At 40.6% G+C, this 117,419-nt stretch overlaps 1 protein-coding gene across 1 annotated transcript; it reads right to left on the bottom strand.

Annotated features, from left to right (window-relative positions):
- Positions 1–15,636: 15,636 nt before the first annotated feature.
- SHC3 (SHC adaptor protein 3) lies at positions 15,637–88,579 on the bottom strand. Its single transcript, XM_073344912.1, has 12 exons — positions 87,736–88,579; positions 60,387–60,457; positions 43,798–43,861; positions 41,415–41,534; positions 38,880–38,933; positions 33,613–33,664; positions 29,019–29,145; positions 27,190–27,343; positions 24,184–24,280; positions 21,325–21,519; positions 20,286–20,581; positions 15,637–15,946 (listed from the first exon to the last, which is right to left on the bottom strand). Exons 1-12 carry the CDS (start codon positions 88,273–88,275, stop codon positions 15,818–15,820), a joined length of 1,899 nt encoding a protein of 632 aa, XP_073201013.1. The 5' UTR covers positions 88,276–88,579; the 3' UTR covers positions 15,637–15,817.
- Positions 88,580–117,419: the final 28,840 nt, after the last annotated feature.

Raw genomic sequence — 117,419 nt, 5'->3', positions numbered from 1 at the left:
ATATCAAGGGTAGGTACTTTTCCAATGCATGTATTTTTACTTACATTTTTAAATATATTGCAAACAGTATGTCAAACCTGTGAAAGTCTCTACAAAGTGGCATTCTTCCACAGTTAAAACAGGCTTCCTTTAAAAAGGCAATGGACCCTGACAAAATCCTTGCACAACTTCTGGAGTCCCATCCAGGAGCTAGTACAGCGTGGAGCTGTATTAACATCTTCTAGGGACAGATCCAGCTGATGCAGAACTGTTCATTTGGAGTCATGCTGCACAAGAGAAGGCATATTACAGTTTGTTCCTCTGGATGTGGAATGGCTCCCCATGAGTCCACTGGGGACCTGGCCCTCTGCACCCATGTTGGCACCCCAAATCTATCCCCTGTGAGTACTTTGTGGACTTTTCCTGCCCCGCAATCCCCTTCCAAATGTGTTATCCCAAGAGGAGGTAGTCTGGTCCATTGTGATTAACAGCTCATAAATACATGGGGCCAGAGCCTCAGCTGGTCTAAAGCAGCATAGCTTGCTTGAAGTCAGTGCAGCATGCCTAATTTACACACAAGTATAAAGGAGTTGTGCTTTAAGGCTGGGATTTTTTCAAAGGGACCTATGTGAATCAGGTGCTCAAATTAGCTCTCATTGACTTTCAATAGCAGTTGAGCACCTAATTCCCTTGGACCCATTTGAAAAGACCAGCCTAAATGAATCAAACCAAGCATTAGAGTCATAGAGTTTAAGACCAGAAGGGACCACCAGATCATCTAGTCTCAGTGTATATCACAGTCCCCCACCCCACCTAGCACCCACACATTAAATCCAACAACCAAAATTAGACCAAAGTATTACAGCCCACAGGAGACTAGACTATTATGTGCCGTAGGGAAAAAAGGGGCACACCACTGCCTGAAGCCCCTGCAATGGCAGGGAAATCACTAAGTAAGGTATCGTAATTCTCAAAAAATCATAACTCTTCTTAATTCACAACTTACAAAAACTGGTGCTTAGTTTTCTTTCTTGTAATTAAAGCAGCTGTGTTTAAAGAATATGTACAGTGCAGAAACCCTGTAATGTATGTAGCAAAAGCCTTTCGACATATACCGTTTTGCCTTTTCATTGTCAAGTGCAAGGTAAGAGTCTACGTGTAAAAATGTCAGTAGTCTTCTGACAGCTGTAAAAAGAAAGAGGCTGATTTTGCAGCAACTGTGAAGATACCAATAAATATGAAATGACTTGTATAAAACAGAGACTTCCCAATGCAGTGAGTTACAATTTATAAGCCACTTGAAAGAAAATCTTGGCAAAGAGTGGCAAGAAAACAAGTGTACTGACATAGGAAACTGAACTGTGGCTATGAAGTGAATCAAAGCTGTAGGATTTGTATGTGTATTTGTTATAAACTGAACTGTGGCTATATTGTAGTTTCATGGTTTATCTCTTTACATCTTGGAGTGATGTGTGGTTATACTCTCCAGTCTTGGACAGCTCTCTTGACAGGAGTGTCATTAAAAATGTTTGCTAAAGTCCTTCTGTTACCTGTTCTTCTAAATGTTTGATTTGTTTAAATGACCAGTCTTCCCCTAGCCCAAAAGCTCCATTCTCAGCTATTGTAAACAGGAAGGGCTTGAGCAACTCAACTCCCATTAGTGTGAGGGAAAGCAGTGTGGCTGTTGTCTGGCTAGGCCGAAAGAATGACAGGAGACATTAGATATGGGTTTAATCAGGCCGCTACTTTATTAGTAGATGTCTGGGAGTAACCCAGCAGATAAAATGTGCAGTGCAGGAGAAAACCCCCACAATTCACTGGGGGGTGGTGTTAGCCGATGGCCAAGGATGTTTGGTGAGGTGCCAGCTATGCCCGTTTTATACCATCCGTGACTTTAACCGCTAGGACGCACTGTCCCTTCGCGGCAGGCAGCCCGGGCTAGGCTGACGGATGCCCCAAGGTCCTAAACACCGTGACTTTAACTGCTAGAGCTCAGAGCTCCTTCGCAGTGGGCAGTCAACACTGACTGACAGGTGCCCCAATGGCAGCACTAAGAGCCTCTCCACACCCGTGACTTTAACTGCTAGAGCTCAGAGCTCCTTCGCAGTGGGCAGTCAGGATTGACTGGCAGGCGCCCCAAGAGTTTGCCCCGTGGACGCGGCACAACTCAACGCTAGGCTCTTAGTACTCTCACCTAATGGCCAGGCTTTATAGCCAAAACGGCTGAGGTTCTTTAATTGTGTTGGCTGCTTTACAGTAAACCAGAGAAACAAGTCAGGCTTATGCACAAATGGTTACCAAAATTTATTAAACTAGATTCTAATCATGTGGTTACAAAATTGCTAGTGCCTACTTACTTAAATGTAGAGATGTTACACACACAAACAAGTTACAAAACTGAAGCCACAATCCCAAAGAAAGAAAACAAAGTATAGAGCTCTATTTCAAAATATGTGTACACTAAAGATAGGAGATCAGGTGTGGGTGCTTCTTACCCTCCTTGCATCTCTCGATTCCAGCGGTGCCAAGCCAGGATCGGTCACTCAATTCCGCGGAAAGACGAATAAGGGACAAGGTTTAGGGACCCTCTTAGCTGCAGAAGCCCTGGGAGGCAGTCACTTATCTGACCAGCAGATAGATAGTGAAAAGCACTCAAAAATCATGATGCTGTAGGTCCCATACTTATACCTCTGTACTCCTTTATTCTCTTTCTCCTTTCTTATGCCAAATTGGGGCTGGTCTGTCTGGGCGATGCCAGCTCTCACAAGAGTAGTTTACACTTGCAAGGGAGAGAAACAATAAGTGTCGACTACTGGACATTCCTTTTATCAGGGTAAATATTTTCCCACCTAGGATGTCGGGGTGTGTGCATCACGCTATTTAGTAGGGGCTAAGAGCCATGTCTGTCACAGGGCCTCTGCCTGCTGTGAGCCTAATCGTTGTATATGTTCCCAGAGGCACATTGGAGCAGCACACCTGGGCTTCTCACAGCTTCAAAGGCTGTGCTGGAATTTATGTTAAGTGCCCTGTTGTTTTGGCTCCCTTGTGTTCCCAGCAATGCTTATCTGAGAGGGGGGGCTGGTTGTCTGGCTACAGGTGGGGAGTGCTTTTTTCAAGCACCCCCCCCACACACACACACACTTTTCTGTTCATGTCCCTCCAGCAGATCCACTGCCGGGAACCGCCAATTCCGGGGCGGGGAGCTTCCACCAGCTCCCCCGTTCCCTTTTCATCCAGGTCCCTCCAGCAATTCCCTTGCTGGTACCTTTCCGACCACCCCCGGTTAAGGTGGACGCTAATGATGGGGGGGTTGGCTCCCGGCTTTACCAATCAGAGGAGTCCCCAACTGCCCCCGGCTTGCTCAGTTACCAAGCACCTCTTCTTAATTCCTTTTCCAAGCCATTTATCCGTTCTTTTGTGCCTTAAATTATGGAGTTCCTGAACTGAAGATCCGCTATACACTTAAATAAAGAGTTGTGATATATGGCCTACCGCCCATCATGCTGTGCATGAACAGAGCCCACCTGAACCTGCTGCGAGGAAGGCAAAAAATCCCCACTGCACCTGGCCATTATGTTGGTGAGGGAAAAATTCCTTCCCAGCCCCCCTTAACAGGGCAGCTAGCGTAATGCCCACAGCAGATATAGCTAATTACCTGGCATATTTCTGACCTAAATAGGGAGGGAGGATGGGTGCTACCTAGCCTGTTCGGAGTGATGAGGGGAGTCCAGGCCCAGGCTGACCTTTTTAAACCCCTCATTCCTAGGTGGTGAGTCATCCAGCACACGGACTGCTTTTCCAGCAGTTTTACATCTCCCCTCCTCCCCAGAAGCCAGAAAGCATTGCTCTCTTCTCACAGCCAGCCAGACATGCTCCCCCTTGCTTAAAGCGCAGGGCAGTGAAACTCACCCCATGCCTCAAGTTAAGAATGGTATGTGTGTGTCTCCATACTTAGATCTGAAATAAGAATGAAAATACGTGCAGTAGAACCTCAGTTACAAACACCTCGGGAATGGAGATTGTTAGTAAGTCTGAAATGTTTGTAACTCTGAACAAAACATTACGGTTGTTCTTTCAAAAGTTTACAACTGAACATTGACTTAATACAGCTTTGAAACTTTACCATGCAGAAGAAAAATGCTGCTTTCCCTTTATTTTTCTTAGTAGTTTACATTTAAACACAGAACTATACTGTATTTGCTTCTTTTTTTTTTTTTTTTTGGCTCTGCTACTGCCTGATTGTGTACTTCAGGTTCCAAATGAGGTGTGTGGTTGACTGGTCAATTTGTAACTCTAGTATTCATAACTCTGAGGTTCTACTGTCATAGCCAAAGCCCACATACATGTCCATAAGCCTGAGCTTAAATGCCCCCTTCCATTCTAAGAAACTATTTGAGTTAGCCCAATTTACAAGCTATGTAAGCCATTCAACTGTTTGGGGCCTCATGGTTCTGGGTTGACATGGCAACCTTCCACCCAACCCTGATCTCTCCCCTTCATTCTGGCAGTGGATTCCAATGGAGAGGAAACTCATCATTCGAATTCACTTCCTGCAGCTCAGCACTGTGCTCATTTTAAAGCTAGCTACTCAGCTTGTGCATGCCTATGCAATAGCCAATATTACAATATATGAGGCAGTTATACACAAATGGATAAATCTAGCTCTGTTCTTCATGGGAACTCAGAGCACTGCCCACTGCAGAACCAGCATGGCTCTACTGTAGAAAGGGGAGCCTGGATTTAGAAAGCCCACCTGGCAGTGCAAACACAATGGGGATTGAGGGGCAGGGAAACTAGGGGATTGACAGTGATGATGGGACTACAGGTGCTGTGGAGGGTATCCATCCTTGATTCTTTCACCACAAACACCAAAGAATATCTTAGAATGCAGCCCAAATAACTGGTTCTGCACTGGGCCAAAAGTTGCACTTATGTGGGATCAGAATCAGACCCTCAGTCTAGCTGATTTGTTGTACATAGAGGAAAAGCCACAAAAGAAATACACGCTTCACACTCATTATTTCAGAGCCTTTATTTTTGTTCCAGACTACAAAAGAAACCACCTAAGGAAAAGAGCTTTCACAAGAGTTTTTATTGCCAACAGTCTTACAGCGTTACAGTATTTTAAAATCATTAAGTACCATAAACTTTTTAGAAAACTTTTTTTGAAATCTCAAACCTTTGAACCAAAGTTATGATGTAGCAGTCACCTTTCAAAGAAATGGAACAAGCGTGTGTGTTTGTGTAGAAAACTTAGTTAAATTATAAAAGTCATGTCTGAAAGCACTGTATCTACACAAATACAATGTCAACCAAATATGACAGGCTCTGACTCTGTTGCAGTCAAAGGGAGTTTGGCCTCTGATTTCAGTGGGAACAAGCTCAGATCCTTAGTAATTAAGTTAAATGCTCTAAGGGTTTGCTACACAAGCAGAATTATGCTATTTCATAATAAAGGCACATTTCCCAGTAACCAATTGTAATTAGAAGTGAAGCATTGCCTGAAAGTTCATTATTTTCACCTGCCATAATAATAAAAATTAAAACAAATAATGTTCACGCAACTCCATCTGCTATCATAAAATCCACAAAGCTATGAAATCCTGAGAGGGGTTGATCAACTCTCACTGGACCATATTCTTTGAGCTGAATTCCACCAGTGCAAACCTGGTGTAGCATCACTTAATTTAATGGACTACATGGGATTTACACTGATGTAATCAGAGCACAATTTCATCCATTGACTTCAGCTGGAGCTGTAGGTTCAGCCTCTCTCAAGAGCCTGGACAGTCCTTTCCAGTGGTAAACCCCATGGAAGCAGGTTAAATTGGAAGAGAACTCAAAGGAGAGTTTTCTCTGAGTTTTGCCAGTACCGTTTGCCCAGTCACAGAATGAGCTGAGCTGTGGGGCCTGCCCACAAACCTAAGGATTCCCCTAGCATCTACATTAGTGCTGCCTCCACTGTTTGTAAAGCTCCAGTTCCCCATCCACACTCCCTAGTGGCTATGGCAGCAAGGAGCATCCCTGGCCACAGCTACTTCTGACCTCCCCTTAAAGAGGGAAATTCTACAAGGAAGCTAATACAAGGTACTGCCTTTCTCAAGTAATCTGTGGGATAAGAGGGAGGCTGGGTTGATGTGCATCAGCCCAGCCTCCCACTGATCCAACATGGGGCTGCCCACTCCCCACCCCACAAGCACACCCAATCAGTGCCCTTCCTCCTCCATGAATGCCAACCCTCAGAGTGCTGTCCATCGTGTCCAAGGAAGGAACAGGATGTTACTGTAGAGTTGGCTAACCCACCAACTCCATCCTTTTGCAGACGAGAGAGGAAAATCTCGGCACACAGACCAGGATATTATCTGGCCCAGAATCAGGACATATAGCAGCAATTATTTGTGTTATGAAAATGGTAATTGGCAAAATCTTATTAATGGGGTTTGTTTCAGTTCTCACATGGATTCTTGTAGATCAACAATAACTCTGTTGGAGCAAATGGAACTACTCCAGTGTAACTGCGGCCAACTCATAACACATTATTTGGCCCTAACTGTCATTTTATTTCCCTAGCATGTTGTAATCTAAAATAATTGGGGTCAAACTCCACCTACTCTGCTGACATGAGCAGTTCATTGACATCAGTCAGCCTCCTCAGTGAAGTAAGCCCTGTAGAATTTGGCCATGGTTCACATTGTGCCTGATTCTGATCTCACTGTTTCTGCTCTAAATCAGGAATGACTTCAATGAAGTAAAAAATGAGTTAAACTAGTGAGTGGAAAACCTGGATAAGGGGGATAAGAATCAGGCCCACTGCCTACATTTAGAGTTTGTCTGTATGCCGTGGCCAAGTTCTCCAGAGGGGTGTGATTTGTAGAGTGGTCTAATCGTCTGTGCTCTTACTACCCCATACAGGTTGTGCTGGCACAAACTGAAAGGCACCTAGTTAATGAGCTACCTTTTAGTTCATGCCAGAAGAGTCTACATGGGGCAGTTAGAGCGCCAAATGTTACAGCACTCCACTATTCACTGTTCCTCTCTAGGGTGCTTTGTTGTGCCATGTAGACAAGTCCTTAGATCTGATAAAAGTAGTGGTGAGTTCATTACTTCCTGCACAAGCTGGAAAATCAAAAATGGGCTAAGTGACTAAATTCCGTGGCTGAAGGATTTCCGAAGAGTCGATTCAGCTCTAAAAACAAAGTGGACACTAGCAGTGGACTAGCAAAAATCTTGGGACATAGTAGAACATTTCATAATAGATTTCATTTTGAACTCACAAAAGTTCCAGGGACAATAAACAACCACAGTATTTCCACACACCACTCATCTTTACAAAGAGACCAGTTTGTACAATTCTCAATCAAAAATGTTTCTAAAAAGTAATAAATTTTGAATGTACTTTTGAAAAAAAAATTACTGCAGTAAGTTTTTTTTAAAAAAATTCATGACTGAAAGGAACATATTCATCTTCCAAAAAAACTCAGCTTGTGCCAGGGTTTAAGTTATGTTTGGACTAGAGAACTTCACTTGGAACAGAAGACATTACTACACAAATGTAGTCACACGGGAAAAAAATCTATTTCCCATACCAACTATATTCATTATTTTTTGTTAGTTTATAATGCATTTTCATTGGTTTATAATGAATATTTTCTGGGTGTTGTTTTTTTTTTTATAACCTCACTGAAGATAGAGGAGGAACTGGGGGAGAAAGTTGTAGAATAGATCTTCATGTTAGGCATGAACACATTTCAAATTTAGCCACTGTATTTCTTAATTTTGAGGTATCACAAGTGTGAGAGTCAAATATATGATTTAGTGAACAGTTCCCCCTACTTTGATCAGCAGCAAGGTAAGTAACCTTCACAAAACTCTAACTGGAAAAATATGTGAAGTAAAAACTCAATATTGTTGGTAAGTGTGTGAGGTGAGCTCTTTTATTTCGTATTCCTGGTGTGGGATTTTCAAAAGCATTGAGCATTGGCCTAACTCTGCTCCCAGTAAAATCAATGGGAGTTTGACTTTAGTGACAGCAGAGTTGGGTGAAGGCTGCACATGTTTGCTTAGTGTACCGCATTGTTTATATATATTTACACTTACTGCACATATTTAGTTCTATTCGCTGCATCAAGTAGACAGTGGAGTCCAGATCCTTAAAGGTATTTAAGTGTGTAACTAGTTGGACAGCTAAATACCTTTGAGGGTCTCTGCCTGGATGCCCTGGACAAAAGTTTGGAACATGGATTTGTAACTAAATGTTATTAAACAGTCACAAGTTGCAAAGTCCTGATATAAAGCTGCAAATTGCCTGGACGCTGCAAAAATGTGCCAGCTTTAAAATGGGGCATTTATTACTTACAAATATATAAATATGTATAAATTCCATTACGAATAAATTGAAGCTAGCATCTGGCATTTTGTCTGCCAGCAATAATTGTACAAGGGTATAAATATTTATTAATTCTCCTCTCCTAACTGCATAGCAGGGAACCTGGAGACTATCATGCTAAGAAATAGGAGACTACCATTCCATGAGGGGAATAAATAATAAACCCCAGACACAGAACATATAAAACTGGCAGGTGATACCTGCCAGATTTCTAGTACATACCTACATCTTCTTCGTGCACTGCTTTATTTTCTATTCATACCTTGTAGCCCTTGTTCAGTCCTAAATTGCAATCTCCCATAGAAAACCTATATGAGAGGGCCACGCAACCCCCTGATAGGACACTTATGGAGTTTCCTTCTAATACTCTCCTCAGAGAGGAAAGGTCTGGGGGCTGTAGAAGAGGCAAAAGTCATGGGCCTCCAAACCTACAGGCTGATTCCATTGATTTCAATGGGCTTTGGCTCAGCCATCCCAGGAAAAATGGCACCATTGGCTGTTTCCCATGCAGCTCCTTAACACAAACCCTAGGACAGATGCCGTAGAAGTTAGTGCTGCTTGGGACAGCATTAACTCCCATTGGTGGTATCTGTGTGGTCTGCAGGACAGCATGCTGTGGAATTCTGATGGTCTCCGCCCTCTCCTGTGCCACACACCATCACCTGACCTACAAAGTTTCAGCTCTGCTGAGGGTCTTCCCCAGGCAAGGAGACAGAATGCCGTGGAAGCTGGGTCTCCCTCTGTGCTCTCCACCCAGATATGGCCAGCCTAGCTCTCCCATGCTTGCATTATTGAAGATGAGCACAGGAGTACTTTTTTGGGCAGAACACCCATTGAAGTCAGGAGCTAATGGTATTTTTTTTCTTTGTGCCATCTACATGATTGAAATTTCTGCAGCAACCAAAATGTCTGATTGAAACTTCAGAAACAAGGCTGAAATTCAGCTGCCAGAACTAATAAGGGCAACTTCACTGAAAATTTTGCATTGATTTCAACCAAATAACGACTCTTGCACACCTACAGTAAAATTAATGTGAAACATTTGGTTTACTTAAGAGTTAGTAACGTGGCCCTAAGGCATGTCTATTGCACATGATTCGCACAATTGTAACATAAATGAAAACCAAACTGATGGGCAGATTCTAGCTGTCCTCACACATAATTTGGAATGCGTCTAGACAATAGGCCTGCTACTGCAAGGTACCCGTAGCTTCCTACATAGTTCTGAACATCCTCAACTACCCCTTAGGAAGAAACTGAGGACACTCCAGTGTTGCAATACTCATGGTTTTATCATGTGTCTCACAAATTTGGCTCTCTTTTGTTTGTTTGTTTTTGTTTTTGTAAAATCCCAGCTCCTTGAATCATGGGATGATGTGCTAATCTCATCTTTCATTCTAAAAAGTAGCCTTTTTAGAGGGGAGGGGGAGCTTGAAAACATGAAACCTAAAGCCTGAAACACCAGAAAGAAAATAAAAACCCACAATTATGATTTTTTAAAAATCTCATAATTTTAAGCCCATATCCTGATTTTTTGGCCCTGACTCATAATTTTTGAATGTTTGGGGTTGGAAACACTTCACAAGATTGAACTCTCCCCATCATGAAGGGTTTAATCGTGCCTCCCTCCACAGAAGTCATGAGCAAACTGCTCGCTGATTTTAATGAGAGCAGGACTGGGCCCTGCATTCATCTATTTATATCCTTATTCTGTTATTTTCACATACAGGACCAAATCCAATGAGCAGCAACAAGAGCAGGTGATGGATCACACAAGGATCCATTCCAGCAGCTGGGAATCACCATAGCTCAGGCCCCCCTTTTCTCTAGTAATTCTCCCTACCCCAGTACTACCTCACCAAGGGAAATTCTGAGCTGGGCAGATTTGCCAAGTTTCCAGCTTCTTCATGCCACTAAAGCTGCTCAAAGTAGCTTAATTAATTATAGTGGAAGATGTAGCCCATGAAACATATTCTTGAGAATTCAGTAAAAGCACCCCATCATTCTGTGTCTCCTTGCCACCTATCTGAAGGCTGATTTTCAAAGCATGTGTTAAAGCTTTCAGAGGGCCTATTTACAATTTCAGAAAATAAAGTAAAGGTTGTGTTCGTGTGCAATTACAATTACATGGTTACAATATTCCTGCAAATCTCTCATGTTTTCACTGTACCCATTTGATCTAAAAAACGGTAAGTTAGGAAAAGGGTCTGTTACATACAGCTGATTGATTGCCAGTTTATGAAGACTACAACTGGGACAACGCAAAAGATTCTTTTACAAGTTATTTTAATACGTTTAAAATGCTTTCATTCATGCACCATCTCCTGTCACTTTATTCTGTGGGCCAAATTTCCAAAGGTATTTAGGTAGCTAAGGATGCAGATAGACACCTAATGGGATTTTCAAAATCACCTAAGCAGGTGCCTAGCTCTGCAATCATGTATGCTTTTAAGTACCACAGAAGCCACTCTTCTCCCTGTGTTGTAGCACGCTAAAAGTCTCCTGTGAGATGGCTGGAAGTAGGTGGGGCCTGATTCTCCTTAGCCTTACAACTTTTGCAATCATCTTACACTTGTGCAAAGTACCAAGTGCAAAGTGTTGCGGTTTCATGCAAAGTCCTTAAGACCTAAAGAAGGAAGTGTTGAGACACCGGTGCATTTTAAATTAAGTGAAATAAATGTGTAAAAATCTTTTAGTGTCCCAGCTGTAGTAATAATAAACAAACATGTAAAAATGGATTGCTATTCAGTTGTTTTGAGGGAAAAGACTGTTTTTAAAAAAGCTAAATAAACTAGAAATCTGAACTTCAAACATTGACTCAGATGATTAGTGTTCGTTTATGCAAGTAGTCTCCATACATTATCTCCTGTGTGCTACTGACATAACTAAGGGCAAGTCTACACTACAGTGCTACATCAGTGCGGCTGCACTGATGCTGTAGTGTGTCTGGTGAAGATGCAGTATGCTGACAGTAGAGCGCTCTCCTGTCAGCATAATTACTGCACCTCGGCAAGAAGCTATGTCGGCAGGAGAGCATCTCCCACTTACATAGTGCTGGTGTGGACAGTGCAAAACTTGCATCGCTTGGGGGTGAGAGGGCTTTTTCACACCCCTGAGCAATGTAAATTAGATCAACTTAAGCCAGGGGTTCTCAATCTTCATTGCACCCTTCTGACAACAGAAATTACTCACGACCCCAGGACCAAAGCCTGAGCCCAAACAAGCCCCACCGCCCTGGTGGAGGGGGGGGCTGCAACCTGAACTCTGCTGCCCAGGACTGAAGTCCTAGGGCTTTGGCTTCAGCCCTGGGCAGTGGGGCTTGGGCTTCAGCAAGTCTAAGCCAGCCCTGGCGATCCCATTCAAAGGGAATGACAACCCACTTTGGGGTCCCGACCTGCAGTTTGGGAACCGCTGACTTAAGTGGTATTGTAGACCTGCCCTAAAAGTTTGCAGGATTGGGGTCCATGTTTTTCCTTTCAAATTGTGTACAAACAACTTTAGTTTTGATAGTTAGTTACACTCTGTTATAGCAGAATAAGCCAAACAGAATTGCTAGCTAAATTCTAACTAAATCCCTCAGGAAATTTTGACATTTCACAATAAGTTTCCATTCTGCATCAAACGGAAAGTCAAAATAGCAAAATATGTCATGGAACAAAAATTTTTGAAAAGATTTGAATTGGAAATGTTGAAACAGAGAATTTCGACACTTTCATATAATTTGAAATGGCATTTTTAGTTTCAAACCAACATTTCATTCTGACACGTCAACTCAAAGTGAATTTTTTTCCCTTTGATTCCTCCAATCATAAATTCAAAAAAACTGTCTAAATCTACATTTTTCTGCAGAAATTTAGACAAAACCACATTTTCTGACAGGAGAATTTTCATCGAGAAAGTTTCAACCATTCTCACTGTTGAATCTTTCCTACGCACGGTGATGCGCAGACCAGAAAGAATCCAGTTTGACTTTCAATCTCAGTTAGAGATTTCAGGGCCACAAATTAGAGACAACATTGTTTTACTAATAAACTTCATAAATGTGATATGGAATTATTGAAAGATGATAAAAATAGAACCACAGGCTGTGCCAGATTAAAGCATAGGTACTATCAGGGCCATGTCCCACCTCCTAGAGTGACACAAGGAAGTCAGAATCTCAGCTTTCATTTGATTTTAAAAATAGCCCTCATGAACGCTAAGAAAAGCTTGAAATTGTGACCCAAAGGTAACCAGTGCCTGTCTGAGTCTATACAGAGCCTGAAACAATAACTCTCAGAGGTGTGCTTGTTCCATACATCTTCACTCTGACACTTGCTGCTACCCCAAAGGGGGAACCCATTGAAGGGTGTGTGCGTGGGGCCTCGGATTGCCTTAATTTAGCCCTAACCACAAGATGCAAATTTTACAGAGTCACTTTGCACAGTATAATCACAGAAAAAGCAAAACAAGACTTTTCTTTCCTAAAATCATGATCACGGCTACCAGATAGGGTGCTACTTAAGTACCTCCATATTTCAGCATTCTGTGTTCCTGCATGGAATAGGGCAGACCTAAGCTGAAGATCTCCATCCATGCCAGTGGGGAGTGTTCTGATGCATCTGACTCCTTTCCTGTGCTCTCTGCTCCCACCCAAACCTACTGTTCTGTGCAGAGGAGATGGGAACTGAAGCAAACAGCTATATCATCACAGCAAGGAGGAGAAGGAAAAGATGCTGCCATAATTCCCTGCCTACTACAAGGCATAAAGAAGAACTGATTCCTCCCACAGATAGGGAAGGGGTGAGGAAAGAAAATTTGGGTGTGGTCTGATGCAGAGAAGCTGCAACAACAGCTGCACGGGGAAGTGCTTGTGATAATCAGCCTCTGCGGCCTAGATGTAAAGATGTGTCAGGAAGTGATTAGTGGGGATCCAAGAGAGAAGCCAGATGAGTAACTTAGTGTGAGACACCAGCTAGGGTGAGTCTTGAATGGCTGAAAGAGTTCCAGGAAGGGATCAACATAGGCTGGGAAGTTTCAGGTAGACAGCATGGGTGAAAGTAACTAAAAGGACTTACCGGTACTCCGGATTCCTGAGCAGGGGGGCGTGGCCTCAACTGGAAGAGGCATGGCCTCAACCGGTAGAGGCAGGGCCTTTAAATACCCGGGCCCTTTAAATCAAGATTTAAAGGCCCCAGGGCTCCAGCTGCAGCTGGAAGCCCCCAGGCCTTTAAATCACCCCCAGAGCTCCCAGCTGCAGAAGCAGCTGGGAGCCCCAGGGCTCAGGGGCGATTTAAAGGGCCCCGGGCTCCGGCCACCACTACCGCAGCAGAGCTCCAGGCCCTTTAAATCACCACTGGAGCCCTGCTGCTGTTACCCTGGGGCTCCAGCAGCAGGGTTCGGGCGGTGCTCTAAAGGGCCCAGGGCTCCAGCCACTGCGGGGAGCCCTGGGCCCTTTAAAGCGCCAGCCTGGTGAAGCCGGTCCAGTCCGGCACGGCATACTGGCTCTTGCCAGTATGTCTATACTGGACCGTAGGGCCTTACTTTCACCTCTGGTAGACAGGGAAATAGGGGCTAGTTGTGGGAATGCATTGGGAAGTGAAACATGCTGAGATGGGGAGATTAGAGGTGAAAATGTAATTTTAAATTCTCAAAAATCTTTGAAAGTCAGTTCTTCCTCTGATAGCTCTTTTCAGGTAGTGAGCTCTAAACCAGCTGTGGGATTCCTTTTCGAAAATAGAGATTAATCCTAAACAAACTTGCAAAGTAATGTCCTTTGCGTAGTCCATGGCACAAGGAGGACATTATTTGGGAGTTTTAAAACTGCCATCCTAGGAATGGATTCTAAAGCAAATCCTGAAGTCAACTTGGCCCCATTTCAGCAAAATACTTAGGCACATGTCTAACTTTAAGGACATGACAGGTCCTATTGACTTCAACTGAACTAATATACTTGAGGGTAGACATACGTGTAAGTATCTTCCTTAATCAGGGCCTTTATTAATCAAATCCTAAAACTTGGTTTGAATTTCTGACTTAGAAATACTGAAGTTTAAATTTTGCTCTCAGTTACAGCGGTGCAACCTTCACTGAAGTCTATGGGAGTTGCATCCATTAAACAGAGAGCTGAATTTTGCCCTCAGTTAGATATGTATAACTGAAAGACAAAGTCCATTCCAAAAGAAAGGCAAATTAATGAAGTGTGTGTGTGTTGGACAGAATGCACTTTTCAATGTACACGCCCCAATACCAAATATTAATGAAATACCTGCTAAAAAAGCAACTTAATGTATATCAGTTTTTTCCACACTGCTCATTAGAGACAACCAATACATCTATAAAAACAATCACTTGCTAAAGGTTAACTTGAAGCTGTACCTTAGGCAGAGACACACAAAAACTAAGTGAATCCAAGTTAGATCATTTAAATGGACTAACATTCTAGGTATTCATTTTTGTCATTGTTCTATGAGAAAAATTTTTTTTCAGCCGTGTCTTTGACCAAAGCATCTTGCACTAAATATATTTAAAAAAGCAACCAGTTTGAACCCTTTTAGTCAATGTATACATCTCATTGGTGACTGGCAGTCAAAAACAATTAATTCTTTAGCACAAGAAGTGAACTATTTGTAAATAATCTTAGTGTTGAATTTAATAAATCAAAGCGGCAGAATATTAGTTCAATAATATTATGGTTAGAAAAATCAAATGCATACACCTTGTACACAGAGATCACACCAAATCATTGTCAAAGCAAGTTACAAATATCTTGAGTAGCATCATATAAGAATTCAAACTGGACATCAGAAAGAGAAAATGCTTTTGAACTCAGTGACACTGAATAATGCTTTTAAAAATTGTTTCAAGCTAAATTTCCTATGTTAGAATACTAGCTGCTGAATTTAATCCCCTCAACTGGTATTTAACCAATGTAATCCGCCTGTGTTCTCACCATAATTGTGCTTATTAGATAAAACTACAAATAAGACTTCTAATATTGTATTCTCAAGGAAATGAGACTGTTGAATTCTATTTTTATCTGAACAATCACAATGGGCATCTTTTTCAGTTAAAAACACATGGCACAGAACATTAGTTCCATACCTTCAACAGACTGACTTGAAAAATATAAATATATTACTGTATTTATATATAATGTATGTATATACAGTGTCAATATTCACATTACAGAATCAGAATAATTTTATTGAAATTATATTTTAAGAAATCTGTCTGTGTTTTTAATCAGACTTCATGTCTGCATATAGCAGTAAGAAATTTCAAATGGTACTGTATGGGATGGGGCTTTTTAAAGCTCAAGAAAACATATTGGTGATAGATAGATAGATAGATAGATAGATAGATAGATAGATAGATAGATAGATGTGTGTATTTTTTAATGTACATGTTTCCAGGTTTGCAGTGTCCACTGCAGTGGTTATAGCTTACAAATGCTGAACATGTCACCATGGGTCACTGTTTCCTCTCAGCTGGCTGCTGGAGGCAGAGTTCACTTCCAGCAGAAACTATTGGCAAATTGTTCTCAAGATGATGGTTGATGAGATGGCTTATGCTGTCAAATACACGATCCTTTGTACGAACCTTAAAAGAAGAGCATGGAAAAGTAAAGGCTAAATACAGACCAATCTTTCCTTTACCATTAAATGAAAGTTAACTGAAAATAAGACAAAATATTTTCCTTTTATATCTGTTTACACACACACACACACACATTTTTAAGGGTCTGAGCCTCCTCCCATTAGAGTCAATGGAGGTTTTTCATCTACAGATTAGTTGTTTTGTCTCCTGCTCCCTCACTTCTCTCCAAACTTCTGTTTTGTCTGCTCTCTTATTGGTCACATTTCCTCACACTGAATAGGCCTTGTTGAAGATTTTCCATCACAACTTACAACATTGACCTTCTGATCAAATTAAACAGTTTGGAGATAGTGTCTGCTCTCTGCGAACATTTTCAATTTTTTGTTGAAAAATTGAAACCAAAACATTTCAAACAAAATCCAAACCTCCTGGGGATAGGCAATTTTTGGCCCAAATTTTTTCATTTGTTGTTGCCAAAAATCTGAAAAATATTTGGGGTTTGGTTTTTCATCAAAAAGTTAAACATGTCTGCTGAAAATGTAGGCAATATTAATGAAATATTTTGGTGTTTGTCAACCAAAAAAAACATTTTTCTGACCAACTGAATTCTGAGTAGACCCCAAGTTGTCTATTACCACATGAGAAGTCTCATTGATTTAAATGAGGTTAATCCCAAAGTAAGGTGTCCCGAGCCCCGCTGCTGGAGCCCCTGGCAGCCAGGACCCCCCCCCCCCCTCCCAGGGGCTCCGTCGGCAATTTAAAGGGCCTGGAGCTCTGCTGTGGTAGCAGCGGCCAGAGCCCCAGGTCCTTTAAATCGCCGTCGGAGCCCCGGGGTAGCAACAGTGGCCGGGAGCCCCGGGGCTCCCAACTGCCTTCGCAGCTGGTAGCTCTGGCAATGATTTAAAGGGCCTGGGGCTCCCAGATGCCACTACCACAGCTGCAGCCCCAGGCCCTTTAAATCTCGATTTAAAGGGCCCGGGGATTTAAAGGCCTCGCCCCTTCCGGTTGAGGCCTCGCCCCCTACTCAGGCATACCAGTAAGTCCTTTAAGTTACTTTCACCCCTGAAGTAGCCACTTCAGCCCCTTCTAGCTAGAGTCGGTCTCTTGCTCTTCCCAGAAGGAACCTTCCAGTCTTCCTATCTGTAGTCCTTTCTTCCCCAGGAGAGGGTCCAGCACTCTCTCAGCACGCTCTATTCTCCAGCTTGGGAGGTCAGCAGGCAAACCCCTCTACTACTCCCCTGGTCCTCAACTTTCTTCAGCCCTCTGCCTCTGGCTTCTAGGGTCAAGCCCTCCCCCATGGTCAAGGTTCTGCTGCAGGAACCTCCTGCTCACTGCCACTCTCTTACCACCTGCAACTCTGCAGCTGCCTCTCACTTTCTGTCAAGCAACAATTCCAGGGCCTCCCACTTGGGGAGTCAAGTTTGAAAAGACCCATCTCTGGCTCAGGGAATCTCCTCCCCAGCCAGCAAGCAGCCACTGGCTTTCCTCCTTTTAAACCTCACACTCAGCATAAGTACAACGGAGTGGGGCTAACTGAACAGAGCTGGCTGACCAAGCCCTCCTGGACCTTAAAGAGGCAGGCTACCCTGTTACAGAAATCAGAACCTCCTTCCATCCCTGCACAGGTTACATGGATCTTGAACCCAAATGGGTAGCAGATACCAGGTAAGACATCTCAACTACTCCTCACCTGCAGGAGGTATGTTGGGAAGGGATCCTTGGATCTTCCATCACTTCTTGCTGGCTGGCACTAAGCACAGGGGTGGGACTGGGGGTGAGTGCTGTAATTTGCTAAGTATTCATATAGACCACCAGTAAATTACTACTCCCCCCAGCCCCAGAGCAAGGAGGAAGCAGCATAGCCATTGTGACTCAGAGATGTATTACAAATGGACTCAAGTGAGAGAGGTGATGCAAGGAGATCTTCATGCAGGGAGGGGAGCTGGCTCATGCTGCCTTAAGAGGAAGGAGTGGAGGGATGTGAGGCCAATATCCTGGTCATGCACAGAAGGGAATATGTGGTGCGCCCCTGTGTAGCAATGGCCCCATGCTCCCTGCCTACCAGAACTCCAACCAGGACACTGCGTCTCTGCACCAGCCATACTGCAGGCTTGTGCATTAAAGGTATGATAGGACCCTACTACTTAATCCTCATGGCATCCCACTCGAAAGGTAGCTATTTGTATGATAAACCAAAAGGCCCTTCTGCAGGAGTCACAAAACACTGGTAAACTTTCAGTCAGTGAGTCAAAGAGGTTCATATCTCAGAGATTCAGCACTCATTTCCGCTGGCTTGTCGAGGCTGACACAAGCACATGTAACCTCAGGAGTAATCCAGTTATAATGGAAAACATCTTAATAATATTCTTTGACTGCCCTCCTGTGGCAAATACAATGACAGCACGTACAGCAGCCTTCTCTAGTCAAAGCTTTTGTGAATCAAACCCTGCTGGCCTTATGCAAGTTTCTCTGTTGAAGTCAGTAGAAGTAAGGCCCGGTAGGATTGGTCCTTCTGTATGTATACCATATACACTATTTTGTCAGGAACCTGTTGCTCTGATTCTTATTATTTAAACTAGCATTTTACACAGGAATAGAAAGTATTGTATTAAGTGCCAGACGGGTAAGCCACTCAGAACAGGGAACTGAAGTATGTTGCTTTCCACCCTCCCATATCAGGTGGAGCCCCTTCACAAACTCACAGATGCATAGATTCCAAAGCCAGAAAGGACCATTGTGATCATCTGTCTGACCTCCTGTGGAACACAGGCCAGAGAACTTCCCCAAAATAATTCCTAGAGCAGATTTTTTAGAAAAACATCCAATCTTGATTTAAAAATTGTCAGTGATGGAGAATCCACCGTGACCTTTGATAAATTGTTCCATTGGTTAATAACTCTCACCTGTTAAAAATGTGCACCTTACTTCCCAGTGAATTTGTCTAGCTTCAACTTCCAGACACTGGATCATGTTATATCTTTCTCTGCCAGACTGAGGAACTCATTATTAAATATTTGCTCCCCATGAAGAGAGTTATAGCCTGCACCCATGTCACCCCTTAACTGTCTTTTTGTTAAGTTAAATAGATTTGCTCCTTAAGTCTATCACTGTAAGGCATGTTTTCTAATCCTTTAATCATTCTTGAATCTGTTCGCTGAACCCTCTCTAATTTACCAACATTCTTCTTGAATTGTGGACAGCAGAACTGGACACAGTATTCCAGCAGCAGTCGCACCAGTGCCAAATATAACCTTTCTACTCCTTTTTGAGATTCCCTGGTTTAGGCATCCAATGATAGCATTAGATCTTTTGCCCCTAGCATTACGTTAGGAGTTCATGTTCAGTTGATTATCCACCACAACCCCGAAATCTTTTTCAGAGTCACTGCTTCCCAGAATATAGTCCCCCATTTTGTAGGTATGGCCTTCATTCTTTGTTCCTAGATAGATATAGATATAGATTTAAGTTTAGCTGTATTAAAACATATTATTTCCTTGCACCCAGTTTACCAAGTGATCCAGATCTCTGAATCAATGACCTGTCCTCTTCATTATTTTCCACTCCCCCTATTTTTGTGTCATCTGCTTACTTTTTCACTGATGGGCAGCTACAAAAATACCAAGGACCAGTTTTCATACCCAGCTCTAGCTACTTTATATTGCTCTGCTGCTAGAAAGCCAATTTAACCTGCTAAGGGAATCCTCAGGTAGCAGAGAGACAGAGTATACCATTTCTCTCCCAAGCCTGAGTCAGAACCTAGTCCCAGAGAAGGAAGTCATGCCCCTACGCTCTGGAGATCACTTTTATCATAGAATCATAGAATATCAGGGTTGGAAGGGACCTCAGGAGGTCATCTAGTCCAACCCCCTGCTCAAAGCAGGACCAATCCCCAATTTTTGCCCCAGATCCCTAAATGGCCCCCTCAAGGATTGAACTCACAACCCTGGGTTTAGCAGGCCTCAGAACAACTGATTGGGGCCTCAGGCAGCTGGGTGGAAATAAGAGCAGTGCAAAGGCTGTTCTAACTAATGCAAGGGACCAGACTGCTCCCCAGACAGCCAAGGGATCTGGGGGCCACAAAAGGAACTTAATACCTTTGACCGCCCCTGTACTGCACTGAGGACTAGACTAGAGGAAGTGGTGTCAGAGCTACCTATCCATGTAGAAATGCTGCAGCAGTTCTTCAGCTAAGCGTCGTGAGTTGAGATTTAAGTTAGGTGATGGGAACCTTACAAATGCCTGTAATAACAAATAAGTGTTATAAATAGGGTTCATTTTCTGGCTTACAGAAAATATATAGAGTCGGACACTTTTTTACTGTCATCCAGGAGTCAATACTTACAGTTCCTTCCGGATCCACTAAAAGAAGATGTTTGGCTTGTCTATTGTGCATACCAGTCAGCACATAGGAGCCTGGATTTGTGGTGCTTTTCCTGACCAGGAAGTCTCCACATTTCTTTAACAGCTGTTCTGCTTCTTTCCTACTCATCTCTCCTTGATACCAAGGCTCTGTATGCAGTTCATCCATTATAGCGCAGTTAGCTGCTCTGGGTAACGGAGGACTAGTACACTCGACCGAGGTAGCCTTATTCAGCGCAGGCCCAGTAGCCTGGTTCTTGAGAGCATCTTCAAAAGGTTCTGGTTACAGGTACAGAAACAAGTGCAAGATCAGTCACAGGTAAACTGCATTACAAAAAAATACAATTCCAGTCTTTTTAACCCTGGTTTATTTTCATGTAATAGCCACTTCCATTTATCCTTAAGAAGAACAAACACAGTATGGTGTATTACCAGTTTATATAATATATTAAGAACTTACAGAACGTTGTTTGTAAACAAATATATTAAAATCAGAGACAATTTTGACATTTTTGGAGTAATTGCTAATGGTCATATATTTGTAGGTAGCTGGTATTTGTATGTTCTGGACAGGACCAGATCTCTCTTATTGTCTGGCCAGTTAGTTAGGAGGAATTCATTTTAAATGAACTGCATAATCTGCATAGTCACTTATATTACACAGATATCTGCTCTCTTTTCAAAACAGAGTATTAATTTAACAAAGATCCCTGATGTTTAATTACATACTATGATAAGACCATGAGTCTACATCCTAAATTAGGAAAAGAGGTCTAGGTTAGATCAGTGTGATCTAGGTTAGAGCCCAGCCTTCTTTCTAGGGTAGATGCAGGTTAACACCTTTTACCTTGGTTTAGCTTCAAAACTATAAGAACCCATCATTTCAAACTCAGAAAGATATGGATCATGTTCATTAATTCAACCCGTTTTAGGAATGAATAAATGGCAATTCTATTGGTCCAAAATAAAAGACTAATTATGTAAGATCTGTTATTAGAGGTGAGAGTTAAAAGGGAACTCACTCATATCAAACAGATCTTTTCTTGGACTGCTGTCTTTGGTACACTCTTTTGTTCCACTGAATGCACTTTCAGCATCTGCCTGAAGTGCAAGTAGAGCTTCTATGTTTATATGTTGGGTGTTCACATAAGCTGGCACCTCTCCCGTTGGGGTTACCTGAGGCTTCCCTTCTGGCACGCTGTAAATGTCCAAGGACCCTGGAAAATTCAAAAGACTTATTTCCCCTCCCTCTCTTTAACATCGCATTTGGAAGGATAAAGCAGCATTGTTTAGAACAAACATAGGAGGTGCCACTAACCAAAGTGCAGACTCAACAGTCTCTGGAAAGAGAGATGAAAAGACAAACAACAAACAACATGCCTGTCTATTAGAGCTTGGCACATTGGAAAAATCGTTCTCGAATAGTCATTCAAATTCAAAACTGATTTTGATTTGACTGCGTTCATGGTCCTTTTGTCTTCACTTTCTGCCTATTGTTTACTAGCACAAATACAGGAGGAAAGTGAATTTTAAGCCTGACTACTAGCTGTATTTGATTGGAATATTCAAAACTGGGACAGCATTGGTTAGTTACTCATGTCATGCAATCAGAGAACCAACCAACACAGCATGAGTTTTGAAATTTAAATATCAAATATCTGAAACAAATACTGCAAACTAGTCAAATGAGGGGAAAATTTCATGAAGACGTGCATAAAAATTCTGAATAATGAATATATTTCAGAATATTATGATTTGTTCATGACATTCACAAAAAGCAAAACAGGAAAATTTTAGAAATCAATTATTTGTTACAAATAATTTGCTCAACTCAGCTCATACATGCACATATGTGCAAGCACAGACACTGTGATGGTCTGTACCCCTGTATTCACCCTTTGACCATTATTGTAATAATCTTTGTACAAAGTATGCCTTGTAAGGTATAATTTAAAAACTCATAATTTACTGGCCAATAATTGTCCTGAACAACATTGTACATAAAGTTATAAAATTCTACTGTAGAGTTCCATGTTCCAAACCACAGCCCTGCCCAAACAGAAAATGGCAAACAGGTCTGTCTAAAACAAAAGAATGTGTGCTCTGCTTAATCTGCATTTAAGCGGAAAACAAAGGGAGTTCCAACGGGTGGGAAAACCAGCAGGAGATATAATACCCTTGGAGTTTTTGTCTCCTAACTCTCAGCTGGAAACATTTCTAAGAGGGGGACTGACTATAAAAATGACACCCTTCCTCCTCCTCTCTTATCCTCTGTCCATTGATTGACTGTGAAGGAACAAAGGAAGCAGCCATTACACAGAAGATGAGAGCCCTGGTCTAGAAATTTGGCCAGCAAGACTACTGAGAGCATGTGATGACAGAAACTTTGCTTTGAATATAACATAGTTTGTTAAGTTAGGCATTTTATCTTTATTTCTCTTGTAACCATTTTATGCCTCATTACTTGAATTCACTTAAAATCCTATATCTTTGTAGTTAATAAACTTGTTTTATTGTTTTATATAGACCAGTGTGTTTGAATTGAAGTGTTTGGGAAACTCCATTTGAGATAACAGGATATGTGTATATCATTTCTATTAATAAAATAGCAGACTTTATATTAGCTTGTATTGTCCAGGAGAAGAGTGAGCAGTAGAAGATGTACAGTTCTGGGGAAAAGTCTGGGACCAGAGGTGTGCTGTGGTCACCTTCCAGTGTAAATCAGGTTAGTGAAAGCCTGTGACCAGCAGGTTGCAAGTGCACACAGACATAGCTGGGAGTGACTTACATGCTAGAGCAGTGGTTCTCAAGCTTTTTTACTGGTGACCCCTTTCACATAGCTAGCCTCTGAGTGCGACCCCCCTTATAAATTAAAAACACTTTTTTATATATCTAACACCATTATAAATGCTGGATGCAAAGCGGGGTTTAGGGTGGAGGCTGGCTGTTTGTGAGCAGTCCAGGAGTGGAGGCAACAGCAAAGTAGTGTAAAGGTTAGAAAGCATGGGTGTCACAGCTATTCACCAGTCCAGAGTGTACCCTGGGTATAACACACACACACACCTACATTGTCAGAAGTAACTACTGATTTTGGTTGCCTGATTTGATTTGTAGGACACGACTGGAGACACCTTCAAAAGGTCAGATTTTCAGAAAGTGCTGACCGCCCACCTCCTGAAAATGAGGCCCCTTAAAGGTGTGTCAAGTTGGGCAGCCAAAGATTAAGGCATCCAAAATCATTGATTAAATAAACAGCTCTGGGAACTGAAATCCAATGTATATTCTGAAACACACACACACAAGTGTGTGTGTGTGTGTTTGTTTTTCAGGATATACATTGGATTTCAGTTCCCAGAGCTGTTTATCCAATACCTGTCACAAACACTGATGCTAAAATTCACTTTAAGGGAGGAGAGAAACTATCAATTAACTATAGTGTCTTGCTGCAAGATTTCCATGTATCAGACTTTCACCTTATGGCCCCAATCCACCCAATCAAGTCAAACTCTATGATTGGGGCCTACATAATGTCTACACTAAAAAATAAAACAAAACACCTCAGTGAGTTTCAGAGCCTGTGTCAACTGACTTGGGCTCACGGGCTTGCACTGTGGGATTAAAGACAGCAGTATCGACAGTTCCTGCTCGGGATGGAGTCCAGGCTCTGAAATCCTCCCCACTTGCCAGATTTCAGAGCCCAGGCTCCAGCCCTGGCAGGAACATCTACACTGCCATTTTTAGTCCTGTAGTGCAAGCCCCATAATCCTGAGTCAGTTGACCCAGCCTGTGATACTCTCAAAAAAAAAACAAAAAAAACAACAACGCGGCAGCAGTGCAGACATACCCTTTGAGAAGTATAATTACTTTAAAGTTTAACTCACCTTGTTTAACAGGAGCAGGCTGCCAATCTTCACTGAATTTGTCTCCAAAGTGTCGACTCTGGTAGTATGTTTGTTCTCTTCCTGCTGCTGTTGCAGACTACAGTGGACATACAAACAACAATTCTTCAACTACTCCTTCCTTTAAAACACTGTGATGCAGTGTGCATCTTTGAGGCTTTTTTTGGTTCTGTTCTACTTAAACCTAGTCTTCTTTTCATTCCTTATGCATGACACTATGATTGAGTATTCTGTCTTGACTGTAAAAAGAACAGGAGGACTTGTACCTTAGAGACTAACAAATTTATTTGAGCATAAGCTTTCGTGAGCTAGAGCTCATGATAGTGTGAGTGACCTTCATGAAAATCTCACTCCTTGCTGCTTTTATTCACCCTTGTAATCCTCAATGACAACATCAGGTGTGTCTATAAAATATTCTCATCCAGTGCAGCCTTCTTTATTGGCAAACCCTGACCACCTATTGAGGATGCTCTGCAGGAAACAGATGCTGGAATACAAGAATGAGTAAGTGTCTTCAAAAGGATTAACAGAAAGATTCACTCTCTGGAAACTACTGACTGTATGGTGGGAGGGGGTTCTCATCAGACAAGGCATCTCTGGGAATTAAATACAGATGTGCCACCAACATTATGATCTTTGGCTCAGATGTTGAGTGCTGTTCCACTCAGACTGGCAGAGCCACACTGATTTCAGTAGGGTCAATATGGGCAGCCTCTTATAGTTGCTCATGCCCACTGAAGTCAATGGGACTCCATATAGGTGCAGGGACCTGCCTTCATGAATCAGCTTGAAGGAGCACACACTTAGAGCCCAATCCTTGTATTTTTGCCTGAATGAGAACAGTAGGATTGGTCTGTAAGAATCATAGAGTATCAGGGTTGGAAGGGACCTCAGGAGGTCATCTAGTCCAACCCGCTCCCAAAGCAGGACCAATCCCCAACTAAATCATCCCAGCCAGGGCTTTGCCAAGCCTGACCTTAAAAACCTCAAAGGAAGGAGATTCCACCACCTCCCTAGATAACGCATTCCAGTGCTTCATCACCCTTCTAGTGAAAAAGTTTTTCCTAACATCCAACCTAAACCTCTCCCACTGCAACTTGAGACCATTACTCCTTGTTCTGTCATCTGGTACCACTGAAAAGAGGTCTAGATCCATCCTCTTTGGAACCCCCCCTTCAGGTAGTTGAAAGCAGCCCTGTTGAAGTGCCCTGTTCTTAACCCAGCACACAAACAACTGGATGGCATCCAAATTACCCTTTCCTGGGGTTTCCTTTACTGTTAACTTAAGGGGGCACCACCAGGTTGAAATATTAGTCAATTAAAAAACTACCTAAAAGTAGTTTCATGTGCTACCCCTGCCCATGAGTCCCTCTGCCAATTGATTCGGTTAGAATCAAAGTATCCTGTTTCAAAAAATGTTTCTCTCCCCTATTGTGGCGGGAAAGAGTCATACATACAGCAGGGGATAGTGAATATACAGGAGAAATAGCGAAGTTTGTCTATACGAAAAATAAGTTGCACAAAGCAAGCAAATGGAAGAATGTGTAAAAAAGTCCCCTCCCTAGGCATGTTCAGTTATAGCATTCTCAGGTGTTCCATGTAATAATAACGAGGGGCATGGGGGGGTGGAATGTGATTTATAATGCAATGGTACCTCTTTAAATAAACTTTCTATCAGGACATGTACTTGAGCTCGGCTATTTCTGGATTTGCTGCTGCCTGCGCCTCATACAGAGGTTCAACCTTTTTTATGTCCTGGGTTAGAGCTAACAGGATCCACCTGATCCAGCTGCCTAGGTCAGCCAAGAGAATAGCTCTGCAGGCTGCCAGGCCCAGATCCACAAAGCGACGTAGGAACTGTGACACTGAGCATCACAATACCTAACTGTTAGGTGCCTAGAAAAATCACAGGAACAACACTACAACCCACAAAGCTGAGTTAGGCACCTCGGCTCCTATTCAATGAATGGGGAGAGATAGGCAGCTTAGAATGCAACACACAAAGCCACCTAATCTAGCTAATAGGAAAGGCTGATAAAATGGATGGGTATTAAGCCTCGCCCCCTCACAGAGATAGGTGCCTAAACCCAGGCTGCAGGGAGGCACCTAGCTCTGCTAGTGATACACGAACCAGGGGAAGATAGGCACTACTCCACCTAACTAACAGGAAGGGCCCAATCCACTAGGTGTACTCAGAGGCCACCAACTCCACACAAAACAACAGGGAAGGGACGTGGAGGAGAAGGACTTCCCTTATAACCATTAGCCCAGTGGTTAGGGTACTTACATGGGATGTGGGAGACCCCTGGTTCAAGTCACCTCTGCCTGATGAAGAGAAGGGATTTGAACAGGGATTTGCCACTTCTTAGGTGAGTTCCTCTAACCATTGAGCAGGGGATATCCTGATGAGGAGCTCTTAGTGAAGTTGTTCCACTGAAATTATATAATTGAATAATTAAATGTTAATGGGGCCAGAGAAAGAGGGAAAATGACTCTATAGTACAATAGGGCTTTCAGAAAGCTCCATAGGGCTGGTCCAAAAGGAAACAGTGTACACTATCTTTCCTTCTGTGTATTAACAGGGAGTGGGGACCTTATAATTTCTCCCTAGTTACTTAGCCATGTCCTACTGAGAACAATAAATGTTGGCCTCCCACCTAGCATTCTGTGATCTGGAAGCCTATGATTTTATCTGTCTACTGAGCAGGTGTGATGGGTAAGAGGTCATCTTTAGCCTCTTCTCCCCCAGCACAACCATTGCAGGACAAGCCAGAATTTAATAATAAACAATACAGAGTCATGTTTCATTTCTTATTTAAATACATGAATGAACATGAAGCAATAATAAATAAGTTGCCACAGAACAATTCAGTTATATATGAAACGCTACAAGGTATTTAATATTGTCAGTGCATTGATCTGGAAATAAAATGCTGCTTTCAAATTTTTGATTGAATAAGAAAGCTAAGCAGGTAACATTTCACTGACCTGAGCAGTATCTGCGGCATTTGGGATCCTAGTTTTGAATCTAGCATCAATAAAGCCACCAGTAGGAGGCATTTTATTAGGAATGCTGTTGTAATAGGGATGTTCTGCTGGCTCTCCATTTTCCTCCATCCAAGGTTCATCAAAACTCTGCATCCTGTAGAAAGGGATTACGTTATTCATCTCGCAGCACTCGAAGCACTGTAGTACTAGCTACATGGGCCATATACTACCCAGCCCTTTGACAATTAAGTGACATTTACAAAGTAAAATAGGATGAACCAAGCAGCACTCCATCCCTGTAACGAGGCTGATCCAAAGCCCACTGAAGTTGATGGGAGCCTTCTCATTGACTTTAGCGAGCTTTGGATCAGGTCCTATATATATATATCCCTATTAATGACATCCATTAAAAACTTCTTCACAATACCTTTCCTAGTTACATTTACCATGTTATTTGTAGTATTATTTGTGTGATTGATTGATTAACTGATGATAAAAAAAAAAGGATCCTTCATAATGTCTTGGGGCCTAATTCTGATCTAAATAACCCTGGTGTGAATCAGGAATGACTTTGGTGAATTCAATAGGCCTGATTTTCTGTTTCACTGCACATCAAGCTATCATTTACATCAGTGCAAAGGGAAGGTAAAATTCTTCCAAATCAGAATGGTAGCAACCCACACTCACTATGCGTAGGGTTGCCAAAACTCCAAGATTGTCCTGGAGTCTCCCGGAATTAAAGATTAATCTTTCATTAAAGATTATGTCATGTGATGAAACCTTCAGGAATACATCCAACCAAAATGTTGCTCACACCAAGGGAGCTGATATGGTGCTAGCATTGGTGGGAAAGTTTCTAAAAATGTTACTGTAGATAGAGACTGAGGTGGGGGAAAGAGATGTGAAAATCAGTATGAAGGCAGAACCATAGGCTAATTTGGTAGGGGGTAAACCCAGTTCCCCTTTTAGAACAATCTCACATAGGGTTTCCTCCCACTCTGCCCTTCAGTGTGCACTTTTTTCATGGGAGGGGAAGCCTAACCTCTATTTATGTGTTTTTAGAAAGCCTGTTTCTTTGACTTTAAATAAGGGTTATGATGATCTTTATGACTTGCAGCAAAAAGAAAAATCTCTAAAATGAGCAGACCAAAATCTGTCATGAACATTCATAACTTTACAAAGAAACCCTGCAGGATAGATTCCAACCTCCCTGGGAAGTTCCTCCACTTGCATTACTTCAAGGCTCCATCAACACTGGGTATAAAGCTGGATTTAAAAACAAATTTTAAACAGATTTAGGCTAATAGGGCTTAAAGACCTTCAGTATGGATATGGGCCAGAGCATAACCATTTAAAACCCGTGCTTAAAATAGTGCTTTGACGTGGGGCCAAATAGATGACTCTTAGCTGGTGTAATTTACAACTTGTTCTGGTCACTCATTATGTAAATTATACCAATTTAGTGTCCCATAGTTTCACTCAGCGATGTGCCATATACCTCCTATAGCATACATCACCTCTGAATTTGGCCGCCTGTCTCTATCTCTAACAAGCGTTTGACTAGCCAGTATGGGCAGGACGTTATAATTTTAAAACTGTTTAGCCTAGAGGCCATGTTGAAACGTGATTTTAAAATGATTGTGGCCAATCCACATTGATCAGGCAAACCATGTTTCACTCATTTATCAGAACCTGTTTTAAAGTGTGTTTAAAATTCAGTTCTTCTAAGACAGTTTCATCCACAGCACAGCCATAGATTCACCCCTCACTTTACCAGCTGGTGAAGGAAACTGCAGAACTAGAAAAGATTCTACTGCAATGTTACTCACCTATCATGGAGAGCAGGTATATTAGAGGGACACCGTAAATATTGCTTAAATCGTAATTCAAAAGCTTGCCCTATGGTGCTGATAATATCCTGGGCCAGGTCATCACAGCATTCCAGTATATGGCACGCTAGAGGAAAGAAGGAGAGATGCTGACATTTACACACCATTATTTATACAGTCTTCATTGTGATGCAGTAATGAATGGCACAAGGACCTCCAGGACAAGAACAGTTGTTCTTTTCATGATGTATAGATTTTATTAAAATCTGAATGAACAAAAATAGCAATTAGCTACAGCTAACTTAAGACATTGGCTTGATACTCCTTGCACTCACACCATCTGAAATCAGGAGTGATTCCACTCCAATCCAATGGAATTATCGTACAACAGTGTAAAACTGGTGTAAGTGAGACCAGAATCAGGGCCCATAATTTGAAAAGCTCTTTCAAGAAGAGAAACCTTAATGAATGTCATTCATTATCACCTGACTGTAACTGTGTGCAGCAAGTTACAGGAGAATTCTGAGCTTTCTATTAAAATAAGGAGATAGACACTAGAGAACATTTTCAGATCATTCCAAATTAAATTTACCTTTATTTCTCTTTAATCTGTTTTCCATAATTTTATCGCCATCTTAGTTGATTTTCTAATCTACTTATCTTGACGTGTGCCTGTGCGATAAAGTTTCCAACTGGGGGTTCTGAACTTCCCCAAAATGAGGCGTGAGGGAGGTATTCAGATGCAGGATACCAACCAGATCTTTGGCCCTGCTATGGCTCCAGTGACACAAAGGTGTGGTGTATTGGCGTAACTGGCTAGCTGGGAAATCCCTGGGTGGCATACAGCCAATACAGAAGCTCGACATTGATCCCCTCTATGCACTCTTCTAGGCTGATACTCTGGAACTGTGTGGAGGGAGACTGGTTATACCACCTCTACACCTGCTGGGGCCGAGAAACCCACTCCCTTTCCACTGAGCAATACGAATCTGTGCCTGAAATATAGCTGGATCAAAGGTGGCTTGAGTATGCCTACACACGCTGCAATCACACTTCCTCATCGCAATGTAGACAATTGCATGTCCAGTGCCTACCACAAGGGGATTGGAGCCTCTAGGGACTAATGTAATACAAATTAGGAATGATGCTGACATTTGTGTGTGGTTGTACAATTATGTTAGTAACAGTCACACAGCACTTGAAGAGCATCTACACAGTGGCCCCACACAGGCTGGCATGCAGGAAGAATTTGTGCATAGACCAGGGTAGGACATCATGAGATCTGCAATTACGCAGATACAGTGGCTGCTATTCCTGCCCACAGAGTTGTGTGATGTCATGCAGGGCAAATGTTCCTGGCCCTGGGTTGCAGATGGATTTTTCCCCCAGCCCAGCACACTTCACCTGCATAAACACTGAGACTGAGGCCACTGGCTTATGAAGTGAATTTGCCATACATGAATAAACCATACGAACAGCTGTGTTAGGCATTCAGCATCATTGTGCAGACATCTCCAAACGTGTGGACTGAAAGAAGCGAAGCTGAACAAAGGACTATAGTATGTATGCATGCAATAGTGGAAGTGGGTATTTAAAGAGAATATGTTGCCTGCTGCTAAACAATTTGGGAGATGAAAAGAAACTTAAGTCATTTTAAAAATAACGTAATGGATAAACTGTCTCCTTGGATACACGGATGGTTGCTGGGCAGGTGAGAAGTAGAGGCAAGATCCACAAAGGGACTTAGGTGTTGCAACCCTCAGCATCGCAGTGCTTAATTTTTAGGTACCTAGAAAATCACAGGAATAACACTGTGATCCACAAAGCCAAGTTAGGCCCTTGGGCTCCCTATACAATGAATAGGGAGAGATAGGAGCCTAAGAATGGGAACCACAAAAACCATTATGCTAGGTAGGAAGCCACCTATGCTAGTCAATGGGTGATGCTGACAACAGGGATGTGTGCTAAGCCCCACCCCTCTCTCAAAGGTAGGTGCCTATCTCCACTAGGGATCCACAAACAGGTACCAGCCACCTGGAGTCAGTGATAAAGAGGTGTTGTGGTAATGAGCTAGGTGTCTGCCTTGCTCCATACAAAATGGCTGGAAAAGGGGGCAGCCCACTTTACTTACAACTTACAACGTGTAGCCCACTGATTGAGCACTCACCTGGAGGTGGGCAATCTAGGTCAGGCTTTGCATGGGACTTAGGCAGCTGAATGCCTGTCTTCCCCTGATTCATGAATCACTTTGGGGCTTACGCAGTATAGGTACCTGGGCACCTAAAGGGAGGCAGCAGTGCATATGCCCCAGGGTCTAATACTTGGGCGCCTAGGGAACTTTTACAGCAGAAAGTTAGGTGACGAGTGAGTTGAGGCACCCACAGGGTTAGGTGGCAGCCAAGCAGGAGTTTCATGAACCACGGGCATGGAGACATAGGCACCTAACTCTGGAGTTTAAGCATCTAAGTTGCTTCATGGATCACACCCTTAGGTTTCTTATAAAAGGAACGAGAAGTTTGGCTCACACAGAGATATTTCTTTAGGGTTTGTTATAGACTGGGTGACTGGAAGACAGACAACCGCTATGCTACAAGAGCGAGAGCATTAGGCTGTGAGAGGAAAAGTACCATTTAATCTTTGTAGGGAAAGAATAAGTCTTCTTATATGTGTGTATAATGTGGAGCATGCTGTGGGTGCTACTTTAAATAACAAAAAACATTTTCATCAGTGATGTAGAAGTACATATAAAATCACTGCTGATAAATTTTATGGGTGACACAAAGACTGGGGGAGTGGTAAATAAGGAGAACAGAACAGTCATACAGAGCGCTCTAGATCACTTGTTAAACTGGGTCCAATTCAAACAACATGTCTTTCAGTACAGCCAAATGCAAAGCTATACATCTAGAATCAAGGAATGCAAGTCATACCTACAGAATGGGGGATTGTAACCTGGGAAGACGTGATTCAAAAAAAGATTTAAGGGTCACAGTGGGCAAACACCTGAACATGAGCTCCTAAAGCAAAGGTGTGTCAATTGGATATTGTGAGGGGGTGAACCCCATCACGGGCAAGAAAGAATTAAAGACCAGTTAGGCACATTCATTCCACCTGACAGAGGCTGTTGGAAGCTAGAGGCCTCAGGAAGACTTAGGACAGGACTTGACACCAGAGCTGGGGAAAGGCAGTGAAACCACTGGAGCACAGGACCCAGAAGATAGCTGGATACTTTGGACTCCGCTTGGATATTTTGTTACCCTAGAATGGGTTTGGACTAGCTGCTCCTCAGCCAGAGAGCTGGGTGGTGATTGCCTGAAGGGGATGCTGGATATGAAAACTCCTGCTATATTGCCTCCTGACACAAGGGGGCACTCTTGAGGTGAGACCGCACCATTACAGATGTATAATAAAAGGAGTAGCGAGGAGGTGGTTTTACACCTGTACATGGTATTGGTGAAGCCAATACTGGAATTCAGTGTCAAGTTCTAATGTCTACATTTTAAAAAGATTATTGAAAAATTGCAGAGAGTGTAGAAAAGAGCCACAAAATGTTTTGAGAGCTGGAGAAAATACCTGAAAGTGAGAGACTTACAGAGTTCAGTCTGTTTAGTTTATCAAAAAGAAGATTGAGAGGTGACTTGATTACAGTGCATAAGTACCTTCATGGGGAGAAAATGCCCAGCTGTAAAGGGCTCTTTAATCTAGTGGAGAAAGGCAGAACAAGGACCAATGACTGGAAACTGAAGCGAGAGAAATTCAAATTAGAAATTAGGCATATATTTTAAATAATGAGGGTGATTAACAACTGGATCAAACTACCCTGGGAACTTGGAAAGTAGAGGATTCTCCATCTCCTGATGTCTTCAAATCTAGGCTGGATGCTTTTCTGAAAGATATTCTATAGCCAAGCACAAGTTACTGGACTTACACAGGGGTAACTGAGTGAAGTTTAGTCACCTGTGATATGCAGGAAAACAGATTAGATGATCTAATGGTCCTTCTGGCCTTAAACTACCTGAGAATCTATGTATTATTAATATGTTATATAATATTTTGTAACTTAAACTTAAGACCTCACAAAGCTTTCTGTAATACAAGCAGATGGGAGCCTTTTGTACCTATCCTTCTAGATTATGATTTCTTCGCTCTCTTTCTATAATTTGCTTTTATGTATGAGAATCATAACTGGATCATAAATCCTGTTTGTTGGAGGCACTCACTAACAGGTGCCTTAAAGAGAAACCAATGTCTGATCTCAGGGAAAGTAGAAGGAGAACTAGGTAACAGCTTGAATACAAGATCAGAGACAAAGAGGGTTATGATCTCCTTCCTCACAACATTCTGCAAAGATGCTAGGAAGGTCCAGTCCAGGCATGAGGAGCATCCACATGATTTGAAATATATTAATCATGGCAAAAAATCTGCTGGAGTAACATGTGTGGCTGCTGATTATTGCTGTGCTGATTGTTCCAGTGATCATCCCTAATGTCAACTTTTTTTGTGTTGCATTTACTTTTTCTGGAAAAATCCAATAAAATGAAAACATGAATTTATATTTTTAAATGGAAGGCACCAAATATAAAAAATACCTTACCTCTGCGATTAACAGGGTCCTTAGCTACATATGCAACATAGTCTGTTGTATCCTGTAAAAGATGGAGACATATATATATATATATATATATATATATATATGATATGCTCTGCTCTTTTGTTACAGTGCAAAAGCAAATTCATATATTCATTATGAATGAATATATGAATTTGCTCTTACGCTGTAACAAAAAAGCAGAGCATATCACATAAGTATTTCCCATGAAGTGATAGCCTGGTGGTGAGGGTCGGACAGATAGATAACCCACCATTTTACACACAGCAATATGACTGAGTACATCGTCTGTATGGAATCACGCCGAAGAACATGTTCACAATATAGTTAACACGATGCCATCAATATCCATGTTTAAGCATGCTAGTCTGTAGCAGGCTTCCAGCATGGTTTTCCTGACCAGTGTGGACAGTTTTTGCAGTCCTTCCTTATATGAGAGTTTACCCATGACATAAAACCATGCTACAGACTAACTCTCAGGCAAACCTAACACAAGTATGCAAATAAAACGGGAATAAGGAAAAATAAATTTTTATTTCACATGTCTTCCAGGCTACATTTTTATGTTTTGTGACTACCTTTAACTGATAAATAAGGCTAGGGAATGCTGGCCAGGTAAGCAAATTCCTTTTTAAAAAGCTCTTCCATCTTGCCCTTAAGCATAGCTAATGCTGGCATCTGTTCAATTTTAACATGGACAGGGCCTACCTATGCCCTGTTGAGCACCGTATTAATATCCTGTTTGAACACCTGCCACTCAGACACCTGACAAGCATGTGCAAAAGCAACTGTTGTTTTATTGCAAAAACATTTACAGGATTGGTTCTGATCTCACTCTGGTTTCACACTAGTGTGACTCCACTGACTTCCAAACCATTACCCTTAATTTACACTAGTGCAAGGACCTCTTCCAAAGCCCTTTGAAATCAATTAAAAAACTTACATTGACATCAGTGGGCTTTGGATGAGGCCCAGATTGACAAAAGAATCAGGGTCTTGTCCAAGATACTCAATGGCTTGGGCCCAGCATATCTAAAAGATTGCCTGAAGCCATGGGCAGCAAGTAACGTAGACAGGGGAAGGTTGTGCCTCCCCAAACAGCCTTGTGTGGCCCCACCCACGCTCCACCCTGAAGCTCCCTCCTGCCTGCTTCCAGTTCCCATCCCACTCTTTTGTGGCTGAGAGGCTGGGGCCGGTGTGCACAAGGCCCGGAGCTGGGGGCACTGGGGCTAGGGGCGCTCCGGCTCTGCTGCTCACATGCCGGGTGTGCTGGGGCTGCTCCGGCCTTGCCGCCCACCTGCCCAGTGCTGGAGCTGGGGCCGGGGACACTCCGGGGCTGAGGGCACTCTGACCACGCCGTCTGGCCGCCTGGTGCGCTGGGTCTGTGGACTCTCCGTCTGCACCGCCTGTCCACCCAGCACGCTGGGGCTGGCAGAGCACGAGGGGTTGTCAACCACAGAGGGGGTGCTCCTGGCTCCGGTGGGGGAGAGGGAGCAAAAAGGGAGGGGGAGGGGCTGGAGGCTAGCCTCCCCCAACAGCATGTTCACCCACCACCCATGCCTGAAGCTCTGGCATGAAGACCATAGTTGACAACTCCAGTCCTCAGGAACAATGGAACTTCCCACCACAAGAGTGAAGGTTGTCTGTATGGGAGACAGAGCCTTCTTGAGGGCCAGTCTGAGACTGTGGAACAAAATCCCACAGAAGTAAAGATCTCACAGACTTCAACACCTTCCGCTCCAAATGCAAGTCACACTTCTTCAACTTCGCCTACCAAAACAAAACATTATATTGCATACACAGTTCTTCTCCTGGGGAGAGGATGAGAGCAAGAACAAACCACTTGTGGCAGATGTTAGTCACAGTGACAGATATGGCAATTTCCTACAATATCCTTGAAAAAAACCTTAATGGATTAAGTTTAAGCGTCTTTTGAGTCCACTGTATTAAATGCAAACGTTATGTATTACCGTGGGCCGGGATTGTATGTAACCTCTCTAGGGGGGAGATATGATGTGAACCTTGGGAAGTGTTATGAACTTCAAAGAACTCTGCTGAACAATGTGTAAGAATGGGCTTTTGGGGACAAACATTGTCAAGTGATTTACCTGTGGAATCTCTAAGGGGAGATGAATGCAAATTCCCCACCTCCAGTTATACAAAAAACCAGTCTTTTGAAGTTCCACCCTGAGGAGAGGGGCCATTATCTGCAGATTACCTGTTCTTGGAGTCTCAAGATCAAAGGCCCAAGCTGCATACAGGAAAGACTAACCTGCTTGTGGAGGTGGTAGTTCTGAGCTAAGGCTGTTATGAATTTGTGACCACAGAAAAGCTCCATTGTGGGGTTTGAAGCACTGACTCTTAACAGAGCCATGAGGAGTTGGGAGGGGTGATCTCTGGCAAACTTATTAGAATGTGTGTAGGTTCTTTTGTTATTTTAAAGTTTTCTCTGTAATGCTTCCACCTTAAGAATAAATGTGCTTGCTTAGAAATATCACAGTGTAGGCAGGGAACTGTGCAGCCAGCAATAATCACTGTCAGGAGGGAGAGAGATGTGGGTCTCTTCCCAAGAGAGGTGATGGCTGAGGAGCTGAGAGTTTAGAGTGAGTGCCCTCAAGGGGCCACCATGGGGGAATACCGGTGCAATTGCCCTAAACTGTGACACTCACATCACTTAATGCACTACTGGAGTGCACTCAGATACCACGGTGATGAAGGTAGTAAAAGAAGGTGTATAGAACAGAACAGAATAGCCCTGTCTCTCTGTTCATGCATATCTAATACTCCCAGTGACCTGATGTATGGGGAATGACTCTGGTGCGAGTGGTGATGGATTTCATCCCTGAAGAGGAAAGAAAACAATGAGGACATTTATGTTGCGATATATGCTAGGCTGGTTTAGTATGTTTGGTGTATCAAGCAGTAATTAAATTTAGTTCTGAGAGACAGGAACCACATGAGCAAGCTCTTTCTTTTATTTAAAGTTCTCCCAACGAGGTGTCTACTGTGACAAACCTGCTGAATGTCAAAGGATGCTCACACCTACCCTCCTCTCCACCCCCAGGATGAGATCATCATATAGTGGTCTTGTTGTGCTACTTTACAGTTTCACCAGCTCTTGTTGGCTCCTGTACTTGGTAAGATTTGATTTCTCAGTGACTCAGTGGCATGACTTTCATCTCACTAAAACATTTGATAGACCTTATTTATTTCAATTCATAGAATCATAGAATATCAGGGTTGGAAGGGACCCCAGAAGGTCATCAACCCCCTCGAAGCAGGACCAATTCCCAGTTAAATCATCCCAGCCAGGGCTTTGTCAAGCCTGACCTTAAAAACCTCTAAGGAAGGAGATTCTACCACCTCCCTAGGTAACGCATTCCAGTGTTTCACCACCCTCTTAGTGAAAAAGTTTTTCCTAATATCCAATCTAAACCTCCCCCACTGCAACTTGAGACCATTACTCCTCGTTCTGTCATCTGCTACCATTGAGAACAGTCTAGAGCCATCCTCTTTGGAACCCCCTTTCAGGTAGTTGAAAGCAGCTATCAAATCCCCCCTCATTCTTCTCTTCTGCAGGCTAAACAATCCCAGCTCCCTCAGCCTCTCCTCATAAGTCATGTGTTCTAGACCCCTAATCATTTTTGTTGCCCTTCGCTGGACTCTCTCCAATTTATCCACATCCTTCTTGTAGTGTGGGGCCCAAAACTAGACACAGTACTCCAGATGAGGCCTCACCAATGTCAAATAGAGGGGAACGATCACGTCCCTCGATCTGCTCGCTATGCCCCTACTTATACATCCCAAAATGCCATTGGCCTTCTTGGCAACAAGGGCACACTGCTGACTCATATCCAGCTTCTCGTCCACTGTCACCCCTAGGTCCTTTTCCGCAGAACTGCTGCCTAGCCATTCGGTCCCTAGTCTGTAGCGGTGAATTGGATTCTTCCATCCTAAGTGCAGGACCCTGCACTTATCCTTATTGAACCTCAAATCTCTTACTGCTGCTGGTGGTAATGCTGTCACCTGGTAAATCACTCGCCAATGGGTGGTGGTGTTTCTAGGACTTAGCATGTGGGATGGCAGATGGAGTGGCAAAGAACTTTCTTATGGAGGCAGGCAACTGTACTCAGTCCTCTGCCCGCTGCAGGAATTGTTCATTTCCAGCATCTGTTGCAATCTGTGGTATTTCAGAAGTGCTGTTGATCAATTTTTTACTCCCAGAATTACTATTTTACAATGGCCCAAATACATCCCTGCTGTATCCCCATTGAGTTTAGCAGAGTTACATCATGGATGAATTTGACCCATTTAGCATATGGATAACAGTAAGATTGCAAACATGTCAAGGATATTTTGCCCTGAAGAGCTGGTGCAGTTAACTCATCTTGCAGTTGAGGTGGGAGAGTTAGTTCGTAGAGAGGGCCATATGTGCCATGTAAGTGGACCTATCCCTGGCAACAGGGACTGGGTTGATCAATCTAGAGTAAAGGCTTTCAAGACTCAGGAAGGACTTTTACTATTTTGAAATTCTTTCAATTCTTCATGTATAGGACATATTCTGAAGCGTATTTAGTATGAAATTGGGAGGACAGCTGAAACAAATATGTAGATAAGTAAAAAACCCCAGATCTGCCCTCTGATATGCATGAATTGAATGTGAGTTGCACAGAGGCACCTGAGAGCAAAACTAAACATGGCAAGTATAAAAATGCAGAACTGGGCTTCTCCTAAAAGCCACATCCTCTCCTCAAACATATGAGTGGAATGGACATATCTGAGGGCAGTATTTGGCTCTCCGTTTTCATAAGATAGAGTTGAGGGAAAAGAAAGGAAAGAAAAATTACCTGGGGCTACCATGCTAGAAATACAGCCTCATCCTCAATCCTTTTCTGCAGGAAGGGCAAAATGGATAACAATCCAGATGAAAAGTGAAAGGATATCCATATGAAAATACTGCGCTTCCTTTGAAAACCCCGGGGCTCTACTTACAGGATTTATAAGATTTATATGAAATGCTCCAGGCCCTTTGACACTTTTCCTGACACTCATTCACAGAGGAGGATTTGTGACTGCCTGTCAGTGGTTTCCCTCAAAAAGAGCTTGATGGCAACGGTCAAGAAGAGCTTATGAAATAAGAAACAGAAGCTATCATGCTTATATTTTCCTTTGAGTAAGACATGAGATAAATCCTGGTATAAGGTCCTCCTATAGCAATATGTATGGAAGAAAATGACTAAATAAATGCTTACCGGATCACCTCCAGAGGCAAAGGAAATAGACTGCATATGATGATTTGCTATTATCTGTTTGGATCAGAAAAAAAACAAAAGTATGAGTCAGACGATTCTCTTTTGCAGATTACCCCCTTTGGTTTTCTTTTTTTTTTTTTTTTTTGTGAGAGTGAAGTAAAAACCGAAAACAAGATCAGAATTAATTCTTGCCTTTCGTCTATGAGGAGTTAGTCACAGAGAATATGCTGCTGATGTAAACAAGCTCAAGAATATTGGATATCCCTAATTCAGGTTTTCCTTAAGTTGAAGGACAATGACATTTTAGAATAGCAGTGAATGAACATAAAAATGTGCCCAGCATTCAAGTAAATTATATAGCCCTGCCATACAGTATCTTATCTGAAAATATAATTTCCTAAAGATATTTTGGAGAAACTTTAATCTGTTGAAGTGAGTTTTTGTCACCTGTGGTGATGAATATAGCAAAAAGGTACACTTCACCCAAAATACATAGCTGCCACAGCCTGCATGGCTACAAAAGGCAAATGTTAGGGGCTTCCATAACCTCCTGTGGATTTGAACAGTGTGGACACCAGATAGACTCTCTAGCTCAATGGAGTTAACTGTCAGAGCAGTGGAAAGAGAGTTGGAGTCATAGAGAGAAGCATTCCCTGAGCCAACTCATTTTCCTTTCCTCTTTTTCCCTTGCACCTGAAAGACCTGTACCTGCCCTCTTGAGGCTGAATGTGAGTGTCTCTTGGAGTTCCTTCACTGAGTTAGAAAGGGTCACTAGAGAATAAGATGAAGTGTTTCCTCCATCGCAGGCATGCTGCCTTCGTAATACTTTTAGCCCCTGCTGCTCACCCAACTGTAACCTTTAAATAGATCTTTAATTTTTTTTATTCTCAAAGGAGGATTGGCTTCCTCTTTATCCCCAAAGGAGGGTTTCTCTCCCCACTACCACTCAAAGACCTGCATCATGGTGGTCTTTGTACCAGAAGGACTGAACAGTAATTCACTCCATGTCTCAGTGTCACTCTTAACTAACATAGTCAACTCAATGGAGCAACTCAATTGGTCCCTTACCTTCCTACTCCAAACTAAGAATGCTGTTTTTCCATTGTTTCCAGTCCAAAGCTGATCCAGGAACAAGAGATGAGGAACAAGAATCAAGACTGTCTTTCTTGGATAGCACCATAAAGAACTAATCACAAAGCCATTTGGCCAGCCTTGTTTTCAGTATTCTGAAAGGTATGCCACAGAAAGCAGACCACATTTTTATCCGTTCCAGGAATGCACTCTGGGGTAATCCAACACTCCTAGTATAAACCAGAAATGAAGGAGACCTCCACTGGAGTGCTGGTTTGTCAAAGACCCCTTCGTTTCACAGCCCTCCGTCATCATAGCCAGTGTAATGAATTAGATACATATGATATCAGCCATCTCTTCTAGTTCCAGTTAACGAGACTATATTGTGGAGAGAAGCCAAAACGTTTGGGGCTGATGTGAATCAGCAGAGCTCCATTGACATCCCCCAATCTCTGCTGCTTTACCCAGAGCTGAGGCTCTGGCCCTTTATTTAAAATGACTTCTTACTTTTAAAATGCCTTCAGTTTTTTGTATGTTTTGCAGATGGGTCATACTAAGGGAAGGCTCCCTGTGCCAGTAGTGAAAGCTGGGACAAATGCCCTTATAAAAAGTACTGTCAGATTCTTTAATAATGGTCCAAAACACTACAGCATGCCATAGTGCTGCTATTACAGTGCTTGAGTTAGTACTGTAGAAGACGACAGCATCTTATATGAAGAGGGTGGGGAACAGACAAATAAGTAAGAAGCCTTTCAGGTGTGTGTGTTTCTAGTTTATTTTTTATCTTGTGGCACAGCAAGTTTTTTCCCCTCGCTGTATCTAGGCACATCTAGGTACGTAGCTCACAGCAAACAGCACAGCAGTGATTATGCAACACTATCAGCTTTCTCTATATGCATAGCGAGCAAGATTTTTTCTCATCTCATACATCATTCACAACCCACTGCAGTGATTCCCCAAAGTCAGTATATACCTTCAGCGCAAAGGAGAAGAATAAAGTGATTGGTTGACAAGGCTTCCTTCTTCTGAAAGGCAGACATTTCACTGAAGTGCAAAACCCCCAAAGCAGGATTTTTAACATCACCTTATGAATAGAATGCCCTCTAAACAATATATAGAAAAAGAAAGAAAAACCACTGGTAATAGGCATTCATCTCTGTAGATGGGTCAGAACCAAACACAGCCAGAGTTTGGAACTGGACCTTTTTCTGCCAGAAAAGGCCATTTCACATTGTAAAGTGAACCTTTTGAGAGGTAATGACAGAATTACTGTGAGAACACTATTTTCACCAATCTATGTTAAATGTGTAAACAAACTAATTAATCTATTGCACTTCATATTTTCATTTCTTTTTTATTTGATAAAGAAATAATACTTTAAGCACAGGAGCATTTTATCAAGTAGCAAACCTTACATGGTATACTCTTCATCCATGGACTTATTAGGGATTTTTATACACAAACCTGCTTTGAATCAGGAGTCATTAGATTTAAGCTGGTGGTGGATATATTCAGAGTTATGTTCATTCCTGCAAACTGAAGATTGCTCTTTCCCAAGATGCTAGAGAGAACTTTGCTTGGTGGCTGTGAAGTAATGGAATGCATTTTAGTTGATTTGCAATAACAACTCACTGTTACGCATGCATGCATCTGACGAAGTGGGTATTCACCCACTTATGCTCCAATACGAAAGCTTATGCTCCAATACGTCTGTTAGTCTATAAGGTGCCACAGGACTCTTTGCTGCTGTATTATACTGTTCAGCCACATGGGGACACTGTGTGTAACAAATCCCATTTAAGCTAACCTCAGCCACTCCTGGCAGTTCATTAAAGGATCTTTATGGAAGGTTCATATCTGGTGTACCTCTGAGAAGGAAGCTCTGTAGCCAGTCTATATCCAGTAGAGGAGCCCGACTTGCTAATAGCAGCCCTCCAACCTTCCCTGTACAAGGGGTACATGACACACTTCGTGCAGGCTCAGCTGACATCTTAAGGGCTGCTATTCAAGAATGACAACTTTTGCTCTACACTAGTGATCACTTCATTTGGGCAGCTACTTTTCTCTGTAGGTCATTCCTCATAACACGATTAACAAAATGGTTAAAGCTAAAGTGTGGAATATAGCAACAAACCATAGGTTACAAAACGTTATTACTGTACAATAGTCAGTGGGGATCAAACCCTGGACTTGCAACACCAAAAGCACATATTCTTACTACTTGAGATGAAGGAATAACTTTGTTATCTATAAGTAAGAAGCAGAGTCTTATTCTCATTAGAGATAGAAGGAGATATAACTGCATACACTAAGCCAGTGTACTTCACATAGGAGAATTTTTTTATTAATATGTAATAAATCCATATTACAGACTAGAGACGAGAATTTGCCCTAGCCATGTAAATTAAGATACATGAGAGGAAACTGACAAAAATATTAGAGTCACCATGAAGACAGGGTGGAGCACAGACCTGCAAAAGTTCATGTGTTTTTTGTTGCTGTTGTTAAGATTTACCAGCACCATTTCCCTTCCCAAAGGGTTGGTTTATTTTAAAAGTAGTACGAGCGAGTGCTGAGAAAATGCAAAATCAGTCAACGCTACGCTCGGCTGAGGCGGCAACTAATGGTGTTGGACGCCATCAGGTGGTGGAGGGACATCGACAATACCAGGAGGGATAAGCCGGAGTGCAGATGAGAAGCGCAGTCAGTAAAGTAACAAATACTTTCCTCATGGATTGTATTTTCTAAATGGACAACCTACCCTAAATTCTCAATTACTGTGGGACAATTTACACTCGTTGATATATTTTGCTTTCCACAACCAAATCTCTGTCCAATTTTTCAAGACTGATGTACCTGAGTATTCGGATTCTAATATTTAAACAAGAGACACTGTTCTTAGACACCCTGATTCAGCAAGATGGCTTTTTGGCACTAGGAACTTCCTTTCATCCATTTTCCCAGTGTTATTTTGTGGCATTTTGTTTTTCAAGAAAAAAAGACATTTGCCTTTCTTTTACTTCCTGATTAAAAGCCCCCATTAAAAAGGCTGAATATGGAAGAAATTCTTTGAAAAAACAAATCTGTTCTGAAGCAGATTCCACTGTCACTGTGGTATTTGTTGTTTGAGTGTTTGCATATGTCTCACTGGGAGTTAAATACAGTACCCCCTTGTGACCATGAGAGCTAAATATGTATTACATGGCTCTCAGCTACAAGAAAAAGCTACATTCAGCAAAGACGGTGTGTGGGTTCTTGTTCTGAACCCTCCCTCATACATTCTATTTCTGTTGGTAGTACAACAGCTATCCATTTTAGATACAAGCTCATGTCACTGCAAACTAGACTTCCTAAGAGCTAAACTTGGCTTTACCACAAGCCTGAGTTGGGGCAGTTCATAGCTGTGCTGCTCCAGAGGTAGAGCCGGGATCGTACTGGCACTCAGAGTCACAGTCTCCTTGCTCCAGGAGGGCAACAGTTTGTGTAGCTGGAAACCTCGCACAGTGTACTTCCCCCTTTACTGTGGCCAGTAACGTGGGGGCAGAGCCAAGACTTCACCCACTCCCCAGCCACTTCCCTACCCAGCAATGCTACTCGCCATGATGTGGATATCCCAGGTAGGGGAGGAAGGAGTATCTTTACACTCCCTTACTTTGAACTCCTATGAACGATGCTGACTGGAAAGGCAGTAAGTGCAATCAACAGTGGCTGCACACAGACAAGACTTTGGAAGATTCTGCACCTGCAGTTCTCAGGCTGGCTTAAAACACACCTGCCCACTGTGTCTGGTTTCCACTATGCTGACCTAAGGAAATATGGGTCTCTAACAAGAAAGAAAGAAAAATACCTTTCTTTTTTTGAAGGCTGCTTTGGCTCCAGGTACTGCTTCACAAACACGGCTGATTGCTTCCCTGTGGAGACAGAAAATAAGCTTTAGAGCAAATGGATGTGCTGGTTTCTTCATTATATGTTCAAATTGCACTGAAGGGGAATATTTGACAACTTAGTTCTTTATGGCATTCAATCACAAGTGAAGACCTGATAACTAGTGAGTCAATTAGTTCTTTTCTCACCTGTAAAGATATCGTCTCTGATCAGCTTTAAAACAGACTCCATTTTTAAAAAAAATACAGCCAGCCAAAAACATTTCCCTTCTACCTTCCTTCCCAAATGTGGAATTTTCTCCAAATTTAGACTACTCTGCTCTGAAGTACAACACTCAGTTTTGGTTCAAGGTGCAATAACTTGAGAACCATTAAGGATAAACATTGGTTCTTTATACCATTGGAGAGCTGGTATGTGCTGCACAATTCTCTTTTTTTTTTTATCCTAGTGAGATATCAGGTCTTAAAACAATGCAGCTCTTAATTATTAAACACCATTTGAGACCATTTTTAACATATGTATTTATTTTGGGGGTTTTTTTCCTAAATTTAGAACATAGAGATGATTATTTTCCTCCCCCTCTGAGGCTTGTGCAGAGCCAAGCCAGCCTGGTTTCACATAGTATCAGAACTCTCTAAAATATTTCTGCGATCATTTTGATGTAAAATGTATGTTGTAAAGAAAATATATGACGTGTGTTGTGGTGTAAGGATTTTACTGGTATTTGTTCATTATGACCCACATAACTTGTGGCCTGACCTCATCACTACAAATATCTTTATACCACAAACATTATGTTTTTGTTTTCTAATCACACTTGTGTCATTGGTAAATTAATGCTGACAGGCTAAGTGAAAGAAACATACACTCAGGAGGAATTTGGATGAAGAATAGGATTGCATTTCAAAATGAAATTTTGCTGAACATGCAGCGACAGGTGAATGTCTTTAAGCCCTTTAGGTTTTAAACAATAGGTCAAATGCAACAACCAAATTGTTAATTCTTGAAAATCCACAAACATGCATGCACACAGTCCTTCCTAGTCCTGTTAATATCAATGCTGTAATGGATCTAGCCTTGAACAGAATAGTCTATGTATGCTTCCAAGTGGACAAATTACTTTTGTACAACCAAATATTTTTAAAAATAACAAAATTGGAGGGAACCCACCGCAAACTCAAAAGCCCACACAGCCAGAAATGACCAAAGTCGCAAAGCCAACCTAAAGCATCATTAAAAACCAAAATATTACTTTAATTCTACTCTGACACAGTATCCGTGTTACTGTTTCAACCCATAGTCTATGTGAAGGTATGTGACCAGTGTGCATATGGGAGGGGGTGCACACATATGTGCAAGTACACACACGGACAGTGGCCTAACGAATGAAGTTATTGATTTATTATGGAGGAATCAGTAGTGACTCCATAGTTAAGATTGGGGCATGTACAGAAATAAAAATTTGGCCACTTTTGGAGGGGCACTTTCTGTGCCCCCCGTGGCCTGCGGTGCTGGCTCCCCTCCACCCCATAACCCTGGGGCCTGAGGCGCTCGCTCTCCCCTGGTGGCTGGAGGAGCTGGCTCCCCCCTCTTCCCCTGTGGCCCCGTGGGAGCCAGACCTCCCACGCGGCCTGGGGCAGGAGGAGCTCACTCTCCCTGCCATGGAGGAGTTCTGTGCCTCGGTTTTGTTGACTTGGGAGTCGTGCCCTGCTTGCCCCTCTTGCACATGCCCCCGGTTCAGATTGTGTGGCACTTCTGACCTAGGGCCCAAACCAACGCACCTGAAGTCAGTGGAAAGACTCCCATTAACTTCAACAGATTTTGGATCAGGCCCTTAAAGCAAGACTAAATCCCTCCATTTCACTGTCCAGTGATTGAATTTAGTCTCCAAATCTACCTCAGTTCAGAAGCCCAATGAATTTTCTGCAATGTGTTTTCCATAAAATTGTTACTAACACTCCCAGATACAGCAGTTAACAATCAGGCCAGCTGGCAAATATCCCCCTTGCTCGAAAGAACTGTTTTCATTAACCCTAGGAAAAGCCAACACATATGTCTATGATCCAGTGCTGCCTCCTTAGCCATGCTGCCCAGCCATGGGCACCTCTGGCTCCTCAGACAGGCTCCCAGCAAGCCCTGGGTCTTGCAAAAACAGTGAGGAGAACTGGGCAGCAGCTGGGAGACCTTCTCCCCAGCCCATGGCTGGCTCCCCAGACTTACTCCCTATCCCTTCCCAGTGTGCTTCAGAGCTGGTCTGGGCAGTTCTTCAGCTACTCATCCACTCTGACTGCAGAGATACAACCTACGCTTATCAGGTACATTTACCTGCACCTCCCCCTGCCTGCTCCTACAATCTCCCAGCAACTATCAGCAACAGAAGGCATGGAGGGGCAGGGAGAGTTTGCAGGCAAATTTTCCTGACAAGCATAGATTGCATCTTTGCATTGGAGACATCTCCATCTCGGATGCTGAGCTAGGGTAGGTACTTCTTTGGTTGCCTGGCCTCTCTGCCAACAGGCAACTGAATGTCAAGAGAGGAGCCCTACACTGAGGGAACTCAGTCAATCCATCAGATTGGGACTCCTGCTGGCTACCCTTATCAGGTCTGAGGTTGGGGAAGCGAATGTACTGGAATGAGAGGAAGAAACCTAGCTTGAAGGATTGGCTGGTCGTATCACCAGCCTCCTGTTGGAATAGCCAGCCAGTCGAAACACTGCACACTTTAGCTGGGAAGTGGATCTGGAAAGGGGGATGGAGGACAGATGGGAAGCCAGAATTCATATCAGTTTAGGCAGTAATAACACACTGCAGACTTCCAGCTGCAGGTACATTTGTTCATAAAACACCTTAACCCTGCTGAGCTTGGAGTTCAGGTTGTGTGTCTGAGTGTGTGAAAAGAAAAACAGTGTGCTGTGGATCTCAGGAGGACGAGAGTGCATTTGGGTGTTATGATATTGAGCTGATAAGACATTTTGAAACTAGTCTGGACTGTAGTATTGCTTTAACTAGCAAGTTCCTTGTTTTTCAGTAACTACAGGAGAGCAACCTCAGCTCTAAAATGAACAATGGTTTTGGTGGTGATATTAGGAGCCTTGAATGTCATACTAGCTTATCTTTGAAGCATGCTGGTGAATATAGTGGAGCTGGAGAAGAAGTTCTCCAAGCAATTTTACCTGTGCAAGACAGGATAGCCCAGAGAAGTCTGGGGTCAGCTGCTCACCAGCGATCCTTAGAGCTGCTGCAAAAAGGTGTAGCATTTACTCGGTCAGTAGGCATGAAAGCGCTCACGTACGGAGGTGCTCATATAGACCCTTGATTAGATAAACAGATGGAAAGAAAACAGCTGGCTGGTCATCCCCACTTTGGGCCTAGGAAGAGGTGGGGGGGGGGCAGTAAGAAGCAGGTCGGGGTGGGGCATTGGAGGAAGCGGTGGAGTGAGGGCAGGGCCTGGCTGTAGCTGGGGGGGGGGAACACCCCCCGGCAGGTTAGAAATTAAGCTCCTGTGCCCCAAGGTCTCTGCCAGTCTGACCTGGAGAAAAATTCCTTCCTGACCCCCAAATATGGCAAATCAGTTAGACTCCGAGCGTGTGAGTGAGAACCACCAGCTAGACACCTGGGAAATAATTCTCTGTAGTAACTCAGAGCCCTTCTCATCTAGTGTCTCATTTCCAGCCATTGGAGATATTTGCTAACAGCAGTCACAGATGGGCCATATGCCATTGCAACCTCATTATAGCATCCACTCCATAAACTTATCAAGCTCAGTCTTGAAACAAATTAGGTTTTTTGACCCCACTTCTCCCCTTGGGAAGGTATTCCAGAATTTCTCTCCTCTAATGGTTAGAAACCTTCACCTACTTTGAAGCCTAAACTCACTGCTGGCCAGTTTATAGCCATTTGTTTTTGTGCCAGTGTTGCCATTAACTTAAATAACTCCTCTCCCTCCCTGGTGTTTGTCCCTCTGATATATTTATAGAGAGAAATTATATCTCCGCTCAGCCTTCATTTTGTTACGCTAAACAAGTCAAGCTCCTTAGGTCTCCTCTCATAAGAAAGGTTATTCATTCCTCTGATCATCCTAGTAGCCCTTCTCTGCATCTGTTCCAGTTCGAATTAGTCTTTCTTAAACATGGGAGACCAGAATTGCACACAGTATTCCTCATCTGGATGAGGTCTCACTGGTGCCTTGTGCAATGGTAATAACACTTCCTAGCTACTGGAAACATCTCACCTGATGCATGATTGTATTGACTTTTTTCACAGCTACATCACATTGGGGGCTCATGGTCATACTGTGATCAACCAATACACCCAGGTCTTCTCTTCTGTCACTTCCAACTGATAAGTCTGCAGTTTACAGCAAACATTCTTGTTAGTCCCTAAGTTCATGATCTTGCACTATTAAATTCCATCCCATTTTTATTACACCAAAATTCCTTGTATGATATTCCGGTCCTCCTCCATATTGGCAATACCTCCCAACTTTGTGTCATCCACAAATTTTATTAGCACACTTCCACTTTTTGCGCCAAGGGCATTAATTAAAATATTAAGTAAGATTGGTCCCAAGACCAGTCCCTGAGGAATTCCACCAATAACCTCCTTCCACCCTGACAGTGCTCTTTTCAGCATGGCTCATTGTAGTTTCCCCTTTAACTAGTTCCTTACTCTCCTTTTGATTCTCATATTAATCATCCTCTCCAATTTTGCACCCACCATTCCCTGTATAGGCACACATCAAACCAGATTAACTGTGCATACAGCTGCTAGTTTGAGCATGCACTTATCTGACTTGTGCATACAAACACTCATCTGAACAGGAAAATAGAGGTTTATGGCACATTTGCATGACTAATCAATTGCACAGACTTTGAAAAATTTGACATAAATGTAATTTCTTGCTTGATGTGGAAAAGTGGTTTTCAATAATATGTTTAAATCTTTCTGTACCCCATGCCCTTATGGTAACTAGGCACTGATCTCAGGTATGTACCACATAGTTCGGTACTATCTTGATATCTTGTAAAATTTGTTTCTGTGCAGACTTGCAATTAAGGACCACATACTGAGTTCCAAATCTGGCCCTAAATATTTTCTGCTTTGCAGATGGTCATATCTGAAGTCATTTTCTCAGCACAACACACACTCTATGCTTTCAGTATAGATTTTAGATGGCAAGTGTACTGAGTGAAATGTTGTCTATACGCAATACTGAATTTCTCCAGTCTTACCTACAGTGCTCCATGATGATCTGACATTATTGTGAAAAAGAAAAGCATGCCTTTCATATTGGCTTCATGTTCCATGTAAAAGGCCATAGTCCTGTTTTTCATAACTTTAAACCATCATACTTTGTGAGCACTTCTAGTCCTAAGGAAGCTGAAATCTGTTTCTTTAATAAACATTGTTTTCACAATCACATGAATGTACCCTTGCTTGTTTTGTTTTGGATTTTTAAAAATTTAATTCATGTAAATTTATTACTTTTTATGAAAAGAGTACTGAAGCTATTGTTTTGTAGAAAAAGACAGACATGGAAAAGTTGCATCGACTTTTCAATTGAATTAAAAAAAACCTGGTAGGTCAATTTTGAGACTAGAAACCCTGACCAATTTGCACACAAAAGACTTGCATGCCACAGCCATAAAACTTGCTGTTTTTCCTCTTGTCTATCCATGTTACCCCACACTTCCATCTGTATCTTTGCCAGCCTGAATCTCACACCTGGGGCTCCACAGACTAAAAAAGGAAACAAAGAGACTACTGTATGCAACAAACATTCAATGAATTTACTTAGAAAAAGAACTGCACATTTCTGGACAAACTGTGCAGTCTGCCCCTATTTATTTCTGAACACTATCTTTGCCAATCTTTTTAACAAACATGTTATATAGCTACCACCTGCCAAGGAGAAAAATGGCCTATATTAAAATATTAACACCTTAATTCTGAATAAATCCCACAGAGGCCAAAAGTAAACTTTCAGAAATATATTTAATAATCAGAATATTTGTTCATTTACAAAACAGGCACAGTAAATTTGTAGTGTTTGAAGTGGTTAAGGGAGGATTAAGAAGCCTTAAGGGCTGGTGCTCACATATGATAGTTAGTGGTGCTTTAAAGGCAGAGAGGCAAATGGGTGGGGTCTGATAGAGGTGGGAATGAAAAAGTAGCTGATGAACATAGAACTGAGAGTATGGAAGAGAATGAGGAAAGAATAGTGGACAGGTTTCGTGATATAAATGGTGTAAAGAGTAATCCTGGAGCAGAGCTGCTTGTACAAGGGGTGAAAGGACCTAATGATGTGAAATGGTTACAGTGAACTCACAGAAGAGGAATGTGAACTAGCCAACTTGTTCCAGGTCACGGAAAGCATGGAGCAGAGGGGAGGATTTATAGAATAAGTTGATGGTGATGAATATGGCAGACAAATGGTGGTGAACTTATACAGGAAGATATAAAACCATTCTTCTTTCTTCCCTTCAGCTTCTCAGTTTGTTTCTTGCAATGTGGGATTCTCTATGTGTGACAGATCTGTAAGGGGGAAAACAAAAACAAGCTGGCCATTCTATCCTTAACACATTTTATAAACTATACACAATCAGGACTTTGTAATCAACTCTAATGAGAAATACATCTTTGGAAATGATTAGCTACAGAACATAACATATGGTTAGATGTATGTTGAACTACACAATAGTAATTCAAGGGCATTGGCACAATACTCTTGCACTCAGTTTTCTATATTCATTTGAAAAGTGTTTTCTAAATCAATGACAAAAGTCAGTGTACTCAAGCCTTAGTGCTATTTCAGAGCACCCTGCATCAACAATTCTTAGATGCTTTTTTAATCCCTTCACTGCCAAAGATTTTTTACCACCCATTGATTTGGTTTAGTGGTGTTCACTTATTTTTGAACTTCCATAGATGCATATTTATTAAGCAATACACCAGGCAGAAGATCTTAGCACAACCAGTACCTTTCACTCCTATCAAGCCTTTGTGGGAATCTAGTCACATATTTACTAAATTCCACATAAAATGTGAATAAAATGCAGATTTATAAAACCGAAGTCTTTAGGCTAATATGAGCTCCAGAACATCCTACTGTTTTATACACCAGCAGCACAGAGAATTACATATTGTTAAAACCTACTTCTAATAAGCTAGTTAAAAAGTCTGACTGTTCTGATTTTCGGAATTGTGCATGCAATTACACACCTAATTTGTATTTATAACCACAAAATTGCATACACACAGGGTCAGTTTTGCACCTAACTGGCATCTTAGGAGCCTATATATATATTGGATTCTGTGCACAGCTATGGCAACTGTACATGCCAATTAGACAACTTCATTTTTGTGCACACAGTTGTGTGCATATTTCTGAAAACACCCATTATGTTTAAGCATCACACAGACTCTAAACACTCTGCCATTAGAAGGGGTACATTTTCAAAACAAGCTTCTAAAACCCACCTTTTAGTGTACATAAATAGTGTGTGCAAAACCCTGTATTTAGGGATTGTTTTTGGAAGATAAGTTCAGTGATGCCAACAAACTAAAGCAGCGGTAGCCAACCTGAGCCTGAGAAGGAACCAGAATTTACCAATGTACCTTGCTAAAGTGCCACAGTAATATGTCAGCAGCCCCCACCCACTCCCAGCACCTCCCAATCAGCTGTTTTGTGGCCTGCAGGAGGCTGGGGCGGAGGGGGGAGGAGCAAAGGCACGGCAGGCTCAGGTAGGGGGCGGGAAGGGGTGGAGTGAGGGCAGGGCCTGTGGCAGAGCCGGGGTTGAGCAGCGAGCACCCCCCGGCACATTGGAAAGTTGGCGCCTGTAGCTCCAGCCCTGGAGTCGGTGCCTATACGAGGAGCCGCATATTAACTTCTGAAGAGCTGCATGTGGCTCTTCAGCCACAGGTTGGCCTCCCCTGAACTAAAGGAAGAACCTAAGTCTAGATCAGTTTAGTTAAGAAGCCATAATTCTCGAGCCTCCTTTGCAGGCCATCATTCTCTATTCCAGCATGGCCTCTGGAAGCGTAGACCAGTGGGCAGGACAATGGACTGAGACACAGAAGACAAACTCTATTCCTAGCTCAGCCATCGGCTCACAGTAGCCACAGGAACATAGGAATTGTCATATTAGATCAGATCTAAAGTTCTTCTAGTCTAGTACACTGTCTCTAAGAGCAGACACCTGTCACTTCAGAGCGCTTGCTAGACAGATACGGGATAATCTTTGCCCCAAGTGACTCTCCCACTAATTGCTAGAGATTATCTTAAATTCTGAAGCATGAGCTTTTACAACTCTTCCAAAATCTCTTGGGTTTGGATTAGTGATTATAAAACTGGCTAGCCTTATTATTCATATAAGTGTCCAATCCCTTCTTTACTGCCTGATAAGTTCTTGGCCTCAACAACATCCTGTGGCAATGAGTTCCACAGACTAATTATGCATGGTGTAAAAAAGAGTCACTCAGCTTCCCTGCACCTTGGTTTTCTCCATGTGTTTGCAGTCCCATGGCCCATCTGCTGTTAAAAATTTGACATTCTCCTAATTGTCAAGTAATGACTCCACAGTTAACTTTGCACTGAGATTTGCCTTTAAAAGCAGGAATAAAACCCCTCTGCTTCACACTAACTACTGAAATGAGTCCCCAGATGTTCTCTTATAGCCCTGAGAAGTCTCACTTATTTTGCTTCCCTCTGGCTAAATCCACAGTTGCCACAAACTCCAAACTTTACACACACACAATCAATATCTCAGACAGGACACATTTTGCATTTTATACTTCAGTACAAAGACAGTTATTCTTGAACTGAATTTATTTATCTCGGCTAAGAAAAGCCAACAGAACTGCTCAGGTTCATCAACCTCTTGTCTGATAATACAGGGTGCAGCTACATCCACAGGAGAGTTGCCAAAGACATGAAGCTGGCAATTTTGTCTTCAACTCTCTCCCAACCCAGTCCTCTCTGTAGCTCTTTCTTACTCACAGAGGCTAGCAAAAAGGAGACAGGGAAGGCTGCCCAGGCTTAATAAGTTATTATTGTCCTCTTTTGTTCATTATTGTTAAACTACCATAGATCAAATTAATCCAACATTATTGAAAATGTTTCCATTAATAATAATAAATTAAAATTAAAGATACTTACAATGTAAAGCACATTAAAAAACCCGTTTGTTCCAACACATTTGCATGCTACTTTATGGGAGCTAAGTGGGCAGATGTAAATTATTCCCCCATCAGTATTTGTTATTCTGTTAAGCATGAGTGTCAGGTATTATAAATTAGTTATCCAGGTATTATTCATAATTCTGGTGCATATGAGTAGCAGTTATTCACCTACTGGGCACATTTCCTGGTATGAAACTCATTAACAATAAATTACTACTTCTACTACTACTAATCTGCTATCCATTGAAGGTTCTCAGAGTATGTAAAGCATGGGCTAGTCAGTAACTTTTGAGTCACAGACCTGAGGAGGGGGCAGTCTGTCTGGAGCTCCACTGCCCCAAGAGGAGAACCAAAGCTCCTCCTTGCATAAAAATGGGGCAGATGCTCTCCTACTCAGCTTGCTGTTACAGGTTACGAGCACAGCCCTGTCTCCTCCCTGCCCTGAAAAGGGGAGTAATAGCAAGCAGTCCCTGTGCTCCCCAGAGCTCGCCCCTGTGTAGATTTTCTCCCTTTGCACAGCTTCTTGATCACCCTCTGTCCATGCACAGGTGTGCTGGGGTTACTTACAATCTGAGTCTATGTATTACACACCCCTACAGTACCATCCAGATGGCAAAATCCATGGTCCATTAACCACAGGTAAACTATAGAACACTGGTGCTTTCCAAGCAAAAGTAATATTTTCCAAATAGCTGAGGGGTGGGGGGAATTCAGTGACTACATAAGACTTATTGTTTGAAATAAATACATGTTACCTAAATTTCTTCATACGCTATAGTGGAGCCATTTTTCCCTCCCAATGTCTTCCTTGCGGGTGATCTTTGCTGGCAATAAGTTTCTGTAAAGAATACAAAATATGTAAAGAAATACTATATGAATTGAAACGTCATCAATACAATTTAGTGGTGGGCCTGAACCTAGTTCTGTACCTTGGATTTGGATTTTGAACACCTCCTTTCCAAAAGTCAGGGCAGGGGGAATGGATGGAAAAGTGTGTATTTACGGTTTTGGTTCAGCCCCTTATGAAGGGAGGGTCCAACCACAAGATCTGGGCTGTGAGCAGGGTTTGAGCACCTTATCCCCACAAAGTTCATGGGGGACTAGGATCTGGATTGTATTCAGGCCCATCGCTAATATAAGTTATTCCGCTATGGGGCTCTACTTATTAACGGAACATGCAACATAATGTTTCACTCAGTATGGTGAGATGGCTTTCAGACGCTGCATGCACTAAAGTAATTGCACTCAATTAGCTAACAACAACACAGAACATGCAGGCTTGTAATCCAGATACCTGTAGTATGACAAACTGTACATGCAACATAATTATAATTCGGTCCATGCATGCAACATGGTAGCTAAAGCTCATTATAATGTAACAAATTTAACAGTAAGCACACAGATGTAGACACTTGTGTATTAGATGAACTGTAAACATTGCACGTGTTGCAATAATATTTTACCTGAATATTTTTTTAATAAAAAGTTTGAGGACACAAATGGGCTGGCCAAAAAAACTTTAAAGGTGGTCCCTTTCAGTGGCGATGGTGGAAGGAGTCATGGTGAATTTAGGACCAGTTGCCAGCTGCAGTTAGTTCAGTTGTCTGGCTCCTCCTCTACGTTGAGAATGAAACACTTCTGTTCTTTCCTTTGCCCAAGCAAGTTAGCATTACTTCAGGTGTGTGCCAAGAATTGCCAATGCACAGTTAATTATACAATTTGTGGATTCAGATGGTTTTTATTTTACCATTATCTATACCTACTGACACTTTTGCTTGCACTTCCATTTAAAAATTCAAAGATTCACGTGGAGATTACAAAAGAATAGGTTCACAAGTGACAATACAATAGCACTCTAATTGTCACATTTGTTCTGTAGTAAAAGCCTCTGGCAACTTCAAATTTCACAACGATCAAGGAAAAATCTCATACAATTTATACTTACCTTTTCATTTCTCCATAAGCCATAGCCACAGACTAATATACCACCACGTTTTTCTGGGCAACACTGAAACTGTTGATACCCCTCTACTAACAGCATGGTAAAGGGAAGCATCTGTTCATTGATTTCACTTACGTAGAAAGTATATTAACTATTAAAATATTTAACATTTTAATTTTTAAGAATGATAAACAATTCAAGTTAAGTATTAGACACACAAAGCGCCAAGCAAAACAGTGAAAATACCTTATATTTTTTACGAGTGACCTTAAGAGAAGGAAGACCCCCTAAGCAAATCGTATTTATTTTGGGCCTTCAAAAGTTGCCAGTTTTTCATGTGTTTGGTTTTGCCCAAGCATACACTTGGATTTGGGTATCTAAATAACTGATTAAATAATAATAGGTGGGATGATTTTCAATACTTTCTAGGGAGTTTGGACACCTAAGTCCCCTTAATTTCTAATGGGACTTGGGCATCTAAATCCATTAGGCAGCTTTGAAAATCTCAGCCAGTATTAATTGTTTGCACTTCTACAGTCCTTTCCATCCAAAGATTTCAGTGCACTTTACAAACATTTATTTAGTCTCACAACCCTGTGAGGTCAAAACAGATTAAGTGGTGTGTCCCAGGAGACAAGAAGCCAGAACCTATAGAACCCAGGAGTCTGACTCTCAGTTCTGCGATTTGGCTAAAAAAGCTCTTTCTTCCTCCCCGCAAGCATGCATCAATGTAGCAGGTATGCACAAATATATATAATTTTGCATATACAAAAACTTAGATGTGTCACATCGTGGGCACAATTTTAAAAGCTGCTTTAGAAATTTTTGCCCTTGAGATCAACAGAACCTCCCAGTGAATTACAACTTTGTTTTCCTTTGATTACAAGCAAGACTGTGGAGTCTTTACAACCATCATGAGAACTTATTCAAACAAGCCATAGACTTCAATAGGACTATTCAGGTGAGCAAAAGTTTGCCAATAGAACGAGTCACAAACAATCTGGCCCAAAGATAAATTCTAGACACCTGAACAATATACATCAAATATGACATTTACACAATCTTTTAACCTGATGGCTTGTCCAGGAACTTTATCTCCCCCCCACCCCCCATTCCGCATTCCACCCCATTGTGTTATTTTAAATGTGCAATAACTGAGTTACATATTTAATTTAAATGTTTTGAGCTCTTGGTTATTGTGCCTCAGATAAAGCTACTCCTTGGCCCTTTAATCTTGTGATCAGGTCCTCGGGAATCTCTTCTCTCCTTACTCATTATTGATCTTGGCAAAAGTCAGTGGGAAGGAATTACACGGTCAGATTTTTCAAACGAGCTCATCTCTTTTGAATGTGTGGCCACTTACGGTGATGCCTAAATGGGAGCGGAGCTCCTCAGAAATCTGGCCCCAATTGTAAGAGCTGAAATCTTTTGAAAATCTGCCCGCAGAGAAGAGGAGTGTGCAATGACAGATATGGTACTGCTGTGGGAGCAACTGTTGATGTAATGTTAGAAAGGGAGTGACTATGCTACTGTCCATGCACACCAAGCCTTCAGCATGGCCACCGGGAAATAGAGGTTTCCAGAATCCTGTAGACTCTGACTGGGCTCATATTCGCAAACTGGCCTCTAGAGTGCTTACTAAACATTACCTGATGTCAGAAGTTATGTCAGGCCAAAGGTGGAGCCATTTCTTCTTTCAAGTCTATAGGATTTGCAAGGACACCTCACACCAAAATGGCATCAACTAAAGCAAGAGCAATCCATGCTTATAGCCAGCCAGGAAGGTTGCATTATAACTAGAGATCCAAACATGGATTTGAACTGCTTAGACATCTGAAGCTCAGGGTATCTTCTCCAGCCAAGAGGAGTGGTGCAGCCACGCTTACACAATGTGACTCTGTCTCCTTCCAGTGGCTAGTCCTAGAGCAATTTATGGAACCTGAGCTCTTTTGCTCAGGCAGTAAAGGCACCACAGGTCCCAGCTTCAATCCCTGCTGCCGATGATCCACTACACAAGGATTTTCAAATTTCAAAATGATTCTCATTGGTGAAAGAGCTGCAGAGAAATCAGCTAACAAGCAAGCAATGATAATGCCTCACTTGTATACCTGCTGCGCTACTGGGTCTGCCAACATTTATACAAGAATCAAGGACAATGATACAGAGCATTTGGCACAGATTATGAATAAACTATAGAATTACTACAATCCTAGAATAAATATGACTTAGAGACTTCTGTTTGTTATTTGTAAGTGAGGTCAGCAGGAATCAGTTGGTGCACGTGTGACATTTTACCATGAAGGTTAAAGCTCAAAAGTGAGTTTGGGGAAATGTGACTTCTTAATCAAACATAAGCTTGTATGTGAAATACGAAATTACAAAGTGAGGCAGAGACTGCTTGTGGTGGTTTCTTTAACCGTAACCCAAGCCATAGGCATTTCTAATGTCCGTGATTATTTCTAATGTTAGTGAAATGCAGATTCAGGTTCTAGCATCTGATTCAAAGCTCATCCAAAGCTCCCACTGACATCAGTGGACTTTGGATTAGACCTTGTGAATGGATCCGAGGAGTGAGTCTGTGTGGCATCATTTTAAAAAAAGAAAAAAAAAAGGAAAAGAAAAGAAACCCCAAGCAACATAAGGTTTTCTGCCTGCGACTTTTCTTACATTTTAGATGTGGTCAAAAGAATATGAGCCAAGGAAGTGCCCAGTATGTGATCAGCTATGCTACAACTTCATCAGAAAAACGTCACTTTCCAAATGTATGTTTCACAGTTAAAGCCAAAAATAACCATGCACTCAGAGAACACTGGAGCAGTGACATTTTGCATGTAAAAATGACCACAGATTATACTGCTTTCTGATTGGCAAATTTGGTTGAGTTTTACTGACAGAGTGGATCTTTAAACTAGTTACTGGAGAAAAAAGCAATGCTAAGCCAAGGAAAGTGTACACCAACCAACAAGTGGCTCATATTCAGATATAAAACAAAGTAAGTAACTATTACAAATTGTTTTATAAGCCAGTATCACTTAACTTTCCAAGTGGTAAGTACAAATGTGCCACCTGTGTCAGCACTAAGATTCTGTCTGGCATGAAGTTGCTTAAAAAGGCCATTATTGTGAATACTGTAGAAACACAGACAGAGACCACGAAGACAGCTTATCAGAAATATTCTCAAATGTCTTCTAAGGCCTAGAACGTTTGACAGGAATATATAATGTTCTGTCATCTCTCTCTATTCCACTCACCCTCATAGTATCTGAGCACCCAGTTAAAGGACTCAGAAGGTATGCCTACACTGCAGCTGGACTGGGAGCAAGCCTCCCAGTCCAGGTAGATGGACTCATGCTAGTTCAGCTCAAGCTAGCATGCTAAAAATAGCAGTGCCGAAGTTGTGGCTCTGGCGAAGACTCTGGCTAGCCACCTAAGCTCAGACCCAGGGGGTTGGGTAGGCTTGAGGGCTCGAGTCACAACAGCCATGGTGCTACTTTAAGTGAGCTTCCAACTGCAGTGTAGTCTTACCCATGGCGGCAAACTTGAAGTTGGTGCATGCAGGTGCAACTCTTGTAAGTCACTGAAATTACACCCATGTGCAAGAGCTCTGAATCTGGTCCATGGAGTCTACAAGAACATCCAAGCACGAGAGGTATTAGTTTCATAACAGATATATCATGAATTCTTTGATTGAGATAGGTTTCAGAGTAACAGCCGTGTTAGTCTGTATTCGCAAAAAGAAAAGGAGTACTTGTGGCACCTTAGAGACTAACCCATTTATCTGAGCATGAGCTTTCGTGAGCTACAGCTCACTTCATCGGATGCATACTGTGGAAACTGCAGAAGACATTATATTCAGAGAGACCATGAAACAAGTCTGGATTTGAAGTTTTTTTGTAGTTTTTTTGTTTTAAGATAGACATGAAGGTCGCTATCTTAAAACAAAAAAAAACTTCAAATCCAGACTCCAGCGAGAAACTGCTGAATTGGAATTCATTTGCAAATTGGATACTATTAATTTAGGCTTAAATAGAGACTGGGAGTGGCTAAGTCATTATGCAAGGTAACCTATTTCCCCTTGTTTTTTCCTACCCCCCCCCCCCCGACGTTCTGGTTAAACTTGGATTTATGCTGGAAATGGCCCACCTTGATTATCATACACATTGTAAGGAGAGTGGTCAGTTTGGATGAGCTATTGCCAGCAGGAGAGTGAGTTTGTGTGGGGGGGGGGGTGAGAAAACCTGGATTTGTGCTGGAAATGGCCCACCTTGATTATCATATTCATTGTAAGGAGAGTGATCACTTTAGATAAGCTATTACCAGCAGGAGAGTGGGGTGGGAGGAGGTATTGTTTCATGGTCTCTGTGTATATAATGTCTTCTGCAGTTTCCACAGTATGCATCTGTGGAAGTGAGCTGTAGCTCACGAAAGCTTATGCTCAAATAAATTGGTTAGTCACTAAGGTGCCACAAGTACTCCTTTTCTTTTTGATTGAGATAGACCACTAGAAACTGGGAGGTGTTTTCCAGAACACCATTCACAACCCATCTCCCTGAATTCAAAAGGCAACAGCCTTCTCCACTAATCCCATTTTATATTTTTCCTTTTCATACAAACAGAATGGTTTACTGCCTGATTTGGCTACGGTTTTTGGAAGCTGTACTGTCAAATGCTAGAAGACACCGGCATCTTGCCACATTGGGGGGCCTGATTCAAAGTGAATGGGATCAGGCCCTAAAACTAGAATGTATAAAAAACAAACATTTGCTGTATTTCTCCCTAAAGAATCTCTTTATAAATAGAATTATTCATGGATAATGTTTTAAAAGCAGTATCATCTTTTAGTGATGAATTTAAAAAAAGCTATGCTTAGAAATTCTAATGTCAACCCAGTATATATATGTGTACGTATGTACTATTTATTATGGATTCTCTGGAAAGAATAATAGGCTTGTATTTGTTTCTATTACCATTCTACTGATTTCTTTCTATTTATATTTTCTGTACTATAGATTTTTAATTTTTAAAAATATTAACCCTTCTTTTCTGTAGTTTCACAAGGAACAATTAAAATTACACACACACAAAATTCCTTAAGGCTTTTTAGAATTTCAAGCCTTGAGGCCCCAATTCAGCAGTCTGTCCCTATTCAGTGAAGTATTAATATGTGTTTAATGGTAATGTACTTAAGCACATGCTTAAATGCTTTGCTGAATTGCAGCCTGAAAGGGCAGAAGAACAGGCAGAAAAAGACCCTAAGTCCCTTTGGAGCTACACTAATGTAAGATGCCCACCTTTAAATGCAAAATATAAGAATGGGACCAAAGAGTCTAAACATTCAGTTACATATTTGCTCTTCTCCAGTCATATGCTTGACTGTTTGGAGATAATACAAGAGTTAACTATGTGAATTTATTTGCAAAAAGTCTTACCTTGTAATCTGTGTTCTTGTATTGAAGTCAAGAGATCTCATTGAGCGTAAGACCTCTATACATCCCAAGTACTGCAGGAAGAAAGAAAAGTTATAAAGTATGTATTACACACATTACTGAGCTCTAGGAGAAGAAACAATCAATAAAAGTTACTGTGCAATCTTTGTTTTACATCTGATTTATCGTTTGTAAGCTAGCTTTTCATAACTAGGTTCTTTGGATCACAGGGTTGCTCTATAAATACTGCATTTCATTTACAATTTAGTCAACATATCTTTTTATGCCTAATCTCATCATAATACACAGTACATAATGTACTACTTAGTAGTTCACTCACATTCATATTCTTTACTAAGCTTGAAGATATACAAAGAAGTACAAATAAAAAAATCAATATAAAAAGGGGTTAAATTGAAAAATATGCCAAGATAGTCATGTTTATCATCAATTTGTTATAAACAAATCCATATATTATGGGCCAGATTATCAAAAAGTCAGGCATACAACTTCACGTAACTATACCCCAAATCAGATATTTGGAAGAGTAAATGGTCAGTGAGAAAGACAATTGAGTATTGCATGTGCAAACATCTGATCTGCACATGCCATTGCAATAAGTGGATGTACACATTATCTGCCCTTTCCCAAACTCCTAACTATTTTATGGTCACAGATATGGGGTTCTTTATAAACCAGATGATGTGAAAAGCAACATGTTCATCCTTTAATCAGCTGATTGCAAATTCAGCTCAGAAAACCCCTGAAAAGACATATGGACAGCCGTCTATCTATTGTTCTAAAGATAATCCTGCAAAATTAGAAATATCTTACTCAAGCAGATTCTAGCACATGGCTGTCTGAATACAATCTGCCTTGCTATCATGTTTTAAAAAAAAAATCTAACTGAAAAAAATAAAACGGGTGGAATTCAAAACTGTTATAGGAAATGGTCATGCTAAGCCAATCACTTTCAGACAAATGCAAAAAAGTATTACGGTCCTGATTGAAAGCAAAGCATATAATTGTACATGAAAAACTCTCCAAATTATTATAAACCCACATCAGGTATTTCCATGTGGAAGTGACCAGTTAGACATAGATGCTCTGATTCTCCATTAGATCCAACCTGTATCCCACCAGTGGAAGACTGAGCATGACAGAACTCAGTTCTACCACAGTTCCACCTTGCCCCAGCCCAATACGCCACCTCCTCCCTCTTACGCTAGGAATGCAAAGGAAGCAGGGGTGGGAGGTGGCTATAAATTCCCCCTACGCAGGGGGAATTATACACTGCAAATCTCTGGCCAGTTTAAAGCTACTTTGCACAAGCAGTAAAGTGGCCTTAGCAGACTGGAGAATCCACTTCTATAATTAGTTATTTGCATGAACAAACACCTGCTCAGCACATGGACATTAAGTGCACAATTATCCACCGGATTTTTTGAAAAAAATACATAGTTAAAGAGAGATCTATAGATAACAGGCCTGCCCCTTTGCTCTAGTACACTGTTTTTACACCAGTGTAATTTCAGTAAAGTCAATTGAGGTATGCTGGTGTTAAACTGGTGTAACAAAGTAGAGAATTAGGCCCGCATTCTTTGGAATAATGGATAGATGGGTGTCCCAAAGTCTAATCAAGAATTTTGTATGAATGTCTGATTAAAGGATTATGTTGTAGGGCTGTCGATTAATTGCAGTGAACTCATGCCATTAACTCAAAAACATTAATCATGATTGGTTTTTTTATTGCGATTAATCACACTGTTAAACGATAGAATATTTAATAAATTTTAATTGGTATTTTTGGATGTTTTTCTACATTTTCAAATAGATTGATTTCTATTACAACACAGAATACAAAGTTTACAGTGCTCACTATTATTTTTTATTACAAATATTAGCACTGTAAAAATGATAAACAAAAGAAATAGTATTTTTCAATTCACCTCATACTAGTACTGTAGTGCAATCTCTATCATGGAAGTGTAACTTACAGATATAGATTTTTTTTTTTTTGTTACTGTGACGGGGCAAGGCCAGATGGCTATAGAAAAGTAGTGGGAGATAGATATATTAGCTCCAGGCTAAACAAATCCCTGGTACCAGGTTAAGTGAAATGGAAGCTGCTCCAGGTCAATGAGGACACCTGGGGCCAATTAAGAACTTTCCAGAAGGCAGGGAGAATGCTAGGTTGATTGGGACACCTGAAGCCAACCAGGAGCTGGCTGAAACTAGTTAAAAGCCTCCCAGTCAGTCAGGTGGGTGTGCATGTCAGGAGCTGTGGGAGGAGGTTGTGCTGTTGGAGAGGCTGAGTAGTACACACCATATCAGGCACAAGGAAGGAGACTCTGAGGTAAAGGTGAACTGGAGCTTGAGGAAGTGAGGGCTGCTGTGGGGGAAGTAGCCCAGGGAATTGTACATGTCATGTTTCTAAAAGGTCAGCTACCATAGCTGATACTATTAGGGTCCCTGGGCTGGAGCCCGGAGTAGAGGGTGGGCCTGGGCTTGCCACCCCACCTTTGCCCCCTGATTAATCACTGAGACTCTGAGACAACAGAGACTGTGCAAGGAAGGATAACTTCCTCACCTCCCTTGCTGGCTTATGATGAAAATGGCTCAGACTGTGACCCTTGTCTCTAGAGAGAGAAGGGTTACATGGAGGGTCACTGTGAGCCTCTAAGGCTAGCGAAATCCACCAGGAAACGTGGAACCCACGGAAGCAAGGACAGAGCTTTGTCACAGTTACATAACTGCACTCAAAACCAAAACAATGTAAAACTTTAATGCCTACAAGTCCACTCAGTCCTACTTCTTGTTCAGCCAATTGCTAAGACAAACAAGTTTGTTTACATTTATGGAAGATACTTCTGCCTGTTTCTTATTTACAATGTCACCTGAAAGTGAAAACAGGTGTTCGCATGGCAGTTTTGTAGTACGTGTTGCAAGGTATTGCAAACATTCATATGCCCCTTTATGCTTTGACCACTGTTCCAGAGGACATGCTTCCATGCTGATGCTTGTTAAAAAAATGGTGTTAATTAAATTTGACTGAACTCCTTGGGGGAGAACTGAAGGCCTCCTGCTCTGTTTTACCTGCATTCTGCCACATATTTCATGTTATGGCGGTCTCAGATGATGATGTAGCACATGTTCGTTTTAAGAATACTTTCAGAGCAGATTTGACAAAACACAAAGAAGGTATCAATGTGAGATTTCTAAAAATAGCTACAGCACTTGACCCAGTGTTTAAAAATATGCAGTGCCTTTCAAAATCTGAGAGGGATGAGGTGTGGAGCATGCTTTCAGAAGTCTTAAAAGAGCAACACCCCAATGCAGAAGCTACAGAACCTGAACCACCAAAAAAGAAAATCAACTTTCTGCTGGTGGCATCTGACTTAGATGATGAAAATGAACATGCGTTAGTCCACTCTGCTTTCAATCGTTATCTAGCAGAACCCATCATCAGTATGGATGCATGATCTCTGGAATGGTGGTTTAAGGACAAAAGGACATATGAATCTTTAGCGCATCTGGCACGTAAATATCTTGCGATGCCAGCTATAATAGTGCCATGTGAATGCCCATTCTCACTTACAGGTGACATTGTAAAAAAAGTGGGCAGCATTCTCTCCTGCAAATTGTAACCAAACATTTTTGTCTGAGGATTGGCTGAACAAGAAGTAGGACTGAGTGGACTTGTAGGCTCTAAAGTTTTAGATTGTTTTGTTTTTGAGTGCAGTTATGTAACAAAAAAAAAATCTACATTTGTAAGTTCAACATTCATGACAAAGATTGCACTACAGTACTTGTAGGTGAATTGAAAAATACTATTGTTTTTTACAGTGCAAATATTTATAATCAAAAATATAAAGTGAGCATTGTACACTTTGTATTCTGTGTTGTAACTGAAATCAATATATTTGAGAATGCAGAAAACATCCAAAAATATTTAAATGAATGGTATTCTATTTAACAGCGCAATTAATTGCATGATTAATTGCGATTAATTTTTTTAATCGCTTGACAGCCCTATTATGTTGCTATTAACATTATCTGGAATCTTGACAGTGTCTTATAAAGGAGCATACAAGTATAGAGAGTTTATTTGTTTTCATATGCCAGCATAGATTGTCTTTTAATTTCTCTATAAAATGTTATTGGCGTCATTGTAGCTTGGAGTAAAATGAAAGATTGAGTGACTACTGTGAGCTGGTTGATTCTGTTGTTGTAGTATAAGAAACTACAGTTTGGAGGATAGATTTGTTTCAATATTTTTTTTTTAACCTTTTTCACTTCACTTGTATCTCACCTTCTGGGTTTTGAAGTTTCTAAAATCTTGATGCAAAAGGTGTCAGCAAATATGAAGCCAAACTTTAAAGGTCAGATCCTCAGCTGTTCTAAATGAGCAGGCTCTACAGAACTTAGTGGAGTTACACTGATTTACACGAACTGAGGATCTGACCTAACCGCCTAAAATTAAAAATGCAAAATATATTTGAGACCCCAACTTCATGTTTCTACCATGACCTGTTTGTATCCACATATTTTGCATGTGCAACCCAGTCACCTACAACAACATTTTCACGCTTTAGAGCATAAAGTTAGGGTGCTAAATTTATATTCAGATACCTCTGTAGGTGGCTTGATTTTCCTGGGGGCCAAACACCTAAAACCCATTCAAGTAATCAGCTAATCTCAATGAAGCTATGCTAATATACACCAGCTAAAGATCTTTGGTGCAGCATATTGAGGAGTGTCTGGAATTATTTAGAACCAAACTCTGAGGTGTAAATTAACAAGCACATGGCACTGTAGGAACAAACGATAAAGTAGCGTATCTTACTTCAATGGAATTGTTTTTCTATTTTCTACAAATTATGCCTGATGATTCTACAATACACTGATGCTTATCTATTTATAAACTACCTAAAAGGGAAAAATCGAGAGATGACTGGACGTTTCCTGAATCACAGAAAACCAGCATGGTAATAGAAAATCATGGGGACTACTAAAAGCAAAATGGTAAGACTTGCAGTATTCCCTATGTATCTAAGCTAAGATGGCAACCCAACTTTTTTTTTAAATCAGAAGATGCCACCCCTTAAACATCACGTTTGCAAACAACAAGATGGCTGTAAATACTAACTGCCACCAGAAAGTACAGATAAAGTCCCCAAAGCCAACAGCAGGATGTATGTATCTCTCATATGTGGTCATCCTCAAACCACTCCAACACTAATATTGACCTCTGAGAAATATCCACTTGAAATATACATACAAAGATCCACCAAAAGATATAGTCAACAAAAAAAACCAAAGACAAAAAAAACATTTTCATTTGTACTCTTTCACTGAAAAGAAGAGCCTATCATTTGCTCCCAGCACTCAATGAAACACTTAAAAAATGCAGTTATAAAAAACAGACTATCCTGTAACCCCCTCCATTCACCCATAACAGCTAAAACATACGGATAACCTTAACAAGCTTCCACCAGAGTCTTCCCAATACTTTACAACTCAGGAAAGCTCATGGGTCTTGCAGCACATACTGGAGTAAGATTATTTCTGAACTAGCAAAGAGCATGTTCCAAAGCTATGGGACTCTTGTGAACAATGTGATGCTGGCTGGCCCCTCTGTCAAGCAACTGTGGCAGTTTGACCTGGAGAAAGAAGCATCCTTTCAAATAGATAGGTCCCAACCCACTTAGGGCTTTGTAAATCAAAATCAACACCTTAAATTCTACCCAGTACCTAGAAGGTAGCTAGTACAGATCCCAAAACATGACATCTCATGTTGCTGGAAAGATGTATCCATTAGCAAGCAAGCTGTTGAATTCTAAACAAGCTGTAATTTCTGGATAGATTTTTAGAGTGGCCATGTGTCTCAGAACTTCTTTCAGGCCACCTGAAGTATCTCTTTTTTTACATCAATGTTTTTTAACTAGAAAATGTTTAGTCAAGACTTATTGCTAGACAGGGTAGAGTTTTCTGTGTTTACGGGGAAAAAACGGTTCCATGGAATGAATGTTCAGTGTAATCAAGTGTTTGGAGTGAAGAGAAAAGAGTGTAAGCACTATCAGCCAGTTTTTGCTCAAAGTGAATGTTAAAAATTATTATTCCGTGTTTCATAGGCTTAATCACACTACATTTCTGGAAGAAATCCTCCACTCCAAGAAATATGCACGTTACCGTTGAGTCAGAATCTGGCATTAGAAATACCAGTATTGTTAATAAAAATATACAAAGATGTAGCCCCACATAGAGTGGATTGCAACAGTCTAGTCTGGCAGTGACAAAGACATGGACGACAGGTGCAACATCTGAACCTGAAAAATACCCAGAGCCTCCTGGCCATACATAGATGGATAAAGCTTGCCTGCCCATAGCTGCTACCAGATTTTCCAATAGCAGGTGGCAGACTATATATTGCATACCTGTCTCACAAATGTTGAGCAACCCCCTTCAATCAGTCCGAAACAGGGTTAGAACTCCCAACCTCTGCAGCTGAACTACTGGGACATCAATACCTAGCTCACCAGTACTATACAGGTCTTCCTAATGAGCTAAAATGGACTAGCAACATTTGCTTAAGAAGAGGATTGTCCTCAATGAAGTCCCATAGCTCATGACATTACAGATTGCACCAACAGTACACAACACCATGTACAAACTATGTCCGAGATAGCATGGTTGTGTTAGCAAATAATACGTGCACCTGCCATATATAGCCTTTAAGCACCCCAGTGCCTTCGGATCCTAACACATGTAGAGGCTGCTATAGTTGTGTAAACTACTGATGATAGCTCTGTGGTGATCTTGGGTTCTGGGTTGAACTACATCTAATATTTGAAAGAAGAAAGGTCTAAAATATATTGGAACAGATTCTGTAATCAGCCCACTAGAAGCACAAGTTCTTGATGCTCAGGCTTAAAGCATATTTTTATTTTGGAAAATACTGTAAAAATGGCACATACGTACTCACCACATCTGTTCCTTGTGTGTAGTCAAAGTGATATCACTTGACTTTCATTATTAAATTGAGCTTGTGCTGCATTTTATTCTTATTAGTACTACACAATATGACTAAGTGAATGAAAAGGATTTGCTTCCTTTTTGTGCATCAACAAGATTGTTCACTAAACTCTAGCTGCAGGGACCATCATGAATAGTTAAAAGGCAACAGGGTTGTGAAAATGTCACAAAGGGGGCAGTGCATAATCTGAAAAAAGGCTTATAAGTGTGTAACTCAGGGCATAATTTAAAGGCTACAGGGTTGACCAGGTGTAACTGAGAGCCTAATTTGGGAAAAAAGAAAAGGAGTACTTGTGGCATCTTAGAGACTAACCAATTTATTTGAGCATAAGCTTTCGTGAGCTACAGCTCACTTCATCGGAGCTGTAGCTCACGAAAGCTTATGCTCAAATAAATTGGTTAGTCTCTAAGGTGCCACAAGTACTCCTTTTCTTTTTGCAAATACAGACTAACATGGCTGTTACTCTGAAACCTGTTAATTTGGGCAGTATGCATTTTACAGCTGGTGTTGATACACGAGAATAAACGAATCCAGACTAATTCTCAGGTCCCAGGTTGAGCAGTTACAAACATCTTATATAATGAGCATATTTCTCCTTGATGTCATTGAGAAACAATAAGCTTACTGCCATGCAATGCCATTTTTACAGACCCTTTTCATAGTACAACTGCGCTTAAAGTGCGTCCTGCCTAGACCACCACCCTGGAAGCATAGTCAACAGGTTGCCACCCTTTTTGTACTCAAGCCACAAAACTATTTTGGTAATGTTTTTAAATTGTTGTTTTAACTTAACATTTATTATGTTGAACATCTCACTAATTTGTACTGATGGCAATTGGGAAATACATTGCAAGTGACTGAATTTAGCCAATTAGTAAGAATACATAAAAAAAGTAGAGCTAATGGATCACAAAATACATTTGGTCATTCACTTCACAAGCAGATCATTGCTTAGTTTCAAATATTCATGATACTTCATAGCATATCTTTCTAGTAAAACTCTGCAACGTATTTGTAAAACTAATGATGTCTCAGTAACATAACCCTTCTATAGCCATTGCAATTAAACTTGTGGAGAATTAGGGGGAAAACCACTGATTTCTGTAAAAACAGACTCCAACGAGAGACTGCTGAATTGGAATTAATTTGCAAACTGGATACAATTAACTTAGGCTTGAATAGAGACTGGGAGTGGATGGGTCATTACACAAAGTAAAACTATTTGCCCATGTTTATGCCTACCCCTCCCCCATTCCTCAGACGTTCTTGTCAACTGCTGGAAATGGCCCATCTTGATTATCACTACAAAAGGTCCCCCCCAACCCCACTCTCCTGCTGATAATAGCTCACCTTAAGTGATCTCTCTGGTTAGTGTGTATGGTAACACCCATTGTTTCATGTTCTCTATGTATATAAATCTCCCCACTGTATTTTCCACTGAATGCATCCGATGAAGTGAGCTGTAGCTCACGAAAGCTTATGCTCAAATAAATTTGTTAGTCTCTCAGGTGCCACAAGTCCTCCTTTTCTTTCTTTGAAGTCTGTTTCTGAAGGGTTTTTTGGTTCAAGTACGACTACTTTTAAATCTGTTATAGAATGTCCAGGAAGATTGAAGTTTTTTCCTACTGGCTTTTGTATGTTACCATTTCTGATGTCTGATTTGTTTCCATTTATTCTTTTACATAGAGACTGTCTGGTTTGGCCAATGTACATGGCAGAGGGGCATTCTTGGCACATGATGGCATATCACATTAGTAGATGTGCAGGTGAATGAGTCCCTGATGGACTGGCTGATGTGGTTGGGTCTGCTGATGGTGTCGCTAGAGTAGATATGGGGACAGAGTAGGCAACGAAGTTTGTTACAGGGGTTGGTTCCTGGGTTAGTATTTCTGTAGTGTGTAGTTGTTGGTGACTATTTGCTTCAGGTTGGGGGGCTGTCTGTAAGCGAGGACTGGCCTGCCTCCCAAGGCCTGTGAGAGTGGGGGGTTAGTTTTCCAGGATACGTTGTAGATTGCTGATGTTCTAGAGAGGTTTTAGCTGGGGGCTGTATGTGATGGTCAGTGGTGTTCTGTTATTTTTCTTGTTGGGCCTGTCCTGTAGTAGGTGACTACTGGGTACCAGTCTTGCTCTGTCAATCTGTTTCCTCACTTCCCCAGGTGGGTATTGTAGTTTTAAGAATGCTTGATAAAGATCTTGTAGGTATTTGTCTCTGTCTGAGGGATTGTGACAGAGCCAATATATCCTTTGACAGTTTTGATGGCAATAATATTGGAAATGGATTTCTAAAATTTCAAATAATTAGCAAAGAGGTGACCCGTTTTATTCCCTCCAGGGCATTTTGCTCTAATTATGAAAATAGATACCTCTTTCACTCCAGATTGAAAGAGCTTTGGGAGTATACCATTGTCTCAAGGAAGAATGTGTAATTGCTTTAAGTTCTTACGTGGCCAAGTCTGCATCCTTACTTGAGTAATAACTTATTCTGGCATTAGTCCCATTTAAATCAATGGGATGACACATGAATTAAAGCATTACTCACTGTGACGGGGGGGGGGTGGTGCACAAATCAGGCCCAAATGATTATCCAAAACCATTTAATTTATTTGAGACACATTTTTCTTGGATGATTCCTCATAGATATGCCTTAAAGCACTGGTTCCCCACATTTTCCATCCTGTGACCCTATGTTATAAGAAAAGAACATTTTTAGGACTCCCTCCTCCACAGTTGTGGGACCCTACTTCCATCCAGCCAGTGTAAAAAGAGAGATTGGTCATGACCCCTAGAATGAGAACTCGTGCTTTACAGGCACTCCAGATAAAGCAGAATAGGAGAATCTCTGATTGGTTTTGTGGGAAATAATCTTTAACAGGTAAATTGTGAAGTTCTTACTTAGGCAACCTCCCATGGAAGTCAGAGTTTGTCCCCTCACTCCTCAGAGCTAAATTGAGCCTTAAAAGGCATGTCTGAGTTGGATGAGATGTGGAGGAGCTATGGAACCCCAGGAAGAATTCTGGCTAATTCATTCAATCTCCCTCCTGAGGTTCTTAGGGAACGTATCATGCAACAACACTGTCACACTTTAAATGGATAGTGTTCATTCCCCTGCAACTGGCTAGCACCTCCTCTGGTGAAGAAGTAGGTGACATGGCCTCACCTTCACCCTGTCCCTTGCCATTAGACTCCATGATGGCTAGTACCACTAGCAGCATGGAACAGTGACTCTACATCACACTCTAGCCCACGCACAAGGCGTAAGGGGAAGAAAGCTCCCTGCACTCTTCTTTACCTCCCACGTTTGTGAGCCCACACACAACCTGGTGCTACATTTGGAACAGAAACAAATGTCCTATAACAATTAGGAGGAATTTGTATCTGGGATGTTTTAAAGTGGGCGGAATATGGACCTAGACCCAGATTGTGACTGGACCTATTGAGACTGATTACGTGATGTATGCTAAATGATGCAACAACACTAGAAAGTACTGCAGGTAGAAGTAAGAGTGGAGGTTTGAGAGTAGGAAGTAAATGCAGGTGAGTAATAGCCAGACTGTTTTAGGTCAGCACTTAGAATTTAGTTTTTCTGGTGCTTTAAGATGTAAATATTTGGCTTTAAATGTTCTATTTAGGTTCCAAGTGAGATGGCTATTGAAGTCTCCCCTATTCTGAGTCCAATTATATAGATTATATAGTAACACAAAGTATTCATGCAGTCAGATTCCTTGACTTCTAATGGTCCCTCTTCACAAAGATGCACTCTGCCTCATGTAAAGGAATGTATAAATTTGAAGAGAGCTGATTAGTTACGACTTTTTTTAACTTGACATTTTTTTGTATTCATATCAAGACTTCAGCATATTTTCGAAGGGTTCAGCCATGCATTATATTCACATTGTGCTCTGGGGGCAATGCAGAGGGGCACCTAATCCAGGGGAGCTCCAGGCAGAATTCCTCCTGCAACTACAGAGGGTACCGGGAGAGGGAGCTGGCTGCTACATTCCTTCAGGCAATGCAGCATACTCCAGGGGCTTTGCTGTATCCCACTTCGTCCCTGTTTGGTGAATAGGGTGCCACAGAGTACACTGGGGGAAGCATAGGGACTGCACTGTGACAGGCTCTTGCACAGGATAGGGGGAGATTTCTTGTGCATTCCCATTCCCTCCCTGTGCACCTTATTGAACCATGCACTCACTAATATTGTGTTAATTAATAGATGTTCACAGCCTCACTCTGGGTGAGATAAAATCATTTATCTTGGCCTTGCTTAATAGTAAAACAAGTGTCAACATATATATTTACAGTATAAAAATAGCAGCATGGAACACAGTGTAGTTGAAAATGCAAAAAAGTACTATTTAGTGTTGCCATACGTTTGCAGTTTTTGGTAAATTTTAGAGCAATATGTAATCATACACAAGTTTACAATGAGTCAATTTCTCATTTTCTTTTTCTCATTAAGAACTGTACAGAATGCATGTTCTATCCCAGAAATAAAACTCTAAGTAAATATTGATTGAATAGAAATGGAACAGAAAATCTGAAAACAAGTAGCCTTTAAAGTTCAACAACAAATAAGACTTGACCCCTTCAGCTGTGAATTTATGGTCACAAATTGCTCTAAACAAATAATGCAATATTGCAGTACTTCTACACTAGTTTAAACCACCATTAAATATTATGGTCAATAGTTTTTCATGCCTCTTAAATGGAGAAACCATCACAAAAATGCAGTCAGCTAACAGATGATGCAGGTCTGGAAAAGGGGAACTAGTTTTTGATTACTAACTAAAGTTGTACATAATACAGTTACTAGCTTGTACTAACTACAGCTAGAAAGAATGTAATCTATATGGCACATGCTTTATTAATCCTTAATTGGTGAATAAGTCTATTGTTTGACTGCTACATTCTATTTGAATGCCAGGGTAGTTCTGCACAACTGTAATAGCAAATGGATTTCGGGGACTGTAAAGGTTCAGACTCACCCCTGCAGCGCCTCCTGCTGATAGTCATCAGGAATTAGCTCGTCCAACCACCGGAGCTCCCTCTGCAGGCTGGTGATCTGCCTTACTGCTGGCCCCCATGTCCCTCCCAGGACCCGGTGCCCCTTTCTCTGGGGTGCTGCCCCCCTGGCAGTACTCCCACACTCTCAGGTTCTGGGTCTCCCCACCCAGGGGAACCCTCACCCTCTAACCCCACCTCACCTCAGCCTTGGCTACTGCCATTCCCCACTTAGCCCCTTGTATCGGGGGTAGACTGCAGTGTGTACGCCACTCATCACAGGGAAGGGGGTTTTGGACCTGCTGCCTCTGCCTACTCGTGGGCTGCCCCTCTGCAACCCTGCACCTATTCGGCCTATAGTCAAGCCTGCAGCTTGAGGCTTTCCAGGCCAGAGCTCCCAGCTCCTCTGGCCCTTCCCCAGTCCTGCTCCAATCTGGGTGTTCTGCTCCACACCTTGCAGCCAGCCCCTTCTCCTTCTACAGGCAGAGGGAGACTGAGGGGGGACTCCTGGCTCACAGCCTCTTATAGGGGCAGCTGGGCCTAATTGAGCTGGCCACAGCTGCGGCTGCTCCCTTAATCAGCCTGGGCTTTTCACCACAGCCCCAGCCCTGTCAGGGCCACTGCAGGTAACGACCCCGCTACAGGGACATAGATGCATGTCCTGTGGATGAGTTCAATGCCTCCCAGAAATCACTTTTTAAAAAATCAATTGCTGCAAACGTTCCACAGTGTATGTATGCTTTTTTTTTTAAAATGGTACCTCATTAATTTCATTTGGGTTTTCTGTGAAGTCTACAATTCAACACTTTCTCCATTTTGTTCTCTGAACTATTTGCTTCGGTTTCTGATAATGAGGTCATTGCTAAAATTATATTGTTAAAATTGTTATGGATAAGAGGTATGCTTCATAAGCTCTAGATTTAATTAGCACAGTAGAAACAGACAGCCTTTTCATAATGGACTGCAGAGAAAAAAAGAGAGATTCCAAATTTTTTTTGAATCAGTCCAAAATTATTTTTTAAATTCACTTTATAAAACAGTGGATCTAGACAACAGCACTAGGAACTTTAGTATTTGTTTAATACTCAATGTGCAAATTCTTTAAAAAAAAAAAATCGGTGCCAGTTTTAAAATTTTCTCTGCATGACTGTGAGTCACTGTATATTATTTGAGGCTGTGCTTTAAATAGCTTAAAAGCTTCTACAATTAATTTCCTGTGAACTCTTTTGGATGGGAACCTTGTCTTCATATGTGTTTGTTCAGGTACCATAGGGCTCTGATCCTGACTTGGATCTCCGGACTCTACTAGAATATAAATATTCAATAAGAATGATATCAATAATAATAGATACTGAATGACTAGACAATGATTTTGTCGAGATAAATCTACCTTATGACTAATCTACTGAAACAGCTTCTGACCAAAGAATGACAACCATTTTGTCCTATCTTACATACAAACCCTGCAGGTTTAGTTGCTTAAATGATAAAAAGATTCAGCCTCCTATGACAATGCAAAAAGTTATCATAAATAAACTATAAGTTCCTTCAATTAATATATGGACTTACACACACACACACACACACACACAAACAAATGATGTCAGGTATCTTAAAAAATTATGTCATGGATCCTAAAAAAGCTTATTAAGAATAATTTTGTGAGTAACAGAACTATTTTTTGTCCTTCTAAAATAGACACATATATATAACTATCTTACTATTTGACAGAAAGCTATGTCTTGGTACTAATAAGTGAGATATCCACTTATTAAGAAATCAAGATTTACTAAAACCATAAAGAGGATCAAAATAAGCAAATAAACTGTCATGGGAAAAGAGGGAAGGTCTTCTCGTGGATCAGTAACTGGTTAAAAGATAGGAAACAAAGGGGAGGTATAAATGGTCAGTTTTCAGAATGGAGAGAGGTCAATAGTGGTATCCCCCAGGGGTCTGTACTGGGACCAGTCCTATTCAACATATTCATAAATGACCTGGAAAAAGGGGTAAACAGTAAGGTGGCAAAATTTGCAGATGATACAAAACTACTCAAGATAGTTAATTCCAAAGCAGACTGCAAAGAGTTACAAAGGGATCTCACAAAACTGGGTGACTGGGCAACAAAATGGCGGATGAAATTCAATGCTGATAAATGCAAAGCAATGCACATTGGAAAACATAATCCTAACTATACATATAAAATGATAGGGGTCCAAATTAGCTTTTATCACTCAAGAAAGAGATCTTCTCTGAAAACATTCATTCAATGTGCAGCGGCAGTCAAAAAAGTGAACAGAATGTTGGGACTCATTAGGAAAGGGATAGATAAAACAGAAAATACCATATTGCCTCTATATAAATCCATGGTATGCCCACATCTTGAATACTGTGTGCAGATCTGGTGACCCAATCTCAAGAAAGGTATATAGGACTTGGAAAAGGTACAGAAAAGGGCAACAAAATGATTAGGGGTGTGGAACAACTTCCATATGAGGACAGATTAATAAGACTGGGACTTTTCAGTTTGGAAAAGAGACGACTAAGGGGGGATATGATAGAGGTCTATAAAATCATGACTGGTGTCGAGAAAGTAAATAAGGAAGTGTTATTTACTCCTTCTCATAACACAAGAACTAGGGATCACCACATGAAATTAATAGGCAGCAGGTTTAAAACAAACTAAAGGAAGTATTTCTTCACACAACGCACAGTCAACCTGTGGAACTCATTGCCCGGGGATGTTGTGAACGCCAAGACTATAACAGGGTTCAAAAAAGAACTAGATAAGCTCATGGAGGATAGGTCCATCAGTGGCTATTAGCCAGGATGGGCCAGGATGCAAAACCACGCTCAAAATTGCTATTTTGTTCCACGGAATTTAGCTAATCTGTACACTCCTTACGCTATACGTGATAATTCATATAAAATTGTGTGCACCGGAGAAAGTGAGCACCTCTTGCAAGGTACTGAGTGACTCTAACTCTCACTGACTTCAATGGGAGAAGAGAGTGCAAAAAGGAAATACAGCACACCTCACAGAACTGGGCACTGGATAATAAAGAGGTAGGTACAGCACATAGTTCAATGTCAACAGGATATGCCAGTGGCAGTTTTGTATGCTTAATAAATAATACTTTTCATGTCTGGTAATATGGTTCATGAATAATCAGGCATAAAGGATTTTATTCAGTAGAACCTTTCCATTTACTGGGGGAAAAGTTCCCATAAGAATTGTTGCGCAGTGATGTAGAATATTTTCACCATACATTTGAATACATTTTCCCCCATGTTGTCAGGCTGTTTACTCATTTCTTCCACACCTGGCTGTGCTCTTAACTGCTGAAATTTAAATCCTGTCCTTCATTTCTTGTGTCAGCAGATGCAGACAGGGGAGAACAGACTGGTTAAGGAAGTCACTACATCGCACACGAGCAGAGGCTTATCAGGGAACAAAAGGGCTATCCAGTAAACCTCAAGAACTGCAGAGACCCTTTACCAACTGGTATATCTCTGCAACTCTAATTACAACCTCAGGTCTTTATAATGAGTTAGTGGTTTTAGATTTGTCCCCAGTGAAAAGTTCTAACACCATCTCAAAACCAACACATATAATGATAATTCAGTACCACTTAAAAGAGCAAGGCCATGGAGTCGGTTAATGGATGGAGAGTACATTTTGTCTCATCCCAAAAGGGCAATTCCTCTAAGTCAATACTAAGTCTTTCATTTTTGGCATGTTAGAGATGAAGTACTGCTAAGAAGCAAATTTCAGCTCCCAGTTCTGAAAAATTTCTAATCTTCATTAGTGTGGATAAATACATGTTTAAAAAAAATTTGGCAGGAACGCTTCAGAACCAGATTCTAATCTTTTTGTATTTCCTATGCTTGTGTCCATGAATTAAAATCACTATCACTATAGCTCAAAAATACACATGCAGTACAAAAAGTAATGGGTCACAATTTCACTAGCTGCTTCTATAACTGCACTCACAATTTTGCATGTGCAAACTTTTGTTTGTGCATTTTTTCACCCATTTTTGCCTGGAAAAACTTAGTGTAGAGTTTGACATGCATACATTGGACAGCTATAGATCTACCTATTTTATTTTATGTAAGCAAATTCATTTTGCATCATGCATCCAAGTTTTTCTGCACAAATATCACCTGTGGAAAACTGCACATGCAAAAAACTTTAATGTACCAAGTTACTGATGCAATTTTCACGTCACTCTGATTATCAATGAGTGTAAATGAAAATATATGCCCTATGCAATACTGTATCGCAGTGCATTGTTTATTCTTCATTAATGCATACTTAAATAAGATGAACTACTCTGCCACAGTTGTCAGAGTATTTTGTTGCCCACCAACCATCTCTGACAAGATATATTTTCTTAAAAGCACTGTGTAGATTAGTTCTAGCAGCTTGTCACGCATCAGAAATCCTTTAATATGAACATGCAAAAGCTTCTGCAACCAAAACATTTTGCTACAATAGAAGATCCTAATGACATATGTCAAACCACAAATAGTGTACAGTATATCTAGATGTATTTAGTATTAGTATTGCCGTAGTACCGGGCAGCCCTATTCATGGACCTGGACCTATTGTGCTAGGCGATGTATAAAGACAAAACAAAAAGTTGGTATTGCTCTAATATAAACTTGTTGTTCTGAACATCATCAGACAATACAGTGGCAAAAATGCCTGAGTCCTATTTGTGCTACAATCTCTCCCACTTTTACTTTCAAGGTAGCTTCAAAGGTCATCATTAATTTTGGATCCTGAAAGTGCCAGCATAGATGCAGCTCAAATGTAGATATGTAAATCCAGCCTGTACTCATACTTCAGATGGTTTGCAAAATTCTTGTCAGTTTTCTTCATTTGGCAAAAACAAAAATTGTTAGAGAGCACGCCTTTTTAATGTGTTACCCATGTAGGGCAGTCAAAAATTTTAGTTCCACATCACAACAACTTGGCTGTATACCTTCGGCCAAATTCACTGCTCTAGTGTAAGCTGTTGAAACCCTATTAAATTCAATGGCATTAAACCAATTTACGCTGGGTCATGGTTGGATAAAAATCAATGGTTTTAAAAAAAAATTAAAAATAGATTTTTTTTTATAAAATGCTTTTTGAGGAAAAAATCTATCTAAAGATAGTTTTAATTAAGATACATTATAGCTCAAAGATATCTCATTATGGAATAGGGATTATTAATTCTATAGTATGAGACAATATATTCATGTAAATGTTTAAGAAAAGTCTTGTAAATGGGTGCCAATAGTTCATGGATTAGGGACCCAATCTTATGGGGCTCCAAAGGCTTCTGTATAGATTATTTAGGTTAATCTTTCTATCTACCCAATGGGACTCAGTGCTCAGGCTAGAAGATACCATCAGAGATGCTTAGTTTTACAGTTCTCCAGAGATCGCATTCTTGTTAACAGCAAACTTGTTTTTAAATAAATTAATATATAGATGTGAGAAATAATGGACCTCAACTCTATTGTCCCTCTGCAAATTTGTGTACACAGAGTCAATCCCTTACCTCTCTCTAAAAGTGCAAAGTTTCAAAAAGTAGATTGTTGGGGTCAGAATAGACCTGGTCTGGAGATAAATGTGAGAAGGGAGGGACAGGCAGTAGAAACAAAAGTGAAACTGTTTGAGCAGCATATTCCAGAAGTCTTGAGGTCTTTCTGAGTGTAGCCTTCATTGATTTGTTATCTACCATACCATTCTCTCACTAGAAGGGAAAACCTATAATGGCAGCAGGTCGTAAAAGAAACTCAGTTTGGGAATATTTTAATGAAGTTCCTCTGCCTGTGGGTAAGACAGGCATGCGTGCAAAATGCAAACAGTGCAACAAAGAAATGCAACGCCTGGTTGCCCGAATGAAATAACATCATGAAAAGCGTTCCTTCTCAGGAGGAAGCTGTGTTGAAGATGGTGAAAGGAACATATCTGAACATGCAGGATCTTCAGGTTGGTAAACTTTTTTATTTCATACTTTTTTCTTAAGAACTGCCTGTCTTCCTTCTGGACTATTCTTGAATTCTCATGGTTAAGCAAAAAATATAGTTGTTATGCTATGTTACTAGCATTTTAGATGCAGTTCTGATAAAAAATAAATAGCTGAAATAGGCAGATCTTCCTTTTACAATTTCACCTTTAAAGTAGTACTGAGTGTCAGTGAATGCAGTGAGTACTACTAAATGAGCAGTATGGTAATAATAATTAAATAACTGCATTGACTTATTTTGTTTAGGAGAATCCATCCTCAACATACAGGATTCTGAAGACTATCTACCTTCAAGATCACCATCATTTTCTATAGTTTCAGAGTTATCTGCCACATCATGTATGTCACATAGCCACAGTATATCACCTGTAGCAAAAAGAAAAAAAAAATCTCTATCATCCAGAAACAACCACAGATAAATTTGTGATAAGAACCAGCAGATTACAAAAAGAGGTAATTGATGAAAAAATTGCCTGGTTTGTTTATGAAACAAACTCTCCTTTCCATATGATTGAGACCCACACTTCATTAACATGGTTCAGTCATTAAGACCACGATACAATCCACCCAACAGAGCAGATGTCACAGGCAAATTGTTGGATAAAGTGTATGAAAGAGAAATTGAGCAGTGTGCAAAAGATCTAGAGGGTGAAATTGTTAACCTGAGTCTTGATGGGTGGAGCAATGTCCACAATGATCCTGTTTTATGTGCTTGTGTGACAACAGAAGAAGGGAATGTCTTCCTTACAGAAACAATTGGTACAACAGGAAATGCACACCCAGCAGAATAGTTACAAGAAGTAGCAGTAAAAGATATAACACACTGTGGAAAAAAATTTAAATGTCTTTAAATGTTCCAGATTATGAACAAACAAGAAAATGAAGGTGAAGACGACTGAGTTAGCGGCAGAAGCCAATATTTTAAGTTTCTCATGTTGACCTGGCTGATATAGTCGATTTTTGATTTTTTTAAATATTTTATTTAACTATTTTAGTTAAAAACAATTCTAACAAAAACAAACCTGATTTTAAAAAACTTGAATGTTTAACTACATTCAAAAATTCATATGCTTGTTTTGTTAAGATATTATGTTTGCCGTTGAAGAAGAAAAATCCAAAATACATAACATTGTTTTAGTTAAATAAAACAATTTAAATGTATGTCTGGTGATGTTCTCCTCCTAATACAGCATGGCAAGAAAATCCTCCAAATATTAATGATTAACCTGTTGAATTGGAGATAGTTCACCTCCCAATGACTTCATAGATATCTGCTTCAACTACCTTTCGTAAATGAAATAACCAAACAATCATTCATTTTCTGATATAGCTGTAAAACTAATCTGAAAAATTTTCAAAATACATCACTTTAAAAATGTATAGTGTGTACCTTCTAAAAATGAAACCCATATCCATCTCTGAGTTGTGAAGAATGTGTCTTAAGGTTATAACAACCACCAGGAATGCACTTTTATGTAGAAATCCATGATTAAATTGAGTCTTCCTGACTAGTGATTTAAATCATGATTTAAATCAAATCCACCCTGGCTGGGTGAACTTGCCTTTTTGTCTTTTTCGATGTGTTAGAACCAGTCACCAGTTCTTACACCAACGTCAGTCTGATATGCTAACAAGCAAGTGCTTTCAGTACACGTAAGCGCACACACACACACAGATGTGCAAATAAAACTGATCTTAACATGAATTAAATAAATTAAAATAAATAACATTTAGGAGAAGTTATCTATCCTGGGCCCAAATCTAATTCAGACTTCAGTGAAACACTAGAAGTATTTAGCTTTTCCTTCTCTGCCATGAGAATATCTTTGAGCCTGATTCTCATTTACAATAAAACCACTCTTCTCTATTCTGGCAGTATAAGAAAACTTAGAGAGCACTGTGGCCTAGTGGATAGAGCACTGTGAATTAAGTCTCAGAAGACTGGGTTCTGCTACTCAACACAACATCAAGCTGCTACTGTTTTAACTACATTGTATAGTGCTTGCAACACAATTCTTCATTTAATAACTTTTTTTAGAAGGAGACTCACAGATGTGCAGTTTAATTGTTTGATCTTTTTCTCCTGACTGCTGCTTAGATTTTAGACAGTATTAAGTTAAAATGGCTGATGTCTTATTTTACTATAAAACATGGTATCTGCCCTCAGTATGAATCATTCAGGTTTCGGAGGCGGTAAAGAGAAAAGGATCTTTTCAAAATGCTTGGACTACAGTACCTGTGCTGCTTACAAGGTTCCCGTGCAAGTCAACAAAAAGAGTTTTGCTTTTTACAATTACCTTATTGTGGTGATATGGTGTCGGAGATAGTGAAGATATTAAACTTTACAAACAATAAAGGCATTTCTTGGAATATAATTCTGTACTAACAAATAAAAGGGTAATAAAAGCAGATCAGCATCGAGGTTACATGCAGCATGCATACTATACAGTGTCTGGCATTTAGAAGTCCTTCAGAGAACAGATAGGATTTATTTTCTTTTTTGTTCTTGTTTTTCTTACTTCCTGGATTTGTATAATTTAATGTATTTCCTAGATTTGATTTAAAATAAAAAAACCAAACAAAAACCCCTAACTTCTATGCAAATATAAATGTGATGATGTCAAGGGGAAGAGATTTTTAATGATTTTCTTATCTCTTACATTATCATCTTTAGATCTGCTCCTTGTCTTTGTCTGCCCTTTATCTTAATGTATCTTGTTTGCTGCAAGGTAGCGATCTTTAAATCTTTATGCTGATTTCACTATATACATTTCAGTGCTGGCTGGGATTCTTAAAGCAGGCTGATGAAGTTAGGCACCTAACTCCTATTGACTTTCAGTGGGATTTGGGGGGCCTAATTCCTTTAGGCCCCTTTTAAAGCACACTTTCCAAATAGTTAGTCAGATATTAAGCCATAGCAAAATGATACGTGCCATGTGGTTATACTGGGACAGATCAGATCTTCAATCGCACAGAATGAATGGAATCTACACTAGATCTGGCTGGAATAGGTGGAGGTAGGAGCAGTGCCAACCTACTCTCCTTCAGACCTCTGAAATTCATTCCCTGGTAGCATCATGCAGTTGAGTCTCCATGGACAGGGTTGGCTGTGTCAGTTTTGAAAAAACGTAAGAGTTGGTAAGATATCTGCACTGTGTGATAACATCTTCTGGCAAACCTGCAGCATTTCCAGTGGAAACGTCAGAAGGATTTAACACTGACATTTTCAGCATTAGCTTCCACTCTATGCCTTAAAATGGAGTGAGAATAAGGTATAGGTAGTCTGCCAATCTAAGTGGGCTCCTCAATGGGGTATGTTGCCAGGGGACAAGGGCATGGGTCCTTCAGTGGTACTGAGGAAAGGAAGGGACTCTGCATGAAAGCTCCATGGTCCATATCCCTAAAGATCTTGGTTCATTCATATAAGTGGAGGGCTGTGCCTCTTTTAATTTTTAGCAACAGATATTTAAATAACCTGCACAGAATTACTCTTGTGTTTGTGATGTTATCTGAATGTAGTGAAAGTAATCAAAAGTCTAATTTCCAAAGGGGGGGGAAGGGCAGCTGAGTGCCGATTTGCCACCTAAACTAGTTAGTAAATTTGGGTAGTTTATATTGTAAATAATCAGCAGGATTTTCTACTGACCTTTCTTTAAACATATATAATTGAGACTTCACTAATCAAATAAATATTAACACCACCTGTAAAAAGAATCATAAATATGAAGAAACATGCTGAAACTTCTACAGCATTTTGTGAATCAAAAGTTCTCACCGGAGACCTGATCCTGCACTAATGAAGTCTCTGCGTGCTTTGCTATTGACCTAAATGGCTGTTAGCAAAGGTCCCTAGTGTGTAATAATATTTGATTGATGGAATAAAAACAACCCTACCATCATCTATGATTTCTGCCCATAGGGCCTGATCCAAACTCAGTGGTCATCTTTCCATTGACTTCAATAATCTTCATATCAGGTCCATAGACACTAGATCAGAACCAATAAACTCAATGGGAATTTGGACTGAGCAAGAAACACAGGGTTTACTTAACTGTAGACAGTCTTGCCATTCCAGCAAAAGCAAAGGCTACAGACTGACCACAAAAGGGTTGTAGAACATTAGAAAAATTAATCTCTGAGATCAAAGTAGTTCTTTTTTAATTCTGCCTTATCCCCCACCCAAGTTTTTGAATTCAGAAAACAAACTGAGTTGCCACCCTTCTGATGTTTTTCATAAAGCTCCAGCACCTGGAGTCATGTGATAAAGTTTTTCTTTAAGTGAAAGCTGAGATTCTCATGTAAGTTTCTAGTTCTCATGGTTGCTGAGAAAAACTTGAAAACATGAACCCTAAAGACTCAAAAACCAGAAGACAAAAAGTACCCGAAACATATTTTAATGTCATGATTTTAAAGTCAAACTCACGATTTTTTTTTTGAGTCCTGACTCACGATTTTTCAAAGCTTAGGGGGTGGCAATAGTGGAATTTAAATATAAGGAATTCACTTTCATCCCTATTATTATCATAAGGACACATTTAAAACTTGGCCTGTAAACATGCACACAAACCCCACATTTGGATTTGCAAATTGGATATTTGGGAATTGTGTGCCTAATTACTTGAATTACATGTACAAATGCCTATTGAATACACAAATAAACAAATCTGGCTTGTAATAATTTAGAGGCCACCACTGAAAACTGGATCTATAGTTAACATGCTTAGTACTAGTTATTCTGTAGTTAGTACAGGTGCATCATAATGGACATAAGGAGCAATGAAAAGCTGACCAAAAAAAAAACCACCCCAAACAATACTGTTATAAAGGAGGGAAACAAATTTATCATCAGCCATATACAGCAGGCTGCAACAAACAAAAGCAAACCAAAAAGTCATGTTTTAATTTTACTACTCTACAAATAAAACTAAGGGCTAGATTGTAACTTTGATTATATGCCCCAGCAAGGGAGAGTAAGAATACCCCTTCCCTTGCTGCGTGAGCTTCCTAACGGGCAAAGACTCACCAGAACAACTAAATGGCTACAGAAGCTTTTATAATCTGCTGCTGGTGTAGGCCATTGGGAAATTATTGCCCACTATAGCATAGGGGAAGAAGAGAGGGAATTGTGCCTCAGAAGTGAGCCCTTAAGTACAACGCCTCCCATGGAAATGCAATGGGTGGTGCAGTTTACACATCAATCCCTCTTCAGAGCTGTGCTTAAAGCTATGATTTAGTCCCAAAAGACGGAAATAATTCCTTAAATTCAACAACTGCCTGCAGAATGCTGTTAAAATCTCATATAACCTGCCTGTGGTCTGACATGGATGCTCCAATAACATCTAAATGGACGATGATGCATAAGCATTACCCGTCCTCTAAACACATACACATAGCTTTAATTTTACGTATGAGAGTAGTCACGTTGATTTCACTGGGACCCAACTCCTGTAAGTAAAGTTAAGCATGTGTGTAATAGTGTGCGTAGGATTGGGACCTAAATTTGGTTACACTCTCAAATTGCTACACAAAAAAGTATCCACCAGTTTCCTTATCAGATTTAAAAATTTTCTCCCACTCAAGACTGCAGTGTGAGAGTGATGACCAAATTTATTAGATATCCTTGCCAATTAGGTATTGCACGTACGTATTTTTGCAATATGATTTTAATGTACTATACAATGTTTTATCATTCAAATTTTTGTTTGTGGTGTCATGCTCTTTATATCTGGAATTCTTGTCCCTTGATCTGAAAGACTGATTGTATATTTGTTTTTTTTAAAGACCTGGTTTACGTACTGCTTTTTCTATGGTTTATCCACATTAACTGGCTTGTTTTTATGCCTAGCAAAGCACTTTTGCGTGCACTGCATGAAATGTTTTGAATATAAGAATGGAGTATATTGCAATATAATAGCATTTTTTGTTTTGTTTTACTTTAAAACTGCTGAAGGTCACTATTTTAATCTCATCGGTACTTATTACAAGACTGAACCACAGGTTATTTAAAGGCTAACGTCTATTTACTTCCTATCATGATTGTTGACTGTGTTGTCAGTTAAATCTACAAATAAACAAAACACCGATGCCATTATCACAGTTAAGATAATCAGCAGACTTCTATAATTTGAAACAAATGAGTTTCATTGAAACACTTAACTGCTGTTAGTTGTTAGATTATGCAGTTTTACACTGTTTTATTGCATGGATTTATTTTTCTAACAACACGAACATTTATAATCACTCTATATTAAATGTAGGCTCTGTAACAAACAATTGAGATCTTCAAGGACATCTATTACTACAAGCCATTTTCTCTTTCATTGTTTTCATTAATCCACAAGTTGTCAAATTGTTCACCAATGGTGTAAGTAGAATACCAGCACCCTTCAGTATTCTGTCTCCATACACGTCTGATGTCAAGCAAATGAACTAAAAAGTCAAATATAGTTTGAACAACTATAATTTGTTACACAATCTTTTCACTGTGTTTGTGATGAAATTTTACCATAAAAAATCCATAATCCACATGAAATTCACAGGAAAAACAGATTATAGATAGCACCTGTAGTTTTAGGTCCAAAAAAATTCCACCACAACAGAATATTGTATCACAACTCCTGTGCAATATATATCCTACCCACTTTTAAATATTGCATTTACGTAGTCCATCTCAAAATGGACAATGTGCTCAAGCTTAAAAAACTGAGATAGCAATAAAGTCTGGCAAAAAAATGACCACTGTCATAACTGAGGAAAATATTTGCCCATTTTTCTTTTGCAAATTATATGTTGTTTATAATTGTGGACTTGAAAAAAAGGAAATTGAGGAAAGGGCATATATTTTATATTGTATATAATACACATGTACAGTTCAAGTCAACATAGGAATATTGCTCAGTCTACTTGGAGATGTTCCAACATGGTTTACATCAAACTGTCCACTGGTGACATTTTGCCCTCCTCCGTGAATAATTTCCACATTTCTGATGTGAGTTAATGAAAAATACTAACCCTATGCCAGTACACACATACAATGATAAAAGCTTTTCTGGTTAACAGCAAATCAAATTTTTGTTTCATTTAACAAATGACATATGGAATGCTCAGCAAGGCATATGGTACTAATTAAACACTGTACAAGTCCCCCAGACATTCAATATAGCCATGAGGTATCCAAAGACTGTTTCCCTTCAATATACATTATCTATGTATTGATTTGATGTTTTGAATGCACAAAAGCCCGGGGAACTAACAGTGTTTAATGATGTGGGAACTGCACTTCTGTTCTTATTTATGTGAATACTGCAGTTGCTGAGGAAAAAATTCAGAGAGACTTAATGAACAGGCAAATTATTAACTAACTATGATGGGTTTTAATTTCATTCATACGTTATCCTTTGTTATTTATACCATTTTTAAACTTTGTTTTGACATTTACAATACATTTGTATCTATAAGTGAGTATTCCAGACAGCAAAAAGTTAAAGATCCCATCATCCTATTTTTAAAATAAATGCTAAACATCATAATGTTATACATTCTGATTACATGTAAAACCCAATTGAAATATAGGCTGTTTAATGCTAAAGCTATTTTTTTTAAATATCCCAATAGACTGGTTAAAGCATGTGATACTCATTGCATAGAGAGAAATCTTTGCATAGTTCCAACATTAAATATTGGTTAGTTTTTTAGAGTTCACTTTTATTTTAAAAAATAATTTCTTTCATCTCTTTTCAATCAAACTCAAACTTTTCAGGTTCTTCTAGCATGTTTGTGGTCAATCAATCAACATATTAGCTCAAGAAAATAAGTATTTGTTCTGCTTCATAATTGTTACTTTTGATTGCACTTGTAACAGTGAATTCCAAAAGCCAGTAACTGCATGCTTCTGATGATGTCTTAAGCAGAAAAAAATGGAATAAGTTTCATGAGCAAAAGTGAGGACAATATATGACCTTTTGTTAACCAGAATATTGTAATGCAAGAGAACAACAGAGGCCCGCTACTTTAACACCCAACATCCAGGTGTCAATTTTACCAAGAGACTTCTTGTATAGTAACAGAAAAGCAGTGTGCATTCAAAAAGCTGATAATTCATTTTCCTTTATGTCTCATGATAAGTTTGAGACTGACAAAGAATGACAGTACTTTTAAAAAAGGGTTTTGAACTGTTAAATCTCTTGTTAAATCTATCATCAATCAAAAACCTACTTCTCAAAACTCCAATTGTTAAAAACGTGCTCTGTTTTTAATATTGTTTACCTCACATTACTCTAAATTTAGTGTTGCTTTAACTCATTTAAAACACTGTGGATTAAATTTTATGCTGTAATTTTTTACACGCTGAAAAAACTGAGATAAAAATAGATCTACCTTCTGCTTAACACTGTTACATAGTAATTTAACTCTTAAGCATCAGAGCTGTTACATATGTAAGAATTTGTGATTTAAGAGGGAATTTTGAACAGTATAATTATTTTTATACCTACTATATGCTATATTTGAAAACATCAACTGGAATCTTCCATGACAGAGAAACTGCATGCACCCCCTTCTTACCAAAGGTACCATCCTTTTTACTGTACATTTTAAATGCTTTCAAAAATACAACAGTATTAGCCTGGACATCTATGGTTCACTGCTCTCGACATAAAGCATCAATGAACTGAAGAGAGAAATAATGTTTAAGGTAGCCAAATCCCTGTTACGTAAAACAAGTCTGCATTTTGTCTGCACTACTGAGATAAACAATATTCCTATTTATGGAATGAGACAAAACGGTAATCTGTGGATTTCTCACCATGAGATTGCAAATACAACTTCACTCAAAAATGCACTTTTCTTTGAAGTAATTTTTAGTTTGAAATGTGGTGCATGATAAACAGGTCTCACGTAAAGGTGTTTCTCATTCCTCCTGTATTACAGATTGCACCAGACATATTGAAAATCTATGTATCGGAGACATACACAATATGGCAGATAAAATCAAAAATCTGAATTAAGAAAAATACCGAATGTAAGAAAAACAGCTTTTTATCTTGAGAAAAAAGATCTTCTACATAGCTGTAAAACATGCTAACTGATAGAGCCAACGTGCCTGTTTCCTCTTCTCTAATATAACAAATTAACACTGCTTTCTAATCCTGCCTTTCTACATTTACATTCCATGCATTCCACAGAAAAAAGAACATACACATAGAGATCCTTTCAGCTTCACTAATCTGTCATCAAAACCTGCAGAGAAATTTTCATTGATTAAAAAAAGAGAATGGAAGGAAAGCAGACCAACCTTCACAATGTACGTCACACCAGGTCCCAGGATCTTCTCATTCGAGTGCAGCCACCCTCGGGAGGGTTTATTGACAAAGCTGCTACTTTGATTCCAGTCTTCACCTCCCAGGTGCATTTCCTCTGACCGTGTTTTTTTTCCTGTACTCATCTTGCTCATGTCCTGCTGAGAACACGGAGTGGCAGAGACAAGGTTACATGTGTTGTCTGAAGCCCCTGCTGCTGAGCTAGAAGCACTCGAGCTTCCCTGCAATTTGGAGACAGCAAGCTCCTTCACTGCAGAGGAGAGATTTTTGATACCCAAAAGGCTGCCTGTGTTGGAGAGTTTCAAGTGGGACACCTTATGGATGAGGGTACAAAAGGTGGTGGGTCCATCTTCTTGGTCTTTGCGGAGAACTTCAGGCGAGACCAGGTATGAAGGTGCTGTTGAGGTCGTAGCAACTGCTGAGACTTTGCTGTTCATGGACAAATTGTGAATAAGATCATCAACTGATGTCACGGAATCATTCCTGAAGCGGTTATACTTGGTACGCTGAAGCATGCCCTTCTATCTGGTTTCCTGCATATGTTCTGGCAAATCTGATGCCAGTGCAGGAGATGCCTGTGCTAACATAGCAGGCGATTCATAATAATGAGGATAGAGAGTAAATTTTGGCTTAAAAAGAATAAAGAGTATAAGGAAGTGCAAAATAATTTTGAAATAAATGTATGGTTCCACGTTAAGGTTGGGTGAAGTAATAGTTTTCTATGACAGAGATCCCAGTCCTGCTTAGAGCTGCCAAGTCGCTCACAGCAAAAGCATGACTCACACAAATGAGAAGGACCCTTTTCAACAAAAGGCTCAGTGAACACTGCAAATCACTTCCTGTAGCAAAAAAAAAAAAAAAAAAAAAAAAATCCACCCACTTACAGCACACTAGCACCAATCAATTCTCAAATTTCCTTTTCCTGTCTTCTCAAACAGATATTTCCTTCCAATCTTTAATTTTTCCCCTTTTTGTTACCAAAAACAAATACCTCTAAATATCTGGACTAACTTTAAAAGAAAACCACTCCACTCTATTCTTCTGTTAAAACATTCTTCCATATCACATATTCGTCAATCTGTTAAAAAAAAAAAAAGGTCAGTTAGGTATCAGATATTATAACAATGCTTCAACATATACAAACAAAACAGGATTCATATATCTTGAAGGCTTTCAGAAAATCTTGACATACAACAGCAATCAAAAAATTGGGTGGACATACTACACTAAAGACTATACTCATTTTCTTCACAAAAGCAGCCTAACAGCCTTAACAAATGCCTTTGTGCCAATGCCGTTTCTCACAAAAACTGTTACATCACAGTTTTTGTACAGAAACAAATCCTTCTGCCCTATATTATTCAAGAGCAAGCTTTTTCTGTTTTTTAATGCAGTTACATGAAATACCTGTGTCTGAAGAAAAAAAAATTCTGATGTACGGCAGCAGGCTTACGAAATATGCCTTCGTTCACCACTGATCTTCACTCTAAAGCAAAAACTGTAAAATGGATCTTCAGTAGAGCTGAATATTTGGCTTAACTCTGAAAAATTAAATACCAGAGAAATATTCAAAAGTCCTTATATCAGCATACTGATGCCCTGCAGTAAAGAATATAAAATGCACTAGCTCCTGTGAAGCATAAATGCCAGTCAAAAACACCTAGGAGGAATAAGAAAATAGGTATAAATACTGAAAATTTGAATCTCTTTTCCCTTTTATTGTAAAAATCCAAAATGTACAGTATAATGAAAATACAATGCAGATTATAAACCATATGGCTCTTTTTTGTCAGTCGGTCTGCTTTGCAAATTATGGATTTTGGACATTATACTGCACTGTAAAAAAGGAATTCAGACAAAAGAAGTTTAACGGTGCAAGTTCTCTTAAAAGAATCAGTATAGCTGCAGCATATCTTTGAAGGAATTATCTTGAGGGATTCCCTCCCTTCCCCCATGACTAAGGCTGCAGTGCATGAAGTACAAATACACTAAAACAGCTTTAAATACAGGTATTTAATTAGTATAATTTATGACACCTTAAGTTAAGTCAGCACCTCTTATCCCAGCAGTGATGAATAATGGAAATGTCCTATTCAGTGTAAAAACAGATTTCTAGTGATCTGCGGAATAGCCTTTCATCACCCACTGCAAACCTGCTACAGTATCCACACAGCATTCATTTTTCTCTCCATCCTGCTAGCACAGCAACAGCAAATATACACATCATAGATTATTTCTACTGTTCTCTAATACACAGAAAACCCTGTCATTTCCAAATGGCTCTCTTCATTAGAAGCAGATAAAAAAACCCCTGCAAAATGTGAATGAAATTCTGTGTATGTGAATGAAAGGACTGGCTAGCATACCAACATTTCTGTGAATGAAGCAAGGCCTTGCAGCCTCTGCCAGGCAATCCCTTGGGTGCTAACCATCCCAGCCAATAAGAAACAGCTTGGATGACTCATTCAACAAAGACTTGCTAAATAGTGGAAGATTCCATTTCAAACACAGGCGGGATCTTTCATACAACAACCTGAGAAAAAAAGCCTGCTTACAGTGATCTAAAGATGACTAGCACAATTGTTTTGCAGTAAAGATATTTCACAATTAAATGTAAGGGATTTTTATTAGAAAGGGGGTGTGAGCAAAACTGTTTTCTTGAATGTGTATTTCACCCCAAGACATTCATTCAGCTGTTTCTTTTACATCTAGGACAGCAACATGAATGCACACATTTTGTTTGATTTTTTTTGATTGCGACAAATGTACATTGGCAGATTCCAATTTTTACAGGTTTGCCTTCAGAGATTCTCTGGTTCTTATTAGCCCTTTGAAAAAATGGAGCTAAATATTTAACCCTTTTGCAAACTGGGTATTTTAAAATAGTGTCATCTGTAGTCCAGTGAAAGAGAGAGGCAGGGGAAGGGGTAGAGAGGGAGAGTTTATGGACTTTTAATGCAGTGACCAAAGATCCTTTTCTGAAACTGACCTAGAAGGTATAGAAATGCTACCAAAGCAACTAATGGAGGCCTACCTCTTTTGAAAATCTGGTCCTGGGTGCTGCATTGAGAGCTGCTGAGTGCTGAATACTGGGAAGTCTGGCCCTCATTTCAGTGTTGAATGGGAACTGAGCCTTTTTGAAAATCTGGCCTCAATTATAAGTAGTGAGCACTTTGAAAATCTGTCCCCACTTAGCTCCTGGGACTGATAATTGTATAAATCTTTCAACCACACAATTGATTCTAATCCAGTTCAGGTGAATAGTGATCTAAAGTCACTCCTGAAGGATGGTCTGATTCTCATTTACACTAAGAATCCTGTATACTGCCCTGGCAGTGCTATAAAGAGGCCTTCAAGTGGGCATAAATTACAATTACAATTAAAGTAAGACCACTTTACAGAGCAGTGTAATGGAGTTTTATTGTAAATGAGACTCAAGTCTTAATAACTGTTTAATGGTTTAACTGGTTTAAACTAGTCTCTCTCCAGGAAGCAGTAATTTGTTACCCTCATCTTCATAACCTGCCACATTTTATGGTGTTCCATGTGTGATAATTTACCTATGCCCATAAACATCAGTTTGGGAGACACTGTGTGGCTTTAGTGCCAGTGAAAGGAGTTGGATTGAGAGTACATTTCCATTTATAGGGCTCCCTGACAGTGGGTGGTAGGACCTTATTCCATGCACCCCTCAAAAGGAGGAGGCAAGGACTTGGCAGGAAGCAGAAGCACCCTGGGGGAAGCTCGGGGTAACCTATGGAGAGTGAGGGGGTGTAGATGTCGGACAGAAGGGAACCTGAGAGGTGGCTGCTAAGGGATGGCATTAGGCCCTTTAGCACTGGTCCTCTCTATTAGCTACTATCCCTCTCCTGTCTCCCCTGCTATTCCTCATTTACCTCTGCTCCACATAATGGCTCCTACTCCTCACTTACCTCCCACCAGCGGCAGTAGCTCCTGCCCCACCTTCCTTCCTCTCAATAACCCTTGTCTCTCCTTTCTCCCCCGTAACTCCTCACCTCCCCTGCTGGGGCCCGGGGGAGGCTCCACCTGGTTGAGAACCAGCCGAAAAAGTGGGGAACAGACAAGAGAGATACATCTGGCTGCCTGCTCTTCAGGCACCACAGTGACTCCTTGCTTCAACCAGGATAAATTACAGCCATGGCCCTTCCGCATACTCACAGCACCACTGAATGGTGACTTTAAATGTATAAGTGCGTGTCACACAAGATGCATGACAGTTGGTATGTCTGCACACTCTGACATTTTAATTGGTTTCTTATTCGTCTTTGAATTCATTTCTAAATTGCCCTCCTAATTTCCAGAATTCTCCATAGATTTGCTCCAACTCACTTGTGACAGTGAGCTACCCTCTAATGTGAATCATACCTGATATCAGAGGCGACACATGGGAAGGAACCTGGGGGGGTGTCACATCCCCCCCCCCCAATTTGCTACTTGGCTTGTACTGAGCATGCTCAGTAACACTGCTGAAGCCAGATGCCCTCCCTCTGCCCCCGCTTCCGTCCCCCCATCAGCAGGCACGGGTCATCTCTGTCTGATAAACAAACAGCAATGAATAATTTAATTCATGTGTGTATAAAAATCAGGATGCCTGAGATTTCTGACTGAATAAACATAGGGACCACTTGGGGTGAGAACATAATTAATATTCAAAAAGAAAAGGAGTACTTGTGGCACCTTAAAGACTAACAAATTTATGTTTTTGAATGCATTCACTGAATGCATCCGATGAAGTGAGCTGTAGCTCACAAAAGCTTATGTTCAAACAAATTTGTTAGTCTCTAAGGTGCCACAAGTACTTCTTTTCTTTTTGCGAATACAGACTAACACGGCTGCTACTCTGAAACCTGTAATATTCAAAAAACACTCTTCACAAAGGGCGAATGTTTGTGCAAAAGTCATCCAGAAGGAGAGGGTCTTATGGAAAGATGACAATATATAGAATCAAAAGAACTCTGCAAGTAAATATTGATATGCTAATTTCACCCCAAAAATCAAACTGGAAGACTAACTTTCTCCACTAAATTACACTTATTCCCCCTTTAATTCTGCCATCTTCTTAGGCAAAGTATTCTACTTCTCCTTTGTAGAATCACACACCTTTGTAGAATCACAACCCCAACCAACTCTTCACACGTTTGACTCTCCCTTCGTGCCCTACCCACATCTTATTCCCTCCTCCCTTTCTGCAAAGGATCCTGCTGATTTCTTAAAGAAAAAATTAATATGATCCAGCATGACCTCCCCCTCCACTTTTCCCCTTCTATCCTTTCCCCCAGTACATGCCCTTCCTTTTCTCCTTTCAATGACTAAGAATTCCTATCCACTATTTTCCCCTCTTTCTGCCCAGGTGGCCCCATCCCCTCTCATCTTCTAACCTCCCTTACCCCTGCTATCACCCAATCTCTTACTTTTCTCCTCAACCTCTCATGGTGTTGGGAACTGTACCTTAAAGTGGTTTAGCTTCCCAGACAGGAAGTCTGTGGGAGTGCGCTACAGAAGCCTGCATTCTACAATGCAGAGGCAGTTGGGAAACTGCATCACAGAATAAAGAGATTCTCTTTCAAGCACCTTAGTCCCAATGTGATTACTAAACACCACATGCTATTGGGAGTAAACAGAAATTAAAGAAAAAAATGTGAGTGGAAGAAAGGAGCAGCTAAAAGCTCCAGGGCTGAAACTCTCTGGCAATATGAAAAATAACTGGAACAGATTTAAAACAATGCTTCACTGCAAATAATGCAAATAAAAGGTGCCAGCACAAAGACAGAAGGTAGCCTTATTGCTGACAATAGCAGATTTAACAATTTTCATGTAATTTTGAGGTAGAGGAGGCTTACCATGAAACTGTATTACAAAAATTTGAGGAATACTCCTTGACATGTAAAAAAAAAAATTGGAGTTTCTTTTTTAATCTGAGGGTACAAAAAGAAATGTGAAACGATAGAAGTCTTTCTTACTGATTTAAGGATTAAGAACCAATCTTGAATTTTTTGTAGGGGGAAGGGGATACCTGAGTGCATGATAAGTAGTCTGGCAGAATTCCAATTTCATTTGGAATTGGGATCAGATAATTATTTAATGACGCTAGACATTAGAATTCAAAAAATTAAAGCTTTGTAACAGTTGAAAACAAATGATCAACCTCATATGTCAAAATATTCAAAGAAAACAGCCTTAAATCACCCTCTAATAACTCCTCAAGCAGATTTTTTTTCTTACTTTGCCTATCTGTAAAATTCAATTATTATCTACAAAAATAATTTTTTCATCAGTTTGTGTGTGGTTGGTGAAATCAACATTTATCAACGTTTACCAATAAAAATCTAACCCTTTTGATAAGAGCCTAATGATAAGAGACTGGATTCTGATTGGAATCCTCAAAACCTCAGAGAAGCTACTGGGAGACCCAGAATTAAACCTTGACAAGGCAATTAGAATTTGCCAACCAATGCAAGTCACCCAGTCCAGAATGAAATTTATTGAGGGTGGACAGTGCTCTGACCATAAACCCAGTGGCATGCCAGGACAATTTTAGTAAGGCATGCAACAATTCTCTTGCATATCTTAGGTGGTCCAAAATGGCGTCCTCCAGGCATCATGATCATGCTGCATAGAGGACACCATTTTTTCCTACAGAATGGCACCTTGCATGGGAGTCAGCCAGAATCATCCTGTGGGCCAGATCCAGCCCATAGGCCACTGCATAAACCACTTATTATCATTGCCAAAACGGGCCTAACGAACATCTCTCTGAGAATATAGATATTCTTTCGGTTACAAATTTATGATTTGCAAATTGAATGCAAATCTGGTAGAGATTTGGTGGCTGCAGACACACACTGTAAAGCATTTGACAAAAGAGCAGTGGAGCAATGTTCAGAGTTAGACAGTGAATGTATGAATTTGATTTAAAAACCTATCCACTCAGAAAAAACGTTGACTGTGATTGCAACAGCTCAGGATGAGACCATTCAGAAAGGGAGTAAGGTCATTAGCACAGAGAAGGTGGAACAGCATGTTCTCAGCCCCTATCACCAACTAAAGGGGGAGCTCTCAGTCTTAGATGGGATTTTGTTTAGAGACATCAGATGGTGAGCCCTAAAGGTTAAGACAAAATATGTTAAAGAGCATAAATAGATGGCACTTAAGATAGAAAATCTACAAGAAGGACAAGTGATGTTTTATACTGGCCTCAAATGAACAGCACCATTGAGGAAATTATTAAGGCTTGTCACACATACCAAAAATACAGGCCAAGTGAAGCAAAAGAGCCCATGTTGGTGACATAGGAAAAATTGGCCCTGTGGAGCAAAGTAGGTGTAGATTTGTTTATGTTGTTTGGAAAAAAATATGTACTCATTCTAGACTAATATTCTTACTTTCCTGGGATAGTTTTACTAGAAGATACTATGGCTAAATAGGTGATCAAGCATATCATATCTGTTTTTGCAAGACATATTCCTGACATAGTAATGTGTGACAATGGGACACAGTTTAGTGAGCATGATTTTAAGCAGTTTACAGTTAAGATTTTGTTTAGACATGTAACCATAAGACCCCATTATCCCCAGTTCAATGGATTGGTGGAAAATGATATTAAAATAACAAAGTGCTACTAAAAATGGCTGCAGAGTCAAACTCTGATCAATACTTAGCATTGTGAAATTACAGGATAGCACCAATGAAATGTGGTTGGTCACCTACAGACATTTTGTTTAACAGAAAACTGAGAATGAGAATAACTGTAAAGATAGAAACTGACATCAGAAGAACTGGGGATGTGCGGAAGTATTAGAGACAGATACAGCTAAACAAAAAAACAACATGATTTTGAATCCCGGAAGCTGGTACTTCATGATCAGAATGCAGTGTGCATCTCACATGGAAATCAGTGGTCACAAACAGCAGTGGTTTCATATGAGGTTGCCCCAGTGTCTTACAAGATTGTCATTCCAGATAGACATGTACTGAGGAAGAATAGGCAATGCCTTCTCCAGCTTCCTGAAGGGAGAAAAATAAGGGGCACTGAATTTGCCCCTTTGCCTGAGAAGGTCTCAGTTAGGCAACAACCACAACAGTTCAAAACCACCAAGCCTTAGGACATGACAGCACCAGAACAAATGGACTTACGGGCTCCTGACAACAGTAATACCAATATTTCAAGGACAACCTGAAAGTCCAAGCGACAGCGCAAGGCACTTCAAAAGTTAATCAAACTTTGGTAGTAAGTTTAGTTAGGGCTTGTCTACATTACCTGCTGGATCGGCAGGCAGCGATTGATCCAGCAGGGGTCGATTTATCATGTCTAGTCTAGTATAGACACGATAAATCGACCGCTGAGCACTCTCCCATTGACTCCAGTACTCCACCAGAACGAGAAGCACAAGCGGAGTCGACGGGAGAGGGTCAGCTGTCAACTTACTGCAGTGATGTGATATGATGAAATCATCTGTTGCACACACACACACACCAGAAATATTTATTGAACACTTCCGCCTGATTAACGATAATTCTACCATTATGCATATAGACACTATTACAAACAAAAATCTACATTAAAACGAATAAAAATATTGCATAGTGAAATGTCAAAAAATGGTACTTTTGTCAAAAAATTTCAGAATTAAAACTGGCCTTAGTTGCACCTCACATAGGAGGTCTGTGGTACAGCCAGGAATAGAACTTACCTTTCCTGGGGCCCAGTCCAGTGCCCTAAGTAACATCTGTTCTCTTCTTAGTGCTCTCTACTTCATTTGCTGTCCATCCTGTGCACTGAAAGACAGGGGTCCCTGTAGAACCAACAGGATGTGATCATGTAATTAGAGATTATCATAATACATCTCCACAAGAGAAACCAAATTAATGTTGCATGGACAACTTTAATTCTAGCATTTCATAACTTTTGAGTGCCTGACTTTGCAATCTTAACATTCTTTTATGAATAACGTTTTTCTAGTAAATTCCTATGTATTTTTAAAAGAAAACGGATCAAACAAATTCTATAATATGAAACTATGGAACTAGAGATGGAGATGAAACACATTTCACCAGTATTTGCTACACAGCAGTAGTATGCTGAGAATCAAAAAGGATTCTTGATTTCTATTCTGGGTTCTCTAAGGGAATCTGATCTAGTGGTTACAAAGAGAAGCCAAGTACATAGAGACTTGGCACATTCATTCTGAAAGGCACTGTGGCTGTAGATGAAACTTCCATCTGCTATATTAGAGAGAGCGTTCTATTCCCATCTCAATCAAATGTGACTTTGTACACCTTGGGGAATAATACTTAACTTTCTCATAAATGAAGGATATGAGGTCTTGCTCAATAAGGGATGTGAAGTGCACAGAATTATTAATATCAGACAGTGGAAGAGCTGGTCTCCTTCTGCCACCCAGCACAGCACTTGATCCCCTAGGCCAAAAGAGTGGTAGCTGCTGTTGTTTCCCTGTTCATTCTGGAGCTAAAGCTCCACGAGGCATGTTCAGTGCAAATGATGGATCAGTGAGGCCTGGGAGTATGTTCAATGCACATAGAAAGTAAGAGAGGCCACGGGCATGCTCAGTGCAGGTGGAATATTCAGAGAGATTATCAGCAAACCTTTGAGGGTGGGAGTGAACCTCTCAGGTCAGGTCAACTTGCGGTAGTGGGGCTTAACCAGTGCTTTGAAGTTGCAACATCCAGATAACTAGGCTTCAGAGCCGGAGCTCCAGCCTGAACCACAACTTCCAAGCACTGTCTTGTACAGCTATTTTTAGAGCACTAGCACAAGCCCAACTAGCCCAAGTGTGTTGACCCAGGTTGGGAGGCTCACTCTAAAATGCTGTGTAGAAATACCCTCAGAGGCTCTACTGAGCATGTGAAAGAGGTGATTTTCAGGGACTTATAACTTAGCCAAATCTGAGTTATTATCCTGGGTCAGTAAAAGATACTTCTCTGACCCCAGTACCATTTCTGCTAAATTTCAAGTCCCTGCTCCAAACAATGGAGTGCTAGAGCTCTTATACGAAACTGTTGCAAAATATTTTTACCATTAGTTAAACTACCTATTTTTCCATAGCTTCATTCTTGTAGGGAGCAGTTTTTGCTGATACCTGGCATTTCAGGAAAGTATGACTGCAGAGTATTTAAGTAGACAGAATGTTATTTTCAAATTGTAATTCGACAAGGACATTAAGGTTAACACACTACTCTTGCAAAATGTCTCATGGGACTTTTAATGACCACAAATGATTGCTCGATGCCTCGGTTTCACTTCTCAAATAAAAGACAGCACTTCCAATGCTACCGAGCCCTCTGGCACCCTATGGGGACATTGGTTCACAACAAGAAGGAAAAATGCCACTTACTGAATCCATTTTCTACCCTACCTAGAGTTGATCAGCTATCTCTTATCCAAGTACAAACCAGGTACAGTCCTACTTAATTTATGAGATCACAACTTCAGGTAGCATGGCTATAACCAAGAAAAAGAATGTTATGATCTCATCTTCTTGGGAAGAGAAGTGGCTTTTTTAATAAAGTAAAAACCCCACAACAACTTCAATGTATCTATTCTAAGGGTATATCTCTGATATAGCATATTCTTTCTCTCTCACGCAGAAACACACGACCCTATGAAATTTCAAAGGCAAATCAGATAGCTGATGTAAATATTCAGAGGAATCACAGTCCGCATCAGTGTTGTAAGCAATAACTGGTGACTGTACTCTATTTCAATTCTTTTTGCAGGAAACAAACATGGTGTGGGTTCACATCATTTAGATTTTCCATACTGAGCATTTGGTGGTTGCAGAGCTAATACAGTATCATGTTTATATTACCCTATGCCAAAAGGAAATGAGAGCAAAAAAATATCCTTTTGCATTTTCTCTTTCACAAATTCAAACTCAATTGCTTCAATGAAAAATTCCTGCAAACTCCCCCCACCCCTCCCAGAGTTTCATTGTGTTTCCATGGTAACCTGGTTGCTAAGGTTGGGCCCTGTGAATACATCAGAGTACTGTGTAGAGCTTTGTAAGTTGATCCTGTGGAAGGCCAGGTTGGTGGAAATATTGTTATTTAAGGGCCAACTTCTGATCTCAGTCACACCAGTGTAATTTGAAATACCTCCACTGGCTTCAGTGGAGTTACTCAAATTTTAAACCAGTCTGAGATCAGAAGTTGGCCCTAAATTAGTATCGCTTTCCTTCCTATGCAGAGTATTTCCTCAAAAAGTTTGTATTTTACATGATAATGCTCTTGTTGCAAGATATTGAAATACTTTTACTCTTAAGACAAGTAATTCTGTGAGATGACTTATGAAAATTGGTAAGCAAATTAAAGCTGTAACTCATTGTTCTCCACTAGTGGATCCTCTCTTATTGTCCTATTGTTAAAAGCCATTATTATGTAAAAAGGTAATAGTAGAGATGGGCCAGAACTAGCTCTAAATATGCATTTTGTGGCACAGGACCATCTCTGATAAAGAATTAATTTCTTTTCTTAACTCTTACGTGCTCCATCACAAACCATTGAGGGGAGAAAAAAGAATCAACAATATAGGGAGACCGTATTTTCAAAAATCAAACCACAAGATGCAACACATTTTCCTCAGTCTTCTTCCATCCCTCAAAACTACTTAATTGAGTCTCTCCCTCCTTCCCCTAGTCCAAATTCCATTAGGAGATATTTTCCTCCCTACCTTCCCCATAGGTCCTACTCCTGCTCTATTACTGGTCTTAAATCCCTATTAGTTTTTTTATTCTTGAGTTCTGACCTTTATACTGTGTCTTCCTGTTTTTATGAGTTTTCAAATTCTCTTCCTTTCTTTTCCAAGTGCAGGCCCAGTCAAGACTTCATAGACTTCAGGAAGTCTCCTGCTCCAGGCTCCAAGTTGATATCTAAGACTAGACGGGAGCTCTGTTGGTTGCAACACAGATTTTCGAGTCTCTCCTTCCATCTTGCCTCCCATTATACTCATAAACTTAAGGTCATGAAGATCACAGTCGGTGCTGCACCCTACAACCTCATAATGACCCCATATTCTGTGTCCTCCTCTTACATAGCCTCTCACCCTGCTGGAAATTGTAGTTCCATGTGGGCAGATATGTATTCATATGCTAAATATCAGCCACTATCACAATCGTCAAAGAGACAGGACATGTACTGCCTACACTGCCTGACTTGCATTGAAATTTAGAAGCCAAAAAGATGCAAGATAGCAACTGAGACAAAACATTAGATTTTTGTAAAATTCTGCCTTGGAGCTAAAACATGTCTGCAGCAGGATGACTACCCCCACTCCTGCCCTGAAGGGATTAAAGCAGCCTGGGAGAGGGCTGTGAATAGGGAAAGCAGGCTGATTGGGAAAGCAGCCACAGCTGTGGCCAGCTTAATCAGGGTCCAGCTGGCCCTTATAAGAGGGCTGTGGGCTAGAAGCAAGGACAGACTCTCTCTTTAGTTTCAGAGAGAGTGTGAGTGAGTGCAAAACAACCTGGCTACCTAGGAAGCTAAGAAGGGTACTTAAGATGGAACAGTGCTGGGGAGCTCCAGCTGAGCAAACCCCCAGGCTGCAGGCCTAGTTAAGGACACACAAAAGGTACTAGCAGGGTACCTGAAGTAGAGTAGTGCTGGGGAAAGGCAGAGGGAACTAGGGAGCTCCAGCCTAGCAAAGCCCCAGGCTGAAGGCCTATGAAAGGGTCCTATTGGGGCTGCAGAGGGGCAAACCAGAGATAAGCAGAGGGCAGCTGGTCCAACCCCCCCCCTTGCCGATGAGTGGTTCATATTCTACAGTCTGCCCCAGGGAGCGGAGGCTAGATGGTGACTGGCAGTGGCCACTGAGACAAGGTGGGGCTAGAGGGTTTGGGGACACCCTGGGTGGGGAGACGTGGATTACTGCTGGGGTGGAACTCTGACGAGGAGGGCACCGAGGTCTGGGAGGGGCATGGGGGCAGGCGAGACACGGGCTTGCAGAGGACGCTCCTGGCTGGAAGAGCTAATTCCCAGGATGACCAACAGGAGGTGCTGCACTGGTAAGTCGTTTGCCCCACGACAATGTCCCTGAAACCAAGCTACTTCTGGAAACCTAGTGCAGAGGCTTACTCTACTCCAATATGACCATTTTGGTGTAAAACCACTTGAGATGTCCTAGATTTAGAAAAACTAGCTTTAGTGAGAAAAGCAACTATTAGGTGATTATATTTGCAGTCTGGTTATTGTTTAAGTGTAGTGAAAAAAAATAACTCTCTCTAGTCAAGTCCACACCATTCAATTCCTTTTTATTTATTAAATATATTAAATAATTCAGTAATTCCCTGTTCAGCTTCATTGCTCTATTCCTGTTTACTTTCTTTATCCTCTGTGTTTATAGCCTGTTTTTGTTTGAAAAGTAGTCTGACATATTTACAAACTAGTCCAGTTCTATTTGCTCTCTTTTAAAACTGGGAGTAAAATCCTGGCCCTACTCAAGTCAATGGGAGTTTTGTCATTAACTTCAGTGGGGCCAGGATTTCACCCTGGTTCTTTTTACACCAACCAATATTAGTGCTGTAATAATGTAACAACTACAGAAATTTTAAATGTTTCTGAATTTGCATTCAGAGACCAGTTTTGGAGCTTTCACAGGTACTCTGAGTACCTTTCTCAGACCTGAAGAAGAGCTCTGTGTAAGCTCAAACGCTCATCTTTCACCAACAGAAGTTGGTCCAATAAAAGATATTACCTCGCTCACCTTGTCTTTCTAATATCCTGGGACCATCACAGCTACAACAACACTTTTCTAGAATTCTGAAAATACTTCACAATACGAAAATATTAAAAGTCTACATCTACAATGTAGTAGAGATACTCTTCCTGGTGTATGCCTAGCCAGTGTAAAACTATGGGAGGTTGGCTGAGGCCTCATGAGACTGGGGCTGACACTCCTTTAAGTTGGAAGGACAGATAGTGAGCAGGAGGAATCTGCTGTGTAACGAGGAATGTTTGTGACAAGGAAGGAAGAGGTGCTCAAAGCTCCTAAGCGGCTCTGTGAGCAAAGAACAGGAAGGGATCCTAAAGAAGCAAGAGTACTAGTGAACCAGGATGGAGAAGGGGAGGCTTAGCATGTGGAAAAAAAACCACTATGCAGAGTTAAGACTCCCAGGAGAGAAGTACTATTCCAGTGCAGTGTGAGCAGTGTAGGAGCTTCACATGATTGCAGTGATTTCTATTCCTTCCCAGAACCTAAACTGCATGAGAACAGAGATCCGCCGCCCCCCCACCCCTGCATAGGAGCTGTGTAGAAGGGGAAAGCAATAGTCATGTGGACCTCAAACTGTGCAGGAGCAAAAACAGCATTAATTCTTAGTGTTCCTTCTGGTGCTGCTACTGAGTGGCCAATAGCAGCACAGCTCTTGGACAGGAGGAGGTAATTCACCAGAGTAACAAGTGCTTTGTCTGTCTGATGCCCTCTCCAAAAGTCTGACAGAGAGATCCAGGATACTGGCAGCTGATAGGTGGTTATTGTCCTCCCAAATCCTTTGTGTCAATAAAAATAAAAGGTATAAAGGGTTTATAGCATTTATGGACTACATTTGATTATTCCTATGTGCTTGCCTAAGGTATAAAATTATGCTCCAAGGCTCAGTTCATTGAGAAATAACCTATGACTGGTGATAAATGCATTTTGATGGTATCCGAGCAATAATGACATTTAACACATTAATTAACAAAATGTCAGTTTGGAGATACGAGAGCCTATCTCCTGCCTGACTATAATCAACATGATTGCTCACATTTTAATACGTGTAAATAGGCTAAGTCCCTATCTATCCTTAGCAGACCACCTGGACCCTGATTGAGCATCTAAAACTCACCTCCTAAGCTCCTTTTTTCAAAAAGTTTAGCTTAGTCTCATTTTTAATGTTCTAATGTGTGCGATTTTGCCCACAACCATCATTCTCCTTTCATCAGAAAGTTCTGATAATGCATTCTCCCCTTTGGATTTATGAAATTGTCTTTTGAGTCTAAGAGGAACTTAGAGTAGGAATGAAAAGTGCCTCAGTTACTCATTTCAGCCTGAATCCTTTATGGAAGGCAGCTTTATTTTTACTTGAAACAGCAGGGAAAACAACAATGTTAAAATTAGTATTTATCATGGTTGCTGTCAGATATACAATGGTTGGGTGCACAAGACTGTGTAATGCATGCACAGAGACAGGACCCTCAAATAACCTTGGAAATGTACATTGTGCACACCACAATCATCTAATGGAAAGGAAACCTATTAAAAGGGGCTAGGGCTGTGATGTGTGGGTGGACTGGCAACACTTACAATCACTGTTCCTTCTATCCTTGCTAATAAAATTTTAGTTTTAATGTTTTCTGACCAAAAATGTCTCTTTCAAAAGAAACACGAAGAGTTTAGTACCCCAAGAATTATTTTACTGTGTTGGCAATGGTGATTGCAAAAAAAAGTGCAGATTGTATTTAACTGGTTTCATCCTACAGAAGTCACAAAAATAGAAAAGTGCTTTCATCTTCCCTTTCATGGATAAAAGATGACATTCCATATTCCAATAAACTTATACAAACATAGAAGACTTACTTGCTCCCTCTGCTGTGTAAAAGGAGGAAGAAAGCATAGGGATTGGGTGTGTCTACACTGCAACTGGGAGGTGTGATTCCCAGCACAGATGGACAGACTTGTGCTAATTAAACTCAGACTAGAGTGCTAAAAGTCTTAGGGCTTATCTACATTACCCTCTGGATTGACGGGCAGCAATAGATTCAGCAGGGGTCGATGCATCGCTTCTAGTCTAGATGCGATAAATCGAGTGCTCTCCTGTCAAATCCGGTACTCCACCAGAGCGAGAGGCGTAGTCGGCGGGGGAGCATCAGCCGTCTACTTACCACAGTGAGGACACTATGGTAAGTCGATCTAAGTATGTCGACTTGAGCTACGTTATTCATGTAGCTGAAGTTGGGTAACTTAGTTAGACGTTTTTTTTCCCCTACCCTCTCAGTGTAGACCAGGCCTTAGTATGAATGTTACAGCACTGGTGGTGGATGGGGCTAGCTGCCCAAGCTTGGATCCAGGCAGCTAGCTATACCGTGTAAGCTACAGAGTAGGTTAACTCCTTCTAGCCTGCTAGGAGCAAAGGCCAGCTCAAATGCCACCCTGAACGTACCTTAAGAGAGAAATGGTCTGTTGGTTAAAGGTTTATTAGTATTATCAATTATTTGTATTACTCTAGTACCTAGGAGCCCTAGTCATGGACCAAGATCCCATTGTGCTATGCTCTGGACAAACAAAACAAAAAGACAGTCACTGCCCTAAGGAGCTTACAATCCAAGCATAAAGAGACAGCTGGATACAGACAGGTTGTCTCCTTGTATTCCCCCATCAGTGAGACAATACTAGTCAACATGATACTAGCCAATGCACAGCTACAGACTAGGGACCGAATGGCTAGGCAGCAGTTCTGTGGAAAAGGACCTAGGGGTGACAGTGGACGAGAAGCTGGATATGAGTCAGCAGTGTGCCCTTGTTGCCAAGAAGGCCAATGGCATTTTGGGATGTATAAGTAGGGGCATAGCGAGCAGATCGAGGGACGTGATCGTTCCCCTCTATTCGACATTGGTGAGGCCTCATCTGGAGTACTGTGTCCAGTTTTGGGCCCCACACTACAAGAAGGATGTGGATAAATTGGAGAGAGTCCAGCGAAGGGCAACAAAAATGATTAGGGGACTGGAACACATGAGTTATGAGGAGAGGCTGAGGGAGCTGGGATTGTTTAGCCTGCAGAAGAGAAGAATGAGGGGGGATTTGATAGCTGCTTTCAACTACCTGAAAGGGGGTTCCAAAGAGGATGGCTCTAGACTGTTCTCAATGGTAGCAGATGACAGAATGAGGAGTAATGGTCTCAAGTTGCAGTGGGGGAGGTTTAGATTGGATATTAGGAAAAACTTTTTCACTAAGAGGGTGGTGAAACACTGGAATGCGTTACCTAGGGAGGTGGTAGAATCTCCTTCCTTAGAGGTTTTTAAGGTCAGGCTTGACAAAGCCCTGGCTGGGATGATTTAACTGGGAATTGGTCCTGCTTTGAGCAGGGGGTTGGACTAGATGACCTTCTGGGGTCCCTTCCAACCCTGATAGTCTATGATTCTATGGTAGGCAGTGGTCTTAGCACAGTAATAGCCTAATTGTGGTCAAGTATTCTGTAGGTATCCTGGCAAAAAAACGAGCATTTTCAGGAAGGATTTGAGGATAGAAAATGAGTTAATTTTGCAAAAATTTCCTGGGAGCTCCTTCCAAATGTGGGGCGGGGGGTAACACTGGAGGAAGCACAAAGGTACTTGTTTGGAAATTTAACAAGTGGGTGATGGAAGCTGGTATTGTGGGCCAGTCAGAGGCAGGGGAGCAAATAGGTAGAGTGGGGTTAGTTTTGAAGGGCCTCAAAACTGAAGATAAGTAGCTTATGTTTGGTGTGATAGAGGAGAGGGAGCCCATGGAGGGACTGAGTGGATGACAGGTTGAGCTGTGTGAATGGATAGGAAAGGCCATGTCTTAGAGATGTTTTGCTGAAAGAATCTAAAATATTTAGATGCAGCCTGGATGCGAGCACCTAGAGAGGTCTGAGTCAAAGATGACACCAAAGTTACAGGCCTGAATCACAGGCAGAATGGTGGTGGTGTCCACGGTGACCAAGAAAGGAGGGAAGAGCTTGGGGAGAAAGAGTTCTGTTTTATCTGTTACCTGAATAAGTGCTTTAGTTTGAGAACCCTCAACTCCTACTGTCTTAAATTCAAAACTAGCCAATGTACTAAGGAAAGGCATGCCCTCTTTGCATACCTCCACAGACTCCTCCAAACTGTTTCAGTTTCAAGGACCTCCACAACCTATCCCCACCCAACCTATCCTCTCTCATTCGCTCTCAAACTGTTGGACCCCTCCCTCCGATCAGCCCATAATGCCAGCTTCCACCAACCACTTGTTACGTTTTCAAACTAACTCCTTCATGCTTTCTCCCATGCTGCCCCTCACACTTAGGACAAGCTCCCAGTAAATGTCTGCAAAGCTACTTCATTATGCAGCTTCTAATCCCTCCTCAAACTCTTCTTTGCCATGTTGCTTACAAAATCTTGACAATGGTTAGGCTGCTGGTGTGTTGTGGCACTGCCTATCACCAGTAATGTTGCATTGTTTCTGTCATCTCTTGTCTTGAACTGTAAGCTCCTCGGGGCAGGGACCATCTTCTGTTCCCTATTTGTATAGTACCTAGTACAATAGGCTAGTCCTGGTCCATTACTAGGGTTCCTAGGCACCAGGGTAATACAAATAATAAATAACAAAAGTTGTTTACCAAAAGTAATCCAGCCCTACTGTTGTCAGTAGTTTTACTAAAGTAATGACCCAATAAAATAATATTGTTTAAATAGTTGCTCAGGTCCTTAATGTGACCTGCACTACTTCTATAGATTATCAGATTTTTTCCCCCTGAAACAAGTGTGTGTTCAAAATAAATAAATGTTCCTGTCCTGAAGTTAGTCATAGGGACAATTTCATCATTTCCTTGACTAAAATCTTAATGAATGGTCTTGTGATAACATTCAACCTCCTTCTCTGATCCTTCTTTATGCAGAAAATAATTATTCTTCCTAATGTCTTAGCCACCATGCCCTCCTCTTGCATTTTCGCTTTGACTGTTCTTACATTACCATCTTTCTTCCTTCCTCTTGTGCTGCCATTTTTTATGAAGATGTTTCTTTTCTATTATTGTGGGTGGTCCAACCTCTACCGCAAAACTCTCAGCCAGGGAGGTACCCAGCTGAGATGCATGATAGGGGAGAAGTGATAGATGTGTTACATCTTGACTTAAGTAAGGCTTTTGATATTGTCTCGTGACCATCTCATAAACAAACTAGGGAAATACAGCCTAGATAGAGCTACTACAAGGTGGGTGCATTACTCATTCAAAAACTGTTATCAGTGGTTCATAGTCAAGCTGGAAGGGCATATCAAATGGGGTCCTGCAGGGATCAGATATGGGTCCATTTCTGTTCAATGTCTTCATCAATGATTTAGATAATGGCATAGAGTGTACACTTAAAGTTTGTGCATGATACCAAGTTGGGAGGGGCTGCGAGTCCTTTGGAGGATAGGATTAAAATTTAAAATGAACTGGAGAAATGGTCTGAAGTAAATAGGATGAAATTCAATAAGGACAAATGCAAAGCACTCCACTTGGGAAGGAACAATCAGTTGCACACATACAAAATGGGAAATGACTGCCTAGGAAGGAGTACTGCAGAAGGGATCTGGGGGTCATAAGCTATATATGAGTCAACAGTGTAACACTATTGCAAAAATAGCAAACATCCTTCTGGGATGTATTAGCAGGAGTGTTGTAAGCAACACAAAAGAAGTAATTCTTCTGCTCTACTCCATGCTGATTAGCCTTCAACTAGAGTATTGTGTCCAGTTCTGGATGCCACATTTCATGAAAGATGTGGACAAACTGGAGAAAGTCCAGAGAAGAGCAACAACAATGATTAAAGGTCTAGAAAACATGACCTATGAGGGATTGAAAAAATTGGGTTTGTTTAGTCTGGAGAAGACAGAGGGGACATGACAATTTTCAAGTACATGAAAAGTTGTAACAAAGAGGAGGGAGAAAAATTGTTCTCCTTAACCTCTAAGGATAGGACAAGAAGCAATAGGCTTAAATTGCAGCAAGAGAGGGTTAGGTTGGACATTATGAAAAACTTAACTGTCAGGATAGTTAAGCACTAGAATAAATTGCTTAGGAAGGTTATGAAATCTCCATCCCTGGAGATTTTTAAAAGCAGGTTAGACAAACATCTGTCAGGGATGGTCTCGATAATACTTAATCCAGACATGAGTTTAGGCAACTGGACTAGATGACCTCTCGAGGTCCCTTCCGGTCCTGTGATACTGACTGTTACAATACATCAGCAACATAGGGTTAACAATGAGTGGTGTTGTCATGGAGTTGCAATGTGGTGACACCACATCGCGACATCAAATAGTATTCAGATTTAAAGGTTTAAACTGCATTAAGTTGTGATACAATGTTGGGGCCTCAAACCTCATTCCTTTGCTCTAAAATCCTAATATTGCTAATAATCTGGCTGATAAAATATGGCCATCTTTTAAAAAAAATTTTTTACCCCTACTTGTCTTGAAAGGTGGGGATAAGTCTGCTATAAGTGCTAAACAGAATTGACTTGAATATATCTCGCCATATCTCTAAACCTTTGTCCTATTGGTTTTAAAATTGTTATTTCAATTAAGGGGATGAAGTAGAGGCTGCAGCTGTGCCATGTTTCCAGCTGTCATTTTGAACTGACGAACAGAGTTGGCAGGGAGGAGGACATGCATTTCCTGGGCGGGACAGAAGATGGCTGGGGAAGGAAAATGGATAAATGGGCACATACCTTACATATCATAGGCCTAAAAATGGTCAGATGTGGGGAGTTTACCATGAGACAGAGGCCAATTGCCCAGCCAGAGCAACTGCCATTTTAGAAACCTGTATGGTGGTGCCAAATGGACAGAATTGGGACAAGGCAGGGAGGGAAAGTGGGGGGCCTAGGAGTCTGAAAGGCTCCTAGCTCACATCCACTGAAAATGGCTGCAGACATGCGGCACCCAGAACAGAAGCTAACATGGCAGCATAGCACACTAATAAAGGGTAGAGACAGATACTTACATGTCAAGGTTCCCTCCATAGGATGTGCTGCCTCAATCCCAACTTTGGTTGCTGTGGGGCAAGGATTGGGCTTGTCTTCTACCTGCCTGGCCACAGGGTCCTGAGTCCTGAAGAGATCCTAGCTTTCCAGGGGGATCTCCTCACTGGCCTCCTTCTGCTGAGCCTCTGATGAATCTTGCTGCTTATGGAGGTACAGAGAGAGAGCAGATAGCAGGCTTTCTCTGCTAGATTGAAGAGCCCATTATTAAATACTTATTTCCCATCTATGTACTTATAGACTGTGATCAACTCACCCCTTAATCTTTTTGACTGAGCTCTTTGAGTCTATTTAGTTTATCACTATAAGGTCTGTTTTCTAATGCTTTACTCAATTTCATGGTTCTTCTCTGAACCGTCTCCAATTTATCAACATCCTTTTTGAATTGTGGGCACCAGAAATGAACACACATATTCCAGCAGCAGTTGCACCAATGCAAAATACAGAGATAAAATAATCTCTACTCCTCCTTGAGATTCCAATGTTTATGCATTCTAGGATCACATTAGCTCTTTTGGACTCAGCACCACACTGGGAGCTCATGTTCAGCTGATTAAACACCCCAATCCCCAAATCTTTTTCAGAGTCACTGCTTCCCAGGATAGAGTCCCCCATCCTGTAAGTATGGCTGACGTTCTTTGTTCCTAGATGTACACTTTTACATTTAGTTGTATTCAAAAGCATATAGTTCACTTGTGTCCAGGTCACCGAGAAATCCAGATCACTCTAATCAGTGCCTGTACTTAGAGAACAAACAGTCAAATAACCCACAGAAGACAGACCAAATGCACCATTCATCAAGTTCTGCTATGTCCAAGCACAGGGTCTGTGCTATATTGAATTGTCATGTGTACACAAGCATTTTCAAACCAGATTCACTCCACTTAATCTAGTTTAAACCACCCATGTGCACAAGTCTTTAGTGTGCACTGTGTTCCCAAAGCTCCACATATTAAAGTTATTACCAACCATTTCTGTCTGGCAGTCAAAAATTCATAGAACCATACTAAGATTACTGTTTGGTATTCAAACCTCAGGATTCCTTAGTGTTTTGGCAAAACCCAGTCAGTAATCAGTTGCACTTCCGTTACTGCTGGCAAAGGGACTACCACCAAGAGAGAATTCTCTAATAACAAAATATGATATTATATAGTCAACAGTTTAGCACTAGGATTAAAAACCTAACATTAATATTCTCAATTCACAGATCCCAAGTCCGGATGGGAGTATGGTGGTGGTCTAGTCTGACCTTCTGCATAACGCAAGACTTCTCCAAAGTACTTCCTGCTTGAGCTAGAGCATCTCCTTTAGGAAAGGGAGGGAAAAAAAAAACACCGGACCTTGGTTTAAAAATTGCCAGTGATGGAGAATTTACCACAGCCCTTGGTAAATTTTCCAGTGGTTAGTTCCCCACTAAATTGTTTTGTTTATATGTATATCTTACCTAAAATAGGACTTCAGAATATGACCTGGCAATCATATTCACAACATTTTAATATGAAAATCTTTTGTTGACATTTGATGCAGAATGATGTATATCTAGTGCAAGGGTGGCCAGCCTCAGAAGGAGCCAGAATTTACCAATGTACATTGCCAAAGAACCACAGTCATACGTCAGCAGCCCCCCATCAGCTTCCCCCACCCTGGCTCCCACCGGCTGCCCCGCCAATCAGCCACATATTAACTTCTGAAGAGCAGCGTGTGGCTCCAGAGCCACAGGTTGGCCACCCCGAGTGATTCATGCACTTGCATCAGACAAATGACGATAGTATGTTAACAGAACTTGGACAAAATCTAAAAGTAAAAAAGGATACTAGTCTCTGTGTTTTGGATGTGTGCTATCTTATTGTGCTACCGTTGTTTTCTGATTACTGTATATCAAGGCATTTAATGTACTAGTAATACTTATGATTTTTATATGTAACATGGAAGCCTTATCTAAAGAATGAATGGAAATTTTTCAGAAAGTATCATAGGCACTATTGGAGGGGGAAAAAACCCTATTATTGCTAAAGAACTAATTGTGGCGGTGTATTCTAATATTGGCATTTTAGGGGATTGCTTTTTAAAATGCAGTCATAACAAATCCTTGTAAATAAAACGTTAGCATTTAAGATCATGTTATCTACTGTAGGTTTAATGGTTCTCTCACTCAAAACAACTATACAATATACAATTTAAAAAAGTATATTGCCAGTTTATTTCTAAGAGCTTTTCCTTTTTAAGCTATGTTGATTAACTGACTTGATTATACATATAGCTTGATCGAAGATGTGATCTATGAGCTCCGATTACAAGGAACTGAATAGCAAAATTAGTGAACATTTTCTTCTGTAATCCAGTTTATTTTCTCGTTAATATATAGTACTTGACTAGTAAATATAACCCTGCTTTCCCCATTACTTCCTTAAAATACATATTCACTGCAGAATGCCCATATCAGTGTTTAGAGCATATTAAACTCTTTTAATTCTTTAAAGTGTGCACATTAAAATTAGCAATAATATTAAATCAGTTTTAATTTCATCAAAGGAAGCCTGATACACTTACAAATAACTAGCCTTTAAAGCCTGCCTTGCTTTTCATTTTAATTAGGAATCATGTCACTTCAAAACTATCATTTGAGTCTGCTTGATATGGAAATGGAAGTCAGTGCTTGTAGGGTTAATCTGCTGAGTCGTGACTACTTGTAACTGTCAAATTCTCTCCAAGGATAAATAATTAAAGCTTCAGAAAGAATAAGCACACAGGAAGCAGTGGAGATTGGATGTACGTAGGTGTTGAGGGCATTCATTTTTACCCAATCGCTGAATAAAGAGCGCATTATTCATGCAATCTTGTTCATTCACTGCTACGTGACCTGCACCACAATAGGAGACTGCAGCATCCAGTGCTGAACTGAACTGCATTAGACAAGAAGGAAAGAACTGTAACTGTACCAGTACAAAGAAAAGGAGGACTTGTGGCACCTTAGAGACTAACCAATTTATTTGAGCATAAGCTTTTGTGAGCTACACCTCACTTCATACGGTTGCTACTCTGAAACCTGTACCAGTACAATATTTCAAACAAAAGAACAAAATGCTGCCCTGTAGGTGTATATACAGCCTGTGGTTAATGTTATACTGAGATGAGTTACAGTTCTGATGACTAACACTGAAGCTGCTCATAAAAAAAGTATATTCTTTGTCATAGTTTTTCTTCATACTCTCCAATATGACTTGCAAATATTTGCCTTAAAATGAAAACTCTCCCTCTCTTTTAACCTCTCTCTTAAATTTGTGATTAAATAGTCTCTTCCAGACTTTTTAAAAAAAAAACCTAACAGATGGATGCTGATCACCTATTCAACAATTCACACTGAAATAAAGAGAAAATATTATCTAAGAGCAGCTTATATTGTGAAATATAAAACCTGTAGCAAGGCACCTTAGCACTATAACTTTAAAAACCTCTGTTGGGTCTCTTTTAAAAGCTGAACGTCTTCCTGTCCTTTAAATAGTTCCTTTTTTCTCTATATACTCCATGGTATATACACCACTTTTACTCATTCTGATATCCATCTTTGACATGACACATCATAGCCCTTGTTAACACTTCTCATTGTATGTCTTTCCAGATATAATTGTTGTTTGCTTACCTACTTCTAAAACCAAAGGGAAAAAATGAACTCCCCCAACATGACTAAATTAGCTAATACAAATTTTAAAAAGCCATAATATAGGATCAAAGTCAAGGAAAAATATCATCAAGCTAGGCTTTGACATACCCAGAGGCAAAAGCACCACTCTGAGAGATTTATACCTTTTTTTTCCTAACTATGCAGTTTAGATACCAGGATCGACTACATCCAGCTTCATCATCTTTGGAAGTATATGTAATAGATTTAGATATTATATCCCAAGTCTGGACAGACCATGCAATGGTTGCAACCCTATTTAAAAATCAATAATGGTGATCCTGGAGAAAAGACTGAATAACTCTAACAAAAGATTGTTATTATCAATGCTGTGGTAAACAGAAACTCAGTTCTATTTTGATACTAATGATAAAGGTCAAACATTATCCAGGATGCTTATAAAACAGAACTAAGAGGAAAAAAGAAAGGGAAGCAGAAAAAGCAAAAACACAAGAAATTGAAAAAGTGCAACCTTTGTATACAAGAACTGGGTCAAGAAGTATATTAAACACCTCTCCCCTTCCTCAGAGGGATAACTAAATGCCATTCTTATTGATAAAACTAAAGCGTCTCTCAGCTGGCTGAAACAGAGTATTATGAGTGGTGGAATAAAGCTCATAAATTCCTCACCTATAGATTAAGAAAAGGAAAAGTCAAATACAAGCAAATAAAAAAAGGAAAATATAAGATCACAGAAATTGTTGAATTCAGGTGGTTTTATACAAATCTTTATATCTTCAACTAGAAAGAGCCTATGGGAAAAATTAAGGAATATAATAATGAAGATAACATCCCAGGGTTAATTCAGAAACAACTGATTGATTTAGAAAGACAAATAGGGGAAGAGGAGGTTACAGAGGTGAATAAATCAATGTCAACACACAAATTCTTAGGACAGATGCATGCTAAGTAGAGCTTTATAAAATATCAGAAATCACTGCAGGTAAATTAACTACTCTACGTAATGATTTGTAGAGAATAAGGAGGTTCCATATACACTGAAAGAGGCAGATATAGTAATAATACCAATGCTACAAAAAGACAAGCTGCTATCTTGCTTCTTAATGTAGACATGAAAATATTTTCAGAGACTCTTGCCAGATTCTTGCTATTCAGCACTGGTGAGGCCATATCTGGAGAATTGTGTCCAGTTTTGGTCCCCCCTGCTACAGAAGGGATGTGGACAAATTGGAGAGAGTCCAGAGGAGGGCAAAGAAAATGATTAGGGGGCTGGGGCACGTGACTTACTAGGAGAGGCTGAGGGAACTGGGGTTATTTAGTCTGCAGAAAAGAAGAGTGAGGGGGGATTTGATAGCTGCTTTCAACTACCTGAAGGGGGGGTTCCAAAGAGGATGGAGCTAGGCTGTTCTCAGTGGTGGCAGATGACAGAACAAGAAGCAATGGTCTCAAGTTGAAGTGGGGGTGGTCTAGGCTGCATATTAGGAAACAGTATTTCACTAGGAGGGTGGTGAAGCACTGGAATGGGTTACCTAGGGAGGTGGTGGAATCTCCATCCTTAGAGGTTTTTAAGGCCCGGCTTGACAAAGCCCTCACTGGGATGATTTAGTTGGTGTTGGTCCTGCTTTGAGCAGGGGATTGGACTAGATGACCTCCTGAGGTCTCTTCCAACCCTAATATTCTATGATTCTAAGAATAGAAGTAGTCCATCCTCAGTCAGTACACACTGATCAAATAGGGTTCATATGTAACAGAAAACTGAGTGATCACATTAGAAAAATTATTAGAGTAATTCATGATATACAGAATTTTTAAAAGGACTACTGCTATCCTTTGACACTGAGAAGGCCTTTGATAAAGTAGGGTGGTCTTTCCTAAAGACACTGCATTTGACGACAGATTTTGGAGGTGATATGACAACTTGGGTAACTATATGACTTTCTTTCTCTACTAGGATAAAAGTTAATGGAGAATATAGCAAAGAACTACAAATAAAGAAGAATCAGACAAGGTTGTCCTCTATGTCCCTTGTTGTTCACCTTCTTTATTGAACCTCTGACCCAAAAATACATCAGAATAATAGCAAAACAGGGGTTACCATTAATAAAAGATAACATTAAAATTGAGCTGTAGGCAGATGATGTAGTTCTAATGGAAACCAATCCACTACAATGTATGACTTGCATTCAGGATGTTAATAATGAACTCAGTGATATATCATGTTATAAAATTATACTAAATCTGAAATATTAAATGTAGGACTGGAGGAATGTATGATTAAATAACTACAAAATACATTTGAGTTTGTGTGGTATAAACAAATAAGCACTTAGGACTGAATATTTCTCCTAACTGCCATTGGTTCTATGAAATGTATTTTCCTTTCATTATTTCAAAATAGAAAAATGATTTCTCTGAACAGAAAAAAAACTATATTTGTCTTGTCCTGGCTCTATAGCTGTGGTAAAAATGAATTAGTCAACAAAAAATAACTTCCTGTTTCAAGCCCTACCAATATGGATACCAGAAAGAACTCTAACGGAAATTCAAACAAGAATTGTTAAACTTGCATAGCCCAATAAGTTCCCAAGAACAAATAGTAAAAATCTCTGTAAACTCACTCGAAAAGGTGGATTGGTAGTACCAATTTCACTAAAATATTTATTGCCAGCTCAGTTAAGATCACTATCAACCTGGCATAATAATGACCTCAATAAATGCTGGGTGGAAATCGAACAGGACTGAAATATAAATTTAGTGCATTGATTTTCTTATCCAAAAGATTTAGACCAAAGCAACTGGATAACAATCCAGGTGTCCGAATGACACGTTAGTTATGTTCACCTGTTTTTTGTGGCCTACAAATCTATATGTTGTGTAGCATTGTGTAGTTATAAATATCCAAACTTTTGGATAAATTAAATGAAAAACCAGGTCATCCCATAATCTTATTCAGATATCAAGCAAATAAAAAACTGGAAAGGAGAAAACTGAGAAATAGGGGGTCTCCTTACATGAAATAGTAATTCATTCTCCAGGCCCACTCAGGGCTGACATGTTGCTATATATACATGCTGCATGTGGGAGGTTTCCAGGTTCAAAGCTCAAGTTGTATTTCTGTTGTTTTGTTTGAGCTTGTCTCCTAATGCATAATTCAGACTCAGATAATTTTCATATTTGGGGTCCAAATATATGAATATTCAGAACACCAAGTATAAATCCCATCCAATCTTTAAAATAAGCTATTATACTATCCTCCTTCATATTAGTATCTCCCTCCCACGCGCACTTCTCTTTAGTTTTTTCTGCAGAAAGTAGCCCAGCGATCTTCTAATCACCTCTCCCTACAATGTTTGTTGTCTTCAAGAGAAGGCTGTTTTTTCCCATTATCTCTTCCTTATGTGGCAACTTGGTGATGAGCTCCTTGCTTCTCTGGGAGAGCAGCAAGGTAGACCTGTTTAAGTTTTTTCTCAGGTATCTGCAAGTGGGTGAGTAGCTTGTCCACCCACCTCAGTCAGTAGACCAGTGTACTCTGGGGGTGAGGATCTGCTGGGATCTTCAACCCCCACCCACTAGGAAGAGACAGGGCAGGAAATAAAAGCACCACCAGTTGCCTAGCTTTATTCTACAGAGTTTATTGAGAGGGTCTGAAGAACCTCTGACAAACAGCCTGTTGGAAGTTATATTGAATTACAGGATACAGGATGGTATCGCCAGACTTGGAAAATGCTAAGAAAGAAACAAGAAATAGTCAACTTTAATGCCGTATATTTTATACCCGTTCTACTCACCTACCAACAGTTTAAAAAAGATTTAATATTGGAGACTAACCAGTTGATGCATATAATACATGTTTTCTTAGCCAATTTATAATTAGACAGTAAGGCAAAAATAGTGATTGTGATTATTGTAAACATAGCCCTGAGCCTCTTCAAGAAACAAAAACTTGCTGAACTCTAATATCCTTAGATATAATTATCTCATGATAAACTAAGTCACTGGAATTATCCAGCTACTCAAATTTATATTCTGAAGAAAAAAAATGTGCATTTCCTATGATGATAGGATATGTTCATCACAGCTCGAGCTCTACATAAACTACATAGTCTATGCAGATTAACCTACTCCTTAAAACCTCCACACCAACTTACGCTGCAATGTCTGTAAGAAATATCAGGTATTTTTTTTAGATATTAAAAAAAATTCTGCCTACCATGCTATACACTAGTCCTTACTGAATAACCACATACTCTCACAGATATAACCCCTATCCATCCCTTCCCCCCTGCTCCTCTTGTATCATGGATGTAGTTAAGCCCCAATCCTGCAATAAACTATGCATAGGTGGACTTGCATACTCACACAGAAACTCAATGGCTTTACTGGGGTTCTGTACACAGTTCACTGTGGGTTGAGGGCTTTAAATTATGATCTCTTCAGAAGGTTCATATATTCAGGTGAATAAAAGTATTGGAAGCTATAGTAATACAATGAAATGAAATAAAATTTAAAATACCTTTATCTCAAGCACGAATCAGTATGTTATTTCAGTCCTTACTTTAATTTTATTTACTTATTGTTGTCAGTAAAATAGTGTAAGCAGAGTCTGAATGAGCTCTCCCCTGGCATCTAGTGGTGAGCTGTAGAAAGGGATTTTAGGAGCTGATCTCATTTGCATGGGCACACCCACCCTGCCTAGGTGCTCAGCATGATGGGATTGCTTGCCCAATTGGTCACTTTTGGCTAGTGTGGGATCCCCTTTCTCCTTGTTATTGAGGCAGGAGTAATAAAGTCACTGATACCTAGGTCTAAGTATTAGACCTACTTTGGGATAGTGTCTCTGATGCAAGAGACTGCCCAGTGTGCATCAGCAGTGAGGCTCCCCCGCTAACAGCTGAAATCACAGAGAGCTGTGTTAAGTGGTGGGCCCTGAAGACACCTTGGTGCAGGGCAGCTGGCAGAGAGGTGCAGCCAGCAGGGTGGGTGGTGGAGAGTACCAGAGCAGAGCCCTGCAGAAACTTGTGGCGAGTCAATGCCTGAGCACCAGAATGAGTAAAGTGCCTCCTTATCTTCCCCACCCCACCCCCAGGGTGGGGAGGTGAACTCTGCAGATGCATCTCTGAACTCTGGGTCTGCACTGTCCAAAGGACAGCAACTGTGAGTGCAGAGAAGGGACAGGTACGTTAAAGGGACTTTTGGGTTGCTGGACTGAAGAACCTGAGGGGAAAAGGACACTGCCCAACTTACTTGGTGGTGGGTCTTTTGCTC

The sequence above is a fragment of the Lepidochelys kempii genome, chromosome 5 (assembly GCF_965140265.1).
Source record: "Lepidochelys kempii isolate rLepKem1 chromosome 5, rLepKem1.hap2, whole genome shotgun sequence".
NCBI lineage: Eukaryota > Metazoa > Chordata > Testudines > Cheloniidae > Lepidochelys > Lepidochelys kempii.
The sequence above is the reverse complement of the archived record's forward strand: the minus strand, read 5'-3'. Positions and strand labels throughout refer to the sequence as shown.

Excerpts from the sequence above, each read along its gene's own strand:
- SHC3 (XM_073344912.1), bottom strand. The coding sequence starts at position 88,275 with ATGCTTCAGCGTACCAAGTATAACCGCTTCAGGAATGATTCCGTGACA. Across the intron at positions 29,146-33,612 it reads GGACCCTGTTAATCGCAGAG|CGTGCCATATACTGGAATGC; the intron begins GTAAGGTATTTT and ends TCTTTCCTCTAG. Across the intron at positions 20,582-21,324 it reads AAAAGATCTGTTTGATATGA|AACCTTTTGAAGATGCTCTC; the intron begins GTGAGTTCCCTT and ends ACCTGTAACCAG.